The sequence below is a fragment of the Coregonus lavaretus genome (genome assembly GCF_964263955.1).
Source record: "Coregonus lavaretus genome assembly, chromosome: 1".
In the NCBI taxonomy this organism is placed as follows: Eukaryota; Metazoa; Chordata; class Actinopteri; order Salmoniformes; family Salmonidae; genus Coregonus; species Coregonus lavaretus.
In genome coordinates, this window is record NC_139988.1 from 49,044,056 (window position 1) to 49,174,266 (window position 130,211).

The 130,211-nt window shown below is 42.8% G+C and overlaps 2 protein-coding genes across 4 annotated transcripts; both read left to right on the forward strand.

Annotated features, from left to right (window-relative positions):
- The first annotated feature begins 19,134 nt into the window (after positions 1 to 19,134).
- Positions 19,135 to 83,279, forward strand: LOC311132641 (uncharacterized protein). Of its 3 annotated transcripts, none has more exons than XM_084165900.1 (36): positions 19,135 to 19,138; positions 22,764 to 22,790; positions 30,591 to 30,626; positions 34,134 to 34,160; positions 40,810 to 40,860; positions 43,105 to 43,140; positions 43,745 to 43,771; positions 44,063 to 44,089; positions 48,981 to 49,007; positions 49,148 to 49,174; positions 49,291 to 49,317; positions 53,227 to 53,268; positions 55,623 to 55,715; positions 55,873 to 55,914; positions 56,037 to 56,054; positions 57,132 to 57,158; positions 57,674 to 57,709; positions 59,460 to 59,486; positions 67,031 to 67,117; positions 67,218 to 67,244; positions 67,431 to 67,466; positions 67,562 to 67,618; positions 67,719 to 67,742; positions 67,975 to 68,073; positions 68,226 to 68,360; positions 69,071 to 69,142; positions 69,334 to 69,378; positions 69,535 to 69,585; positions 69,697 to 69,723; positions 69,879 to 69,965; positions 72,459 to 72,512; positions 72,643 to 72,696; positions 73,007 to 73,042; positions 75,824 to 75,910; positions 81,648 to 81,686; positions 81,925 to 83,279. In XM_084165900.1, the coding sequence occupies exons 3-36, from the start codon at positions 30,606 to 30,608 to the stop codon at positions 81,925 to 81,927; spliced, it is 1,575 nt and encodes a 524-aa protein (XP_084022026.1). In that variant the 5' UTR covers positions 19,135 to 19,138; positions 22,764 to 22,790; positions 30,591 to 30,605; the 3' UTR covers positions 81,928 to 83,279. The 3 variants fall into 3 exon arrangements, with proteins under 3 accessions (XP_084022026.1, XP_084022027.1, XP_084022025.1); XM_084165901.1 differs by having other exon boundaries at positions 55,626 to 55,715; XM_084165899.1 differs by lacking the exon at positions 53,227 to 53,268 and adding an exon at positions 53,791 to 53,853 and having other exon boundaries at positions 55,626 to 55,715.
- Positions 83,280 to 91,004: 7,725 nt separating this feature from the next.
- Positions 91,005 to 111,929, forward strand: LOC311146109 (cGMP-dependent protein kinase 2-like; the record flags this gene model as incomplete). The annotated part of the gene is made up of 18 exons (XM_084182578.1): positions 91,005 to 91,501; positions 99,152 to 99,318; positions 99,396 to 99,509; positions 99,921 to 100,026; positions 100,589 to 100,652; positions 100,738 to 100,815; positions 100,996 to 101,090; positions 101,470 to 101,538; positions 101,657 to 101,755; positions 101,941 to 102,091; positions 102,238 to 102,374; positions 105,486 to 105,575; positions 106,048 to 106,189; positions 107,799 to 107,962; positions 108,347 to 108,469; positions 110,546 to 110,608; positions 111,645 to 111,711; positions 111,834 to 111,929. 18 exons carry the CDS (start codon positions 91,005 to 91,007, stop codon positions 111,927 to 111,929), a joined length of 2,322 nt encoding a protein of 773 aa, XP_084038704.1.
- Positions 111,930 to 130,211: the final 18,282 nt, after the last annotated feature.

Here is a 130,211-nt window from a genome sequence, read left to right on the forward strand (position 1 = left end):
GGTTTGCAGAGGTTTCTGTCTGAGCATTCAGTGGATGTGTAGGAAATCTCTTGAAGATCACAGCAGGTCTGTCTTCTGTGTAGCAGGGGAAGAGAGAAAAGCAGTGAGAGTGAGTGGTGAATGTTTGTATTGACTGAGCCGGTTCTGGGAACTGACTCTGGTCCGTGTTGTCTGTAGTTACGGCCAGACAGGGACAGATGAGACTGAGACGAGATGTTCAGCTTTCTCAAAATCTCGACAGATTTAGAATGAATGCCGCTTCCCCTTTGACATCCCCATGGCAATGTGATGCAAATATAGGACAAACACAGAGATACTCAAAAAGATTCTGCCGTGCTCAGAAATATGAACAAGCTACCGTCCCATTTCAATTATGAGTTCTCAAACTCTGGAATTTTTTTCACCTCAAATATTTCATCCAATAATAACCTGATAATTTCTTCAGACACCTCCTTTTCCATACCCCCCTTCATGTAGACCAGGTCAGCAGCCATATTACTCACTGAAAATGTTAGTGAGTTTTATTTGGCCACACAGCTCAGAGATCTTTACTGTGGTCTTTTACTCCAGTGTGGTTGTCCAGAGTTTTATTTAGAGATGTAACGGAGAGGGGTGAAGAAAATGTTCTCATGTCCCCGGCAACAGTCCTTAACTAAGCAATAGGGATCGGTGCACATAGCAGTAACAATTTACAAGCAGCATTATGCATGTTTCATGTTTGATTATTTTTGTTTTCGCTCAGTTTTCAGAGACAAATCTCAGAGCTTCTGTTCAGGCTGAAAGGGGAAGTGAGGAGGGAGGAGGGGAAGGGGGAAATGGGGTTCACGGGGGTTGTGGGTTAAAGGTATGTAAGAATGTCTTGTCAGTCATAACTCCACTCTGCTGGACGTACACTTGTGTTTGCGGCCAAGTCTGTTTTTCTCATTTAGGCTTCCACCTTCTCGAGGAAGAAACCTGATACTTTCATGTGATTTGGGTTTTCACTTTGTTTGTCTTTGCAGTGGACATGTCATCCTTCATCAGGCCTGTGTTTATTTTGATATCCTGTTTGGGGGAACAGAAATAGACAATTGATTGGGACACACGCTTTGATATTTCTCAGGGGAGAGGCTATATGGACATGCCTGGTGCCCAAATTGATGATGTACAGTATGTCACGCAGCTGAGAGTCCAGTGGAGGCGAATGGATTCGGTTCAGTCAATTCAGTCAGTTGTCCTGATGAGCCCTTTCCAGCTAGCTAATTTATGCTGGATAGCTGATAACAACAGCAGCCTGGCGCTAGTTAAAACTTGTAAAAGAAAGTGATGCTTATTTCGATGGGCAAGGGAGAAATAACTTGTAGTATTGGTCACCAGCTGGAATCTGGATGTCACCATGACATGTCAATAGCTAACGTAACGACAAGCCAGTGTGAAAGACCAGTGCAACGGTGTTGTATCGAGGTCACTGTTGCTTCCCACTGGGCAGTAGTTGCTTCACCGGGCAGCTGTATCACATGTCGCTGGCGGTAGCTAACGTGACCAATTTGTTCCATCCCACTTTATTATATTTAGAGTAAGATAGCAGCCTACACGATAAATAACTTGTAATATTGGTATTAACCATCTGGATGTCACGTGATAGTCTACTGACTACTCAATGGGGAGAGTTGGCACTGCAAGCTGGAAACACAATAACACTGGGCACAGTGTGTCCTGAGTCCCGCTTGCCGAGCACTGCTGTCCTGCAGTAATTTAGAGGGAAGTAGCTAGATAGTGTAGCTAATGTCTTGCCAGGGTGACAGCTAAAGCATATTTGTTGCTTTTGTAGTCTGATAAAAATGGAATGATTCTGAACATTCCCAAGTCCCAACTTCGGCAGACAAGTTTCACATTTTTCTGAAGTTTCTAGTCAGAAGCAAAAACTACTTAGCTGGGGAGGGCTCATTAGGACAATTGACTGAACTGAATCCGTTTGACCCCACTCAACTCTCGCTGCGCGACATACTGTACGTCATACATTTTGGGCACCAGGCGTGTCTGTATAGACTCTCCCATTTCTTAGAGGAAGTGCAGTGATATCCTGTGGTCTGAAGTCCTCCATCTTGGTCTGAATGTGCTTTGTCAGCATTTGTGAAAATTATATAGCAGCACTAATAAAAAATATATATTAATGGGAAAATACAGCCGAATTGTGTTTCGTAGACAGACATGACATATTTCTTTATTTCTCAGAACCCACACTAGACCACTTTTTTTGCACAGTTCCTATTTCCATTCCCTCACTGATATACACTACCAGTCAAAGGTTGGACACACCTACTCATTCCAGGGTTTTTCTTTATTTTGACTATTTTCTACATTGTAGAATAATAGTGAAGACATCAAAACTATGAAATAACACGGAATCATGTAGTAACCAAAAAAGTGTTAAACAAATCAAAATATATTTTATATTTGAGATTGTTCAAATAGCCACCCTTTGCCTTGATGACAGCTTTGCACACTCTTGGCATTCTCTCAACCAGCTTCACCTGGAATGCTTTTGTCTTGATGGAGTTCCCACATATGCTGAGCACTTGTTGGCTGATTTTCCTTCACTCTGCCGTCCGACTCATCCCAAACCATCTCAACTGGGTTGAAGTCGGGTGATTGTGGAGGCCAGGTCATCTGATGCAGCACTCCATCACTCTCCTTCTTGGTAAAATAGCCCTTACACAGCCTGGAGGTTTGTTGGGGCATTGTCCTGTTGAAAAACAAATGATAGTCCCACTAAGCCCAAACCAGATGGGAAGGCGTTTCACTGCAGAATGCTGTGGTAGCCATGCTGGTTAAGTGTAGCCATGCTGGTTAACACCTCCTCCTCCATGCTTTACGGTGGGAAATACACATGCGGAGATCATCCGTTCACCCACACCGTGTCTCACAAAGCCACGGCGGTTGGAACCAAAAATCTCCAATTTGGACTCCAGACCAAAGGACACATTTCCACCGGTTTAATGTCCATTGCTCGTGTTTCTTGGCCCAAGCAAGTCTCTTCTTATTATTGGTGTCCTTTAGTAGTGGTTTCTTTGCAGCAATTTGACCATGAAGGCCTGATTCACACAGTCTCCTCTGAACAGATGATGTTGAGATGTGTCTGTTACTTGAACTGTGAAGCATTTATTTGGGCTGCAATTTCTGAGGCTGGTAACTCTAATTAACTAATCCTCTGCAGCAGAGGTAACTCTGGGTCTTCCATTCCTGTGGCGGTCCTCATGAGAGCCAGTTTCATCATAGCGCTTGATGGTTTTTGTGACAGCACTTGAAGAAACTTTCAAAGTTCTTGAAATGTTCCGTATTGACTGACCTTCATGTCTTAAAGTAATGGTGGACTGTTGTTTCTGTTTACTTATTTGAGCTGTTCTTGCCATAGTATGGACTTGGTCTTTTACCAAATAGGGCTATCTTCTGTATACTTTTAACTGGTACTGTATGTCTCAAACTCAGCAACACTTCGCATCTCGAAAATTAAGAGTGATTAAATTAAGTGTTGCTGCATTGTTTTGAAACATTAGTAGATTGTTTACAGCCATCACAGCTCAGTTTGTTTGATTAATTTGTTTGGCAACAGGATCCGCTGCTTTGACTAATGATTTTGATGACAGTTTCCAACATTTTCCAACACATGAGCCTCAACTCGTGACATTGAGGTGTCCCTGCTAATGACAAACAGCAGACTTAGTGCAATGGGCCTTTTCTCAGCTCCTGACATTGCAACATAGATGTAGCTGCATACCTATGGCTTTACCATTGGATGCTTTCCTAATTCTAGCTCCTCTCTGACTTTCAGGGGCCTCAGATAGGGTGAGGCAGGGGGACATGAGGTAGGAATGAGGGCAGTAGATGGAAAGGGGCATACCTAGTCAGTTGTACAACTGAATGCATTCAACTGAAATGTGTCTTCCGCATTTAACCCAACCCCTCTGAATCAGAGAGACAGGGCAGTTTGTAGACAGGGTGTTATTTCAGAGTATCTGAAACTCAAGCTTTGCGGCGGTTCTTCTGTGAGGCAAATAGGCCCGGCAGGAGCTTAGATAGAATCACAAGCTCATCTTTCTGTTCTCTAGACTGCAGGAACACTTCAAGGACTCAGTGCACATTGGTGTCCAACTGGTATAGCTCTAGCGTCATGCCCTGGATACATTCTGGTATATGTGAAGTCTACCCCAGGTAATGGCAGTTAGCTTGATCACCACTGACAGTCTTTTCTGCTCAAATATCAAACATATAGAGATACAAATCTTCTAAGACAAGGTAAAATATGATTTGCTCATACACTGTTTTCCCTTTCCAGATTTGTAGGCCTACAATTCTGGGTTATTCCTCTTATAATCAAACCCAGGCTGTGTTCTGGTCCCTTTAAGCCGATAGGTTATGAGTTGTTTATGCCACTGGCTCTGTTTTTCAAATGATCCAACAGGCAATACTCACTTGATAGCCCCTTTTAACACTGGACTTGGTGTGTAGTGTGTAGCTGGCCAAATGCCAATCCTTTAGCACACATGGTTAAAACATTGAGTTCTTCCCTATTTATTTCAGCAATGCAACCAATGTCTGCTCTTGGAGCTTCTGTTTTAATAACTTCTAGCACAGCAAGAACCCCCCTTCTTTCTCCTGGTAACCCAATATGAAGAGGTATTGGTTCCTCAAATCCACATCACACCTAATTTTTACACTTGGCAGCAGAGTGGTTGGTTATGAATTGAAGTGGGGACTGAGCCTCCAACCCGGTGGTCCTAGGGGAGTTCTGATGTCTGTGCTTTTTCACATTACCAGTGTGACATAGCTGGCCAAATGCATTTGTCTAACACAGCCCTGAAAGTCCTTATGTAAGGGAAACCTCAGGGAACCTAACATGTTTTTTTGGTTGGTTTAAGAGCTGGAGGGATTATGAATGTGACTAATTGCCATGTAGAAGTCGAGCTGTTATTTGATTTTGACCAAATTATGATATATGTCAGCAGCACACTGAGATATATGGAGTACTGATGTCATGAACTGTAATATGCTAACTGCAGCAACCCTTTGTGGTCAGAGCCAAGCAAAGGTTATTTGCAGTAAATCCATAATGTAAGCTTGAATGTAGGCATAACACTTATTTGTAGGCATAACAAAATATTCCAAGCCATATATATAGGGGGAATTATATATACACCATATATACAAAAGTATGTGGACACCTGTTCAAATATGTGGATTCAGCTATTTCCATTGCTGACAGGTGTATAAAATCGAGCACACAGCTATACAATCTCCATTGACAAACATTGGTAGTAGAATGGCCTTACTGAAGAGCTCAGTGACTTTCAACGTGGCACCGTCATAGGATGCCACCTTTCCAACAAGTCAGTTCGTCAAATTGCTGCCCTGCTAGAGCTGCCCCAGTCAACTGTAAGTGCTGTTATTGTGATGTGGAAACGTCTAGGAGCAACAACGGCTCAGCCGCAAAGTGGTAGGCCACACAAGCTCACAGAACAGGACCGCCGAGTGCTGAAGCACGTAGCGCATAAAAATTGTCTGTCCTCGGTTGCAACTGCCTCTGGAAGCAACGTTAACACAAGAGCTGTTCGTCGGGAGCTTCATGAAATGGGTTTCCATGGCCGAGCAGCCGCACACAAGCCTATAATCACCATGCGCAATGCCAAGCGTTGGCTGGAGTGGTGTAAAGCTCGCCACCATTGGACTCTGGAGCAGTGGAAATGCGTTCTCTGGAGTGATGATTCACGCTTCACCATTTGGCAGTCCAATGGACAAATCTGGGTTTGGCGGATGACGGGAGAACGCTACCTGCCCGAATGCAATGTTTGGTGGAGGAGGAGGCCCCTTAGTTCCAGTGAAGGGAAATCTTAACGCTACAGCATAGAATATTTTAGACGATTCTGTGCTTCCAACTTTGTGGCAACAGTTTGGGGAAGGCCCTTACCTGTTTCAGCATGACAATGCCCCCGTGCACTAGGCAAGGTCCATACAGAAATGGTTTGTCGAGATTGGTGTGGAAGAACTTGACTGGCCTCCACAGAGCCCTGACCTCAACCCCATCGAACACCTTTGGGATGAATTGGAACGCTGTTTGCGAGCCAGGCCTAATCGCCCGACCTCACTAATGCTCTTGTGGCTGAATGGAAGCAAGTCTATGCAGCAATGTTCCAACATCTAGTGGAAAGCCTTCCCAGAAGAGTGGAGGCTGTTATAGCAGCAAAGGGGGGACCAACTCTATATTAATGCCCATGATTTTGGAATGAGATGTTCGACGAGCAGGTGTCCACATACTTTTGGTCATGTAGTCTATCTTGGCGACCTGTTGATATGATTTACTGACTGTACTTCACCTTGTTTGTTTTTGTAGGTCTGTTTTTACAGGGGTCAACTGTTGGTTCATTCATCAGATTTTGAAAACAATAACACACGCCTAGATCGTGTCTCAGATCAGTCTCTCAGCAAAGTCGTCAGCGGACATGCATATACATTAGCCCTGAAAGGTTGAAGGAAGGAATGCTAGCTTGCACAATGCCTTTACTGTTGTCTTTAGCACAAGCATAAAACAATTCAAAGTGCTCCAATGTTAGTGGTGGACTTTTTGGCCCCTCGTTGTAATGTTGTTTTAACCTTACCCACGTTGCCATTTGTCTTGGGTAAATAATGTGTTTGTAGGTCAAGAAGTGGTGGGGTATCCCCTCGGTGACGCCCCCTGTCTGTGCAGTAGCTAACACAGTAGCTACGTACAGTAGCTAACCGTCGTGTGCTCTATGGCCCACCATGCACAAATGCCAGGGCTATTATTAGAGGCTGTAAGAGAGGAAGTACTGTAAATGAATGTCATTGTTACTAATCCAAATGTAGGTATTGGTATTGAGGTAACCTTTAGGTGGCAAACCATTAAGACAGATTGAGTTAAGCTTTACGAGATGGTATCAAGACCTAAGCCTTTTATTTGGGGAAGAGGGCATGGTAAATAATCCAATCACAATTACTCCATCAGACAACAGGAAATCATGAGAGCCCTAACACATAGTTTCCCTATCATCTATCATAGGCTGTTTGCGCCATTAATTTTCTGCTAAGCATTGTATTTAGCTGTACCTCCGATTAGACCCCAGCAGACAGACCTCTCCACCCACCTCTGACAACATTAAACCCACCCGCTGCTTCGGGCCCCGGTCCAAAATCCACAGGATATGTCCAAATAACTCCTGATGATTTTAAACATAAGCAAATGAAATGTAGCTGCCACGTTACGGCCACGCATTCAAATCACTCCACTGGGTTGTTTCCTTTGGCTGATGACGAACAGCTTAGGAAGTGCGCAGTGCATGACATATTCGTTTTCATGACAGAGGCCCGTGGACTTGTGAAGGTTATTTAACAGCTACAGTAGGGCCCTCTAGGATTACAGTGGGAGCATCCTTGAGAAGGCGTTGAGGAAGCTTTTCCGGAGTTTGCTAGTAAAAACTCCTGAAACCCAGTTGTAGTCTAATTTCTTTAGCGTTTGCCAGATCTGGCAGGTGTTAATACAATCTTCCTCCTTTTAATCAGAGATTTATTTGTATGAGAGCCTGAACTGCAGACTAGTAGATGTGGTGTTTTTAAAAGGTGAGGTTGAATGTTGGAGATCAGCTGCCCTCTACCTCTCCATTGACATTCCTGTCTGTTCAAAGGCCTCAAGGTCCAACAACAGTTCAATCTGTACAAAAGCTAACCATGTCAGCCTGAATGAAACTTGGAATTTGAATGCAAACCCACTATTAAATGGATCGTTCGGGATTTTGACAATGAGGCCCTTTATCTACTTCCCCATAGTCTGATAAACTCGTAGATAAAAATTGTATGTATCTGCAAGCAGTTTAAAGGAAGTTGCTAACTAAAACAATTGCTAACTAAGGTAGCACATTGACTGGAAGTCTACAGGAACAACTAGCTGTTCCTGTATACTTCCAGTCATTGAGCTAACGCTAGTTAGCACTGGCTCGTGAAACGACCTCTAACTTCCTTCATACTGTACACATATACATAAAAATTGGATCCACGAGTTCATCTGACTCTTGGGAAGTATATAAAGGGCCTCATTGCCTTCCGAGTAGTGCAGCAGTCTAAGGCACTGCATCGCAGTGCTTGAGGCGTCTCTACAGCCCCAGGTTCGATCCCAGGCTGTGTCACAGCCGGCCGTGACCGGGAGACCCATGAGACGGCGCATAATTGGCCCAGCGTTGTCCAGGTTAAGGGAGGGTTTGGCTGGCCCGGGATTTCCTTGTCCCATCGCGCTCTAGCGACTCCTTGTGGCGGGCTGTGCACCTGCAAGCTGACTTCGATCACCAGTTGTACAGTGTTTCCTCCGACACATTGGTGCGGCTGGCTTCTGGGTTAAGCGAGCAGTGTGTCAAGAAGCAGTGTGGCTTGGCAGGGTCATGTTTGGGAGGACGCATGGCTCTCGACTTTCGCCTCTCCCGAGTCCGTAGGGGAGTTGCAGCGATGGGACAAGACCGTAACTACCAATTGGATATCACGAAATTGGGGCGAAAAAGGGAGAAAAGTAAAAAAATATATAAACAGTACCAGTCAAAAGTTTGGACACACGTACTCATTCCAGGGTTTTTATTTATTTATTAAGAGTGTCCAAAGCTATCATCAAGGCAAAGGGTGGCTACTTTGAAGAATCTCAAATGTAAAATATATTTTGATTTGTTTAACACTTTTTTGGTTACTACATGATTCCATATGTGTTATATCATAGTTTTGATGTCTTCACTATTATTCTACAATGTAGAAAATAGTAAAAACAAAGAAAAACCCTTGAATGAGTAGGTGTGTCCAAACTTTTGACTGATACTGTATATACAAAAAAAAGGGCCTCATTGCCAAAATCCCAAATTATCTCTTTAAGTTAAGGAAAGAGGAGACAGTGTGTCCCCTAATTAACCCTATCAGTCCCAAGACGTATCTGCATATATTTAGCCTCACAATGAAGTGTTTTACCATTTTCTTTTCAGGACAGCCAGGGCTACAAGTAGAACACAAAACAATTTCACAAACAGTTGCATTCATTAGTTTTATTGACAAATGTAAATTAAACAAAATAAGGTCCGCCAAAGCAAAAACCTGATAAAAATGAATTTATGTCAATGCTGTAAATACAGAAATTGTTGCTCAGTGGGAAAATAATATCCAACTAGTCAGTGACTGTGAGGAGTTTGGAATTTGTGACAGCAACTATGTGAGCTTATTACAGTATTGTAGACACTATGTCATTGGATTTCCTATGATCTTCTATGTTGAAAAACCCCTTACCTTACCTTCAAATCAAATTTGTATTTGTCACATGCGCCGAATACAACAGGTGTAGACCTTACCGTGAAATGCTTACTTACAAGCCCTTAACCAACAATGCAGATTTTTTTTTAAAGTAAGAAAATATTTGCTAAAAACAAACAAATAAACAAGGCTAAATACAGGGGGTACTGGTACCGAGTCAATGTGCGGGGGTACAGGTTAGTCAAGGTAATTAAGGTAATGTACATGTACAGTGAGGGAAAAAAGTATTTGATCCCCTGCTGATTTTGTACGTTTGCCCACTGACAAAGACATGATCAGTCTATAATTTTAATGGTAGGTTTATTTGAACAGTGAGAGACAGAATAACAACAAAAAAATCCAGAAAAACGCATGTCAAAAATGTTATAAATTGATTTGCATTTTAATGAGGGAAATAAGTATTTGACCCCTCTGCAAAACATGACTTAGTACTTGGTGGCAAAACCCTTGTTGGCAATCACAGAGGTCAGATGTTTCTTGTAGTTGACCACCAGGTTTGCACACATCTCAGGAGGGATATTGTCCCACTCCTCTTTGCAGATCTTCTCCAAGTCATTAAGGTTTCGAACCTGACGTTTGGCAACTCGAACCTTCAGGTCCCTACACAGATTTTCTACGGGATTAAGGTCTGGAGACTGGCTAGGCCACTCCAGGACCTTAATGTGCTTCTTCTTGAGCCACTCCTTTGTTGCCTTGGCTGTGTGTTTTGGGTCATTGTCATGCTGGAATACCCATCCACGACCCATTTTCAATGCCCTGGCTGAGGGAAGGAGGTTCTCACCCAAGATTTGACGGTACATGGCCCCGTCCATCGTCCCTTTGATGCGGTGAAGTTGTGCTGTCCCCTTAGCAGAAAAACACCCGCAAAGCATAATGTTTCCATCTCCATGTTTGATGGTGGGGATGGTGTTCTTGGGGTCATAGGCAGCATTCCTCCTCCTCCAAACACGGCGAGTTGAGTTGCTGCCAAAGAGCTTGATTTTGGTCTCATCTGACCACAACAGTTTCACCCAGTTCTCCTCTGAATCATTCAGATGTTCATTGGCGAACTTCAGACGGGCCTGTATATGTGCTTTCTTGAGCAGGGGGACCTTGCGGGCGCTGTAGGATTTCAGTCCTTCATGGCGTAGTGTGTTACCAATTGTTTTCTTGGTGACTATGGTCCCAGCTGCCTTGAGATCATTGACAAGATCCTCCCGTGTAGTTCTGGGCTGATTCCTCACCGTTCTCATGATCATTGCAACTCCATGAGGTGAGACCTTGCATGGAGCCCCAGGCCGAGGGAGATTGACAGTTCTTTTGTGTTTCTTCCATTTGCGAATAATCGCACCAAACTGTTGTCACCTTCTCACCAAGCTGCTTGCCGATGGTCTTGTAGCCCATTCCAGCCTTGTGTAGGTCTACAATATTGTCCCTGACATCCTTGGAGAGCTCTTTGGTCTTGGCCATGGTGGAGATTTTGGAATCTGATTGATTGATTGCTTCTGTGGACAGGTGTCTTTTATACAGGTAACAAACTGAGATTAGGAGCACTCCCTTTAAGAGTGTGCTCCTAATCTCAGCTCGTTACCTGTATAAAAGACACCTGGGAGCCAGAAATCTTTCTTATTGAGAGGGGGTCAAATACTTATTTCCCTCATTAAAATGCCAATCAATTTATAACATTTTTGACATGCGTTTTTCTGGATTTTTTTGTTGTTATTCTGTCTCTCACTGTTCAAATAAACCTACCATTCAAATTATAGACTGATCATTTCTTTGTTAGTGGGCAAACGTACAAAATCAGCAGGGGATCAAATACTTTTTTCCCTCACTGTAGGTAGGGGTAAAGTGACTATGCATAGATAGTAAACAGCGAGTAGCAGCAGCGTAAAAAAGGTGGTCAATGCAAATAGTCCGGGTAGCCGTTTGATTAACCGTTTAGCAGTCTTATGGCTTGGGGGTAGAATCGGTTAAGGAGCCTTTTGGACCTAGACTTGGCGCTCCGTGTACCGCTTGCCGTGCGGTAGCAGAGAGAACAGTCTATGACTAGGGTGGCTGGAGTTTTTGACAATTTTTAGGGCCTTCCTCTGACACCGCCTGGTATAGAGGTCCTGGATGGCAGGAAGCTTGGCCCCAGTGATGTACTGGACCGTACTCACTACCCTCTGTAGCGCCTTGTGGTCGAATGCTGAACAGTTGCCATACCAAGCGGTGATGCAACTAGTCAGGATGCTCTCGATGGTGCAGCTGTAGAACGTTTTGCGGATCTGAGGACCCATGCCAAATCTTTTCAGTCTCCTGAGGGGGAATAGGCGTTGTCGTGCCCTCTTCACGACTGTCTTGGTGTGTTTGGACCATGATAGTTTGTTAGTAATAATGACTCTTGTGTAGCTTGTGAGCGTCACAGAGTAAAATAAATAGTTTGTAACTCAAACTATTCGGACTCTACAGACGTTTTTGTAAAAAAGACCCGGCCCCGAGCCCCTTCGGGCTCCACCCTTGTCTCACAAACAATGCTCTATGTATAAAAGTGGTTAGAAGTCCTAAATCACACCAGCGTTACAATGGGACTCATTGGGTTAAAACCAATGCCCAGTTCCAAAGGCCTGACAGTGCATTTCCAATGATTATGTGAATTAGCAATTCAGGAAAATGTAAGCTAGTATCCTGCTGCACTGCTGTTTAACCAAATTTTCTAATTATATAGTTTGTGCTTTAAACTGTGTTTCAAATGCTCTGGGTAAAGTTTTTGTTACATAGGAACACCAACATTACTGCTGCTACTTATAATGTACAGCAGCCTACATTTACAGTATATTTTATCACTAGATATTATTATCACCATTAATATACTGCATGTACGTGCTTAAAAGCCGACGGGTACAGCTAACCGAGGGTGTTCAAATAGATTCTGCTCCAGAACCTGTAATTGGGACTGGATTCCACTGGAGCCACAATTCAATTGTTGCTGTTTCACATTCATGATTTAAATAGAGGAAAATATGTCAGTTGCAAAAACAAAGGGCAATTTATGCACCTCTCCATTAAACCACTTACTTCAATGGAGTGGAAGAGGAAGCCTTTCTTCTGCCCAGTCTGGAGGGCTGTTCAACTTTTAAATGTATGCCTCTCCCTCCCGAGAGCAATTTGGGAGAATAATGGTAAAGTCAGGTTAATGGTGGCTTTTCTGGCGCAAACACAATGGCGTCTTTGTGGTGATCTGCTGTGAGAGGCACTGCGTAATTATTTAATCTCAGGCTTAGTGACGTTCTCTGGTCCAACAGTTGTTTGGAAAAATATTTCAGTCTCAACCCATTTTCTTTCTTTCAGACATTCCAGGAATGGTACAAAAGAAACTGAATGGGATCAAGTTGTGAAAGACTGAGTAGAGATGTTTTATTTGTATGCAGAAAGTGAAAGGCATGTCCTCTGATTGGTATTATCCAGCATTGATAACCTGCAACATAAAGTAATGCTTATTACATTGATGATTTACTTACACAGCATTTAATGATTTTCTCCTGGTCTGGTATTGCAGTGTGTTTACATATATCTGTTCAATGTGGTCACTTCCCTCTGCACATTGCCTCTGAAGCTAGTAGAGTATGTAAACCATGGAAGCAGACAGTGGAGGGCATTTAAATCATGTACAGCATGTGGTGCCCCCACTCCCCCTTAGTTTATTGACTCTTTACCTAAAGCTTTTTTCCCATGGCCTCCATATCCCATGGTAACTAACTAATGGAGCCAGAGTCCGTCATGCACCGACACCTCTTCACCATGAACAAGCTTATCCAAGCTAAATGACACATAGAAAATGTGTCTGGATGTGTATGTTTGTGTTCCATTGTAATATGTACACAATATTCTGTTTTTGTTTGACGACCAAAGCAATTTCACTCGTGGGGTTAACAGTTGCCTCTCAGCAGTAGTAGAGAGCATCTTTTCATGAAGATATTTTCACTGTGACATTTTCTCATAACATGGCATCAGCAGAGCATGAGCCCAAAAAATCACTGGCGCCTTTAAAACTATGAGTCATGTTTAACAAGGCAACAAACCTACAAGGGCTCCTTGTGAATTGGTCTGTGAACTGTCAACTTTGGGTACACTGAGAGGATCGGGGAACCTCTGCATTTGATCTCTGTGGTTAGCATATGCTCCCTCTGGCTATCTGTTTACCTTTCTAGACAAGGACTCTCTCCCCAGGACCAGTTTAAATGAGCAGAGGAAGGGGTGTGTGATGAACTGCTGATTTGTCTAGACGTGACATTTTTGTGGAGCGCTGAGAACCTGATAGGGCCGTTGTTAGCGTTTATTGGTTCCCTGTGGACGGCAGAGGTGCAGGGAGAGGCCTATCCCATTCTTTCAAAGAAATCAACTAATCTCCCTTGCCTTTTGGACCAGTCATATATCCATATTTTTATTTGGTTATGATTTTTCCAGATTTCAATAAGAAGTGGAGGTTTTTCTCTCAGTAGCTAGGTTTCCATCCAATTGGCGACAGATTTCCATGCGAATATTCTAAAATCAGCATAAAAACATTATGAGCATTTTCCCACCAGAGACGTGTTTCCATGAAATTTAGTTTTTGCGGAAGAAAAGCTGTGCATGATGAAGTAGTGCACATAAAAATAACTTTTGCGGTTAAATTCCCATGTACCAAAACAAAAATTAAATGGGTTTTATCACATTTTCAACTCTACGGAGCCTTATGTCACAAAACATGTTTTGTTATATAATGAATGTGCCCACTCTGGTCTTTGCATGTGCACTCTAGCCAAAAGCTTGCAGATACAATGGAGGTAGTTTATGATGAGATTCCAATTATGGACAAAAGAGCAAGATTATTTGTCAAACGGCAGCCATGTCACCAGAATAAGACCCTCAATATTTATTGGAAAGCAGCATCAATCTCATCACTATGCACTTTCACCACCCTTTGCAATTTCATCTGTAGCCTAACAAACTGCATGCTTTCCAGAGTCATAGTGGGAGGACCACACAAACATATCATCGTGTGACTCCAAGTTTACTTCGATATGATGGTTATTATATCAATTTTTGCGCATAAAGGCGTTTCCACCGCCATTTCTCGCACAATTAATTGTATAGATTCAAACAGATCCCACCTTGTCTAGCGTATTTTGTTCTGTCTAAAGTTAACCGACAAATTTGCTGTTTCCATTAGGCCTGTTGTGAATTTTTTTACCCAACATGTACTTTACTCACATAAAAAGGTTGGATGGAGACCTGGTTAATGACAGAGGTGCAAAAGTTCAATCCCTTTTTATTCTTGAATAGATACACACCCCTGGGTAAATCCTGCCCTATGCTTGCACAACTGCAACTGAAAATCCTTTATGTGCAAAAGGAAATTTGCAGAGAGCAAAATCAATTGACTGTTATTGCAAAGTATTCGCTTCCCCTCAAAATCATGATTTTTTTTAAAACGTTTCGTGGATTGAGTATTATAGGCCTATGCGATATATGATTGCCCTTTAGTGGTAGAGCAAGTTCTGTTGATAATGAAAATGTTATCCTTTTCTGCCTAAAATAGCATCATTAAATTATCACCTGGCTGTGGCACAGACCCTGTTGTACTATTGCTACTGAAAGTAGTGCCCCCTACTGGCTCTCCATCACCACTACCAGCAGCAACCTGTCCCAGGCGGTCTTCAATACAAGTGCCAAACAACCAACCCAACGCTGCTTTTAGATGCTGGCTTTACGAATCTCAAAAACAGGAAGAGAATAAGCGTGTTCTATTTCAGCACTAGCAGCGCTGCATTCCATTCAATAGCATGGCTCCAGACTTACCACATCACAAAGCAGACTTTTTGAACGCAGCGAGGTTGTCAACCTAAAAATGTCCAAAGAGACTGACCCCTGGGTTCTGGCTCTATCTTACATAAGGCTAAAACAGACAGTGTTCTTAATGTGCTGGCACAGCACACTGTAGCCTTTTCCATATAACCTTGTGGTTTCCCCTGTCTGGTCTAGTGTATTGGGAACTCTCTACTACCCTTACTGTACATTTCACATTTGTGCCGTCCACTACTGTGTGTTTACAAGGGGAATTGGAGAAGCAGGGAATCCAGGAGATTGGCTCAGGAAGAGGGGGTTGGGAGGGTATTTTCAGCATTAGAATTCTGTAGGTTATTCCTGGATCTATATCGCAGGACACGGATCGTCTTAAGATGGTAACCCACCTGTCCATAGGCCTCTGATCCAGTGTACTCGACCAACACAAAAGGTCATGTGAATTTAGCATCAAGCCAAGGAAATGACAGCCTTTTTGAAGTTTTGAGTTATTGTGGATGGATGTAAAAAAAAAAAAAAAAAAAAAGCCAGGATAAAGTGCTCAATTTACTGTTCCCACACACAAAAATGTTATGGTTATTGGTGTTGTATGATGAGGTGATGCTGAAACTCTCATTGTGCAGAAAACAAGCTTTGCATCTGTTGTGGAGTTCAAGACAGACATACACTACATGTGGACATCCCTTCAAATTAGTGGCTACACAAGCTCACAGAACAGGACCGCCGAGTGCTGAAGTGAGTAGCGTGTAAAAATCGATTGTCCTCGGTTGCAGTACTCACTACTGAGTTCCAACCTGCCTCTGGAAGCAATATCAGCACAATAACTGTTCGTTGGGAGCTTCATAAAATGGGTTTCCATAGCCGAGCTGCCGAACACAAGCATAAGATCACCATGCGCAATGCCAAGTGTCGGTTGGAGTGGTGTAAAGCTCGCTGCCATTGGACATACTGGATAGAAATGTGTCAAAACAACTTCCTCTTTTATATGTGTCTGTATACGTGTTGCGTGTGTCGCCTTTGTCCCGTAGTATAAAACTTTGGCTTCATCGCCCCTGCATTGTATAACTGGAATCTTGTGGGCGCCATCACATTAGCTATTTTTGCAGCGCCATGCCTCCAACATGCCTTTGGACCAAGGTTGTCTATAGATGTCCCAGAGCGGCCTGCTGGCCTAGCCAACAGGATGTGATGGTGAGCCCAGAATGCTGCTGGAATCTGAGTCCATGCTTGCTTCCCCATGCTTACGTGCAAAGGGTTTAGGCTTTCGCTTCTGGGGCTGCTCACCCCCACAATAATTGTTGGAGCACCCCAAAATGTTTGCTCCGCCCATCAGTGACTCAGCCTGCGCTGGATGGGCGTACTTTGGCGAGCACCTGTCTCTTAGCGCTGTACATGAGCTTGCAACCCAATGCTTAGTTTCTGGCTTTCTTTATTTATTCATTTTTGGCTGCATATTGAAGGCTGGCCAGCACTTCCACGCATAGCTCAGCACAATGTCTCTAGTTTCTAGTTTCATAAGCTGCCAATATCCCTTTCCAGGACATTCAGAGCTGCAAATACACAGTCAGCACAGATCTAGGATGACTGTGCAATATGTGAAGATGTTGGCTTGGTATGAGTAGGCCCAGCCTGGGTAAAGGGATAATGCTGAAGTGGATGTGGAGTGCAACTAACTGCTGGTTGTTTTTCAGCAATATCCTCTTACAGGTTACACTGACAATGACCTTATTTGAGAAAGTAATTGAATAAGTGTGTGAGTGTGTTATTTTTTTTGAAAATATTTGTGGCGATGATATTGGTGACATTTGGAGTTGTTCCATCAGAATGAGTTTAGCGTTTTAATTCTGTATATTGTGATGAAGTGAAAGTAAAACGTGTCAGCAAGGAACGCGTTCACCGCCTATTCTGGTGTAACCAGACATCTCCTGTGGGTTTTACCCACTCAGGTTTGACTTGCACCTAGGTGTACTATAGACTATACTATAGGGTTGAGTCTAAAATAGCACCTTCCCAGTTAGCAGAAGCTTAGAAAAATGCTAGAAAAAGGAAAGAATAATGCAACCCCCAAAGGAAAGGTTTTGTCACCCCTGACCGCATCATCTGTTTTTCCTGGATGTTATTTCTCATGTCAGACTGACGCAGGCCTGTAGGAGTGGCCTGACAGTCTCCGTCTGTCTGTTTGGAGAGTCATTCCTTTTAGGGCTTTTTCTCTAATGTCTATGACAGCTTCTTGCAGTATAATAAGTATGTTTTAAGGGTGACCTTCAGACTCTGTCCTCCTTCATTACAGTGTGGCTCCATGGGGTTCTTGGGGTCCTGAGCCCACAGGTTTTTTCTCCTCCTCACTAAGCAGACTACCTGTCCAGCTACAGACCATTTAACAGAGAAAGCATCATTTGCCTACTTCTATTCCCATTTTTCACGCTGTTTTTAATGCAAACTGTAGCTCAGTTGGTAGAGCATGGCGCTTGCAACGCCAGGGTTGTGGGTTCGATTCCCACGGGGGGCAAGTATGAAAAATGTATGCACTCAGTAACTGTAAGTCGCCCTGGATAAGAGCGTCTGCTAAATGACTAAAATGTCAAATGTAAAATTTGATGTGACGTTAAGGGAAGTGATTTGTCGTCAGTGATTTTCCTCACATTTATGTGACGCCATCTTGTGCGACCCTGTCTTGATTTTGCAGTAATTGATTCTGTCTGGTGACTGAGGTCTTTCTGATTAGCCCTCTGAAAGGTCAGAGGGAGGTCACAATGTAAGACATATACCTGCTCCTTGCTGGAGTACTGCCTCTGTACCTGCCACGTCTTTCTGATGAGAGTTTTAAAGGTTTATGTAACCCATCAGGGTTGTTCTTTATAGAACTTCAACTATCAGTTGTTCTACTTATAGAAAGCATTGATTCCATCAGTATTTCATCACTTCCGGTATTGTGATTTGTCCAATGTAGGAGTGAAATAAAATGTTAATTCAGGGTATCATTTTTAAAGAGCCAGTTACCAGGATTTAGAGTAAGCATGCTGAGAAGAGATACTCCATTGAAAGTGCTTTTTGTTCCTGGAGAAGACTTAATTTGGGTCTGGGAAAAACTGCCCGTAATGTCACATCTGGAAAAAGTAAATGCAATAAGTAGTGCATTCATCTTAACTGGGTGTGGAGGAAGCCCTTGAGGAGCGACACCAGTTTGGCGTTGGGCTCAGTCTCATGCTACAGGTGGTGTAGTGTCATCTGGCATCTCCCTGGCCCTAGATTCTCTCTCTCCATCCCTGTTCTCATCAATCCAGAATTTTTTAGGCAGACTATTTCCAATACTACCAGAGTGGGGAAACGTCTCAAAGCCAGGAATGACCATCTCATGGGAGGGCTGAGGGAGAGTCCGGCTCCCAAAATGAATACTTTTATGCACCAAATTTCTTGATGTGATGCACAGAAAATATGACCTGCCTATATGCTCAGTATCCACAAATTGTCTCTGGAGTGCTGATCTGGGATCAGTTTAGCCTTTTAGATCATAATGAATAAGATTGTATGGACTGATCCTAGATCAGCAATCCTACTCCGAGACGCTTTGTGAAATGATGTGGAAACAATGTTGATTCAACCAGTGTGTGCCCAGTGGGGTGGCTCATGATGGTTTGGAAGAACTCCCCTTATCACTGGACAAAAGAGTATTCTATACCTTCATGGAGCTGGCTGAGACATCCACCTTTGTGATTTGTGCTTTGTAGATGGAAGTGGTGAAAACATCTTCTCCTAACTAAATAGAGATGTTTGAGCCATGATTTTACTGTTCTATAAATCAAAGGCAGGAAGGTTGTTGGGGTGAAGCATTGTACCGGTACAGAACAAATCCAAAGCAGACCACCACTGTAAACTGAACTGAAGAACACTTCAAAAACTTTCCAACTCACATTGTCCTAACTCAATTTCTGTCATGACCTGATCAATATTTTTCTATACTTTATGACTAATTCCATCTTTCTCTCTATCTTTTGCAGGACCTCCTGTAAGTAGACCTGATGCCTTGTGTGACCATGCAGAGAGTGGTAAAGTGACTGAGTTTTTGTGTTTGGGAGTGTTTTTGTGCAATGGGAATATGTAAGTCCTTAAACGTACAGTGAAATCTCTGTTTGACAGCACCCAATCTTGCCTGAATGCACCCTTTTGATGTTGCTGTGTGGTGTGTTTGCAGAGACCTTGTAAAGAGTGGTGACATGACGGTTTTGAAGGCATATCATTGAGCATATCAAGGCAATTAGTTAAACATGGTCATTATAGTTGCTCTTGCATTGTTTGTGGGGTGGAAAAACTGTGGATTTTCGTCAGTTATCCTTATTCAAATATACATTTTAAGTGACTCTCCATTTAGTGCTACAGCACATTAATTTCAGCTGCTATCTGCTGCTAAGCATTTTAGTGGTTCAGCTCGGTGAAATATCAAGTGGTCTTGACATTATGAATAGCACATTTACAAAGGGGTGTGAATGTTATTATGCCTTCAACTAAAAGTCACTCCTTGGAAAACATGAACCATAGGACCACTGAGGAGTGTTTAAAGGTACTTGCTAAGTCAGGAGACCAGGCGTGTTTTCCACTCCCAAACTCCTCCATCATGTCTCTATTTGACAACTAAGAAGCTTTCGGATGTCTGAGAGTACATGTCCTCCCTGTCTCCCCTGTATCCTGCCAATACTCAGGGACCCTTAGCCATGTCAGCGTTAGCCTAGCATCTCTCGGCTTACCTGCTGGTCTTAGCCCAGGTCCTGTGGGAGGGCAGGATGTATGGAACATCTTGGCCATGGGGCTAAAATTGGGCGTAGCTGCGACAGCTGCGTCCTGGTGCTGAGAGGTGGGGGGAAGGTCGAGGCCCAGCTTTGGGCCATTGCAGTGATTGATTGGTCAGCAGCAGCCAAGCAGGGATGGACAGCCAGACCAGGGCCAGGGATAGCCACAGACAGCAAGGCAGGCCAGGGAGGAGTGGGCTCTGTGGGTTCCGGAAGAAGACACTCACACCTGGGTGGCTGCTTTGCACACTTGATGAAAAGTTAATGGCTGATTTCCAGTCAAATCAAAAATAATGACATAATGATGAAATTGTTAGCTATTACATAAGGATGAAGTTGATAGCTATTTCTTATGATGAAAATAAATGGACATTTCACAGGGTAGGTATTCCTGTCACTTATGCTTTCATTACGTCAACAAAGGAAGGAACCTTTCAAAATTATTTAGTGGAGGTTTGAGTTGTGGTTGGAATCATTTTGGAAGTGAAGTGGCATTATGAACTGTTGTGTAAAACCTCTCCACTTGAAATGCATTCATACTAGAAGCACTCAGCTAGAGTAGAGACACAATAGCGCTATCACACAGGACTCCTTGAACCTGCATGTGAACTTTCACATAAGGAATAGCACTGGAAGTAATTGATCAAGTTAAGTTTTAAATCACTGCTAATATATGAAAAGGATATTTTAAGACATAAAGAAATCACAAACACATTTTCTTCATCCAGGTCAAGGAGTCATTGAGAATCTCTCTTACTGTGACTAAATGCTAGTGTTTGTTTCCAGTAGTAAGAGGGAGCAATATGGCACTTCCCCCTGTGTTTGATGAATCGGCTCAGCTTTTCTTAACACACTGGTCCAGACGATTTATATAAATACTCTCAGCCTCTATTTACATTGGGATATTAAGCTAACACAATTACCCATGTGATTGCAACTGGAAAACGACATGAAATTGGTGCTTTCTTGTTCCCCAAAACCGAGGACTTTGGTCCTTTTAAAAACATAATACTCCATCATTCATCATAGGTCACATCACAGGGGCTTGGCCTTCTGCCCACCCTGTGGCCACGTTTAACACACTCTAAAACAATCAGCGTTGATGGGAAACACCTTTAGACTCAAATGAAACTGAACAGCATAAGAGCTCTCTATCGCTCCACCGTTCTTAAGCTCAGATTCAGGTTCAGCATTGCCCAACGCACACAGTTGACCATTATAAGTGTACATTTGTCTGAGAAGGACATATTGTCGAAAATGAATTGCTAACAGACCTGTTTTCCAGAAACTAATTTGGGCTCCCCTTTTGTGGCCTTTTTTGTCAGCCTTTTGGTTAGATTACAATCAGCTCAGATCTACAGTAAATCCTGCCAGTGTCTGAGTGAAGTCCAAACCTCTCTCCCACACCTCCACCCTTACTACTAAGGGTACAGGCTGGCCCCAGGGGCCACGGAAACCCCAAGGGGAGGACCTCTCATTCGTCCACCAGCACTCCGCCCAAATGGGAGCCACATGTGCCTGCCGTAATTCCAATGAGGGGTTTCTTCCGGAGGTAGGGCCCCTGACCCCTGCAGACGGCCCCCAGAGGCCCTGTAGCAGGCAAGCAGTCAGGCACCCATGTGCAGTATGTTCTCACTCAGCACCTGGCCTTGCACCTCACCTCAGTGCTGCCCCAGACCTCCAGGGCAATGCAAGGTGCTCCACAGAAGCACTGATCATTAGGCTTCCTAACAGCAGCCACTTGATTCACTCCCCCGAGCTTGAACATCTATCAAATGTAGCTTAACTTAAGTAGATCAAATAGAATTCTGATATGAGATGGGGAGTGTGTTAACATCTCTTTCCTTTAGGATTGTTGATGGATTGTTGATGCAAGATTAATGACTTCCCGTCTGGAACAGTTGGCCAATAGTCGCCCACGCAGTCAGTATAGGAAGCGGACACAACCATTACTCTTGTTGGCTTTTCAGGGGAAATTACAGTCAAAATGTCAGTCTGTAAGCCCTATAACTCCTCCATAGAGATAACATACTCCTCTGTGGACAAACAATGGCTACTGGCCTTGGGAAATGTCAAGGGTTCCTGTTCCGTTTAACAAGTCATTAGCGCTGTGTCCTTTACTGATACAGCACGGATAAAAGAGCCATTGATTTCTGTTCCCTCACCGAAAACAAAACACTCAATATTGGAGGAAATGTTCCTTTCCCCTTGAACATGGAAATATTGAACACTGTATCGGACATCCTTATGGCTTTGTTGGTTGTAAAATTTGTTTTTTCATTCAACTTAGTTAGCCACCAGCTGCATAAAGAGCTTACATAGATGAATCCATGGCATGCCTTCTCACAAGACCTATCTTTGCATGTATTTACATATTGATTGAAACAAATGGATGTCATTGTATGTTCTTTAATGTTGATGAGAATCTACCGTATACTACAGATAATTAATAACTTCAACTGCTGTGGTATATGATTCATCCTCAACTTAAAGAAGCATGTTATTGGCTCTTTCATATCAATGAGGTCTATCGAACCAAATGAAATGATGTAATGTTTGATTTGTTTCTTCTTTTGTTGTGGAATGCTGTCTTTGTTTTCTTTTGTGTCTGCCTGTTATAACTGAACCTGACAAAATACAATGAGCACAGAAAAACGACTTTTTAAGATACAGTATTCGATACAATCCAAATACCATGCAATGAGAAAGTTAAATAATGACATAATACTGTAGAAAACTCTCCAAAAACCATTTTATTCTGGCCTGGCTCAGTGTGATGTGAACTCTTTCTGTAATAATGTCAAGTTCCCTCTTTATGTTGTACCCATTTCTCTCACCCCTTTTCAGGGTCCACCCGGACGATCAGGCTTTCCGGTAACTGTCTTTTAACTTCTGCCTGTCTGTCTGTCGGTCTGTGTGTTTTGAGATCTCTCTGATCTCTCTACTGAGTAGTTGTTTTTGTCCCACGAAAATGTCCCTATTCAACAAATGATCATTGGAAAAAAAAATGCATAGTGGACAATCAACCAATGAGTGATTATGTGATTATGACAGCTTCTCAGCTAAGATACCTCAGAGATATCTCCTTAACAGAGGGACTGAGTGCATTATATTCATACTTTATACACTCCTCTTGTGTGATTTTAATGCCTTAAAAGACATACGGTGCAGCCATTCAATAAGATTTACAGCAGTCTTTACTATTACATTTAGATTGGACATATCATTTGTATTGAAAAGGTTATGCCCCTTTTCATGAACAGTCCATTAGAAACCCAATTTTATAAAAATGAGAGACCTCCACCTAGCATCCCAGACACAAGTGCAGTAGTTTTGGTATCACCTCAGACCCTCTTTTGCCTAGCTCTTTGCTTACTGTGTCCCTGTCAGCTTCCTGGTTACCCAGCTCTAACATGACTAACTCCCAACCAGTCAAATCCACATGGTCTCCATCACAGCATGGCAACAGGAGGCCACCTTAGATCTGACCTTTGACCCCAACTGCCAGTTCCGACCTGTGAACCCCCCTCAGTCCTGTCAGGCTCACTGGTGAAACAGGCCCATAAAACAGTTTGAAGCGGAAGAGGAGGCTCACAGAGTGAGCTTTTCAAGGGAGATTAGATGACAGGTTTTGTCAAAGTTCGGACGTGATACCTTCCAGGATTTTTGATTGATGACACTGTCAAAGAACTGGAAATTTTATCACAAGTGCTCTCTTCTCTTCTTGGAAAGGATGTGGTTTTGGAGGGGGAACTTGTCTGCATATAAATCAGTAATCGCTCCCCTTTTTCCATAGAGTGTGGTATATCAAATGTGAGTTTTGAACGAAAGAGCAAAACCACCTCGCGTGATGTTTGAACTCTAAGCGCTTTATAAAGGATGTGAGCTCTATACAGTCCTGTCACACTAACACTTCACTGTTTTCTACTTCAAGCCTGCTGTTTATTCATATCTATTCGCGCATTTCACAATATCTCCATGCAGCTTCCACTAACTCATTCCCATTGATTCAACCGTCACATAATTATCACATTACGCCACAAACTCTTAAGATGAGTGTTTACTATCATACTACTTTTAAGCCCTATACATCCTCCTTCAGTCCTGCCTCATCTAAAGTAATCTGCTGGTCTGAGTGTGTGTATATTGAAGCAGCAGCCGTGCTAGCGGTGGTGAGTGGAGCCGTTATGACTGCGGCCAGTCCGTGGAGTGAGAGTGTGCTGGGCCCGAGCCTATAGTCCAGATGAGTCTCATTACTCCTGTTATTACACTTGAGAGGCCTCCGCACTGCACCACTGAGGCCCTGCGTAAAATCCTCCTGTCCTGACTGCACTGTGTGGGTGGGTGTAGGTGTGTGTGTGTGTGTGTGTGTGTGTGTGTGTGTGTGTGTGTGTGTGTGTGTGTGTGTGTGTGTGTGTGTGTGTCCGTTCGTAGGTGCGTGCCTGCATGTGTGTTCAGTGAGGGGTCAGCAGTGTGGTCAGGGACCAGTGAATTTGAGACTGCCGCAGCCCCAGCAACTCTAAATCCCAGGCTGAGAGTGACAGGCGGGAGGGAGAGAGGGGACAGGGGGTGGTGTGTGGGGGGGAGTGGTCGCCTAAACTCGTATCTTTTTTAGGGCAACAGACTTCAACAATAGAAGCATTTAAAGAAGACACAGTGAGGAATAGAGTGGGGAGAAATCAGATTTCTGTCTGAGATCTCTCGGAATGCTGCCTAGCACAATAACAGACTTGGGCCTGTGCGGGATAGAGGTTAGAGAGCTGGCTGTTCATGTGATGCCCGGAAATCAACAGTTTGAGTGAAAGCTGCATTAATTGACCATAGGAAATGGTTCATCTCACTTTTGCTTATGCCTTATAAAGGCATAATACTGAATATGGGGGAATGTTGAGCAGGTATGATATTGCAAGGCCTTGTCTTGAATCAGAACCTTGGAGAGGGCATATAGAGCCCTTCCTTAAGCCAGCATATCTCTAGAGACCTGATAGTGATGTTCCAGCATGGGGGTCATTGTTTTTAATCACAGCGAGATTTGAAATAGCTACCATTCTACAAAGCTGTAGGGGTTTGTTTTATTAACATAATCTTTTTGTTGTTGTTATTGGGCAACTATTTTTCATTATTTTCTTTAAAATAGCCATCACCTGTGGGACTCACTAAAATATAGTCAGCTATTGATGACCACCCATGATAGGTTATTACTTAGGTCCATACAATATTGATGGGGGTGTAGAGTGTGATGAGGTGTGAATGACGCAGTCAGGCGCAGGAGGTAAAACACCGAAATCAAGAGTTTATTCAGTGTACAATAATGTAGCGCATATAGCGACAGAACGAAACTAGCACAAGGGAAAATCAACCTTGGCTGCATACAAGTAAAGAGTAGCTCAACCGAGCTACTCACTCTCACAACGAACAATCACTCACAAAGGACAAGAGGACAGAGGGAACACTTATACACAGACTAATGAGGGAATGAGTACCAGGTGTGTGTGATTGACAAGACAAGACAAGACAAATGGAGTGATGATAAATGGAGCGATAGTGGCTAGTAAGCCGGTGACGACGAACGCCGAAACCTGCCCGAGCAAGGAGGAGGGGCAGCCTCGGCTGAATTCGTGACAGTACCCCCACCCCCCCTTGACGTGCAGCTCCAGCAGCGCGCCGACACCGGCCTTGGGGATGGCCAGGAGGACGCGGAGCAGGGCGAGTCGGATGGCGACAATGGAAGTCCCTCACTGGGACCCAGCACCGTTCCTCCGGACCGTACCCTTCCCACTCCACGAGGTACTGAAGGCCCCCCACCTGGCGCCTCGAATCCAGGATGGACCGGACAGAGTACGCCGGCGCCCCCTCGATGTCCAAAGGAGGTGGAGGGACCTCCCGCACCTCAGACACCTGGAGCGGACCAGCCACCACCGGCCTGAGGAGAGACGTATGAAACGAGGGGTTAATACGGTAATCAGGGGGGAGTAATAACCTATATGTGACCTCGTTGATTCTCCTCAGGACTTTGAACGGCCCTACAAACCGCGGGCTCAGCTTCCGGCAGGGCAGGCGGAGGGGCAGATTCCGGGTCGAGAGCCAAAGATCTCTAAAGACACGGGCCTCACTGCGGTGACGGTCAGCGTTGTGAATCTACCCACATCCTGATTAACCTGTTCCACCTGCCCATTACTCTCAGGGTGGAACCCAGAGGTCAGGCTGACCGAGACTCCCAGACGTTCCATGAACGCCTTCCAGACTTTTGACGTGAACTGGGGACCTCGGTCAGACACTATATCCTCTGGTACCCCGTAGAGCCGGAAGACGTGTGTAAACAGGGACTCCGCAGTTTGCAGAGCCGTGGGAAGACCGGGCAGAGGAAGGAGGCGGCAGGCCTTCGAAAAGCAGTCCACAATGACCAGGATGGTGGTGTTCCCTTGCGAGAGAGGCAGATCAGTTAAAAAATCAACACTCAAATGAGACCATGGTCGTTGTGGAACTGGTAAAGGTTTTAACTTACCTGCTGGGAGGTGCCTGGGTGCCTTACTCTGGGCGCACACTGAGCAGGAGGAAACATACACCCTCACGTCCTTAGCCAAGGTAGGCCACCAGTACTTTTCGGTCAGGCAGCGCACTGTACGACCGATACCTGGGTGACCAGAGGAGGGTGACGTGTGTGCCCAGTAGATCAGACGATCACGGATAAGCGCAGGCACGTATTGCAGCCCAGCTGGACACTGCAGTGGAGATGGATCTGTGCGTAATGCCTGCGCTATATCCGCGTCCATCGCCCATACTACCGGTGCCACAATGCAGGAGTCTGGCAGTATGGGGGTATTGTCTCTGGGCCTCTCCTCTGTATCATACAGCCGGAACAGTGCGTCTGCCTTCACGTTCTTCGTACCCGGAATGTATGACAGTGTGAAATCAAACCGGGTGAAGAATAGGGCCCACCTGGCCTGGCGAGGGTTCAGCCTCCTCGCTGCCCGGATGTACTCCAGGTTACGGGGGTCCGTCCAGACGAGGAATGGGTGTTTCGCCCCCTCGAGCCAATGTCTCCACACTGTCAGAGCTCGGACAACAGCCAACAGCCAACAGCTCCTGATCACCAACGCTGTAGTTCTGCTCCGCCGGGCTGAGCTTCTTTGAGAAGAACGCACAGGGGCGTATTTTGGATGGCGTGCCCGAGCGTTGAGACAGGACAATGCCTATCCCTACCTCGGACGCATCCACCTCCACTACGAACGGTAGTGATGGATCGGGGTGGGCCAGTACCGGGGCTGAGGTGAACAGTTCCCTCAGGTTACTGAAGGCCCTGTCAGCCTCAACAGACCAGCGGAGCCGGGACGGCCCACCCTTCAACAGAGATGTAATGAGAGCTGCGACCTTGCCAAAGCCCCGGATAAACCTTCGATAATAGTTGGCGAAGCCAAGGAAGCGCTGCACCTCCTTTACCGTGGTTGGAGTCGACCAATTACGCACGGCTGCAATGCGGTCGCCCTCCATCTCCACACCTGTGGTAGAAATGCGGTATCCGAGGAAGGAGACGGACTGCTGGAAAAACGTACACTTTTCTGCCTTAGCATAAATGTCATTTTCCAACAGTCGGGCCAGTACTTTGCGAACCAGAGACACATGCTCTGCGCACGTAGCGGAATACACCAAGATGTCGTTGATGTAGACCACTACACCGCGACCAAGCATGTCCCGAAACACCTCATTCACAAAGGACTGGAAAACTGAGGGAGCATTCATCAAACCATAGGGCATCACCAGGTATTCATAATGCCCCGTCGTTGTACTGAATGCTGTCTTCCACTCATCTCCCTCTCGGATATGCACCAGGTTGTACACACTCCTGAGATCTAATTTAGTGATGAAGCGTGCTCCATGCAATGACTCAACCACTGTTGGAATGAGGGGGAGAGGATAACTAAATCTAATCGTCTCCTTGTTCAGTGGTCGATAGTCAATGCACGGGCCCAAACCACCGTCTTTCTTCTTCACAAAAAATAAACTTGAGGAGGCGGGTGAAGTGGAGGGACGTATGTACCCCTGACGCAGGGACTCGGTGACTTATGTCTCCATAGCCTCCATCTCCGCCTGCGACAGGGGATACACATGACTCCTGGGAGGTACAGCGTCTACCCGAAGGTTTATTGTGCAATCCTCCGCCTGATGAGGTGGTAATTTAGTCGCTTTATTTTTAGAGAAGGTTTGGACTTTCCACCATGGTTGCACCAATGGAAACACCCATACACCTACCCTGACACTCTCGCGACCACCCCGGGAGATCCCTCTGCGGCCATAAGAAAGTGGGGTTGTAGAGTGCTAGCCATGGAATACCTAACATCACAGGGAAAGCAGGAGACTCAATGATGGAAAAAGTGACCTGCTCACAATGTGTCTCCTGTGTGATCATGGTGACTGGTACCGTGAATTCCTTTATCAACCCGGACCCTAATGGTCGACTATCAAGTGCTTTGATGGGGTGTGGAATTGATAGGGGAACTGATGAAATGCCCTGGCGGCGTGCAAAGGTTTTGTCCATAAAGTTCCCAGCTGCGCCTAAATCGACTAGCACCTTACACTGGGGAACTCTCATGTGATCAGGGAAGTATATGGGTATAGTACAGTGCTTAGCAGAGGGCTCTGAACAAGAGTGGGTGCTCAAGATGCGAGATTGCCCTGCCGGCCGCCTCCTGACCCAAAAGAGCGCTGATGACAACGTGTGGTGGAATGTCCTTTCGTGCCATCCGAGTGGCACTGGCGCTGTCGTCCTCCGCTCTCTTGGTACGCGGTACCACCCAGCTCTATGAGCTCTGGATCCGCGTCGGTCGGGGCGGGAACGGGCAGACCTCCTCCAGGACGTCCTCTGGTTTCCAGCAGGTTATCCAGACGAATGGCCATGTCCACCAGTTCGGGAAAAGACAAACTGGTGTCACGGCAGACTAGCTCCCATCGGACGTCCTCCCGTAGATGGCACCGGAACTGGTTGATCAGGGCCCGCTCGTTCCACCCGGACCCTGCTGCCAGGATCCGGAACTCCAGTGCGAACTCCTGTACTGTCCTCGTCCCCTGCCTCAAGTGGACCAGCTGCTCACCCGCCTCTCGACCCTCGGGCGGGTGATAGAAAACCGCCCGAAATAGGCGGGCGAACTCCCTGTAGTCCTCCAACGCGGCTCCTCCTTCTCTCCAAACCGCGTTGGCCCACTCCAGGGCTTTCCCCGAGAGGCAGGAAATGAGGACGGATACCTGCTCTCGATCTGATGGCGCCGGCCTGACACTCGAGCAGTACAGCACAACCGAGCTACTCACTCTCACAACGAACAATCACTCACAAAGGACAAGGGGGCAGAGGGAACACTTATACACAGACTAATGAGGGAATGAGTACCAGGTGTGTGTGATTGACAAGACAAGACAAGACAAATGGAGTGATGATAAATGGAGCGGTAGTGGCTAGTAAGCCGGTGACGACGAACGCCGAAACCTGCCCGAGCAAGGAGGAGGGGCAGCCTCGGCTGAATTTGTGACATAGAGAGAGTGGAAGTCCAACCCAGGCCTCTCCACCCAACATCCCTCACAGATTCAGGTATCCAGCACATGTTGTGTTGCTGTGTGTTGTAATGGCTTATGGGGCTGGCCCCAACCTGCAACCACAACTACCCCCCCGCACCTTACCTCCCTTGTTTCCATGATGCGTCATCGGAGTGAGTCGTCAAAAAGCTGTCATCGCCAGCCCACTCCAGTATGCACTGCCCCTGCCTGTTATGGGAGTAAGGGGTGAGTTGCTCCTGTTAAGAGGCTTTTGTAATGAACACCTTTGCATAATAAGTAATTTCAGCGCTTTCAGTTTATGGTCATTTAGAATAGTGTGAACGAATGTTATGCAGGGCGGATGGACAAGGGCAGGACCGGGGAGGAAGGTTGTTATGGACTGTCACGTCCACTGGTGATGTTTACAGTGTTGCAAACAAGAAAATGGCTTTTAAACCCAAATTGGAAATTATAGTTAGGACTTCCACCCAGATGTCTTGTAACCATCTATGGGAAAAATAAGAAATAATTTTTTTTAAAGGATCAAATGTTCCAGCAATGTATTTACTTATACAGTAGGAACTAGAGAGTTCTTTAGTTGTCACATAAGGAATGTCACTGTTAGGTGTGGTCAGCTGGCAAACCTCATCTCTGACAAGTATCTGATGTTTAAGTGATTAAGTGAAAGTTATATAGTATATTAGTTAGTTCTGACATAATGTTTACCTTTATGAACCATTTGTTTCAAATAGTCTCTGATGAGGCTTGTTCTCTGACCACCGTTGGTTCTCTGTTGCACTGACTTCTTTCAATGTCTGGCATACTGTAGCTAACCATGGGCCTTGAGGGAACCTACAGTTTTGAGCATGACTGCATCAAAATAGCTCAACCTACCAGAATGTTTGGGAATAGTTCCAAAGCTATACTTTACCAAAGTTGACCTATAGAGCTTGACTGTCTGCCATCAATTTAAACACAAATACATCATCTGTGTTTGCTGAGAAGAGCATAATATTACATTTTGATGGCATGACAAAATGAAAGCTAGCTAAAGATTGGCAAAGTTAACCTGTTGGCTATGATTGTAGTAGTTCTAGAAGATATCATCATTGTTTACCCCTTTCCTCTTGACTTTGCGTTGCTTATTAGGGTGACAAAGGAACAATGGGAATTCCTGGAAGAATGGTGAGTGACATGAAAATGTGCAACCGAGTAATGTGTAGAAACAGTCAAAGGGACATTGACCAAATAGAGGACATTTGAGTAATGTCTTTAAACTTTTTAAGAAAAGACTGAAGAGAAAGGGCACCAAAGGTCACGCTATAACCAGATAAAGGTTTTTCTGAAATTTTTCTCAGACATTCTTTATTAATTAATATGTTGTTTTATATATGCATATGTAATTATTATAACGTTTAGAATTGCCCATTGCAGATTGCAACCTTTGGTGGCCGTTCATCAATTATAAAAACTGACATATCACAAAGTATCAAGATATATGTCACGTTCGTTGAATGACGGGACAGACCAAGGCGCAGCGTGATATATGTACATGTTTATTAAACCAAATAAACACAACGACAAAACAACAAACTAAACGAAACGTGAAGTCCAAGGTAGCACACACAACATACCTAACACGGAACAAGATCCCACAACTAGACTGTGCCAATAGGCTGCTTAAGTATGGTCCCCAATCAGAGACAACGAGCGACAGCTGCCTCTGATTGGGAACCACACCGGCCAACATAGATCCACACATGCTAGAACACAAACATAGAAAACGCACAACAAGGAATATACAAACCCTGACTCAACATATAAGCGTCCCCTGAGTCAGGGCGTGACAGTACCCCCCCCCCCCAAAGGTGCGGACTCCGACCGCACAACATAAACATAACAGGGTAGGGGCCGGCTCGGGTCGTGACGACCTCTCACTCTCCGCCTCCCTGTTGCGCCCCTGGTCTGGTCTGGACCTCGGCGTGCTGCTTCCCCTCTCCTTCCTCCCACGATACGCCAGGCCCTGTCTGGACCCTGGAGAGGGGCTGACGTCATGGTCTGGACTGGAGCCGCTGACCGGAGCTGGATCAGGCACCGGTGGAGCGGACTGCTCTGGCTCCGGAGTAGAGCCGCTGACCGGAGCTGGACTGGACCCCGGTGGAGCAGATTGCTCTGGCTCCGGAGTGGCGCAGCTGACCGGAGCTGGATCAGGCACTGGTGGAGCGGACTGCTCTGGCTCCAGAGTGGAGCAGCTGACCGGAGCTGGATCAGGCACCGGTGGAGCGGACTGCTCTGGCTCCGGAGTGGAACAGCTGACCGGAACTGGATCAGGCATCGGTGGAGCGGACTGCTCTGGTTCCGGAGTGGAGCAGCTGACCGGTGCCGGACCAGCCACTGGTGGAACGGGCACGGGACGTGCCGGACTGGACAAACGCACCATTGGTCTGGTGCGAGGAGCAGGCACGGGCCGGACCGGACTAGGAACACGCACCACTGGCTTGGTGCGAGGGGAAGGAACGGGCCGGGCCGGACTGGCGACGCGCACCACTGGCTTGGTGCGAGGAGCAGGAACAGGCCGGGCCGGACTGGCGACACGCACCACTGACTTGGTGCGAGGAGCAGGAACAGGCCGGGCCGGACTGGCGACGCGCACCACTGACTTGGTGCGAGGAGCAGGAACAGGCCGGGCCGGACTGGCGACGCGCACCACTGGCTTGGTGCGGGGAGCAGGAACGGGCCGGACCGGACTGGCGACACGCACCACTTTCTTTGTGCGAGGAGCAGGACTGGGTTCCTTTATTAACCCCCGCTCCTTCTGCTGCCTAACCAGCTCCTCTCGCCGTGCCTCTACACTCTCCTTCTCCCTTTTAGCCTCCTGTAGCGCCTCCCTCTGACCTAATTACTCCTGCTCCCTCTGAACCAATAGCCCCTGTAACATGGTGGCCTCCTCTCCTAACCTGCAGACCCGCCCTTTAACGGCCTCCTGCTCCCTCTGAACCAATAGCCCCCATAACATGGTGGCCTCCTCTCCTAACCTGCAGACCCGCCCTTTAACGGCCTCCTGCTGCCTCGTCGTCCACACCGTGTGCCCCCCCCAAAGAAATGTATTGGGGTTGCCTCTCGGGTCTCCGTCGTCGGCACTGTTGGCGCCGTTTCTCCTCTCTATACCGGGCCTCCACTGTCTCCTCCCAAGGACGGCGGTCCATCCCAGCCTGAATCTCCTCCCAAGTCCAGGATCCCTTACCGTCCAGGATCTCCTCCCAGGTCCAGGCTGTCTGCTCCTGGACACGCTGCTTGGTCCTCGTTTGGTGGGATCTTCTGTCACGTTTCGTTTCTTGTTTTGTCGTGGTGTTTATTCAGTGAAAATAAACATGTATGCATATCACGCTGCGCCTTGGTCCGACCCGTCATTCAACGAACGTGACAATATACGAGGGTTGGGTTGGGGATATTTTGACATAGCTAAAGATGTGTAGTTGTACTGTAACTTGACATGTTTGTGTAATGCTGAAAATGTAACTTTACAAACAAGGCTCTTTTATGCGGTCATGGCATTCATAACCGCTCATATCACCTAATATTATATTGGACATGGCCTGCATTTAAAGCGTCATGTCATGCTTATGACTGCTTAGAAAGTCATTTAACAGACATTGTATCATGTTAATGGAGCTGATCTTGTTAGCTGCATGCAAAATTACTGAAGTGTCTTACTCAAATATCTCAAAAGTCACAGATCAGAAAATGCTGTATTGTTCTATAAAGCATCATCCAATATTCCATTACTCCCCCTCCCCTCCCACCCTCTCTCAAACTTGTAGCTTTCAATTTGTTCATTCATTTATTAGAACAGAATGATGTTGCTTTAAAAGCCAATCGTGCCAATAGGTTTTGTATATATATATTTTGTATTAGAAACACAGCTTCCCCATATTTCAAATCTGTTAAGTTTTTAGGCTTGATACATATTCACGTTTTTATTATTCCATGTGTAAACTATATTTTGAGGTTTTTGTCATTTTTGGAATTTGGAATTTTTATTTTAAAGATGAGGAAAACAGATTGCACTGACAAGTGAAGGCTCTCCCCCATTTTGCGTGCAGACATTTTGTTTTCTAATTTATTTAGATTAGTTTATTTTAGTTTATTTCAAGGCAATTTTAAACCGCAACATATGGATAACAGCACCTCAGCTCTATCTGTTTTGCTGAGTCGTCGTACAGGAGGTGAATTTTCACAAATACGGGCTGAAAATTCTGGCTTTAAAAACACTCCCTCCCCAACATGGGGCTTTCTGCAGCATCGCTCCAACTGTGAAGCCCATGCAGAGCACTCAATATTTTACACAGTGTAGAGGAGTTAAGCTACTATGTGGTCCTCAAGCACCTCCTCAAAGGAAGTGCTTTTATTCTGGCTTATCCCTCGCTCCCAGCTCACTGCCTCTCCCTTTCCTTCAGTCACTACTAAAAGTACGTCTCGACACTAGACAGCTCCCCGTGGCCCTAGACTTCAGCTCAGCCCAGCCAAGCCCAGCCTCCTCTCCCTACCCCTCCCTTCCCCTCCCCTTGACCACTTCTGAGGCTGATGCATGCCCCGTGTCTCTCTGTGCCTGTCTAACCCCGGTTCCTCTCTCTCTCTGTCTCTCTCCTCCTTCACACTTTGCATGCGACTGTGTCTGCTGTGACTGACCAGGGGTTAAAAGGATACGCAGGGGAGAAGGTAAGTGTATAGGGACGTCAGTAGGAACAGACACCCTCCAAAGCCTGCAGGAGAGAAGGCAGGGAGAGAGGCTTCAGCAGGCTTTGTGGGTGGTGGTGATGGTGGTGGTTAGAAGCACACACTTGTTCACTGTACAGTAGAGTGTATGGAGGTAATAGTTGATTTATTTCAAGGGCCCTGGGTCGGTATTTTTAAAGTGCGTTAGGGTTACATTCTGAAAACCATTTCCCACCCTGGTTGGATTACCTGTGTTTTCTCTCTCAATGAAACAAAATAGCAAAGAATTGTCACATAAGAGAAAAGCAACTTCTCATTTTGAAAATGGCTTATTTGGCATCGATATGAGTCAGAAACATTTATTCTAGTGTCAAAATTGACTACAATGTGTAAATAGCATAATTTTGGTCATAAAGTAATTATCGTCCAAAACAGAGATTTGCGAGGTGATAGGGAAAAATGAAGGGTTTGGGTTTATTTCCTTGGGTTGGGTTTATTTGAATCCTGCCCAGATGCGCCCAGCTGGCAGAGCGCAGCTGCACTATTATAATGCCCATGGTCAATTTGGTTTGACATTCTATAACCCTATGTGGCTAGTTAGGGACCATTAGTAAATTACACAATGTACATGGGAACATATTTTTTTATGTCAATAGCTCCAAATTTCAATGACTTAAAAACCATATACAAATATTGAAAGCATTTAATGAGCAATGGCGATTTTAGCATGTAAATCTTGGTGGGGCAAACTCCCCCCGAAATGTTGGGATGCATACCAGCAAAGCCACTACAAAACACAACACAACACTAAACAGTACATTCATTGCACTATAACGGTGACAAACGGTGCCCACAAACGGTGCCCACAAACCTGGCTATCAGCGGACTGTTGTCTGGTAGCGAAACAGTTAATTCAGCCTCATTTACTGCCTTTTAAAAAAACATAGCTGATATGGCTGACTTGCTCCCAAGGATGAACCAGACTTGTGGAGGTCTACAAAAAAAATTCTGAGGTCTTGGCTGATTTATTTTCATTTTCCAATGATGTCAAGCAAAGAGGCACTGAGTTTGAAGGTAGGCCTTGAAATACATCCACAGGTACACCTCCAATTGACTCAAATTATGTAAATTAGGCTATCAGAAGCTTCTAAAGCCATTACATTATTTTCTGGAATTTTCCAAGCTATTTAAAGGCACAGTCAACCTAGTGTATGTAAACTTCTGACTCACTGGAATTGTGATACAGTGAATTATAAGTGAAATAATCTATCTCTAAACAATTGTTGGAAAAATCACTTGTGTCATGCACAAAGTAGATGTCCTAACCGACTTGCCAAAACTATAGTTTGTTAACAAGAAATTTGTGGAGTGGTTGAAAAACGAGTTTTAATGACTCCAACCTAAGTGTATGTAAACTTCCGATTTCAACTGTAAATATACAGTACCAGTCAAAAGTTTGGATACACCTACTCATTCAAGGGTTTTTCTTTATTTTAAATATTTCTTACATTTTAGAATGATAGTGAAGACATCAAAACTATGAAATAACACATTAGGAATCATGTAGCAACCAAAAAAGTGTTAAACAAATCCAAATATATTTGAGATTTGAGATTCTTCAAATAGCGACCCTTTGCCTTGATGACAATATAGTCCCGTGTAGCTCAGTTGGTAGAGCATGGCGTTTGCAACGCCAGGGTTGTGGGTACGTTTCCCACGGGGGACCAGTATGAAGAAGAAAAAAATGTATGCACTCACTAACTGTAAGTCGCTCTGGATAAGAGCGTCTGCTAAATGACTAAAATGTAAAATGTATGACAGCTTTGCACATTCTCTCAACCAGCTTCACCTGGAATGCTTTTTATATATTTTATATTTGAGATTGTTCAAATAGCCACCCTTTGCCTTGATGACAGCTTTGCACACTCTTGGCATTCTCTAAACCTGGAATGCTTTTCCAACAGTCTTGAAGGATTTCCCACATATGCTGAACACTTGTTGGCTGCTTTTCCTTCACTCTGCGGTCTGACTCATCCTAAACCATCTCAATTGGGTTGAGGTCGGGGGATTGTGGAGGCCAGGTCATCTGATGCAGCACTTCATCATGCTCCTTCTTGGTAAAATTGCCCTTACACAGCCTGGAGGTGTGTTGGGTCATTGTCCTGTTGAAAAACAAATGATAGTCCTACTAAGCCCAAACCAGATGGGATGGCGTATCGATGCAGAATGCTGTGGTAGCCATGCTGGTTAAGTGTGCCTTGAATTCTAAATAAATCACAGACAGTGTCACCAGCAAAACACACCCACACCATAACACCTCCTCCACGCTTTACGGTGGGAAATACACATGCAGAGATCATCCGTTCACCCACACCGTGTCTCACAAAGACACGGCGGTTTGAACAAAACATCTCCAATTTGGACTCCAGACCAAAGGACAAAATTCCACTAATGTCCATTGCTCGTGTTTCTTGGCCCAAGCAAGTCTCTTCTTATTGGTGTCCTTTATTAGTGGTTTCTTTGCAGCAATTCGACCATGAAGGCCTGATTCACACAGTCTCCTCTGAACAGTTGATGTTGAGATGTGTCTGTTACTTGAACTCTGTGAAGCATTTATTTGGGCTGCAATTTCTGAGGCTGTTAACTCTAATGAACTTATCCTCTGCAGCAGAGGTAACTTTGGGTCTTCCATTCCTGTGGCGGTCCTCATGAGAGCCAGTTTCATCATAGTGCTTGATGGTTTTTGTGACTGCACTTGAAGAAACTTTCAAAGTTCTTGACATTTTCCATATTGACTGACCTTCATGTCTTAAAGTAATGATGGACTGTCGTTTGTCTTTGCTTATTTGAGCTGTTCTTGCCATAATATGGACTTGGTCTTTTACCAAATAGGGCTATCTTCTGTATACCCCCCTACCTTGTCACAACACAACTGATTGGCTCAAACGCATTAAGAAGGAAAGAAATTCCACAAATTAACTTTTATGAAGGAACACCTGTTAATTGAAATGCATTCCAGGTGACTGCCTCGTGAAGCTGGTTGAGAGAATGCCAAGAGTGTGCAAAGCTGTCATCAAGGCAAAGGGTGGCTATTTGAAGAATCTCAAATATAAAACATATTTTGATTTGTTTAACACTTTTTTGGTTACTACATGATTCCATGTGTTATTTCATAGTTGCCATGTCTTCACTATTATTATACAATGTAAAAAATAGTACAAATAAAGATAAACCCTTGAATGAGTAGGTGTGTCCAAACTTTTGACTGGTAGTGTATATATTTTTTTGTTAAACGTGCCCTGAATGACGTGTCGCCACTGTTAATGAGACAACTAAAAGATGTGCAACATGAAAATATTGTCCCATTTACATTGTACAATTTATTGACGGTCCCTAACTAGCCCCAGAGATAGGCTATCCAATGTCAAACCAATTTGGCCATGGTCGCACACTAGTCCGGCTGAAGCTAATTGGCGAAAGAAGTTGGCTAGCACTAGTTAGCCTAGGCAACTTCAAGACACAATACCTGGTTAGACTGTTTCAAGTTATCTACAAGGGTGAGTGACTATAACAGTGTAATTCTTTGGCAGAGTGAATGTACAAACGCTTGCCACGTGCGAACACACACACAAGACACCCACATTAAACCCCCGCTATTTGCTGTTTGCAAAAATTCTGATAAATAAAATAAATACAATTTTATTTGTGACATGTATAGACCTTACAGTGAAATGCTTACTTAAAAGCCATTAACCAACGATGCAGTTCAAGAAATAGAGTTAAGAAAATATTTACGAAATAAACTAAAGTAGAAAATAAAACAAAAGTAACACAATAAAATAACAATAACGAGGCTATATACAGGGGTTACCGGTACCGAGTCAATGTGTGGGGTTACAGGTTAGTCGAGGTAATTTGTACATGTAGGTAGGGGTAAAGTGACTATGCATAGATAATAAACAGCGAGTAGCAGCAGTGTAAAACAAAGGTGGGGAGGTGTGTGTGTGTGTGTGTGTGTGGGGGGGGGGTTGCAATGTAAATAGTCCAGGTGGCCATTTGATTAATTGTTCAGCAGTCTTATGGCTTGGGGGTAGAAGCTGTTAAGGAGCCTTTGGGACCTAGACTTGGCGATCCAGTACCGCTTGCCGTGGGGTAGCAGAGAGAACAGTCTATGACTTGGGTGACTGGAGTCTTTTACATTTTTTGTGCCTTCCTCTGACACCGCCTGGTATATAGGTCCTGGATGGCAGAAAGCTTGGCCCCAGTGATGTAATGGGCTGTACGCACTACCCTCTGTAGCGCCTTACGTAGCGCTACAGAGGGTAGTGCGTACATAGTTCGCCTAATTTCAGTTTATGTGACAAAACAAACAAGTATAGTGTAGAGAATCATTGTACCATCTAAACCGCTGTGAAATATATTTTCCATGAACATAAATATTGAATTTTCAGCTGTTTAAAGCTGGTGTACAAAACCGAAGGTAAAAGACGCAAGAACTAAACTTAAGAATGGGAAGCATAGAAATATCGCACATAGAACGGATATACCACTTCTTAGACTTGCTTTCAATGAGAATGACAGATCTATAGCAATCATTTCTATGTGAATTTGGTCGGGTCGCCCAAAAAGTTACATATTACAACTTTAAGGCTCCCTCTAGAAAGTTGAGAGACATTTATGGAGATCATGGTATACTCCAGATACACTAAGCAGATTCCACTGGGATGTAGGTTTCAGAACCCTACAACTTGAAATTATTTATACTGATGACCAATCTGCGTTTATGGTGGTGCATTGCATCACCATGACATCTTATTTCCACCTCGAAGATCTCAATATGTGTTCACTCCCTCAGATGGCCTATAGTAATCTGACCATGCAGACGTTTCCAGTCCACTAAATGGCAACAGTTGCAAAAGCGATCAGATCTGCCCTCTCTTTTGTTCCAACCAAAGCCAGAAGCAACAGCTTTTTGGATTCACTTTCATCAAAGCTGAGGTGATTTGTGATGTGCAGAGCTGAATGTGCAGCTAGAGGAGAAACATGCATTGCATTCTTCACTGTCATACTGTAGAGAGTAGCAAGCTAGCCAAACAACTTCAAAATGGCTCAGCTAGTCTGCCTGCCGGCGGAGAACCTCAGGAGTTATGGGTGGACTTGTGAGGAAACATAAATAGTAACCAAGACCGTAAACATAGAACCAGACAACGGCACTTGCTTTGGGAGCTCTCAACAGATCTGGGTCCAAAACAATCCAATGGCTTAACTCATATTTCTCTGCACCAATTGTTTTAGGAGTGTAATATTGTGTGGTTAGCTCTAGTTGCCAGGAGAGAGGATGAAGAAACACAGGGGTTAGACAACTTGGCTGCAAATCTTCATTAAATATGAAAACATATGTTGGCTCTCCGTCTTTGGTCTGGAGAGGGTGTTTTCATATTTAATGAAGATTTGCAGCCAAGCCTCCCTGTCTAACCACTGTGTTTCTTCATCCTCTCTCCTGGAACCTTAAAACAAATGAGTTTTGCGGGTTTGTGGGTGGGCCGTAATGTATGGGGCAAGTGACTGGCAGAAGACCAGAGAAAATGAAAACAATGATGAATTGGTTAAGCAGAGAAAGAAGCACTCACCCAAAGCACACTTGCAGCTGACTTTATGGGTATGGGAAGATTTCATATCGGAGGAAATTAAATCTCAAAGGCGGTCTCTATCCTTGGTGTTTCATAGCCCTGGGTTGTAAATGTGTGTATTTGTTTTGGGTTGTTTCTGATCTTAGTCATGATTTTCGGGCTCTTGGGATTGACCCTTTCCAGCACCAGTAATCTGACCACTCTAGAAGGGCATCTGTAGATCTTCACTTGTCCAGACTGCTGAATCTCTGTACCATGGGAGTAACTGTAAACCTCTGCACTGTAGCAGATTTGGAGACCATTGTTCTGAGTGGTTTGCCTTTTGGCCACTGTGAGGCACAGGCACCATCAATCCATTTTCTCCAATAGCGCTGTGAGGCGACAGCAGAATGTGAAAACAAATACTCCCCTCCTAAAGTAGGCATTTGTTGAGAAACATTAAAATCACCTGTGTTTGTGATGGACGGTTGGGCCATCAAAGATGTCCCATTGATAGGGTTTCTGGGGCGAAAGATAATTAGGGAAAGTGCTGGAAACCCGAGCCGGCCTTGTCTGGCCCCAGTAGTTTCTGGGATTGTGCTGCGAGGGTCCGTAGGTCTTTATGGACGAGGCTGACACTGTGCAAATCACCCACTTTGTGCCAGAGGAGCCCAGAGAGTTTTCTTGTGTTTGTACAGCAGTGCTGCTGACCTTCTGAGCGAGCACTGCTGTCGAAAGTTTAAAGTATGGCTCTGAAATTAGAACTTTTGACTTAACTGAAAATGTATAGAAATACGAACACGTATGCTCTTCGCCTAAAAGACGAAGTGTGCGCGTGTATGAATTAGACTTACTGTATGTGTTACAGATGTTAGTGGCTATTTCTGAAATAATTTCCCTCATTTTCCATTTTATTCATGTAGAGTACAGTACATATTATACAGAATTACTAAGAAGAACATCTGGTTAGCTGGCTAGGTCTAGGATAATTATTTTGTTTCACTGTTGGTGCGTCTTCTCACAGTCTGTTTATCTGTCCATAGGGAGCGCCAGGGGAGCCAGGCCTGTCTATCATTGGGCCACGAGGACCTCCTGTAAGTGTCTTCACTTCGTCTTACACCTAATAAACCTGTGCATTACCTGTACTGTTAACTGCCGCTTTCAATGCTCCTTTGTACTAAGTCGTAAGTCTTCAGTTCAATGACTCATGACCTGCCACTCTGAATAAGCCTGGCATGATTGTAATGTCATGAATTTGTCAACAGAAGTTATAAAAGAAGATATCTTGTGAACCCCAGACTCATGACCACATAGCAGAAATGCCAGAGATTCTGCATGTTTGCCTGTCAGGACTTTCCAGACCAAGTTGCTGAGCTAGTCCACCACAGAGCTAATGGAGACTGAAGACTGAACATTACAGGTTGTGTGGGAGTACTTTGGCATTGTCTGAGGAGGCCAGAGCTTTGATTTGGCTGTAATCTGGATCATTCCGTGTTTCATCAGGATGAGAAGTGAAGACATTCCTCTACCTCTTATACTGTATTCCAGAACCCAATGGGCCCTATTGTATTAAATAATTTATGTTCGTGAGATGAAATAAGATTTTATCCTGCTTCAACGGCTTTCTTCCCCCTGTTTCTCTTCTTTTTTATTAGTAGACAGACGAAAGGATTACTGTGTTGAACCTCAGTTGTGCAATTTCCTTCCTGATTATGCTGTGAAGAATTGGTTTTCTTGTTCCGCCCTGGTATTTGGACAGCAAGGTTAGAGTACCTTGTTGTGGAGCCAATAGACTGGCTACTCATGAGGAGTAGACATCTGTTTTCCCAATTGACAATTAGTTACATACAGTACCTGTGTGCCCACTCCCCTGGCTGGTAATAAGGCATTTCTAATGAACATCAGGCTACAGCGGAAGAAAGCCCAGCAGGAGAGTGAAGGAGTACACAGAGAACCAGAAAAGCAGGGGCACTTAAAAGGTGATTTCCCACAGCAGGTTAGGTCGACATAAGAGGCTCTCTTTTGACCTTAGGAAAGGGTGAAGAAGTTGATTTGGTGGAGAGGTGTAGAGAAAATATCAGAAATTACAGCAAGATAATAGTAATTTGGGGGGGTCTTTATATTCGTCCCGTTACACACAATGGTGTAATGGAAATGTGTTTCTTGCATATCCCAACTCCCTCAGAGACACCTGCAGGGAGTGGAATCATGGCTAGGATCACCATTGTCCAGTACCCCTGGAGCAAGTGCCTTGCTCAAGGGCACATTTTGGGCTCTAGGATTTGAACCAGTAATCTTTTGGTTACTGGCCCAATGCTCTAATCGCCAGGCTACCTACCTGCAGCCCTAAGGTGGCCCTTCTTATCTGCCCTTGTTCTCCACACTGTCATTTCACAGATGAGTATAGACTTGTTCTACTACAACCTGAGCATAGGAAACAAAGGGGAAAGGACCCCTACAGTTATATCAGATTAGTTCTCTATGTTAATGGTTAATACACAATGGTCATATTGAATCGTACTGTTTGCATATTTTAAGATATGTTGTCCACATGCAGAATTAGCCCTACTAGTATGAATGAATAAAACTAGATGTGATAGGTTACTCTTGATAAACCAACGACTGAGTCAGTTGACCATACATACAGCTCAATACTTTTTGCAAGTTCAAGCACAGAAGCACAGCAAGATTGAGAGAAAATGGTCCCATATTGTGAATTGTATTTGATCACACTGCATTCTCAGTGTTCCAGATCCTCTGTAAGGTTCATGTGCAAAGCATGTATAAGCCATATATATTTACTGTCTTTCCAAAACAAACAATCCCTTTGGGAGGGAAAATATGCATAGCCCCCAATACCTACTCTGGTCCCAGACAGTTCATTAGGAACGTTCACCTCTTCCTCATTTTGTCTTTACTGTCCCCCTCTCTTTTTCCATGAGATATTAAATGGCCTCCTTTAGTCCCACAGGCCGGGTAGCATATCCACATAACCAGTGCAGAATGTTTTCATCCTTTTCACTAATCATTATTGACATTTACTCATTCAGCTTGTTTCTTTCATTCCTCTAAAACTCTTTTCAGTGTTGCGTTTCACCCTCTTATTTCCTCCTGTTTTGAGAGTCAGTTGGTTTTCCCTCTGCAACCCATACATAAGGCTCTCCCCGTAGTCTGCGGTATCACTCCCTCTGTCAAGGTCAATTATAGCTCTGCCCAAATGTATTACTGTGGAAGAGAAAAACGGTACCCTCTCAAACTGACCCTCTTTCACCAGATTTTCATGTCAATCTTTCAGCAGAAAAAACTTTAACTCGACATCTATTTCTGACTCTCTATAGGGACAGCCAGGAACAAGAGGCTTCCCAGGCTTCCCGGTAAGACTTTGCAGCTTCCCCAGTTAAAGTCTTTATAAACTGTGTTATAATGTTAGGGTACTATTTTACAAATTGAGCTTTATTACATAGTTGGAGCTCCCAAATGTCAGAAGGTTAGAAATAAGATATTTCCTGGCTGGCAATCTCCCATGGGCAGATTCTGCATAATCACGTAGCTGACCAAATTACGCCAGAGTTTACTTCTGGGTAACCGAGATTACATGGCTGGTTAAGTGCATAAGTGCCTTGATCATTGGTCTTGTTTTATTCAAATCTATAGCCAGTCTACTGTCTCCTTTATGCCTCCTAATCAGAAATAGACCCTTGTCCAATAGCAAAGCTGTCTCTTTATGTTTTAACATGCTAGTTTTGATTTCCCTTAAAGTCCCTTCAGAAATGTTTATGGTTCTTCGTGACCAGCTAGACTCACCATGCCACTTACACCCGCAGAACAAAAAACATGCACTATATCCTCAATTTCCTTGACCTGGAAATACCTTTCTTCCCCTTCATAAGGAGTTTCATATCAGTGCAGTGGTCTGTACAGCTATATTAACTGCTATTAACCTTTGTTTAAATGTCTTCCCCTCTTTTTTTATCCTAGGGTCCGATTGGGTTGGACGGCAAGCCCGTGAGTTTCACCCCATTCCTGACAAATGTTGAATAATTGAGTAATTTAAGCACTTTAAAAGCCCAGAATCCACCACCTTATGATGATGATGATGAGGATAATTAAGTTAATAATGATTAGGGTCATTATTGTAATAAAATCTCTATTAGTATCATTATTGTTATTATAGGATGGAGGTAATAGTGTTATTGATATTTCTTAAATATTTTGCCAAGAAACTCAAGGAGAGGGAGCTGTAGAGATAACTTTGAATATTTTACCACATGCATTCACTCTTTTATGTTCACACAGGGACAGAACGGCTTGAAAGGAGACTTGGTAAGTGTTGTTGTCATTTTACACACAGTTTTTCAGTTCATGTAAACAGTGTAGGCCTATTGCTGTCTGCGCTCCTGTACTTCCAAAGGACGTAAACTCACACTCTTTATGTGTTTTGAATGCCTTACAAATGTGATCACCAAAAACGTGCAGGTCGGTAAATTCTGCTTAAGCACCATTATTTATCCAGGTGTCGTAACGTGACTTTCGTTAATCTGATGACTGTTATTTATCGAATCAACTAACAATGTTTAATTGTCACTCGATTAAATTAATCATGTAACAATTAACTCATTCGGATTTTGGGGCACCACGGAAGAAGTTGTTTAACGAGTTACCATCTCCCGAATTAAACTCTTAGAAGATACAGTTGAAGTCGGAAGTTTACATACACTTAGGTTGGAGTCATTAAAACTTGTTTTTCAACCTCTCCACAAATTTCTTGTTAACAAACTATAGTTCTGGCAAGTCGGTTAGGACATCTACTTTGTGCATGACACAAGTAATTTTTCCAACAATTGTTTACAGACAGATTATTTCACTTATAATTCACCGTATCACAAATCCAGGTGGTCAGCAGTTTACATACACTAAGTTGACTGTGCCTTTAAACAGCTTGGAAAATTCCAGAAAGTGATGTAATGGCTTTAGAAGCTTCTGATAGGCTAATTGACATCATTTGAGTCAATTGGAGGTGTACCTGTGGATGTATTTCAAGGCCTACCTTCAAACTCAGTGCCTCTTTGCTTGACATCATGGGAAAATCAAAAGAAATCAGCCAAGACCTCAGAAAACAAATTGTAGACCTCCACAAGTCTGGTTCATCCTTGGGAGCAATTTCCAAATGCCTGAAGGTACCGCGTTCATCTGTAAAAACAATAGTACGCAAGTATAAACACCATGGGACCATGCAGCCGTCATACCGCTCAGGAAGGAGACGCGTTCTGTCTCCTAGAGATAAACGTATTTTGGTGCGAAAAGTGCAAATCAATCCCAGAACAACAGCAAAGGACCTTGTGAAGATGCTGGAGGAAACAGGTACAAAAGTATCTATATCCACAGTAAAACAAGTCCTATATCAACATAACCTGAAAGGCCGCTCAGCAAGGAAGAAGCCACTGCTCCAAAACCGCCATTAAAAAGCCAGACTACGGTTTGCAACTGCACATGGGGACAAAGATCGTACTTTTTGGAGAGATGTCCTCTGGTCTGATGAAACAAAAATAGAACTGTTTGGCCATAATGACCATCGTTATGTTTGTAGGAGAAAAGGGGAGACTTGCAAGCCGAAGAACACCATCCCAACCGTGAAGCACGGGGGTGGCAGCATCATGCTGTGGAGGTGCTTTGCTGCAGTAGGGACTGGTGCACTTCACAAAATAGATGGCATCATGAGGAAGGAAAATTATGTGGATATATCGAAGCAACATCTCAAGACATCAGTCAGGAAGTTAAAGCTTGGTCGCAAATGGGTCTTCCAAATAGACAATGACCCCAAGCATACTTCCAAAGTTGTGGCAAAATGGCTTAAGGACAACAAAGTTAAGGTATTGGAGTGGCCATCACAAAGCCCTGACCTCCATCCTATAGAACATTTGTGGGCAGAACTGAAAAAGCGTGTGCGAACAAGGACCCCTACAAACCTGACTCAGTTACACCAGCTCTGTCAGGAGGAATGGGCCAAAATTCACCCAACTTATTGTGGGAAGCTTGTGGAAGGCTACCCGAAACGTTTGACCCAAGTTAAACAATTTAAAGGCAATGCTACCAAATACTAATTGAGTGTATGTAAATTTCTGACCCATTGGGAATGTGATGAAATAAATAAAAGCTGAAATAAATCATTCTCTCTACTATTATTCTGACATTTCACATACTAACTGACCTAAGGCAGGGAATTTTTACTAGGATGAAATGTCAGGAATTGTGAAAAACTGAGTTTAAATGTATTTGGCTAAGGTGTATGTAAACTTCCGACATCAACTGTATATATGTTATTTATCGATGACAGTCACTTATTAATCATTACCTCATATCAGTCTCATTCTGAACGTTGCATAATTCTTGAATCCGCAAGAACCACAGCTTTACTTATGGTTCAGCACTACACAAATTGGCTTAATCATTTATTTACTAGCTAACTAAATAATAACACAAAATACATACATACTTAATACATGAGAAAAGTCCCTAGCAGACTAACAACAGCATGACTGCTTGGTTATCAAAATGGGAGGGGTCAATAGAAGGAGGGAGAGAGGGACAAAGAGAGTCAAACTTATCGTACATACATTTGGAAACTACGCTCACGGTAATCAGAATACTTAGCAACCTAACTACCGCCCATTCGGAGTAAGAAACCAATTAATGTATTTACGTGTTTGCCGCTCGTCTATCACTGTTGACCCAAGCACTCTTGGAAAGGCTGTGTCTTCGCTCAGCTCACTTGTAAGGCTCTGATTGTCCACCAGAGGTCACAATGTCCTTCTTCTTTGTAGAGCTTCTTTGGTAGTGAAGTGTTTGTTAGGACAGATACTTCAGATACACCAATGGTTGTCTGAGATGGGATACTCCTTTCTTCCCACATCGTGTCTTTAGTAAAAATTCTAGACTACTTTTCATGTACAGCTGCAGACTGCGAATGCTTTTTGGTCTAGTGAGTTTATCTTTTTCACCTCGTGTAGAGATTCAAAGTTCTAACCATTTTCAGCCGTGTAGCCACAGCTACACGCTTTCTGGTCTTTCTGGTCTAACCATTTTGTAACGTTTAGCTGACGCTTCACGTCTGCTGGTCCAAAGTTCTAACCATTCTAAACGTGCAGTCGCCACTCTCACGTTTTCTGGTCTGAGGTAAATTTTGTTACCAAGGCTTTTTAACCTCAGGTAAAAAGGAGGCGTTCCATCACGCAGACACAATGTCTGTGGTCCCTTGGGGGCGTGGTTACTGACTGGGCAAAAGTTTATATGAAAAACAATGGATGTAAACTTGACAGATAGAATGCGTACCCTTTCCGAGTTACAGTTATTTCGTTATACCATCCTTAATGACATCACAAAATAATAAACAATATGACATGATTATTCTTTAGATCCCCACTGACCATTCTTAACATTCGGTGATAGAAATAAATGTTCCAATTTTGGCGGCAAAAGTCTCTCTCAACACAAAGGCATTCTTTTCTCAATACTAGAGAGCCAGTGAGAGAGTTCTCTCCTGCTTAAATTTACGACCCAGTGTTAAGGTGTCAAGACCGCCACAGACCCCCCTCCCCTCTTCTGTGGGTGAGATGGTCTGTTTGTTGTCAGCCATTTGCCTAGCTGATCTGAGTCCTTTGATCCACTGTCAGGAGAGTCATGACACAGGTGACCTTCTTAGCAGGTTGTTTACCTTGTGCCCTGAGTGAAGCCACTAAATTAATTGGGAAAACACAGTTGTGGCCTGATTTATGTGGAGAGTAATGGGATAGCAGTGGGCTACCTGTTTTAGTGACAGGCAGAATGTCTGTCCATTTTTAAATAGATAGAGGTCTTCAGATGGGAGCTGCAATCCACTCTCAGGTTCTCAATCAGACTGGAGGTAAAACTGACTGGGATAAAACACAAAGGAGCAAAGGCAAACAATAGTTTGACTTGTCCGTTTCATGCATATGGTGATTCAAATTCTTTGAGAGTCAAATTCAGTGGAGTTTTCCAAGAATACACTGAAACACACCTCTAAATAAACAGTATAAAAGAACAACGAATAAAACAGACAGACCACAGAAAGCATGAATGGATAAATGGCAAACCATAAAAGGCAAACCATAAAAACCTCCTCTCCAAAAGAATCACCCAAAAATGACTTATTTTGACACCTTTATAGGCCCTAATGAATCCTGTGACGCTCCCTGTGAGGCTTCTGATATGACACAATGACTGTTGAACGTCCTGTATCCCTTCACCTCCAGCCCTGTGACCGCTGGACAGATCTCATCTAGGGCCTTGAATCATTATTTTATTGATAACTTTCCTCTCCTTTCTGAAGCCTCACCTCCATTTTTCATTGGCAATAAAGACACATTCACTAAAGACTATATTCTTCTTGGACGATGGTTGTGGTACCCCTTGAAGCTGTTTCTACGTCTAGTACTCCAGGCCAGCGGTCTGGCTTTTATCAGGCCAGCTGCCGATTTTAGAGGTCTTTGTGTCTCTGTAAGAAAGCCATTACTCTTTGTTGGATTTGGGGAGTTATCATGAGGGGCTTTGTTTTATTAGGGGGTATTCACATCGGTAGTCTCTCACTCGGAGCGTGTTTGTAGCGCTGCCTTCCTACAGAAGCTCACACGCAGAGAGCCAGCCTGGGCCAATACAAATGACATGTCTGTCTGGGGCCAAGTGGGGTGGATAATGTTTGATGTTGATTAATGTTCATTTAATGAGACCCTTTTCCTCTCCCCCCACTCCCCTACCCCCAACAACTGTCAAGTAGAATTTTAAAGGGTACTGAAGGCCAGTCTGTTAAATGCACAGATGAAATCTTTCCAGTCTCCACAATGCCTTTATGGAACTCCTATGCACCAGGGTCACAGTCATGGAGTGTGCTTGATGTGTCCAACTGTGCACCACTGACAGATGTTAGACAGCTCTCCCCGGGCCTTGATGTGTAGTCAAACAGAGCAGAGCAGGCTATGACAAGTGATTGGACAGTCCTTTGGTTGTTGTGCCTATTGCTTGGATTTAGTGGAATTCTCCTCAAGTCTGTTTTTATCATTTCCATTTATCTTAAAATGTATTTTAATGCATGTGCAGTAAAATTATAAAAGCAAATGATAGTTTGATAACATTATGTTTTTACATGGTTTTAATCTCTTGATGTTAGATTGATATACCGGTACTGTTTATTGCTTTTTAGGGTCAACGTGGTCCTAAAGGAGTTGCAGTAAGTCATTTTGTCTTTTCAAGTTTTGATAGCTTTTCTGTTATTTGACATTAGTTGATTAATGTGTCTGTCTCTCTTCACAATGATATGTTCTCTTCACTCATTCCTCTCTCCTTCTTTGCCGTTTTTTTACTTACTAGGGTGAACCTGGTCCGAAAGGGGAAAAGGTGAGTTTTTCAGTGACATCATTTTGGTGGTATAATCCACTATAACGCACCATAAAAGTGTTAGTTACAAAATCACTGGTGAGACTCTAACCCACGATCCATCGCTCTCTCTCTAGGGCGTATGTGGAGACTACACTCACAGGGTAAGTGAATCATTAAATGTATCTCTGTAATACTACAGCAACATTAGGATCATGTTGATTCTTGTATACCTTGAAATTTTAAAGGCCCAGTGCAGTCAAAAACGTGTATTCAGACCCCTTGACTTCTTCCACATTTTGTTACATTACAGCCTTATTCTAAAATGGATTACATTGGGGGTTTTTCTCTCATCACTCTACATACAATACCCCATAATGAGAAAGCAAAAAAAAATGTTTTTAGAAATGTTTGCAAATGTATTAAAAATAAGAAACTGAAAAATCACATTTACATAAGTATTCAGACCCTTTACTCAGTACTTTGTTGAAGCACCTTTGGCAGCGATTACAGCCTCGAGTATTCTTGGTTTGACGCTACAAGCTTGGCACACCTGTATTTGGGGAGTTTCTCCCATTCTTCTCTGCAGATCCTCTCAAGCTCTGTCAGATTGGATGGGTAGCATCACTGCACAGCTATTTTCAGGTCTCTCCAGAGATGTTCGATCGGGTTTAAGTCCAGGCTCTGGCTGGGCCACTCAAGGACATTCAGAGACTTGTCACGAACCACTCCTGCGTTGTCTTGGCTGTGTGCTTAGGGTCGTTGTCCTGTTGGAAGGTGAACCTTCACCCCAGTCTGAGGTCCTGAGAGCTCTGGAGCAGGTTTTCTTCAAGGATCTCTCTGAACTTTGCTGCCACCAACATGCAGGTTTCCTCCAGATGTAACGCTTGGCATTCAGGCCAAAGAGTTCAATCTTGGTTTCATCAGACCAGAGAATCTTGTTTCTCATGGTCTGAGAGTCCTTTAGGTGCCTTTTGGCAAACTCCAAGTGGGCTGTCATGTCCCTTTTACTGAGGAGTGGCCTCCATTTGGCCACTCTACCGTAAAGGCCTGATTGGTGGAGTGTTGCAGAGATTGTTGTCCTTCTGGAAGGTTCTCCCACCTCCACAGAGGAACTCTAGAGCTCTGTCAGAGTGACCATTGGGTTCTTGGTCACCTCCCTGACCAAGGCCCTACTCCCCTGATTGCTCAGTTTGGCCGGGCGGCCAGCTCTAGGAAGAGTCTTGGTGGTTCCAAACTTCTTCCATTTAAGAATGATGGAGGCCACTGTGTTCTTGGGGTCCTTCAATGCTGCAGACATTTTCTGGTACCCTTCCCCAGATCTGAGCCTCGACACAATCCTGTCTTGGAGCTCTATGGACAATTCCTTCGACCTCATGGCTTGGTTTTTGCTCTGACATGCACTGTCGTCTGTGGGACAGGTGTGTGCCTTTCCAAATGATGTCCAATCAATTGAATTTACAACAGGTGGACTCCAATCAAGTTATAGAAACATCTCAAGGATGACCAATGGAAACAGGATGCACCTGAGCTCATTTTCGAGTCTCATAGCAAAGGGTCTGAATACTTTTGTAAATAAGGTATTTCTGTTTTTAAGTTTTTATAAAATTGCAAAAAAATCTAAAACCCTTTTTTCGCTTTGTCATTATGTGGTATTGTGTGTAGATTGATGAGGAACATTTTATTTATTTAATCCGTTTTAGAATAAGGCTGTAACGTAACAAAATGTGAAAAAAGTCAAGGGGTCTGAAAACTTTCCGAACGCACTGTACGTATTTCCAATTTGAGGTTGGAATAATACTGTGAAATTGTGAAAATGATGATAATCCCCTTTTAGTGTAAGAGGTGTTTGAATCGACCACCTGAAATCTCTGCCTATTTTGGTGGGATGTAGTTTTAGCCTGCCTGGTGACATCAATAGACCAACAAGAAAGAGAGTTCCAAACCTCTCTGCCAATAACAGCTAGTTTTCAGTTTTCCCCTCCCCACTCAGACCACTCCCAGACAGTCCTAGCAAAATACTTTGCTAAGAAGCTATTTTTGTTTCTTTTTGACCATTTTAATTGAAAACAATCACAGTAAGATACTTAGTTGTTACCCAGAAATTATTTGAACTTGAGATAAAAACGGCTGCATTGGACCTTTAATAAAGTGACTCTATAGTCTAGAATGACCATACTTAACTGTAATAATTTTGTTGCTGCAAAAATTGCCCCTCAGTGATCTCTTACAGTAGCACCGCAGTGGATGGTGCTAAAATGTGCTTGAATGCTGACTTGCAGTCTCTTTGATGTGTTTTCTGTAGCAAATAACATTGTATTATTCACAGGTACAGACATAAACAAAGTTAATTGTGGGTCTGCACTGTAATCACAGAGTATGTTCAAATTACAAAAAAAGAGATCTGACAAATGAGTCTATGATGGGTAGCACATGCAACACATGGAGGCAGGCAGCCCCATGAAGCAAATCAGGCCGTCGCTCAGGGGCTTGGCTGTTTGAGTTTAAACAAGGCAATTACTGACAGCATGCTGGAGCATACAACCCTGGTTCTTGAGTACCCCCAACAGTACACATTTTTATTGTAGCCCTGGACAAGCACACTGCACTACAAGATAAGGGTCTATGTGTGGGGATGCCAAGAAAAACACTATTCTGTGTGTTTAGAGATTGTTCAGATAGCTCATTCCATGTCCAATGAAATTCAACCTCCCACTATTCAATGGGTGCTATAAAGACTTGGGAGTTGTTATAAACTCTTGTTGCCCCAGGAACGAATATGTATCAAAGACCTCATAACAAAAACTCAAAGCATGTTGAAAATAATAGTTATTTCATATACTCTGCCAAATGCTTTGGCTAAATAGACAAGTATAGCAGAGAATGTGTAGTTGAGAGGGAGAAGTTCAGAGCATTTGGGGTTGTTTAAAACCTTCAACCTGTGCTGGACCCCCCGCCATGCTGTGCGTGGAGGTCCAGCACAGGTTGGACACACACTGCATGGGAAGTCCCTGCCAGCGGGTGGTTCCACTCAGGTCCTCCTTGTCCTACAGTGGGAACCAGGAGGGGGGTGTAGGCTCAGGCTGGATGCTTTTCGACAGAGTGGTTTCAGGAGTGAGACGGGGATATCAACGGTTATTCTGTGTGGGTGTGTGGCCCGTGTGTGTAGGGCCTCTTTGTACAGGATCTTGTAGTGAAAACCCTGGCTGCTATACGCTCCAGTCAGGCTCTGACGTTTAAGGTTTGTGGGTAACCCCAAAACTGTGTCCCAGTTGTGCCGCGAAGATAGCCAATGCGCCACACCCAGGCGCCCCTACCCATCCGTTCTCCACTGGTGGAGTCAACAGGTTACAGTAGAGGAGTGCTGTTCTCCAAACCAGGCCTATTTCTCACTGTGTCCACTGATTATCTAGCTTCAGATTGGACATATTATGACAGACATCAGGTCTGAACTTTCAACTATTTTTTTCTCAATTCATTATATAGTATTTCTAAATGCCAGAAAATGCACCACATACTGTATTTTACTCTATTGCCACTGTATGTGGTAAAAATGGTTTTGTGTCAAATATGAGACACTCTAAAGCCATTTTCCATCTTCAGTCTACTTTTGGGGTAAATTTAAGTTGGTGCATCTTATGGCATGTGGGTGTGTATGGTGGATAGCTCTGATAGCAGTGGGGGGATAACAACACTCTTGCCTACTATTCATGTATTTCCTCCTCCTCCCTGTGTCTACTTATCAATAATTACATACTGTATATATTTCCTCTTTGATACCTCAGCATACAATTTTACTTGATACATTTTATGTTAACTTTAGTTTCAAACGTCATTGCCACTGAAACATTGCTTTGGCAACTTCAGATAATATATTTATTTGATATTAAAAAGGTCTGAGGAGGTAACCTTTTTTTTACCAAAACATCCCTTTCATCAAATTGGAAATGTATACCGTATGTAAAAAGTAGGCAAGTTGTACAGAGCAGGTTCTACGGGGAAAGCAATGGGACTGTATAGTATTCTTCACCTCTTTTAAAACTGTGCCTGATAATGCTGGTGAATCTCAACAGAAGCGGCGTATTGTACAGCCTTGTGTTGGAGGATTGGCCACAGTAAGTCTGTTGTGTACTGTACTCTCTCTCTGGCAAGACTGAATCCTACCTGATCTCCACTCAGCTGCAACAGGACAGGGTCCAGGAGTACAGTTGATCTGGGAGATTGATGTCTAAACAACTAAACTACTGCCTCTATGGGCTTTCAAGCACCCAAAAGGGCTGCCTGTTGTTAAGTAAACTGACAGCATCCAATCTGGTCAAAAACCAATACCTATCAATTACCAGTAACCAATCTGACCATGGAGGGCATATCAACACTCCCCTTTGACACCAACTCCTGGCCTCTAATTTACACTGTTGTTACTCTGTCTCTCCCACCATCTCTCTCTCCTCTCCCTGCCTTGCCAATTTCTTGCTTTTCACTCTCATGTTTTGTTTCTATTTCGTTCTTTCTTCTTCTGTTCCCAAACCCCCCTCCCCTTCTCGTTCTGTCCTGTTTCCTTTCCCTGGTACCCGGTGAACTTGTTGCCCCGTGACTTTCTTACACCGCTGGCCACCTGTGCTTTGTGACCTCAGCAGATGTTGCCCATCACCGTGCGCAACATGCCCCAAATAAGCCCTCTAATCCTAAAGCGCCTCAAGGTACATTTCTCTCTGCCCCTTCCTGCCCGTTTCTGCCTTTCCCTGGATGCTAACCGCCGTCGACCTCCCCCAACACCCCCATAACCCACCGTTAACCCTCTATGGCACCTGTGTGTCTCAAACCTGAATTCTGTGATAAGAGGACAAGGACAGAGTCTGAGACACAGTTGGAACAGTTGATAGATGCAGTTGGAATCCAAAAGATAAACAAATCAATAGTATTTACTTTGAACATATTCGTGACCATAGAGGATTAAGAAAAAAAACAGATACATGTAGTAGATTATATAAATAGCCTGGGCTTCAAGGCCCATTTAAATTCCATTAACGTAAATGAAATGTTGAAAATGCCCAATTTGGCTTGGTGATTGGTCCTCTTTCAACAAACCCTGCTTTGCTGTGGGAAATAACATTTTCTCCCGGTCGCGGCCAGCTAGCTTCTATGATTTTCATAACCTTAGCAAAGATATGAAAAGAACAGGAAAGAAAAGTTACCTTTTCTGTCAGGAAATGAGTCTTCTCCAATCCTCTTTGTGAACTTTCACCCTGGCTCTCTGAAAGGACCTTTGTCCCTCCCTGTGCCCAAAACCCTGCCAGCCCTGTTAGAAAGAGGGCCCCTGGCACAGGTGGACCCCTGTTGGCATCCCTCCTCCATCTTATTTTGGCCAGGTGTGCAGTCTCGCTGTGCCAGGATAGAGTACCTTGTTTGGAGAAATACCACCCAGACCCAGGCCGAATTGGCTCTTCTTTTTAAATTGAGCCCCTGGAATCAGTCCTGTGCAGCATAATGGAATGTGTTAATTTAATGGAAGCACATCCGGATCATAAATAATGGCCAGACACATACTGTCCAGCATGGGATGGATAAAATATGGATCTAATGTGGATGGATGTGTTCTGGATTATCAGAGCCTCGATGTCTGGCCTGGCAACAGAGGCTCAGTTTGAGCTAAAGATAGGCTCCTTGCAAGCATTAGTGTAGCCTACTCCACAGTGATTGGGGAGTGTTTGAATTCAAGGCCAAGATTTTGTATTATGAAGTTTTCAAAGTTAGACCATATGTACAGTAATAAATCATCTGTTTGGGTATTTGTTATGTCATATCTAGTCATTCCTTTGTATAAAAACGAAATGACCTTGGAGATATCCAGAAGTATGGTTTTAAAGCCAATAAATACATTACTAAGACAGTTCACCATTGAATATTTTTGAGTTTGGTCAAATAAAGAAATAGATGGTTTGACACAATCAATGGCATGATGGTATAACCATGAGCCCTGCTAGACACTGGAATATTAAGACAAGTTGAGGTGTAGGCCTCTTTCCTCTGCTTATCCGTTCCTCGTTGTAAATACAATATTTTACTTTTTGGATTTTGTTTAGTCTTCTATTTTGTTTAGGATATTCCCCCTGGTTCACAGTTGAGTTGCCTCAGAAGTAACATGTCACTCAAATATCCTAAGATGCTACAGAAAATATTACTTATGCCCTTGTTATGTCAATGAGTTGGTATTGTTCAAAACAAACTGGTTTTGACAGAATAAACCATTGAAGCACACAAAAACACAAATATATCCTAATTTGAATTAAAAGTGGTATCCTCTCGAAACGTGGTGCTCAATGAAAATAAACACCCTTATAACCGCCCTATAGGTCTTGATTCCTGTTAATATTGCCCACCATAAAACTCCCAGCATGTGTAGTGCTGTGATGTGTTGTGTTGGCATGGCCTGGCATCGAGTGGCAGATGGTAACTGAAGGTCTCTCAGCAGGGCGAGCCTGGAGCTCAGGGCCCACCAGGACCTCCCGGCCCCCCAGGGCCCTCAGGGACCTCTGGACTGAATGGTGCTAGTGGACCACCGGTGAGTCCCCTCAGCCAGCTGACCACCACCATCAGCACTGGACAAGTGACTGTATTGAGGAAGAGGCTATGGCCATTGAAGTGGAAATGTTATGAGTGTTTGCCCAGAAAATGATTGTACTGTATCTGTGATGTATATTTTTGTTAATCTGATGTAGGGTAAACCTGGTGAACCAGGAAAACCTGGAAAAGATCCAAGGGTGAGTTTGTTTAGCCTCTTGCATTTGCCTGGACTTATGTATTTTCCAAATACAAAAAGTAGATGGAAATCTGGTGTTGACATGCTTGTGACTTCTTCATATTCCTTCCCCATCTTCTCCAGCTCCTACCAGGGATGAAGGTAAACATGATTTTTATTTTCCATAATTAACACCACTATACATATACTACACACAAATGGACACGTATTCCCAATACTTATAGCTGCACATATGAAACGCAAATGCTCCATGATTGGCACATATCTCTCAATTCTCAAGTGTAGCTTCCAGTCTTTCTGTATCTGCAGACCAATTCATGTTGGGAAGCCTACGTTTGTGTTCTCTGTGTTGCTATTGGACTAGAGGACTATATTTCCCCTGATACATTAATTGCCATGGATTATTAAGAATGGGGATTTTAGGGCCTCCCGAGTGGCGCAGTGGTCTAAGGCACTGCATCGCAGTGCTAGCTGTGCCACTAGAGATCCTGGTTAGAGTCCAGGCTCTGTCGCAGCCGGCCGCGACCGGGAGACCCATGGGGCGGCGCACAATTGGCCCAGCGTCGTCCAGGGTAGGGGAGGGTTTGGCCGGCAGGAGACACTTGAAACCCTACCTCTTTAAGGAATACCTGGAATAGTATAACAGTAATCCTTCTACCTCCCCCACCCCCCCCCCCCATAAAAAAAAAAAAAAGGGGTTGTCCCACTGGCTATCCTAAATTGAATGCACTAATTTGTAAGTTGCTCAGGATAAGAGTGTCTGCTAAATGACTTAAATGTAAATGTTCTTGTCCCATCGCGCACTAGCAACTCCTGTGGCGGGCCTGGCGCAGTGCACGCTGACTCGGTCACTAGGTGTACGGTTTTTCCTCCGACACGTTGGTGCGGCTGGCTTCCGGGTTAAACGGGCACTGTGTCAATAAGCAGTGTGGTTCGGTTGGGTTGTGTTTCGGAGGACACACGACTCTCGACCTTCGCCTCTCTCGTGTCCGTACGGGAGTTGTAGCGATGGGACAAGACTGTAACTACCAATTGAATACCACGAAAAAGGGCCAAAATATAGCCATCTAGTTGGAAACAAGTCTTTGAACTCCCCAAATTGAATTAAAGTAGTGCGCACTCTTTTGTTGACCCATCCATGTAATTCATGGAAGAGGAGGCGTAACTACAGTACATGTGCTGTCCGTTACTGTAATATGAACCTTTCTGTCATTTCAGGGTGAGCCAGGCATGGCAGGAATAAAGGTACGTTTTGGATCTCAATTAAAGCTTAAATCCATAGTTCAATAAACATTTGTGGTCTCTTGATATTCACAAATCGTGCATTGCATGATTTATAGGTTTTTCACAATAGAGGAAAAGTAATGACGTCTATTTTTCCTTTAGTAGTGGACTATATAATTTTTATGAATCCATCTGCTTTCAAGCACTTGAAGCAGAAGGAAGATATATTTAATGTAATCATCCCACGACTTGATTGAAAAGCATGCTGTTTGCTGCTTGTCAGAACTGCTACATTCAGATAATGAATTTGCTGATCGCCAATGGGCTGTGTCCTCTAGCAGAAGTTCCAGACTACAGATAGGAACTTGGCAAATCCAGTTGAAAACCAAGGAAGAGTTAGGTGGATTATACAAATCATTGTGATCTGTCTTGCTGTTGTCTGCAGTTGTACACCCTGTTCCCTTTTCACTCTTCTATTTTCACCATCTTTCTCATTCTGTCTCTCTCCATTTCACCTTTGTGACTTTCTTCCATAGGGTGATGTTGGCCCCGCTGGTCCTGAAGGCCCCAAGGTACTGTTGATCAGTCTCATTTGACCTGTTCCACTCACCACACTATCAGCAGGACCAGGAATCAGCATGTAACCATTCCTGTACCTCAGTGTACTTCCTGTGGCAATGATATAGCACAGGTTTTGTATTTAGAGCTTAAACTGCTCACAGTAAATTCTAAATTCTATTTATTAACCTCAGGCCCAACTGCAACCTCTCTCGCCCCTAGCCATGGGCCCTCTCTCCCTCTGCTTCTATCATTTTCTTTAGTATTATACTATACTGTATAGGAAATCTAGGGATGGTCCCATACCATTATTGATCAAGGGAGCATTCCTCTCCTACATATGCACGCACACACACACACAGAGGCACATACACACTCTCTCTCACACAAACACACACACACACCCACGCTCCCATTGGGTGGCTGTTGGAGCTAACCTTGGCTTTGAAGTGCTGCAGGGGCATGAGAGCCGTGACACTTAAACTCTCCACGTGTCTGTCCTTCTCCGCTTTTCCATGGCTTAATGGACTTCCTCTGGAGGGCTCACTCTCACAGCCGCTGCCCTTCACTGAACTGGGCTCAGCCAGCACACAGCGTGACTGCACAGAGAGAGAGGGGGGATATGAATACAGGAAGAGAGGGAAAGAGAGGAGAGGAGGATGGGGTAGAAAAAAGGAGGAGACATACAAAAAGAGGGAGTAAGAGAGGAGAGGAGAGGGGGAGGAGAGGGGGAGAGAGAGACAACAACAGCCTGCATGGCTCCCACATCCCCCAACAAAACAGGGTCACAACCACACAAGCCTCTGGAGCAGGTTAAACGTCTTAGCCATCTGGGCATTGTCAAACTGTTTGGCTGCTGCTGTCAGCAAACCACAACCTCTCTATGACATGATCCACTCTCAAAGTCATTAGTACACTTCCTCAAGTGAGATATACAGAGTTTGATTCAAACTGTGAGTTTGTAAAATATGTATTTCTGTATGACAATTGCCATTTAATTAACGTTTTGTTATGTTTGACCTATTTTGGGGAACTTTGGAAGAACCTACAACTCCCAGCTCCTGGTTATATTATTGCCTTGTAAACTCCAGCTATCCTCCATCTCACTGTTTTCCCATGACAGAGCCCCAGAAAGTTCAGTCTGGTTTATGAGGAGGTTGGTCAACCCTACAGTAGGTTGCTCAGAGGATGACCAAGACTAAGGCTAAACTAAAGCCATGGCCATGTTTTAATAAGAATATGTTCACCGCTTTTAAATGTAGTATTGTACTAGATGTTCAGAGGTGTTTGAGTTACTGAGTTACTGAAATGTGAAGGCATTGAAATACAGACTCTCCCATGTTCCCACTGCACCCTGTTACTTATTGAGGATCCTATTTGTTATTTGTTATTTGATTTATTTTTTAGGTATCTATTTTTTTACTTAACACTTATTTTTCTTAAAACTGCATTGTTGGTTAAGGGCTTGTAAGTAAGCATTTCACTGTAAGGTCTACACTTGTTCTATTCCGCTCATGTGACAAATATAATTTGATTTGATTTGATACCTTTTTGTAGCTGCATCAAAAGTTTGTCCATAGGTCCACTACTATCAGAGTGTATTGCACCATCTGGTGGCATTCTACAGGACTGTAACTCCATTTACAGAGGCAGGAAGAAAGGGTCTTCCTCTCAACTTTGACTGGCTGTATTTTTATATATTGAAAAATAAATCATAGGAATTGACTAACTGTTTTGTTCTTGTCTTTCTCTCTCCTTCTATAGGGACTGAAGGGAGACCTTGGACTGAAGGTAAGAGCCTTATTATATCTCACCTTCTCTCTGTGTGTTGTTGGTTAGATAGACGCAATGGTGTCTCACAGGTTCAATGTGAATTTCTCTGACTGTCAAAAACACAATGTGGGAGTTCTGCCACCTTATTGTTTAGCCGACACCTGCTGAAGCACAAATTCACCCCACAGACCCCACACCACTGACTTTGGTCCATTAATATATTTTTATGAATGGGCTGAATTATCTCACTAAAAGCCTCACAGGAGAGGAGCCTCCCAGTGAAACATGTGGTAGTGGGTGTGCAGCCACCAGACGGTAGCAGGTTGTTAATAATATTATCTAAAGTAAACAGGGAGTATTTATCTGTAGATATAGACAAACCCTGGGCTGGTTCCTGAATCTTGCCCAGATATCATCCCAGTTCAAAAAGCCCAAGTGGTGCAGCCTTGTCCTGTGTAATTCCTTCCTGTTTAGGAGGGCTTGATGGAATATTAATTTTCCCCACTAGACCCCCCACCCCCCTTCAGTCAAGGGACCACCATGCGAGGCTCAGAGCCCAGAGGCCTAGACATTGACATGGCCAGGAGCCGTTTTTAGGAGATTTATGTAGCCCACTTTCAGGTCTATGTCATGAATGGAAGACTTATTTCCCTTGGCAGCATTGGTTGTCTTTTGAGTCCCTCTTTTTGAAATAGCATGATTGCTTTGCCCAAGTCTTTTCTCTGATGATGTCTCCATCCACACTGTAGGGAGATGAGGGGAAGACAGGTCTCGTAGGGGAGAGGGGAGAAAAGGTATACTGGAAGCTATATGTGGAATGTGGCATCTTAAGAAGTTATTTTTTATCAATATCAGCTTGCATGGCAAGATATCGAATACAAGTGCTTTAAAGATAAATTGAGCACTGTGGATGTCTGACTTGATTTTGTTATTGCTTGTTTGAGATAATTACCCTAATAGAGTTTGTGCTGTTGAAATTGCTAATTTTAACATTGATGCTTTCTTAAAGTAACTGTCTAGTGAAAATCTAACTTTTACGATGTCTTATTCTGTTAACTCATACCCACGTCCTATACTTGGATTTGTGGCCAAAGCATAAATTGGAGAGAAAAAAAACGTCAAAAACCCCACCTCAAATTTGTATCCCAAACAGACCGTTTAAAAAATGCTTGCAATTTCCTCATAGAATATGATGTCATGAGCTGGCCAATCAATGGTCTAGAGGAGGATGAGCTGGCCACTCAGCGGTCTAATCGCATGAATGACCGGTATACGCCCACACCATTCTTTTGTTGGGGTACGCCCATACCATTCCAACACAGAAGAGCTGCTTTTTAACATACCTAATTACAATTTATTGGAAGGATAACTATTTCACTCATATTATAAGTATTTATAGGTCATATTTCATAGAACGTTCTTGTGACCACTGCGCTCAGAACAGGTGCATCCACCAAAATGTAATAGAATTCCAAAATCGTGTAGCTGGTCCACTCTCAAAAAGGAAATTCAAGGTTTCTTTTTAGTATTTATTTAATTCAGGGGTGGGTAGATAGACAAACATTTTGCCCTTCTTCAGTGTCATCAGCGTCTCCTCTGAAGGTGTGCTTCTTTTTTCGTGAGCTCTTTAAGGGTAACGACCGACAGGTGCGTTTGTGTGCGTGCTCCTGAAACAGGTACACATGTCAATAATGCATCTCAAATATACAATCAACCCAACCCTGAATGAAATAAATACTAAAAAGAAACCTTGAATCTCATTTTTGAGTGCCGACCAGGTCATATTTCATAGAAGTCTGGAAACACTGGACAGTTACTTTAAATCAGAAGGCACACATTTATTTCAGTCATCACAATATGTGGGCAAATGTGGGCCGAATGATTGATCTTATACATCATGTCTTGCAATCAAAGAAACAGACCAAACAATCCTAGAATGAAAAACGTCATGTCAGAGAAGGCGCCATACGGGGGTGGGAGGAGCCTTCCAGAAGAAGTGGGGATGTTTTGTCCATTGCTGACCTGAAAGGTTCAACAACAACAACATGGTTGCTCTCATCCTCTCATCAATCCCTCTAGGATTTGAACACATGTGCCCCCCAGGCCTCTTCAGTCCTTTGACTCAGTCTCTCATAGACAGTGAGCAGCGTCCTCTGTGGGACATTCTCCAGTGACGTGACAGGATGATGTAGCATAGCCACTTGTTTTCTTATCTGTCAGCTCCTTTGTACCGACTTTGCCATCCTTGAGTGTCGGACTCACGGCCGACCAGTTTCCATGGTGAAGATTCCCGCTTCCTCGGCCTGAGCCACCCGACACAGCAGTAGCAGCTGCCGTGTGTTTTCCCCATTAGACTCCACATATGGAGGGATTGGGAAAGAGAGGGAAAAAGAGGGGAAAACACTTCAAGGAAGGGCTCTTTTAGCAGAGACACGGTATCCACAGCAACAGTGGGGCTGTGAGAGGAATGGCTCGAATTGTTTTATAATAAAGAGAAAGTGCTTTTGCAGGAAAATGTTACAAAGCAACAGTATATTCACCTAAGGATTTGGGGTTTGCCTCTGCCCAGGGGAACTTTGTTCTATATTTATACTCACAATGTTGGATCAGGCTCACAGTATTGTACAACCAGATTGTAATAAAAATAACAGGTAAAGGTTTGTGGCATGGGCCATAATCGTTAATGTCCACATGGTGCCGACCACAAGTCTGACCGAGCTACTTCTACATCTCCAGACTGAACAATCTCAAGGCCCTCACTCAGCAGGCTACAGTCGCCAGGTTACTGTCGCCAGGCTACAGTCAACCAGGCTAGACATAGAGGAAGTAGACAGGACAGCCATAGACCTCCTCCTCTGCTCTGCTCTGCTTTCATAATGATTAAATAGCTCACCGTTACCGTACAGTGGTTCACCATTAGCACTGTAGTGGCGGATGTCTCTCCCCCGGTCTGGAGGACTGGTTGATTTAATGAGCCTGTTAGGCTGTTAGAAAAGCCTGCTTTTGAAATTTCTCCCTTGGGTCAGAGCTGTGTGGGCACTCCCAGACACTCCAGTCAGGAAAGCAGAAGACAGAGACCCAGAGATAGTGAATAAGGTGACAGTGGTGCTCAGAACACAGGGAGAAGAGGTGTGTGGGGAAGTAGACTTTGCCAAGCCTAGCGCTTCAGACACCAACTGTCTGTCTGACTGAATGGGGCTCTGCCCTTCCTCTACCCTCACTCTCCCTCGAAATCAGAGAGCCCTAGACCAGCACAGCTGGAGAGCACATTAGAACTGAGGGGAAGACAGAAAGTAGGCCTCTCTATTCACCTACCTAGGGCTATTATTCCTTTCACTTGCCTCAGATCCACTCTGGTGGTGGTAGTAGCTGCAGTGGCCATTTTAAGGCCATCTTACAGTATCTCACACTGTTTTCGCCCTCTTTACTGGTGTATCAGAGGGATTATTACCGTTTGTTTTGAACAGATGATGAATCTATTCCCCTGTGACCATCAGGGCATTTCCTCTGAACTGGAAAGGCCATGACCGCATCGTTTCAATGAAGAGATTAGCCTATTGATAAATCAAGCACCAGGCTTATCAGTTGACAGATTACGCGTGGGCCTACACCCATGGAGTATCATACACACACACCGGTGTGAAAATAGAACCAGGGGGTGGGGAGTGACGATGACGGGAAGGGATAGCTAAGTAGATGGGAGGAATGGTGAGAGCTGATTAGAGAAGCAGGAGATCAAAGGGAGCTGTGCTTCCTGTTTCTTTGCTGTGTTTGCTGGAGGCCCCTCCATGCGATTAGTGCCGTCACCGCTCACCTGCCCTGATCCCTCCCCGGCCAGGGGTCTGGACAGGGGGCCCGCCCGGTGCTTTCATCTTCCCAGAAACGGATGGACACTCTATCCCCACGTGACAACCCCCTGATGGGTTGGTGTGAAAGCCATGGGGCAGTTGGGCATGCTGTGGCTGCGGGGCTGGGTTCTCACTTGGTGCCCCCCATTGGCCCAGTACATTCTGCAGTCTACTGGCACCCCATCCCCCCCCACCCACCCTCCCACTCTCCTCCCCCCTCCATGGTTAGCCCGAACCACAGCACCTGTCAGAGGCTCCAGCAGAAATGCACTTGCTGAGTGTCTGTCGGTAGGGAGGGGGAGAGGAGGGAGGGTTGCCAAGTTGGGCGATGCCACCTGCCCCTTTGTCAGACCCAGAGGAGTCATAGGCTGCCTTTGCTCTCTCTGCCAGGGACGTTCCACCACTCCTCCCCATGTCTCTGTTCTTATTTGTTTATGTAATACACTTTTCTCTTGAGGATCTTGGTCACGGACATTGATAATTTGTTTTCATTACTTCTAAACATGACAACAACAAGTTTGTTTTGGTTGTTTGAAGTGTGCCTCCAATTGATGTGTTTTCATTTGAGCTTCAGTGTGTTTCGTCAATACAAACTGCAATGCTGTATGTGTGTTGTCCTGCTTGTTTGGGAACACTCTTACTGTAGTTATTGATAATCAGTGTGATCTTTTAGGGGGACTTTGGTATGCCGGGAATGACAGGTAGACAAGGTAGTCCACCCATGTGCAACTATCCCCTGACCTTTTACCCTTGTCCTAAACCATCCTGTGCATACAGTGTATCTGACAGTGTGCATACAGTGTATCTGACAGTGTGCATACTGTGTATCTGACAGTGTGCATACAGTGTATCTGACAGTGTGCATACAGTGTATCTGACAGTGTGCATACTGTGTATCTGACAGTGTGCATACAGTGTATCTGACAGTGTGCATACAGTGTATCTGACAGTGTGCATACTGTGTATCTGACAGTGTGCATACAGTGTATCTGACAGTGTGCATACAGTGTATCTGACAGTGTGCATACAGTGTATCTGACAGTGTGCATACAGTGTATCTGACAGTGTGCATACAGTGTATCTGAGATGAAATGATGGGAGCACTCCAGTGTCTTTCTCCCTCCAGATTGTTCCTCTCAAACCTTTGTTTGTCCAACATTTTTTGGAGAATGCCTTGTATCGGTTACATGGCACAATGCTGTATGCCAGGGGTATTCAAACCTGATAATTAATTGCACCCATTAAATCAGTCCCTGATCAGAGGGGAACAATGAAAAAAGGCAGTGGAACTGGCTTCGAGGACCAGAGTTGAGTTTGAGGGCTGTATTCCCAGTATTCTGTCTCATGGACATCATTGTTGCCTGATAAAGCATTTCCTAATCCAAATCTTCCCCAAAATACATTTCAAATCAATGATGAATAGTGCATGGCCTTTTTGAATAATATTCCCAGTTGTTGGTTGTTCTGCATCTTGATTTAAGAACCATATCTTGACATTGATGATTAGTCATTTGAAATGGGGTATAAATATTACGAGAGAAGTCACCCTTGTAACTTTCGGCATAAGACATGGCATTTGAGTCTCAGCAAGTCCAGTAGATACTGTATAGGCAAGCGAGAGAGACAGGATGCGTCCCAAATGGCACCCTATTTCATATAAAGTGCACTACTTTTGACCAGGAATAGGGTGCCATTTGGGACGCGACCACAACCTTCCATAACCGCCTGCTATAAACCCGTGTGGGTCCTGTGGTCACAGCTGTGACCGTACATCATCTGCTGTGTGTCTCCTTGTTAATCTATCCAATTGAAGAGGGGAGCAAACACAGAGATGAATTAAATAACTCTCATGTGCTCTTTACTATTTATAACAACCAATTCCGAGGGTTAATCGGCTTGCGGTGGGCTAGAAGCTCTTGACGGATGACAATCAGCGACAGTTCCATGTCCAAACCCAGACCAGCTATATGCATGCATAGAATGCACCAACCCCAACATGCCTTTCCAAATATTGATCCCAGTGCATGTTGTTTACTTGCACTGAGGGAATTATATTCTTCCAAGAAAACTGACAAACCCATGTGTCACGATCGTTACATGATGAAGCGGACCAAGGCGCAGCGTGATATGCGTACATACTTTTAATAGTACTTAATACACGATACAAAAACAACAAAACAAACGATACGTGAAGTCCTAGGTTAAATAACACCAACACAAACCTTCCGGAACAAGATCCCACAATTAACTAGTGCCAACAGGCTGCCTAAGTATGGGTCCCAATCAGAGACAACGAGAATCAGCTGCCTCTGATTGGGAACCACCCTGGCCAACATAGAAAACACGAACTAGAACAAAAACATAGAAACTACAACATAGACACTACACACCCTGGCTCAACTTTTAAGAGTCCCCAGAGCCAGGGCGTGACACCATGGATGTAAACAGGCCCCATGCTGTTTCAGACTGTTAGGAAATGAATAGAAAATGCTTGTTAGGGACATGTGGCATGGCTACTGATTAAAAAAGGCACGTTTACTGAGTACCAATTAGCTTTCCTCCCTCTGTGTTCATTTGCAAATGTGTGCTTTTTCACGTATTAGTTGATCAATATTTGAAAAAGCAGAGTAGCACTTTCATTCTTTCTGTCTTCTCTCTTTTCCCCCACCTTTGACCTTTGTACCATCTTCGCCACCGTAGGGAGAGCCAGGTTTTCCAGGCACTCCTGGAAGAAAGGTAATTTCTTTGGCATGGTGTGGCTAACACAGATTGTAAAAACATTTTACATTTAAGTAATTTAGCAGACACTCTTATCCAGAGCGACTTACAGTTAGTGAGTGCATACATTTTTCATACTGGCCCCCCGTGGGAATCGAACCCACAACCCTGGCGTTGCAAGCGCCATGCTCTACCAACTGAGCTACAGGAGGCCTATATATATCTGGGTACTAAAATTCTTCTTTCTACTGTAAAGGGTCAAGCTGGTACCCCTGGTACACCTGGTATTCCTGGAAAGAGGGGCTACAGGGTAGGCCTGGAATGGACATTGTGTTTGTGCTCAGTGTCTGTCAATCATCAGTGTTCCCATAACAACTAGAGCTCCATCAAGTCAATGGTCTCATTGTTTGTCTTTGTGACTGACTAGAGCTGCGATTTAGAGTCTTGAGTTGCTTCTTTAGCTTTCTCATCTGTTAGTCTGCTCAATTGGCTTGTGTAGAAGTGCTTTGATCTTTGCATTAGTTATGGACTGAAAAATCAGCGCCCTTAATTACTTTCTTATTATAGCTGCTTGTACTGCAGTGATGCGGCATAACATGTCTCATGTGACAGCAGACCATTTCAGAGAAATCATTCACTCACATAACCCATACATTCCTGTTTCCATCAAATCACAGAGATTTTCCAAATGTGTGAAAACATCCTATTTTTAGAGAATGCTGTGATATTTGCAGATTTGAGTTTGTGCCTGTGTTGAGAGATTAAGATCTAAAACTGTGGACAAGGAGCTGTGATGTTGGATGTTTTCATGTGATTCACTTTGTGATTTAGATCTATATAGATCCGTTGTGTCTTTTGTGAGATAGACCAACCTTCAGGGCAGTGTTATTTATCTCCCATTAATGGCACATTCAATGGGATGGTGTCTCAGTGTTGTACAGTAGAGTGTAATGTCCTGTACAGTCATTGATGACACTGTCCATGTCCATGTGGCAGGGTGACAAGGGTGAACCCAGCGCAGCAGGAACTGGCATCAAAGGAGAACCGGGGACACCAGGACTCCCAGGCCTATCAGGATTCAAGGTACTAAAGCTACCCAACAAGAGGCTGTAAACTAGTCAGAAAAGGCTACCTTGGTTTAATAATATCGTGGATGCCACTTAAAATGTGTTCTCTTTTCCAGGGTGACAAAGGCGACCAAGGTCTCAAGGTGAGATGGGAACTTTTTGTAGCCTCAATTGACATTTTTGCCCAACATGAAATGTATGATCACTTAACATTATCCTGTCATTTGCTCAAGTAACGTTCCCTCCCATCCTGTTAGTGTTGAATACTGTATTGAGGTTGATAATTGAAAAGGGAGAGGCTAACTGTCTAACCTTTGATCATCCTCCAGGGGGAAGCAGGATCTGATGGCCCAGCTGGACCAAGAGTAAGTACAGGCTCTGTCATGCATGAATGCTAATGGCAGATTTGCACAAATGATTTATTATGATTAATACACTATTTTTCTCCCCAACTTTATAGGGTCCTCCAGGTGCAGCAGGGGAGCCAGGAAAATCAGAAATCATCAACAATGAAAATGTACGTCACCAACTATTTACTGATTTATGTGATGAGCCTGTGTTTGATTCAAGTACTGTAATTGTACCAGGACTTCTAACATTGTGTTTTTTCTCCTTAGGATATTCGGAATGTACCTTTGATGGTGAGTGGTGGTCTCTAAAGTCTGTTAATGATGCATTAGAAATGTATAGGCCTTCTTTGTTCAGGTCTGTGTAACAAACAGACATCCATGTGATCAGACAGACAATTTAAAGGCCTACTGTAATTCCAATACAATGTTTGCTATTATAAATACAGTACTAGACATACAGTATATGTTTTCAATGAGTCATTCTGAGTCAGTTTTCAATGAGTCAGTCTCTTTATCTATCCAGGGCCCACCTGGACTACCTGGCCCTCCAGGGGTCCCTGGGACACCAGGAACAAAGGGTGAAGTTGGCCTTCCAGGCCCTTCAGGTCTTGACGGAGAGAAGGTTAGAGCGCCCCCTATTGTGTATTGTCCAGTATACATGTCCATTGTACAGCTGTTATGAATGATAAAACACAACATCAACAACAACATGGTGATGGCAATTATGATTAAAGTAAAGACAACAGCTGCAATTATGTCTATTTTGTGTGCCAGGGTCCTCGGGGGAAGCCTGGAGAGCCAGGTCCTGTTGGCCCAGCAGGCCCTGAAGGTCCCAGAGGGGAGGGAGGCCTGATGGGTTTCTCAGGACCCAAAGGAGACAAGGGGGACATGGGTCCCTCTGGATCACCTGTGAGTGACTGGGGAACCACAGACCCACACCACACCACTACACACACTCCCACACCAAAGCCGGAGCACTATCATTAACTAGAGGGAAGGGAGGCCCCTAGCTCTTTGTACCACCCTCGTATTATCTAATTAGAGACCTTCTATAGGCTATAGTAATATATCTACTCCAGTTCAGACGGTGGAGTGGGCTATATTCATCAGACCATGTAGCCAAAACATACTGCAAGACTACGCCATACTGTGGGAATGGCTTTACCAATGTGTTATGGTTATTATGAGGCGACCATGCAGTGTTAATCATATATGTACTGTATTTTTATTAACCATGAATTGATTGTTTGAAAAGAGTTGTCTCAGTGCTTTGATTCGAGCAGTCTGGGTGGGTAGACTCTGAGAAAGGATGGGCAACATTGCGTCCCTCATTGTGGGCAGTTTCATGTCCTCACAGCCACGAGTTGGAGATAGCTACCAAGCCCAATATCAAGAATTGGTTGTAATTCATTGTAATATTTTGACGCCTTCAAGATCGATTTTGGCCTCATAACATCTGAGAAATGAGAGAAAAGTTTCTATTAACAAAATTATTTTTAAATGTTTATATTGATTGACACTTTAATATGGAAATTATCACACAAAAAAACAATCCCCGATTTGGACGCATTGCCAATATTTTAATGTCTATCACTATCTCCCCTTTCCTTGTTCTATAGGGTTTAGACGGCCCTACTGGTGAAAAGGGGGTTTCTGGGCCCCCTGGCCCCATTGGATTACCAGGCACAATGGTACGCAATGGTGCCCCTCAGACTGCATCTGACCGTACAGTATGAAGTGTCTGACCTGGCTTAGGGGAGCAGTGAAATACTGTTGAGAATGCTATTCATCTGTACAGTGCTGCTTGGGTGTACATTAGTGTTTTATTCAATCTAACTATGATGAGAGTTGTCTAAGTTAACCTTGTATCTTGATGCTTCAGGGTCAGAAGGGCGAGTCCGGAAATAAGGGAGGAAGGTCAGACATGGTAAGTGCTCCCCACTGCTGTGTATCTCATTGTTTTTAATGACCCATGCGTGTTTGAGTGGACTTGAGAGGGTCAGATTCAGAGGATTTGTTGTTAGAGTGAACCCACTAATGAAGGAGTGTATCATTGATGACTTTACCTGGTGTTTGTCTGTAGGTCTATGGTCCCCCAGGGCCTCCAGGGCCCCAAGGACCAGTTGGCCCCGCAGTGAGTACACTACAGTCGGCACGTTACAGTCGGCACGCTATCCTGATAATATGTCACATTTACATGAAGTGATTGACATATCCTGACTGGAATTGTGTCTTTACCCCTCAGGGACCCGAAGGACTGGGAGGGCCAAAGGTAAGAGTTGGTTGTGGTAGCCTCTGTTATGTCTTACTGTACCTCCAGAATAATTTGATACTGTAGTTAACAGTAGCTATATGTATTGGTTTTAGTAAGTGAGTTTAATGCCTATGTAGTAAACATCAGTAATAACTTTTCTGTGCCTCTTTTAGGGGGAGCCAGGCATAGGCATACAGGGAGAGAAGGGAGCATCTGGTTCGAAGGGCGATAAAGGGGACAGGGGCCATCTTGGACTTCCTGTAAGTACACCAATCAAGAGCGACACCATTCAATCCCTATGTAGATTGTATCTGTGCTGTTGTTGGTGTTTTCTAATTCCCTTTGACCATTTTGCCATTAGAAATTGTATTTCCACTCCTGGAAACCACAGTAGAGTGGGCATACTGTTTGTTCACTTTTGTTTCTTAGAACCAGGCAGCATGACTGTTCTGTTGTCATATGTCGCTTTGAAACTAGGCCTAACTCACCAAGGATGGTTTCATGGCTCAGCAGTTGCATTAATGTTGTCAAAGTGCATGGATGGATGGTTGCTGCAATCCAATACACATGGGCAATACAATCACTAATATGAAAACTAAAAAATGAAATCTACATTACACATTACCATTGTCATATGTAATATGTTCAGATAACCCAATAATGATAATTATGTGTTAGAAATAGTTAATGATAATTTTCTTTATTTTGCCAACTTTTTTCTGATAATCTCTGAAATGTTGTTAATGTAGTCTCTTATAGTTCTATTTTTAGTTGCATGTCAAGGAATAAGTTTGATATGTATCACTGGGGTCTCTTTTCCTTACTTCTGGTTTACTTCTTGGGTGTCAAAGGTCATTGCTGACAGTCAGTACATGTACTAGTCACATCATCAATGGCACAGTAACTCCTTTTATATGGAAATTATGAGGAATATTATGTATATGTATGCTAATCAATGTTAATACAAGACATGCTATTTGCAAATCATCATAGAGACTCATATCTTCACACTTCTCTACATACGTGATTCAAACTGCTTTCAATATGGGCATCAACCGTAGAAAGAAGTTGAACCATGCATATGTATCTGAAAGACACTGAAAACAATTTTATCAAATGTCAGGACTTAATTATTTGATAGTGATAATCAACTGCACCTATAAAAGGAGTTACTGACAGTTACTGTTTCTCACGTCATCACAACACCATCACCCTTCATCAACAACTGGATGTGGTTTTTTGAGTCACACGAATCACTGCTTCACTCACCCACCCCCCCCCCAACCCTCTCCACACCCCTTCCCCCTCTCCCACCACCTCCCTCCCATCTCTCCATCTCTGCTCTCTAACTGTTTACACACTGTCCAGGGGGCTCATGGTTTAGACGGCAGGCCTGGTCGAGTGGTGAGTGGCGCAACACACACTCCTCCCCTACCCCGCCTCTCCTCCCCTATTCTGCTCCCCCACCACTTGTCTGTCTTGCCTGTCTGCTTGCTTTCCTCCATGCTTGTCCGGTTTTGTTATCTGTCTGGTTGTCTGCAGAGAGAGCAGTTCTGTTTTTAGGCACTCTTCGAGGATTGCTCTGGCATAGGGATGATGTTCACATGACTGTGTCCCATGTCTGTATGGCAATGGAACGGGTCAGGGTACTAAAATGGGCCCTTTGATAGGTCTGCTGTCAATACTTAGAAGCAGTAGAGAGCAAGAAATAGTCCCCTTGTTCATTACATGCCGAATCCTATCTTGAGATTTGCATGTGTAACCCAGACTTCTGCCTAAATCAAGTTGTCAATGGAAGATTTATAAGGACATTTGAGTTACGCAATCAGATCTCAAGATTCAGCCTACTTGCATAAAGTCATGGCAAACTGTTTGAGCGTCAGAGTCCATGCCATTGCAAATCTTCAAAACAGGTGTCTAAACAGTGTCTCTCCTGCAGTGTAAAGCTTTGAACTGGCGTTGTGATGTCATACCAGGAGAGCATGCTGGGATGCTCATGCTGCATGTTGATATGTATACAGGACGGTATGGCAATATGGCTCCGTCATGCTATATGCTGTACATGCTGTATTATCTGCCTGAGATGCAAGGTCCTCCTGTCGAATCCTGACGTCCACACAGAGAGAGAGCTGCAGCTGAACTCTTTTGCTCATCATCAATGTTTTTCTCCTTTTTTGTTACTGTTCATTCTTTAGCTCAACAAGCTTGGTGTAACATGCACAGTGGGATAACCTAGAGAAGACCACTACCTAATCAATCAATAGGTTATTATTTGATAATGATTAACCGAGACAGAATTGGATAACTACAATTTTTTGCACTTAAAGACATGCTCCGGTACTTTGGCGACTAAGAAAGTATTGTTTAAACCTCCTGCTTCGGCCTGGATGTGCCAATGTGTAGTTCATACATGCATAATCTATGAGCAGAATTATGGTCTTACCTCAATTAGCCACGAAATCCCTAGTTTGTAAGCATTTGTTTTCTTGAAGCTGTGCCGTGCCATTTTCTCTACATTTCCCCCCTTGTGGGCCAGCCCCCTAGCCATTTTCAGGGACCACTTTTGGCTCGTCAGTGCTACTTTTAGAACTACTGGCTAAAAAGTATACAAAGGTACTGGAGAATCTCTTTAAGTGCTCCAGAAAGCTTATTGAGCTATTGAGGATGGAAATGCAATAATCTATTTTCCTTTTGATGTCCTCCCATTGTAATGTCTGCATCCACTGATGGTCTGTCTTGTCCTTACCTTACAGGGTCTGATAGGACCAGTTGGTGTGGCAGGGCCAGCAGGACCAAAGGGAGATAGAGTGAGTTACTCACATTACTGATCATCACACACACACCCACACATAAAAGTAGCACACACCACATAAGAGCTTTCAGTCAAAACAGCTTATTTATCTATTTGAGATTAATGGTTTATTTGTTCTTTTTCAGGGTTTCAAGGGAGATTCAGGTGTCCCAGGACCAATTGGGCCTCAAGGCATCCCTGTAAGTAGTTTGTACAATTACCTAAGTATCAAGAACATAAATACAGTATTGCATTTCCAGCATTTCATTTATCAAGTGAACAATATCTTGAATATCTGAAAGACAATCAATGGCTACATGTTGAATGAGCAATTTGGGGAACATTGTATAATTATTACTTTAATGTGACAGAGAAAACATGAATCTTCTCTTAATCAAGTCTGAAGGAATGAATGGATCAAATTGATTGACAGCACAAAGCTATTACTCACGGTAACATCTCTAATTGCTTGCACAGGAAATCATAATGTGTTTAATTTCCTCTTCTCAGGGTTTAGTAGGACCACAAGGATTCAAAGGGAACCGGGTAAGACAACAGTTTATAATGATGTGTCTTCTGGAGCAAAATGTTATTGTTCAAACCACAGGATGATAACATCTTCTGTGCTAATTATGTACATTTAGTACTTCTGATAAACTATGGGATTTAAAATGGCTGCTGATCCTCCATGCTCCTACTCAACACTAGATATTATTCTCCCACGTATTCTTCATTGAAAAGCACTAGTCATTTTTCATTCGTCTTTTTGGTTATTCAAGATCCATAATAGTTGTTCAATTGCAAGCCCATTGGGATGTCATGTTTTGGTAAGCTTAAAAGCATGGTGGGCCTGTATTAGGTGATATGAGCAGGAACATGGTGGGCCTGTATTAGGTGATATGAGCAGGAACATGGTGGGCCTGTATTAGGTGATATGAGCAGGAATATCAATAGCGTCTTCTTCTGAATATCCCATTACTCCAGAGGAAAAAAGAGATGTGCTCTTTGATAGCATGTGTGAATGTATGTGATTCATATAGTGAAAGTGACCTTCAATGGTCTTTTAAATGATGTTTGAAGAAATTATGTTCATATGTCCTTTGCCTTTGAGGCGAATGTATTTGTTTTGCAGTGGCCTTTTTACCTCAGAGTTCAATGATTCTTGTTCAAATATGCAAATATGACTGAGATCAGAGTCAGAGATCAAAAGAGATTGAAGATGTTCAACCTTAATAATTAGATGACTGGAACACATCAAAGACCTTACAAAATGACATGCTATTTACTCTGAAGACCAGTCAAAACGTTGTCTTACATGGCGTCCTCTTTTAAATTGTCCTTGGTTTACCTTGTACCGTCGTATCTGAATATTTTGTTCTTACTTAAAGTAATAACAGAATGCTACACTCTCATTTTGTAAAATAGCCACTGTAAAATAAAATAGGAATCTGCACTTTAATTACACCAATGTATTAAATCATATTTTACCCATGTCCCCCCCCCCCCCCCCCCCTTCCCCTTAGAGAATGTTTGTTTCCTTCCTATTAACATCTGATTTAATATTCTGACTCCCTCCTTAAAAGTCACGACATGTCATTGACCCTCTCAGCACTTCCAACTGGGCTCATGTCAGCAAGAAATATATGACATTGACAGTTATGGCTACTTCCTATCTGTGGAACAAATGTATTCACTGCATTGGGGTGTAAAGAAGGGAAAAAGAGATAGATATTATGAGGTATTTTGCTACACCGGTTGGAGGTGCTGTGGCCGGCTGTGGGATCGTGGTGCTGTTTTTACTCTTGTCCTGTCTTCCTTTGTTTCCGCAGGTCTTCCTATCCCCTTTTCCTCCCCTCCACCCTGCTCTGTTTCCCGTGGCTCTTTTTGCCGGGTCGTGTTGCCCTCTCTCTCCCTCTCACACATCCTGGCAACCTGCTCCTCCTGCATTCTAATGTCGTAGTCCCGGGTTAATCTTCCTCCTTCTCCTCTTCCTCATCTTCCTCATCCTCCTCCTTCTCTTACCACTTACTTTCCCTGCAAGCCTGTAATCTCCTCTCCCTTGGTTGACAAGTAATGTTCCCACAATGTTGCCACAATGTTGGCCAGTGTTGATGGTTTTCAGGCAACATTGAGGCGAAGTTGTGAGAGCGCTACATGTTTGCCAGGGTTTATTATTCCTCCAATTCCAATTCCTTCTTGGTAAACTCGTCCAACTCCTAATCCAACCCATTCAAATGCCTTGATCTTGGTGAGCGGATTTTTGAATGACAATGTGGTCAGGTTTTTATCCATTTTGATCACTATATAGAATAGTTTGCAAGGTTTGCTTTGGTTGGAAATATTTGATCTGCTCCCAGTAGAGAACTAGGTTAATGAATTTAGAATTTATTGTAAATCATACATTGTCATGGAGGCACGATGCACCTGGAAATAGAACTGTAACTTCAGCAGTAAAGGAATGGCGTTTCTTGAAAGAAAGATATTAGCTTTTGAAAACTGTAAGTGGCTTGTTTACTTGTAGCCAGCTAGTAGCCAGTCCAGCCACCTTCAGTGTACTCAAACAACAGTGTCTTTCTGTTTCATCATTTGGTTTTCATTTTCGGAGAATGGAAACTGTATTTTTTGGATTGGGATGATAAGGGAAAACAGTAGAACTATACTATTTCTGGTATTTCTATGCCATATTTTGCACAATGCCGGCTTGATAGAATGCAATTGTTATTGTGAAACCTATAGTTGGGCAACTGGACATAATCAATGTTGTCTTTACTCAAAGGAGGGCTTGTGGGTATGTTCTTTGCCAGGTCTAGAGTACAGTATGTGCTATGAAACATGATGGTCAGTCACTCGCAGTAGATGACAATGCACCACAGAGAGTTCAGCAAATTTGGTAAAGCCTGCTTTATAAATATATGAAAATTAACATATTGTTATGGTACTATGTGGGTCATCAAGTTTATGTTGTGTTAGGGCTAGTGATACCCTCGTAATAATATATAGTAGTTGATGAACCAATGAAGTGCAACAAGTATGTGAAGGTTACATTAGGCACTTAAGGAACCCGCTCACCAATAGCATTGGCCTGAATCCCTACTCCCTAACTCCCTCCACTTACTTTCCCACCACCAAATTCTTAAACTTCAGTAGTCTTCTTCGTAAACCCAAAAAAGCCCATCAATCTTTAAATACCTGTAAAATGTCTAAATTAGGTAAGAAGTCAAGCTTCATGATTGTGCTTTTGAAAAACACACATATTTGCTTACTGTGTGGATGAGCCAGACAGGAGGAACTAAAAGCCTGTATCTTGTAATGCACTGTTGTTTGCAGGGAGAGAGGGGCAAGAAAGGCAACAGGGGAACCAAAGGGGATAAGGGGGACCAAGGAGCACCCGGATTAGATGCCCCCTGTCCGTTGGTATGTCCTGCGTTCAATGTGCAGCCAGGAGGCAAAAGGAAGGATCGACCCTCAGAATACCACATAACCTGCACTGACAATCAGGAGTCTCTGGATTCTGATCCTGACTTCCTTTTGCCTCTTAACCGACTCTAATAGACCCTGAAGTGGTTTTGGTCCAAGCGTCCTCTACAGTATTAGTCCAGAGATACAAACTGCAACACCGATGATCATTTGATATTCATTGAATGACTAGATTATTATTAGTTAAGATGGAGAATGAATAATCACCCCAGGACCAGGGACCATAAACCATCAGAGGGGGTTTTCTTTTCAGGGGTAAGACTAACAGGAACATGGCCCACTCTCTCCATTGAATCCGTTCCTGTCAGTCCCAGGCCGCTTGCATGTTTAAGTGTGTCTGTAGTTACAGGCTTCGGTCTGCTCATGGAGCGGCAGCAGGTCCTCTCATTGGCCAGCAGGGGGTACTGCTGCTAAAGGAGGGGCAATGTGCAGATGTTTACAAAGTTGATTTCACAAACAGGGTTTCAGAGGCTTTAAAGGAGAAAAGGGTGAACCGGGCCTACCTGGCCTGGACGGGCTGGATGCCCCTTGTCCTGTGGTATGCTTCCTCTCTTCCTTCCCTATCCAGCACTTTGGCTTCCATAACCACCCATAACAATTCCTTTCACTCTCTTAATCACTTTACTGTAGGTATGAGTAAAAGCTTATATAACAGGGCTGCATGAAAATTACATTGAACTAACACAATAGTATCGTTAGTTATGTAATGGGTTATTACCCAAAAAAGCAATGCCTTTATTAACTGAGTAGGCATGCACACACTTGAAGTTCTTGATCAAGATGGAGCTATTTACTACAAATACTGCTATAACACTTGTTTGGATAAACTGTGCTTTTTGCTAACATTAATAATTGATTTGCTGAGAATGTAATACTTTTTTTCTTGCAAGGGCAGCAGAACACCTACACTAATTAGTGGTGTGCGACATAATCTATTTTCTTGATCATAACCCATGATCCATTCAGTGACTTCTATTTGAAAATGTCAAATACTCTTGATAGTTAATAGCCTTGCTTTTCATTATTTGTGTCCCTGTCTCCTTCACTACCACTCGCATGGCACCCTTTCCCCAACTTATCCCTTACCTTTTTGGGCAACAGAACTGTATTGGGAAAGATTATCTTGGAAAAACCAGGGCTGCCTCATTGATTTTCATTTAACCCTGTTTTGAGTTTGTGTATTGAAAAGGAGAAGGGGAATGGAAGGTTTGATTAATTCATAGAAGTTGCCAGATTAAATAAAATAACAGCCCAGTGGCTGGGCTTAAACCCTATTTCTAAATAAATGTTTGAATAAATTTAGACTATAGAGTCATATTTTCACACATACACATCTACTACTGTACCTGAGCAATGGAGCAAATGGAGCAGCTGCATCGTAAGTTTTTACCAGAAAATGATCATGATCCATTTGTTATTTTCCATGATTAGTAATGTTTTGAGCTAATATGTATTAAAATAGATATGTCAATTTTATATATTATATAATAATGAACCGATTGCATTTTGCACTCTGTCCCCTCGTCGTCTCAAGATTAATTGTTTTGATCACTCGAAAGTTTTTCTTCGCTCCCGCGCGCCACTGTTTTAGTTCGCGCGCCACTGTTTTAGTTCAGTGCAGTTAGAAAGCACTATTTGCACGACTGGTGTATAAAATGAAAAGGCACCTCCAAAAGAAAATAGTTTATCTATTTTGTTGTGCTGTTGTTACATTTGTATCGTTGTTTCATGTCCGATGGTGTTGGTCCAATGGTGTTGTTACATATCATTTGAGCGGCATGCACCGTATATCATTTCATTTTGCCTGAGCACCGCCCGGGCATGTCTTGGCTGTATCGCAGCCCCTGATTCTGAGTAGCCTCCATCAGCCTACCAAAGGTTGCAACCTTTGCAGAAAACTGCATGTCCAGTAGCTTGCGGGCTGTCAATAAGTAGCTTGCATTTGAGAATGATTACATGATTACATCTGGGAAATAATTTCACTCCCCAAGCTGTTTACAGGCATTTAACACCATTCTGCATTTTGCGATATATTTTCTCAACATCAATCGGTTAAATCACATTGTTAAAATGTTTTCATTCAGTTACAAAAGTAACAGTCCTGGGTGGGCCCGATATGCAAGCGCATCGTGGTCGCTTTGCAGTTACAACGTAGTCAAGCTGTGTAGGCTAAATATTCAGACCCCTTGACTTTTTCCACATTTTGTTATGTTACAGCCTTATTCTAAAATGGATAAAAAATGAAGAAAAAAAAACTCAGTAATCTACACACAATACCCCATAATGACAAAGCGATTACAGGTTCTTAGAAATGTTTGCAAATCTATTAAAAATTAAAAACGGAAATACCTTATTTACATAAGTATTCAGACCCTTTGCTATGAGACTCGAAATTGAGCCCAGGTGCATCCTGTTTCCATTGATCATCCTTGAGATGTTTCTACAACTTGATTGGAATCCACCTGTGGTAAATTCAATTTATTGGACATGATTTGGAAAGGCACACACCTGTCTATATAAGGTCCCACAATTGACAGTGCATGTCAGAACAAAAACCAAGCCATGAGGTCGAAGGAATTGCCCGTAGAGCTCGGAGGCAGGACTGTGTCGAGGCACAGATCTGAGGAAGGGTACCAAAACATTTCTGCAGCATTGAAGGTCCCCAAGAACACAGTGGCCTCCATCATTCTTAAATGGAAGAAGTTTGGAACCACCAAGACTCTTCCTAGAGCTGGCCGCCGGGCCAAACTGAGCAATTGGGGGAGAAGTGCCTTGGTCAGGGAGGTGACCAAGAACCCAATGGTCACTCTGACAGAGCTCCAGAGTTCCTCTGTGGAGATGGGAGAACCTTCCAGAAGGACAACCATCTCTGCAGCACTCCACCAATCAGGCCTTTATGGTAGAGTGGCCAGATGGAAGCAACTCCTCAGTAAAAGGCACATGACAGCCCGCTTGGAGTTTGCCAAAAGGCACCTAAAGACTCTCAGACCATGAGAAAGAAGATTCTCTGGTCTGATGAAACCAAGATTGAACTCTTTGGCCTGAATGCCAAGCGTCATGTCTGGAGGAAACCTGGCACCATCAGTGAAGCATGGTGGTGGCAGCATCATGCTGTGGGGATGTTTTTCCGCGGCAGGGACTGGGAGACTAGTCAGGATCGAGGCAAAGATGAACGGAGCAAAGTACAGAGAGATCCTTGATGAAAACCTGCTCCAGTGCTCTCAGGACCTCAGACTGGGGCGAAGTTTCACCTTCCAACAGGACAACGACCCTAAGCACACAGCCAAGACAACGCAGGAGTGGCTTTGAGACAAGTCTCTGAATGTCCTTGAGTGGCCCAGCCAGAGCCCGGACTAGAACCCGATCTAACATATCTGGAGAGACCTGAAAATAGCTGTGCAGCAACGCTCCCCATCCAACCTGACAGAGCTTGAGAGGATCTGCAGAGAAGAATGGGAGAAACTCCCCAAATAGAGGTGTGCCAAGCTTGTAGCGTCATACCCAAGAAGACTCGAGGCTGTAATCGCTGCTAAAGGTGCTTCAACAAAGTACTGAGTAAAGGGTCTGAATTGTTATGTAAATGTCATATTTCAGATTTTTGTTTTGTTTTTTGCAAAAAATCTAAAAACCAGTTTTTGCTTTGTCATTATGGGGTATTGTGTGTAGATTTATGAAGGGGAAAAAAACAATTTAATCAATTTTAGAATAAGGCTGTAAGCTAACAAAATGTGTAAAAGGTCAAGGGGTCTGAATACTTTCCGAAGGCACTGTATGTGCCCATGTAGCTCAGTTGGTAGAGCATGGCGCTTGCAACGCCAGGGTTGTGGGTTCGATTCCCACGGGGGGCCAGTATGAAAATGTATGCACTCACTAACTGTAAGTCGCTCTGGATAAGAGCGTCTGCTAAGTGACTTAAATGTAAAATGTAAAGGTATATGCCATATGAAAAAGCACAGAATAATTTGTATCTCGATAAAACAAACAGTACTTCAAAAAAGGGGCCAAAATAATCCCATGTTGGAGGAAAAGCGGAATGGTCCATTAATATGCTTGCTGAGAATACACTTTTGTTATTCCTCATACTGTTCATGATTATTCTGTTTCTTCGCTATTTGAGTCAAATAGGTAGCCTGCTCACTGTGGTTGTTGTTCAAAATGACAATTTTCAAATAATTGCAAAATAATTGATAATACCCTAGTCCTGTTACTGCAGGCTACATATTTGTTCAAATGTAAAAAAAAAAAAAAAAAAAAAAAAATCCTTTATCATTTAATAAGGAAAGATTCTCAAGGTAGGCTACAGTATAATGATTTTTGTGGTTTTAAGAAACAAAACACAATTATATTATGTATGCAGTGCTGTTCTTTGTTTCTATTTATCAAATTAGGCCTACACAATAAGAAAATATACAGGCTGTATATGAGTAGCTCGCAACTTTTCTTTTTTGTATGAAGTAGCCTTTATGAAAGAGATGGTTGGAAACCCCTGCTCTAGCCCAAACTGTTCAAATATGACCCATATTACCGGAGCTACATTTTATTATATTTCTGTTGCAGATTCTGTGCCACAATTTATGGATATATATAGATGCCAAAAAAATGCTAATTTCATCATGAAAATGATAAATTAATAATACGTTGGCTATATTATTTTTATGTGAACATTAAATAAATCCAGTTGGAATTTTCATGTTGACAGTTCTTGTTCAATGCCCTTCCAGATATCACTGCCATATTGAGAGAAAAAATAGTTTAAAGATAAACCAAAGTTCATATTTGTAATTGTACTACATTATTGTGATCGCATTATTTGTGATAAAAAAGAAGATGAAAACTCAATGTGCAATTAAACAGTGCTTTTTATTAATCTACCAAGTGCAAAGTTGAAATTCAAATCCTTATTGGGTAAAACAATATTATTCCTGCAAATTTGTATTTCATTTCCTCATTGTCATGTGTTATCCTGGCCACATTCTTAACAGTGTGGCCTGTCAGTTGATCACTGTAAGTGGGATTGTCAGGGGAGGAGCAGGATATTTGTGAGAGTCACAGAGTTGGTTGGGTTTCAGATCTGTCAATCAATCACTATGGGTGGGATTTTCAGGGAAGGGGGTGGGATGTTTTTGAGTCACAGGGTTGGTCAAGTTTCAGAGCTGTCAATTAATTATATGGGGTGGGATTTTCAGGGAAGGAAGTAGATTAGTATTAAATTACTAATTAAAACACTTTTTCAATATAATCTATTGTGACAAAACCTAAGAAAAATTGTTGTGTTCTGTTCATAAATATGAATTCCCCTTGTTAAGAAACAGCGTAGAATTGCAGGAAAATGGTTTTAATATTATAAATGCTCAAACATTTTTGCACCCCCACTTTCAGACAAAGTCAGGTGCCCATGTGTACCACTAGTTGTTTGGCTGGTTGTTGCTGCTTTTTAACATAATATGCATAGTACATTGCATAAATATTATACACATATACACACAATAGTATTATCCTGACCATTTTTATTCAACAGTAAATTGCATTGTGTTATACTGTACAGTAAGTCACATTCTACAGTCTTAGCAGTGTGGGTAAAACTTTACATTAAGTTAAATCTGTGTTAGAACAACTTAATGTAAAGTGTTACCTCAGAGTGTATCTGTATTACTCAATCCCTCTCTTTCCTTAGGGGGATGACGGCCTACCAGTATCAGGGTGTTGGAATAAAGTAAGTGAAAGAGCGTTGATTTCCTGCTGTGAACATACATTATCTGCATCTTGAGGTGATAAAGTGCTTGGCAGTACTGCTTTTTAAATGATCTCCATGCTAGTATAATCAACAACAGTCTGTCATTGCTTAATTTATACTGTAGAAAAGTGCATAATTGTATTCATGTTCATTGGGTCCTCAATGAACATTGCATGAACTAATGTGTGGTTTGTTGCCTCTTGTTTTCTCCTTGCAGTGATGATAACTTCGGAGTGGCATGTGTGATTGTACATAGAATATTTATTTTTGTACTTTGTATGTGCTTTCTTATACTGATGGAAAAAAAGAAAATCATAAAAATATGCCAGGAGTTTTGTACAGATTGTTTATTTTTATTACTTGTAATAATGTTTATGTATTGGATTTTATAGCTATGCATTATGTCAACATGTTTGAATAAGGAAGAATTACAATGTGGCTACATATGCATGATATTTGTGCATAATGTGAATGGATATTGCCTATTAACTTATTGTATCATGTGGTTTTGTTTTGTTGTGACCATGCTGCACTGAATTGTGGGGCTGGAAAAATTAAGTGTTGGCTTCTTGAAATATCTTAGTTGAACCCTCTTTGTAGAGATCAAAATTATGAAAATGAACAGCATTGCAAATAATTCCTGTCTAAACATGTACACAACTCAAGTCATGGTGACAGACAGCACTGTATTTAGTCTGCACTGTACAGTACAGCCAGTTTAATCACTAGCGCACAGATACCCATGGATCCATCCTATTCTAACCATTTAGGGTTCTGATATCATAAACCCATAAAGTGTTCTGAATATCCAGCATGCCACACAAGCAAATTGTGTTGCTGTCTCTGAAAGGGGATCTCATGAAGGTGGTTTCAACTAAGATTGCCTGACCATTTCAAGCTTTAATTGTTCCCACCAAGGCAAAACAGCCATTTTTAAATAGAGAACAAAGACTTAGCATTTGTTGCTTTTTCACTGGCTGAGTAGTTATACAGCCAGAGTGACCAACCATTCTAAGCTACAGCTTCACATATAACCTGACCTCAATTTGTCCAAGTTATCTGTAAATATATTTTCTTAACCAAATCTAAGGGGCCACCTCCTGCTTTTTGACTATCAGGCTCTCTTTAACCGTAGTAGTTTGCCTTTTTGTTAGAACGTTATCAAATTGATACAAACCCATGTTACAAGCTTTCTCTTGGATGACTGAAATATTGCTGCTCACCCTTAAGGCATGCTGCTGCAACAGCCACATAGCCTCTACGACCAGTGAACCTCATCCATTTATTTATATGAAGAAAGCCATTAATGGACAATTAAGATATTTTTTGTTAAGAAATACCAGACTTTTTAATTGTAGCTGTTTTATAGGAGGTAGTAGCCTACGTCGCCCTCGCTAACTGTGTTTATGAATCAGTATTGAAGAAATGGATGAAGGGGACTGGAGTAGAGTTGCTCCATTACTGCTGCTCATTGCAAAAAAGCTCTGTGTTCTGCTCTGCCTGGAAATGTATAGCTAGATTAAGAGATTGTTAGATTACCACCTTCAATAAAGTCTTCATCAGGTTCTTATACTTCAGACTAACGTGTGCCTTGTTCCTCTGCCTTGCTCTCCCAGTGTTAGAGTTCAACCCAAAGTTCATGGGAAATCATTGAGAATCTGTGTTCAAATGGACATTTATGTTTGTTGAACTAAGATTTTCAAAATGACAATCAGAAATAAACATACCATTTGTATAGTACATACAGTTGTGTGCTTTAAAAATAACACACAGTCAGGTCCATAATTATTGGCACCCTTGATAAAGATTAGAAAAAAAGACTGTATAAAATATATAATACAAATACTTAGCTATATTGTGTGCTCAAAAAATTGGGAAATTATATTATTTTATACTAATACAATTGCTCAGAGAAAGAGATCATAAAAGTAAAAAAAATGTAAACATCTAAAACAGATAGGGGTCAAAATTATTGGCACCCTCTTTTCAATACTCCAGCACACTCCCCTTGCACGGATCACAACACTGAGCCTTTTTCAAAAATGTTTTATGTGATTAGAACACATTGGGAGGGATCTGAGACCATTCCTCCATACATAATCTTTCCAGATCCTTGGTATCCTTTGTCTGCTCTTATGGACTGCACTCTTAAATAATATATTGTTTCATTTTGCAGTCACTTTTATTGTAAATAAGAATATAATATGTTTCTGAACACTTCTACATTACTGTTGATGCATGCTACCATTATTACGGGTAATCATGAATGAATCGTGAACAATGATGAGTGAGAAAGTTACAGAGGCATAAATATCATACCCCTCCAAAAATGATAACCTCCCCTGTTATTGTAATGATGAGAGGTTAGCATGTCTTAGGGGCATGATCTTTGTGCATCTGTGTCTCTATTTACAATAAAAATGTCCCCAAAATGACACAATACATTATTTACCATTCATTTCTATTGTGCAAAACTTAATCCAAAACATAACCAAAACAAACTGCAAATGCAAAAGTTTGTGTAGTCATTGCGTGCTAGGAATATGGGACCAAATACTTAATTTTTGACTAAATGTTATACGCTATAAGTGAATTTGTCTAAATACTTATGACACATTCAAATGGGGGGACTAGATACATAAAGTGCATTCATTTCTAAACGGTAAAACATATGTATGAAAATACCCTCAAATAAAAGGTGACATTCTGTACTGTCACTACATAAAACATTTGATCGCAAATCCAAAATGCTGGAATATAGAGCCAAATTAAAAGTATTAGCTTCACTGTCCCAATAGGGGAGCGAGTGTACCATGCAGAGTTGGGGATCTGGGGATGCCTTTGATATGCTAATGTTCCATTTAACATTAATTGTGTGAAGTGTGCATTTAAGTCTGTTATTTTTGTTGCTCTGCTATGGTTTGTAGTGACCTGAATGTGTGTGTGTGTGCCAAAATGCATGGATTGTGCTGTTTGAGGTGAGGTCTTTGAACTGACATATACAGTACACTACACATGAATGGGGGGGGGGGGAAAGGCATATAGATTGGTAGTATTGAAATAGTTATCCCTTGACATTAACTTATTTTTCCTTGAAAGGGTCAAAATCCTTTCCAACTGGCCAAGTAGTAGAGGTTCAAGAGATCTGCTCAGCGATGTTTCGCTCCAAGCTACAGAATGGAAACATGAAGACATTTGGCGATATCTTTGAGTTTTGACCTGACCTGTGGTTGCCATTTTACTCAAAGATTTTCCAGCCGGCTGAAGACAGAGCCAGTCATGTTGGGGGGCTCCAGTGGCAGCAATGAGCAGACTGACTTCAATAAGACTCAGAAACAAAAGGATTTCAGTTTCCTTTGCAGTTTTTTGTTGAAGGCTTATCAGGGTGGAAAAGCCATCAAAGCCACAGATGCATTTCTTTGAGATTAATATGCTTGATTTTCATCTATCTTTATTCACTATGTGAAAGCAAGACATGAACCTTTTATAGTGTACCATTTCCTGTGTTTTATTTGACACCAACAACTGTGATTCAAGAATTCAGAGCAGCTCACAGAACAGACAGATGTAATCTCTCCCTGTTCATGTGTTTCCAAGACAAACCAAAAAAACAAAGGGAAACGCTTTTGATGATTCCTGATATCAAACTCACTGCCTTCTCTAATATCCTGGGTGCTGCAGACACATAACATACTGTTTATGTAGTTATGTTGCCTGACCTGTGCCCAAGGAAGAACTTTAGTACCAGCATTATACTGTTGGTATACATTTATACATGTCTAATAGACATAGTATATTACATGTATTCACATTCTTGTACTGAGATGTAATACTCACCATATATCAATGCTGAAAGAGTAATAAGTATTGTACAGTAGGAGAGGGTTCACACACTTTATACAGTGTTCACTCCATGTTGTTATATATATATATATTACATTGATGTGACATGGGAGCCTCTCAAAAAAACAGGCATCAGAACAGATCAAGCATATGAATTACTCATCAAAATATCGATTTTTACCCCAAAATCTATGCAACATATATGCTCTACCATTTTAGACTGTCTTAGATAATACATGTCTGCAGTCATACTGACAACTTTTAATGAGTATTCTAGAATAACTTGATTCATATTAGTTTGTAAGAGCCAGATGATTCCTGAGAAATGCCATACTAAATGCAAGGCATCATGCATCATTTTGAGCAGCTAATTTCAACTAGAATAATTTTAACACGTTTATCCTATCTGTATGAATCAGTGGGCTTTAGGGTAACTGTTTGTCGCCCTTAAATATTGATACGAACCATAAGAAAGCTTATTTCTATTTTAGGCAAATCTTTATGTAAAATTCTAACATTGAACAGCTCCTCTAAACAATTTTAGTGTAATGGAAATTTATGCTTGAATACTGATGAAAGAAAGCTCCCCTGATTTCTTTTGGTGAGGTATCATGGTTGGAGGCACAAGACCAGTTTTGGAGTTATTGGACAGCTGATAACAGACGCTGAGATTATTTTTAATCTAATTAATTGCTTATTTATGTCACCTATGATATTTTGACATCTTGATCCACATTTTTATTGGAGCTGATCTACAATTTCATTGCATTCTTGTGTGAAAACAACGTCTGAAGTCTGAACTGCCAATATGTCCATCTTGTCAACGACTATGATATCTTGTGCCTTTTACTATGTTTAACACAAACTTTCCTGTTTTATTAAAAATCTAATGCACAGAAGCATTCCTTATGTCATGTTGACAACTGTCTAACCCTTCTCACAACTCAATCCAAATGCACATAAGATCATTATTTGAATATTCAAAGAGGTGAATACCAAACAATGCTTTGCTAGAGTCTATAATCATATCCAAATTGTGTATTGCCAACCAGGGGCAGTTATTGTGGTTGTTCTTTAGATTTAATAAAAGCCACATAAAGTCTGATAACTATTTTTCTCTGCCCTTGTTGTTCACACTTTACATGAAGTTGATTCTGAATGTATTTAAATTAACATGTAATTACACATGAACTGCTCCTATAAAACCTATGTGGAACATGGTCCTTATAAGAGTGGATCAAGTCAAGTGTTGTTACTGTATTAAAGTAACTACTGTAAATGTAACTTAATGTAAAGTGTTGTCCAATTGTTTTGTTTAACAATTGATGAATGTTTCCATTTATTTTGAATGCTCTAAACAAGAAGTCATCTTCCCAAAGATTACAATTATTATGTTTACATGTTTATTTAGTGGAGCACTTTTGTGCAATGATACATAATACATGTGTAATTGGGCCAGTTGATGCTTTTCATTTGATTAATAGATTATTTAGTTCACCTTTAATATTTTAAACAAGAGAGTCCATCGTCCCCAATACAGCCCACAGTCCTTTATTAACCAGAATAATCCTATGAAAACAGAATATAAATATACTAAGAATCATTCATTATTTGGTAGGAATTCATTCAAAACAGCAGTCACCTTAGTGCATTTACTGTAGGGTCATCTTTGAAAGTTTGTGTGCATTTCATTTCTGCTTTTCTCACTTATATTTTGCACAATGATGGCAGTACTCTTTAGTTTTACCAGATATTTTCTGGACATTATTATTACATGTATTATTTGTATTATACTGTATTTCTTTGGTATACATTTCCCAATTGACACACTTTACTGTGTCTTGATCTTATATTGTGTTGATATATTAAGTGTACTCTTCATGTAATATGCATACTTCAAATATAACTATTTAACACATTATATATAATAACAAGTAATTCATGAAAAACACCTATTAACTGATGATAGGTCATGCATAATTATTTCAGGACCTGAGCACAAAATTGGTCCTTAGTAAATATTTTTGTTGTCTACTGCAAAACACTTCACAAAAAAATAAAATAATTAAGTCCTCAATGCATTATTAATTTTTAGTGAAAGCCAATTTGCAATTAATTCACTCACTTTTTATATGAAGAGTACACAGATTTATTTTAGGATTGGTGTTGTATCAACTGTAAAGTTATTTGGTTCATCACTGGTTGACTTTACCGATATGTTTATGCCAGTCTATGCTCAATGCATTCTGTTTTGTATAAAGTGGATGTAACTCTTCTTGATGCCATCACCATTCTGTGCATTTAATGAGTTTAGGAGAGAGATGCAGGTTTAGAAACCGTTTTAGAAGACCATTGTATAGTACTGTATAATAGTTAATCTGCTGTTGACTTACATTTTGTTTTCTCTTAGCTATCTATACTGTATGTATGCTAGGTAGAAATGAAGATGTATAATATTATAAAACCAGTTTGTGTGATAATCTATTAGTTTCAGTAGCTAACTGAGAACTGATATGAGGGCATTTATTTCAATGCATTTGATGTAAAAACCATCTGCATGCTGATATTATTGTTTATAATTACTATTTTACCATTTGACAGCAACAGCTAAATAACTATACACCATATATGGGCATATATTTGATATGCCAATTCTGCACAATATGAGGAATTCTGTCAGTTAAGTGACCTTTTATAATTTCCTCTGCTGTTACAGACTCTTGAAAATGAATGCAATTTGAACATTAAATTGAGGTGTAAAAATGTTGTTTCTTGAGATTCAATGTGAGTCATCCGTAAACCTTTGAATTAAATCAATCTAATCCAGAGTTAAGTATGTTTTAATAACTTCATTGAGTGTGCTGTCAAAGGTGCTTTAACAGTTGTTGTTTTTTCAGAAAATGTTTTTACTTTTTATAAATCTTAAATGGCAGCGTTCGTCACTGATTGCCAATTATTATTTCACTGTTCAATACATGTCAAATTTGGAGAACATTGTCAATAATTCAAAAAATAAAGAAGTGAGTGATCATTTTTAACTTGTTGTTGCTGGAGGCATCCTCAACTAAACCTTGTGGAAATAACCTGCAGTAGCCTATGGACTACTTTATATGGCATAGAGCATCTATTCTGATCAAACTGAGTCAGTAATGCTAATCAACTGAGCTTTGAGAGAGGTAATCAAGACATACGCCTGGCCATCATGTAAACGTATAATATCAATGCAAGCTGCGAAAATTGTCAGTATTCAACTCAGTTTCTACATTGATAAACACCATGCGACCACCAGAGGTAGCCACCAGGGGTAGCCACCAGGGGTAGCCACCAGGGGTAGCCACCAGGGGTAGCCACCAGGGGTAGCCACCAGAGGTAGCCACCAGAGGTAGCCTTGATTATTCTTGCCGTCATTGGCCTGAGTAGGAGGACCATTATTACCACATAAGTACTCAACATAACGACAACAAGCTTTTAAGGAGGATGCCACAGATCCATTCAAGGGAGATGACTGTCTTTGTTTTCGCAGGTGTTTGAACATCTGGAGAGGCTCGTTCATAACATTTATGAAATACTGCATTACATTTTGAGAAACCAGGAACATACTCGACGATATTGTAAGTAATAAAGCTACGACTTAGGCTATTGTTGTGACATATTGTAGGCTAGTGCAATTTAATTTAGGCTATGATAGGACAAATTCTGATGTGTGACTGTGTGAACTTATGATTACAACATGTATACCATATATATGTGGCATTTTTATTCATAATTTTTGTTGTGTTGCTACAGCATTTTTGCAGAATTTAAGCAAATTTCCTGGAAATCTACACATTTTGCCTTGGAGCAGAGAGAACATTTAGCAGTTTTAAAACGATTTTCTTGCAATTATACACATTTTGCCATGGGGCAAAATATTAATACAATTACATTTTTAAACAAATCTGAATATTGCTAGCAACAACAGATTAAATGAATTTTTGAAAACATTTAGAGGGTGCAATACAACACAATGTAATTATATATATATATATATATATATATATATATATATATATATCTGGTCGCAGACTCCTTGCAGTACCTCGTCCGCAGACACCACTTTGGGAACCACTGCTCTAGAATAACATTCTCAAGATATAGTGATACATTGTATCTCAGTTATGGCAACGTTTCCGTTTGTAGGATAATGTATCAGTTCTGTGCAATGAATGCAGGAATATAGGCTTCCTTATTTTCACAGTCATTGACATGTACAGTATTTTTTCACCAAGTTTCATTCATTGGAGGTTAAACCAAATCCCATTGATGCTGGGAACTTTAGAGATAGTTTGTCAATGAAATATAATCACAGGGATGTATCTCCTGTGGATTCCAAATCTATTCAAGATTATATGTTGCTCATCATCTATTTTAACATAAAGCAGGGCCGGCTCCAGGTATAAGCAGTCGCTTCGGGCTCCAGGCCCCTAGGGGGCCCCCAACCCCACCCCCCAAAAATAAATAACAAATAATTTGGAACTCAGTCGGAGTTAGAAAAGTTCAACATTTTGTCATTTTTTTGTACATCAGCAATTTTATCTTGTTATGTCAGTCACTGACAGTCAGTCTATTAGCTATGTCAGCTAACAATTTTTAGATTGGTAAAATAGTCTAGCCAGCTATCTAAACTTGTAGTAATCATGGCCGAATACCAACCAGGCATGCAGGGCACGTTCCCAGGGGCCCTGACCTCCAGGGGGCCCTCATTGAGTTTGTTAGTCACTCTCACTCAGATATCATTAACATGGCATGTCATGGCAAAATGTGTAGAATTGCAGGAAATTAGCTTTAAAAAATAAATTAAAACGTCTCTCCACCTCATGGAAAAATTTGTAGAATTCCAGGAAATTAGCTGTAAAACAGAAATGTTTTCCCTCTGCCCCATGGCAAAATGAGTAGAATTGCATGAAATTTGTTATAAAATTGCAAAATGTTCACTCTGCAAAATGTGTAGAACTGCAGAAAACTTGCTTTAAAACTGCAATATTTATTTAAAAAATTTGGGGACCTCAGTCGGGGTCTCAACTTACTGTTAATAGTTAGAATAGTAGAATACTCAAGGTGCAAGTTCAAAATTTGGTTGTGCATCAGCAATTTCTATCTTATTATGACAGTCACTGACAGTCACTCAATTAGCCATGTAAGCTAACAATGTTTAGATTGGTAAGTTAGTCTAGCTATCTGTCTAAACTTGTAGTAATCATGGCCAAAGACTGACCAGGCACACAGGGCACGTGCCCAGGGGCCCTAACCTCCAGGGGTTTTGTTAGCAACCAAATCTCGCTTAGGGCCCCCAAAAGGACAGAGCCGGCCCTGACAAAAAGCATAACATCCTTCTCAAGGAGAAAAGGAGACTTTTCACCGGCCACCAGACGGAGACCTATCAGTGACTAGACGAGGGTGACCAAGAGCTTTCCTATGGTGGCCAGCCAACAGCTGGCCATGGGCAACGGTTCAATCAAAGCCCCACGGCCAGAGGACAGATGCCTGGCCTCCAGCCTCAAGGTGGAGCCTCAGGACAGTCCTGCGTGGGACACGGAGCCCCTGAGGCTCAGGATAGCCCACCTGGAAGAGGAGCTGGCCCAGAGGGACCAGGAGTTTAAAGCCCAGGAGCTGCAGCTGCAAAGCCTGCAGAGAGAGCTGGAGGCTAAAGTCTCCCAGTTAGAAAAGCTCCAGGATGCCATCGGCTATAACAGCCTGGGCCGCTCCGCTCCGGCTCCCAACCACCACAGCCACCGCCTGCTCAGTGTCATCAACCAGGGTCCCACCCGCTTCCACAGGGTGGCCGTGGAGGTCCACCGCAGGCTCAAGGCTAAGGAGGGCGTGTCGGCCGAACCCACCTCAGGGCACTTCTGCGGGGGTTTCAGAGCCCACCATGAGTCCATAGAGAGGGCCCGTGTCCGCAAGGACTCCAGGTGGGTGTCAGACATCAACAGGAGGGTTAATAACTCTAGAAACAATTCCATGTAGTGGTGGACAGCCCAGACTGATTATCCTCTATTGTACTTGTTCCTATTGTCTCATTCTCCCACAGGGCCTATTCTTTACACATATACAGTGCATTCAGAAAGTATTCAGACCCCTTGACTTTTTCCACATTTTGTTACGTTACAGCCTTATTTTAAAATTGATTAAATTATTTTTTCTCCTCATCAATCTACACACAATACCCCATAGTGACCCATAGTCCCCTGTAGCTCAGTTGGTAGAGCATGGCGCTTGCAACGCCAGGGTTGTGGGTTCGTTTCCCACGGGGGGGCCAGTATGAAAATGTATGCACTCACTAACTATAAGTCGTTCTGGATAAGAGCGTCTGCTAAATTGCTAAAATGTAAATGTAATGACAACGCGAAAACAGGTTTAGAAATGTTTGCAAATTTACCTTATTTACATAAGTATTCAGACCCATTGCTATGAGACTCGAAATTGAGCTCAAGGGCATCCTGTTTCCATTGATCATCCTTGAAATGTTTCTACAACTTCATTGGAGTCCACTTGTGGTAAATTCAATAAATTGGACATGATTTGGAAAGGCACACACCTGTTTATATAAGGTCCCACAGTTGACAGTGCATGTCAGAGCATCAACCAAGCCATGAGGTCGAAGAAATTGTCCGCAGAGCTCTGAGACAGTATTGTGTCGAGGCACCGATCTGGGGACGGGTAGCAAAAAACATTCTGCAGCATTGAAGGTCCCAAAGAACACAGTGGCCTCCATCATTCTTAAATGGAAGAAGTTTGGAACCACCAAGACTCTTCATAGAGCAGGCCGCCCGGCCAAACTGAGCAATCGGGGGAGAAGGGCCTTGGTCAGGGAGGTGACCAAGAAACCGATGGTCACTGACAGAGCTCCAGAGTTCCTCTGTGGAGATGGGATAACTTTCCAGAAGGACAACAATCTCTGCAGCACTCCACCAATCAGGCCTTTATGGTAGAGTGGCCAGATGGAAGCCACTCCTCAGTAAAAGGCACATGACAGCCCGCTTGGAGTTTGCCAAAAGGCACCTAAAGACTCTCAGACCATGAGAAACAAGATTCTCTGGTCTGATGAAACCAAGATTGAACTCTTTGGCATGAATGCCAAGTGTCACATCTGGAGGAAACCTGGCACCATCCCTACGGTGAAGCATGGTGGTGGCAGCATCATGCTGTGGGGATGTTTTTCAGTGGCAGGAACTGGGAGACTAGCCATGATTAAGGCAAAGTACAGAGAGATCCTTGATGAAAATATGTTCCAGAGCGCTCAGGACCTCAGACTGGAGCGAAGGTTCACCTTCCAACAGGACAACGACCCTGAGAACACAGCCAAGACAACGCAGGAGTGGCTTCGGGTCAAGTCTTTGAGTGGACCAGCCAGTGCCCGGACTTGAACCCGATCGAAAATCTTTGGAGAGACCTGACAGAACCAAAGGCGCTTCAACAAAGTACTGAGTAAAGGGTCTGAATACTTATGTAAATGTGAAATTTCAGTTTTTTTATTTTTTATACATTTGCAAAAATGTCTAAACCTGTTTTTGCTTTGTCATTATGGGGTATTGTGTGTAGATTGATGACGGCTGTAACGTAACAAAATGTGGAAAAAGTAAAGGGGTCTGAATACTTTCCGAATGCACTGTATACCCAGTTGTACTGTATGTGATAATGGGCCACATGTCATTACATGCAAGCAGAAATGTTTCCCAATAGGTTAGAAGCAATCAGCTGGGTCTGTGATGATAAAGCCTGCCTTGAATCATTATTTGTTCTCACTGAAAGTTGGGGTCTGGTATAGGCTACATGCACATAAAAAAAACAATGCCAGGATTCAATCTGATCTTGCTTTGTCCGCAATGCACGTTTTAAAGGCAATGTTCCCGTGTTCGCGGAGACCACATTCACAGGAAACGGTGCATATGTCGGTTTAATTGTCAATGACCTTATAAATGGCGCATTGTCCAAATCCGTGTTCTGATTGATTCTCGGCCCAAGTCTTCTCAGGAAAACAGGCTGACTCTCTTGAAAGAACAACTGCTCTGGCCAAGCCTTTGTAGTGTCTGCCACTCCAAGGAGATTTGAAAGCCTGTATTAGCATTGGGGATAATAGGAAGGCGGGGAAACAAAGGCCTGAGCATCAATATGCAATATGCATGGACTGAATAATTATGGCTTCAACTAATCAGACCTCGGTTGCCTGCCCCCTACTCTCCTGCTTTAGTCCATTCACCAGGTCCATTTTAGGTTAATGGACTGGCCCTCGGCTGTCTGATGTGATAACTAGAGGCCTTGTAGTTAAGAGGGATACAGGGGGAAACTGACAGCCCTAATGATACTACATCAACAGTTTGTCTTTTCAAATCAAAATAAAATGAATAAAAAATTGTATCATGCGCCAAATACAACAGTTGTAGACCTTACCGTGAAATGCTTACTTACAAGCCCTTATCCAACAATGCAGTAAAAAAAATAGAGTTAAGAAAATATTTACTAAATAAACTAAATAAATAAAACATTTAAAGAAGAAAAAGTAACACAATAAAATAATAATAATGAGGCTACAGTGGGGAAAAAAAGTATTTAGTCAGCCACCAATTGTGCAAGTTCTCCCACTTAAAAAGATGAGAGAGGCCTGTAATTTTCTTCATAGGTACACGTCAACTATGACAGACAAATTGAGGAAAAAAAATCCAGAAAATCCCATTGTAGGATTTTTTATGAATTTATTTGCAAATTATGGTGGAAAATAAGTATTTGGTCACCTACAAACAAGCAAGATTTCTGGCTCTCACAGACCTGTAACTTCTTCTTTAAGAGGCTCCTCTGTCCTCCACTCGATACCTGTATTAATGGCACCTGTTTGAACTTGTTATCAGTATAAAAGACCCCTGTCCACAACCTCAAACAGTCACACTCCAAACTCCACTATGGCCAAGACCAAAGAGCTGTCAAAGGACACCAGAAACAAAATTGTAGACCTGCACCAGGCTGGGAAGACTGAATCTGCAATAGGTAAGCAGCTTGGTTTGAAGAAATCAACTGTGGGAGCAATTATTAGGAAATGGAAGACATACAAGACCACTGATAATCTCCTTCGATCTGGGGCTCCACGCAAGATCTCACCCCGTGGGGTCAAAATGATCAAAGAACGGTGAGCAAAAATCCCAGAACCACACGGGGAGACCTAGTGAATGACCTGCAGAGAGCTGGGACCAAAGTAACAAAGCCTACCATCAGTAACACACTACGCCGCCAGGGACTCAAATCCTGCAGTGCCAGACGTGTCCCCCTGCTTAAGCCAGTACATGTCCAGGCCCGTCTGAAGTTTGCTAGAGTGCATTTGGATGATCCAGAAGAGGATTGGGAGAATGTCAAATGGTCAGATGAAACCAAAATATAACTTTTTGGTAAAAACTCAACTCGTCGTGTTTGGAGGACAAAGAATGCTGAGTTGCATCCAAAGAACACCATACCTACAGTGAAGCATGGGGGTGGAAACATCATGCTTTGGAGCTGTTTTTCTGCAAAGGGACCAGGACGACTGATCCGTGTAAAGGAAAGAATGAATGGGGCCATGTATTGTGAGATTTTGAGTGAAAACCTCCTTCCATCAGCAAGGGCATTGAAGATGAAACGTGGCTGGTTCTTTCAGCATGACAATGATCCCAAACACACCGCCCGGGCAACGAATGAGTGGCTTCGTAAGAAGCATTTCAAGGTCCTGGAGTGGCCTAGCCAGTCTCCAGATCTCAACCCCATAGAAAATCTTTGGAGGGAGTTGAAAGTCCGTGTTGCCCAGCAACAGCCCCAAAACATCACTGCTCTAGAGGAGATCTGCATGGAGGAATGGGCCAAAATAGCAGCAACAGTGTGTGAAAACCTTGTGAAGACTTACAGAAAACGTTTGACCTGTGTCATTGCCAACAAAGGGTATATAACAAAGTATTGAGAAACTTTTGTTATTGACCAAATACTTATTTTCCACCATAATTTGCAAATAAATTCATTAAACATCCTACAATGTGATTTTCTGGATTTTTTTTCCTCATTTTGTCTGTCATAGTTGACGTGTACCTATGATGAAAATTACAGGCCTCTCTCGTCTTTTTAAGTGGGAGAACTTGCACAATTGGTGGCTGACTAAATACTTTTTTCCCCTACTGTATATACAGGGGGGGGGGGGGGGTCAATGCAAATAGTCTGGGTGGCCATTTGATTAATTGTTTAGCAGTCTTATGGCTTGGGGGTAGAAGCTGTTAAGGAGCCTTTTGGACCTAGACTTGGCTCTCCGGTACCGTTGCCATGTGGTAGCAGAGAGAACAGTCTATGACTTGGGTGACTGTAGTCTTTGACAATTTTTTGGGCCTTCCTCTGACACCACCTAGTATATAGGTCCTGGATGGCAGGAAGCTTGGCCCCAGTGATGTACTGGGCTGTACGCACTACCCTCTGTAGCGCCTTACGGTCAGATGCCGAGCAGTTGCCATACCAGGCGGTGATGTAACCGGTCAGGATGCTCTCGATGGTGCAGCTGCAGAACTTTTTGAGGATCTGGGGACCCATGCCAAATCTTTTCAGTCTTCTGAGGGGGAAAAGGCGTTGTCGTGCCCTCTTCACAGCTTTCTTGGAGTGTTTGGACCATGATAGTTTGTTGGTGATGTGGACACCAAGGAACTTGAAACTCTCGACCCGCTCCACTACAGCCCCATCGATGTGAATGGGGGCCTGTTCGGCCCTCCTTTACCTGTAGTTCACGATCAGCTCCTTTGTCTTGCTCACATTGAAAGAGAGGTTGTTGTTCTGGCACCACACTGACAGGTCTCTGACCTCCTCCCTAAAGGCTGTCTCATCGTTGTCGGTAATCAGGCCTACCGCCGTTGTGTCGTCAGCAAACTTAATGATGGTGTTGGAGTTGTGCTTTTACGTGGCTGTTTTAGAGACTAGTAAAAATATAGTTCTTTGTCCATCTGTGAAAACATGAATGCTGTAGTAAAAACACAGTAGTAATGGCGTCATTGAAAGTCTCTCATGACAAAGCATTTACTCATGGTCGTGCAAACTCAACCACCAGTTAGCAGCCCATACTGTATGTAGGGCTTAGGGGGCTGTTTAAGGGGAAATCATTGTAATGTTGCTCGTAAGGGTGCTATCCCAGTACATTTACATTTACATTTTAGTCATTTAGCAGACGCTCTTATCCAGAGCGACTTACAGGAGCAATTAGGGTTAAGTGCCTTGCTCAAGGGCACATTTACGTCATTTAGCAGACGCTCTTATCCAGAGCGACTTACAAATTGGTGCATTCACCCTATAGCCAGTGGGATAACCACTTTACACTTTTTTTTTTTTTTTTTTTTTGGGGGGGGGGGGTGGAAGGATTACTTTATCCTATCCCAGGTATTCTTTAAAGAGGTGGGGTTTCAAATGTCTCCGGAAGGTGGTGAGTGACTCCGCTGTCCTGGCGTCGTGAGGGAGCTTGTTCCACCATTGGGGTGCCAGAGCAGCGAACAGTTTTGACTGGGCTGAGCGGGAACTATGCTTCCGCAGAGGAAGGGGAGCCAGCAGGCCTGAGGTGGATGAACGCAATGCCCTCGTTTGGGTGTAGGGACTGATCAGAGCCCGAAGGTACGGAGGTGCCGTTCCCCTCACTGCTCCATAGGCAAGCACCATGGTCTTGTAACGGATGCGAGCTTCAACTGGAAGCCAGTGGAGTGTGCGGAGGAGGGGGGTGACGTGAGAGAACTTGGGAAGGTTGAACACCAGACGGGCTGCGGCATTCTGGATGAGTTGTAGGGGTTTAATGGCACAGGCAGGGAGGCCAGCCAACAGCGAGTTGCAGTAGTCCAGACGGGAGATGACAAGTGCCTGGATTAGGACCTGTGCCGCTTCCTGTGTAAGGCAGGGTCGTACTCTCCGAATGTTGTAGAGCATGAACCTGCAGGATCGGGTCACCGCCTTGATGTTAGCGGAGAACGACAGGGTGTTGTCCAGGGTCACGCCAAGGCTCTTCGCACTCTGGGAGGAGGACACAACGGAGTTGTCAACCGTGATGGCGAGATCATGGAACGGGCAGTCCTTCCCCGGGAGGAAGAGCAGCTCCGTCTTGCCAGGGTTCAGCTTGAGGTGGTGATCCGTCATCCATACTGATATGTCTGCCAGACATGCAGAGATGCGATTCGCCACCTGGTTATCAGAAGGGGGAAAGGAGAAGATTAGTTTTGTATCGTCAGCGTAGCAATGATAGGAGAGGCCATGTGAGGATATGACAGAGCCAAGTGACTTGGTGTATAGGGAGAATAGGAGAGGGCCTAGAACTGAGCCCTGGGGGACACCAGTGGTGAGAGCACGTGGTGCGGAGACAGCTTCTCGCCACGCCACTTGGTAGGAGCGACCGGTCAGGTAGGACGCAATCCAGGAGTGAGCCGCGCCGGAGATGCCCAGCTCGGAGAGGGTGGAGAGGAGGATCTGATGGTTCACAGTATCAAAGGCAGCAGACAGGTCTAGAAGGACAAGAGCAGAGGAGAGAGAGTTAGCTTTAGCAGTGCGGAGAGCCTCCGTGACACAGAGAAGAGCAGTCTCAGTTGAATGACCAGTCCTGAAACCTGACTGGTTTGGATCAAGAAGGTCATTCTGAGAGAGATAGCAAGAGAGTTGGCTAAAGACGGCACGCTCAATAGTTTTGGAAAGAAAAGAAAGAAGGGATACTGGTCTGTAGTTGTTGACATCAGTGGGATCGAGTGTTGGTTTTTTGAGAAGGGGTGCAACTCTCGCTCTCTTGAAGACGGAAGGGACATGGCCAGCGGTCAAGGATGAGTTGATCAGCGAGGTGAGGTAGGGGAGAAGGTCACCGGAGATGGTCTGGAGAAGAGAGGAGGGGATGGGGTCAAGCGGGCAGGTTGTTGGGCGGCCTGCAGTCACAAGTCGCAGGATTTTATCTGGAGAGAGAGGGGAGAAAGAAGTCAGAGCATAGGGTAGGGCAGTGTGAGCAGGACCAGCAGTGTCATTAGACTTAACAAACGAGGATCGGATGTCGTCAACCTTCTTTTCAAAGTGGTTGACGAAGTCATCCACAGAGAGAGAGGAGGGGGGGGGGGGGGGGATTCAGCAGGGAGGAAAATGTGGCAAAGAGCTTCCTAGGGTTAGAGGCAGATGCTTGGAATTTAGAGTGGTAGAAAGTGGCCTTAGCAGCAGAAACAGATGAAGAAAATGTAGAGAGGAGGGAGTGAAAAGATGCCAGGTCGGCAGGGAGTTTAGTTTTCTTCCATTTCCGCTCCGCTGCCCGGAGCTCTGTTCTGTGAGCTCGCAATGAGTCATCAAGCATGCATTGAGTCATCAAGCATGCAATGAGTCATCAAGCATGCATTGTTACTGTAATATATTGAATCATTTTGTTCAGAAAAGTTAGCCAGAGGCAATAAAACCACATTATTCTAAATAATCTACCATTTGTGCTCCAAGTACCAACTTACTTGACTTGCTGATATTTGACATCAAACTAAAACGTTGGATGAATATTGATATGGAGGTGAAACAAACCTTTGACCTAAAAGTAGAGTGTCTGTACCTCTTATCTGTGCTCCTTCTGCTCCTAGCACCAAGAAGCTAATCAATGATGCTATCATGAACAATGACTTCCTGAAGAAGCTGGATCCCCAGCACATGAGGGAGATGGTAGACTGCATGTATGAGAGGATCTACACTGATGGCCAACTGGTCATCCAGGAGGGAGAACCAGGGAACTACCTATATGTGCTGGCAGGTCATATCAACTTTATTAACTTACACAGTATATCTTTCGCTGTTTGTCTATACTCATGCTAGGTTTTGTCTCTTCAGATGGCCTGCTAGAGGTCATACAGAATGGCAAATTGCTCGGAGAGATGCGTCCCAGGACTGCCTTTGGAGAGTTGGCTATATTGTACAACTGTAAGAGAACTGCTACAGTGAAAGGTGAGTTTAACTAGTAGAGTCTGTAGAATGAGAGGATTTCCCCTTTGAGATACAGTACTTCTCCACACACATCATAAACAAAGTGTTCATTCTCAAGTGCAACAAACCACGCATGTGACATACATAATTACCCAAGTATGACAGAGCAGCATGGTGGAACATGATTTTATGAGAAGTCACCAAGGGACTATTAAATTGTCATTAGAATGTGCAAAACCATATTTCACACAGGTGCTTTCTCTAATATTGCATAGAATAGTACTGTAGAAACCCCACACCTTTTTCACATATTGAAAGTATGTTCATGCAAATGTTCATGGCCAACTCATATAACATTATAAGAATACCTGGCCCTGTGAACGTCTGATGTTGTATGGTGTGTTGATTGGACTTGTGATTTCCAATGGCCAGCTGTATCCCAGGCTCATATCTGGGCTCTGGACCGCCAGACCTTCCAGAGTATTATGATGAAGTCTACACAGGCCACACAAGAAGAGTACTTCAGCTTCCTACGCAGGTACAGCTAGAGGCTTGGTCCTCAACCCTGAAGCAGGCATTGATGTCTAAGGGAGTTTCGCATGAAAGTTTGAGATGCGAATGCATAGACACTGACTTTACCAAACATTAGGAACACCTTCCTTATATTGTGTTGCAAATGGAATGGCATCAAACCATGTGTTTGGTGTATTTGATACCATTTCGCTCCAGCCATTACCACGAGCCCGTCCTCCCCAATTAAGATGCCAGCAACCTCCTGTGCTACTACCATACCCCAATCAAAGACACTTAAATATTTTGTCTTGCCCATTCACCCTCTGAATGGCACACACACACAATCCATCTCTCAATTGTCTCAAGGCTTAAACATCCTTATTCAAGCTCCCCCCCCCCCCCCCCCCCCCCCTTCATCGACACTGATGGTCTGTCTATGTCATGGAAAGAGCAGGTGTTCTTAATGTTTTGTATACTCAGTGTATACTATTAAGTTAGGATTTGGCCCAATAAGGTTATCTTTGAAGGTTATCATTTTTTGCCACATTTTTTCCCAATAACTATCTCTGTGTACTTATCTTGTGCAGTGTATCACTGCTGAGAGACCTGCCAGAAGAGAAGCTTTCTAAAATCGTTGACTGTCTGGAAATTGTGAGCCTTTACTTTGTTTCTAATCAGACTTTTGATTTGGGAAGATTTGTTGATATAAAGAGTTCATATTTTGTCTCATTCCTAGGACTATTTTGATAAAGGAGAGTATATCATTCGTGAGGGCGAGGAAGGGAACACTTTCTTCATTATAGCTAAAGGAGAGGTAAGACACAAATGACACATGGTTCATCTTTGTAGCTGAAAAGAGTCATGTTCATTACAGAGAAGTTAAAGTCCTTATCCGACCATGATAGATCATGCAATCTTATTGCAGAAAACGTAGTCAGCCATTTTGGATCGAGGGCAAAAGAGATAGCCCTTAACATGTGTGGTTTCTGGCCAGGTGTGTGTCACCCAGACCACAGAGGGCTGCACTGAGCCTCAGGAGATAAAGACTCTGGGTGTGGGCGACTACTTTGGAGAAAAAGCCCTCATAAGGTAAGAGCTGTTACTGATCTCTTTGACCGACTCAAAATGTTAATTGGTCAAAAGCACTCTGGCCTGGTTTGTCTTGCACCAAGGCAAGTTCAAACACACTTGTAACATACTGTCGGTTCCCTCGTTCTCCCATGTTAATATGTGTTCGTCCACTTTCAATCAATTGTCATTGCTTTCCCCCTGACTGACAATCCACACATTTTACCAACATGTTTTCAATCAAATCCTTTCACAATATTGTAGAGTAGTGGGCCGTGGAATGTCTTTCTGATGACAAAGACATGCATTATCCAACAGCTATTGCATGATTCTTTTGTGAATTTCCATTGGATTCAGTTGTGTGTAGTTCTGCTGAATACGACTGTCTGTTTCTTTCCAGTGAGGATGTGCGTTCAGCAAACATAATCTCTACTGAGAATAACACACAGTGCTTGGTGGTGGACAGAGAGTGAGTGCCTTCACTGCACACACACATGCATGCACGCACGCGCGCGCACACACACACACACACACACACACACACACTGAAATGAAACAGCAGTCATGTTTTTATGCCACCTTTCCAGCAACTTCAACCAGATGGTGGGCACTTATGAGGAACTGCAGGCGTACCTGAAGGAATACGTCGAAGAGCTCTCCCGATGTGATGAGAGGAGAAATGCACTGTAAGTAGTTCCACAAAATTACTGTTTCCACATAATTCAAATATCAAATGGCAGTTACATTGACAAATACCCACCCACCCCAGACATTTTAGGGCCTCACTGTGGTCAGAAACAGAGATTTAGGAGGGCACCATTGAACCCAAATAGTTCCCTCTTCCTCCCTCCCTCCTTCTCTCCTTCCACAGGCCCCTTTCCCCCCTTATCGACTCGTCGCCAGAGGCCCAAGAGGTGCGTCGCCTCAGGGAGAGGATTGCCGTCCTCCCCACCCATGACCCCTTCCAGGACCTGGAGGTCATAGCCACACTGGGCATGGGTGGGTTCGGCCGAGTAGAGCTGGTGAGTGGCCTGACGTCTGGGTCACACCACACCATAGAGCACCACACCATAAAGCAATGGCAAAAACAACAGCATAGGGCATAGGCCTACAGTTCCTATAAAAACAATGTGACATAATGTCAACAATAGTTATGTTTATATTGCAGGTGAAACTGAGAGATGAAGACACCACATTTGCTCTGAAGTGTATTAAAAAGAAGCACATTGTGGACACGAGACAACAGGAGCACATCTACTCTGAGAGGAACATCCTTCAGCTGACCAACTCACACTTCATAGTCAGGTCTGCGTCATGTGCTCATGATGCGCTCTGGTTGTCCTCACACAACACTGCCTATTGCAGAGTCCCCAAAGCATTGTAAACATCCATAGCCTTTTATTCAGGCTTTTGTTCAAGCTTTGACAGCTGCATGCTTTTCTTAGAGTACTTCACATGATACATGTTTTTATCAGTGTGAAGGAGTTCCAATATGAATGGAACATGACTGCTGTCACCTGAACCATATGACAATCAGGTTCACCCTTAAGAGCAAGAGGGAGACAACACATTTTTACACTTTAGTCATTTAGCAGACGCTCTTATCCAGAGCGACTTACAGTTAGACACATATTGATATATGCAAGGCCTCCCATGTGGAAAATCATATACAGTGGGGCCCGAAATTATTGACACACTTGATAAAGATGAGCAATAATGACTGTATAAAATAAATAATTAAAATACTGAACTATATTGAGCTGTATTGTATGCTCAAATGCTAACCTCCCCTGTTATTGGTAATGGTGTGAGGTTAGCATGTCTTGGGGGTATGATCTTAGACCCTCTGTAACTTCCTCACTCATCATTATTCATGATTCGTTCAGGATTATCCATAATGATGGTGGCATCCATATTAATGTAGTGTGTTTATACATTTGTATTATCTTATTTACAATGAAAGTGACTCCAAAATGACACAATACATTATTTGGGCACAAAATAATCTGAAACACAACCAAAACAAACTGCAAAGGCATCCATCAAGTTTGTAGAGTTACAAGCTTGGTGTAGTCATTGCGTGCTAGGAATATGGGACCAAATACTAAACTTTTGACTACTTTATTTATAAGAATCTTTAGGGGTGTCAATCATATTGACCCTAACCTTTTTGAGAGAAGTTAAAATTATTTGTTTTATACATTTACGTCATTTAGCAGACGCTCTTATCCAGAGCGACTTACAGTTAGTGAGTGCATACATTATATTTTTCATACTGGCCCCCCGTGGGAATCGAACCCACAACCCTGGCGTTGCAAACGCCATGCTCTACCAACTGAGCTACATCCCTGCCGGCCATTCCCTCCCATACCCTGGACGACGCTGGGCCAATTGTGTGCCGCCCCATGGGCTCCCGGTCATGGCCGGCTACGACAGAGCCTGGATTCGAACCAGGATCTCTAGTGGCACAGCTAGCACTGCGATGCAGTGCCTTAGACCACTGCGCCACTCGGGAGACACGTCATCTTAATCAAGGGTGTCAATAATTTCGGGCCCCACTATAGGTTTTGTACTCTATTTCCCATCATCAACTGCTTTTTGAGGATCTTGTACTGTTTCATAAAAAACAATGTATGGTTATACAATATCATACAATCGCAGTAGGTTGATTTATGCAAAGTGGGACCTCGTGTATCCGCTGAATGCATAAACAAACAGTTAAGTGAAGGACAAATTCATTGTTCAGATCTATGAAACAGAGAAGAGAGTGTTTGTATTCACAATGGAAATTAATACAGCATGTATTATATCCATCTAGTCAATGAGTAATGCATGTTTAGAGTGGTTTCAAACAAAAGTCAAACTTGAAATATAAATGAGGCAGTAGCTGCTTAGCCCAGTCTTACTTTCAGATACTTTTGATGTTTTTGAAGTTCAGGAAACAAATATTGTGATCTTCTGGTATAACTAGGTTTCCATCCAATTGGCGACAGATTTTCATGCGAATATTCTAAAATCTGCATAAAACAATATGCTCATTTTCACAACAGAGATGTGCTTCCATTAAACTTACTTATTGCGGATAAAAGGCTGTGCGTGATGACGTAGTGCACATAAAAATACCTTTTGCGATTTAATTCCAATGTATTGAATAAAAAGTTAAATGGGTTTCCATTGCATTTTTCAGCTCTACTGATGGTTTGTCACAAAAACCGTTGCGTTATATAGCAAATGTGCCCACTCTGGTCTTGGCACGTGCTCTCTAGCCAACAGCTCCCAGATACAGTGCAGGTAGGCTAACTATACATTATGAGATTATTATGGATGAGAGCGAGATAATTGTTATTTGTCAAACGGCAGCCAAGCATCGATCATCATGTCACCAGAATAAGACCCTCGATATTTATTGGAAAGGAGCATCAAGCTCCTCACTTTCACCACCCTGTGAAGTTCACATTCATTTATTTAATCTGTAGCCTAATAAACTGCATACTTTCACGAGTAGTAGTGAGACGTCCACACAACATATCGTTGCGTGACTCAAAATTTACTTCGATATTATGGTTATTATATCAATATTTGCACATAAAGGCGTTTCCACCGCCATTTCTCGCATAATACATTTTACTGACACAAAAAAATCCCACCATGTTGAACAAACAAATTGTCTCTAAGCATTTATAACATTTCCAGTTTCCATCAGTCTAGTTGTGACCTTTTTCATGCATCAGGTAATTCATCCGCATGAAATGGTTGGATGGAAACTTGGCTAGTTTTAGACAAAGGGATGCTTATTCTTTCCCAAGTGATATGGTTCCATTGCCATTGACTTGAGAGTGAAAGGTCTCATTTCACTGAATATCCTACAGACAAGTCAGTCCTAAGATTGACAGGGGAAAAGGGACTGTGGAAATGAAGGGTGTTGACCATGAAACAAGAAGTGGTTCATGAGAGGAAAGTTAGAACTTTTTCTCTTAAGAGTGAGAGGCCCGTGTTCTATGGTCTAGTAGGAGTTGCTAAGGAGTCCCTTTGGAGAATGTCGTTGTCCTTGGTCTCACCACTGAGTGTAGACTGAGGTATGATTTATCTGCCCTGTGACATTCAAGGACAAAAGGTCTGGGCAAACACTGATTCCTGCTGCCACTCAAAGAGGAAAGTTCAGTTTGAATGCCATATCCATCTTCACACATCTCTATTTTCTCTCTTTCTCAAAATGTTCCTTTCTCTCACTTTGCTTTCCTAGTAACTGTTCTTTGGGCCTCAATTGACAAACAGATCCAAGGCAAACAAAAAGCAGCTTAACTACTTAACAGAAGATCTCTATCAAGCAGTCATGTCTTTAAGAACCCCGGAACAGTAACATTGTTCAGATGGTCCTTGTGCACTAAGTCCTCTAAATGTTACTTTGTGTTCCAGGTTGTTTCGGACATTCCGAGATGACAAGTATGTGTACATGCTACTGGAGGTCTGCCTGGGTGGGGAGCTGTGGAGTGTACTACGGGACATGTGAGTGTAGGTTGTCTTACATCTGCTAAAACACCTCAAAAGCCTGTAATCAATAGAGCTTGCAAGCTTGTAGTCCTAAAACTACAATTTTTTGGATTTACCTCTGGTTCGTTCAGCCACTCCTATGGGCAAAATGAATGGGGAAAGAAGCCTTTATGTGCCTTGTGTTTTTTTAAATGACAGAAATGCTTCAAAATTCTTAAAAAGTTACGTTAGCTGATTAAGATTATCTCATAGAACAAAACGAATAAGATGTCTAAAGCCTGTGTTTACCACGGACCTTATTTTCTAAGTTTATCCCAAAAACCTACAAAAACTCCATTAATTTTCCCATAGGCTTTGTCCAACGGACCATGGCGGAGTTAGTGCCTAAAAAAAGACACCATTATTATTGCTCTCTATAATGCCAGTCAAAACTAATCAGTACTAAGTCCTAGTATGTGTCTTAATGTTGGCCTTGACTGTGAAACAGGAGTTCCTTTGAGGAGCAGACAGCCCGCTTCTGCATTGCCTGTGTCCTGGAAGCCTTTGACTACCTCCACGCCAGAGGAATCATCTACAGAGACCTGAAACCTGAGAACCTACTACTGGATGCAGAAGGCTATGTCAAAATAGTAGTAGACCTTCATTTGATCACTGCTCATTTTCAGTTGCTTGTACATAGTCATACACTACATGACCAAATGTATGTGGACACCACTAACATTGGAGCACTTTGAAGTGTTTTATGCGTGTGCTAAAGACAACAGTAAATGCACTGTGCAAGCTAGCATTCCTTCCTTCAACCTTTCAGGGCTAATGTATATGCATGTCCGCTGACGACTTTGCTGAGAGACTGATCTGAGACACGATCTAGGCGTGTGTTATTGTTTTCAAAATCTGATGAATGAACCAACAGTTGACCCCTGTAAAAACAGACCTACAAAAACAAATAAGGGGAAGTACAGTCAGTAAATCATATCAACAGGTCGCCAAGATAGACTACATGACCAAAAGTATGTGGACACCTGCTCGTCGAACATCTCATTCCAAAATCATGGGCATTAATATGGAGTTGGTCCCCCCTTTGCTGCTATAACAGCCTCCACTCTTCTGGGAAGGCTTTCCACTAGATGTTGGAACATTGCTGTGGGGACTTGGTTCCATTCAGCCACAAGAGCATTAGTGAGGTCAGGCACTGATGTTGGGCGATTAAGACTGGCTCGCAGTCGGTGTTCCAATTCCTCCCAAAGGTGTTCGAGGGGGTTGAGTTCAGGGCTCTGTGTCAAGTTCTTCTACACCGATCTCGACAAACTATTTCTGTATGGACCTTGCTTAGTGCACGGGGGCATTGTCATGCTGAAACAGGAAAGGGCCTTCCCCAAACTGTTGCCACAAAGTTGGAAGCACAGAATCGTCTACAATGTCATTGTACTGTATGCATTACGTTTTCCCTTCACTGGAACTAAGGGACTTAGCCCAACCATGAAAAACAGACCCAGACCATTATTCCTCCTCCACCAAACTTTACAGTTGGCACTATGCATTCGGGCAGGTAGCATTCTCCTGGCATCCGCCAAACCCAGATTCGTCCATCGGACTGCCAGTTGGTGAAGCGTGATTCATCAATCCAGAGAACTCCAGAGTCCAATGGTGGCAAGCTTTACACCACTCCAGCCGACACTTGGCATTGCGAATGGTGGTCTTAGGCTTGTGTGCGGATGCTCGGCCATGGAAACTCATTTCAAGAAGCTCCCGACGAACAGTTCTTGTGTTGACATTGCTTCCAGAGGAAGTTTGGAACTCGGTAGTGAGTGTTGCAACTGAGGCCAGACGATTTTTACGCGCTACGGGCTTCAGCACTCGGCGGTCCCGTTCTGTGAGCTTGTGTGGCTTACCACTTCGCGGCTGAGCCGTTGTTGCTCCTAGACGTTTCCACTTCACAATAACAGCACTTACATTTGACCGGGGCAGCTCTAGCAGGGCCGAAATTTGACGAACTGACTTGTTGGAAAGGTGCCATCCTATGACGGTGCCAAATTGAAAGTCACTGAGCTCTTCAGTAAGGCCATTCTACTGCCAATGTTTGTCTATGGAGATTGCATGGCGGTGTACTCAATTTTATACACCTGTCAGCAACGGGTGTGGCTGACATAGCCGAATCCACTCATTTGAAGGGGTATCCACATACTTTTGTATATATAGTGTATATATCCATGTTACGGTATCTGTCTGTTTCCTCAGGCTGACTTTGGTTTTGCTAAGAGGATAGGCCTGGGGAAGAAGACATGGACATTCTGTGGGACCCCAGAGTATGTGGCCCCAGAGGTCATCATGAACAAGGGCCATGACTTTGGAGCTGACTGCTGGTCTCTGGGGATCCTCATCTTTGAGCTGCTGACTGGCAGGTGAGTCAGTGGGACAGTATGACATGTGGTCTGCCTTTGACAATAACACTGCCCCAAAATGGTGGTGTGTTGTGGACACAGGATGTGCTTGAATCTTGAATAAGGCTCTTCAGGTGCTTCACTCTGAGAGGAACCATTAGACATTAGGCCTCATTCCGCAACCACGGTAACACGTTTGACATTAGGATGTTGAGTGTATGAGGGTCTATCAGCCTATTTGAGATAGCTTGTTGGGCTGCATTAGACAATACAGTGTGTGTAAGTGTACCAAGCATATCCATGAGACCAGTTAGCTAGCGCCTGTCATGTTCATCATGAACAAGATCCCTCAAGATCCCTATATGTTTTCTACCCATTTTCTACCCTCCAACCCACCTCTTCCAGCCCACCATTTTTTGGAACTGACCCTATAAAGATCTACACCATGGTCCTCCATGGGATTGAAAAGGTTGACTTCCCCAAGAGGATCAGCAAGCGCCCCGATGACCTCATCAGGAGACTCTGCAAGTATGTGGCTGTAGCATCACTGACTGCTGCTGTAGTAATCCCATTAAGCGACAAATATAAGGCTGTAGTTGAATTAAATGAACAGTGTGTCTGTCTGTCTACTTTGTTTGAGGTAAAGCCGACACAAATAATGAAACTGTAGTGCATGAAATGTTTGTGGTCATACGCACATCCTTAAATACATAGGTGCTGAGCTAATAAAGTTTAACCTACATGAAAAGAACAGAAAGACCTACTGAAAGAGAGCGTATTTTAGGTAGTGGTTTGTGACTGACACCGTCCCCGGTTAGATGGGAATAAAGCAGCCCAAGAGTTAACACACAGGAACTTTATTTAAACACACTGAAGAAGATAAGTATGGGGAAGCACACGGGAATGAAAAGTGGGAAAGGCAGTGGAATAGTAGGTGAACGGTAGTGGAGTGGTAGTGGAACACAGGAGGTTGGTGGCAACTTAATTGGGGAGGACAGGCTCGTGGTAATGGCTGGAGCGGAATTAGTGGAATGGTATGAAATATTTCAACCACATGGTTTCCATGTGTTTGATGCCATTCCATAAGTCCCGTTCCAGCCTTTATTATGAGCCGTCCTCCCCTCAGCAGCCTCCACTGTGAATTATAGTGGTTCTGAAACAGGATAAACACAGGTAATGAATCCACTGTACACAATACTATAACTGATAGCACAAGTAAAGCAACAAGGCTATTAACAAGGGAAGGACTGTATGAAAATGTATAGTGAGTCCAGTTGTTGATGGGCAGAAACAGAGATGTTGCTCTCTGCCACTGCTTGAGGGACACTGCAAGTATTGTATGACCTGTATAGTGGTCCTCTGTAGCTCAGCTGGTAGAGCATGGTGCTTGTAACGCCAAGGTAGTGGGTTCGATCCCCGGGACCACCCATACACAAAAAAAATGTATGCACGCATGACTGTAAGTCGCTTTGGATAAAAGCGTCTGCTAAATGGCATATTAATATTAATTAATTATTAATTAATTAATTATTAAAGGATGGACAGATGTCCGGCCCCCTAGTAACATCCCTAGCAACCTATCAGGGCACAGGTCACACAGGTCAGAGAGAGTTTGAGAGGCAGGTTTATGGTACCCCCTAGACACTCAGCCTCCAGTCATGGGGGATGGGGAGTGGAGTGTGCAGCTCAGGGTTGTGAGGTGCTAATAAAGGATTACCACCATAACACCACTAAACTTGACGAAGATCCTCTGGATCGAAACGTTGTCGTGGTGGTAATTTGCAGCATATAAAGGATGTGTTCATAAATTCACTCTGGCAATCTGTTCCGATAGCAGAGCACTCTGTATTGAGAGTGCCAGAGCGTGGAATAATTAAGGGATTGACCATCGCCTGACAGGTGTCAGTAAAAATTTGCAAAAAAATTTAAATGTTGCCAGCAGCACAGTTACAGTCACTAACCCTCTAAATAACATGAAAACAGTCCATCTAGGTCTGCTAGGGCAGTAGAGTGTGTTCACTCATTTGTGTCTGGAAGTAGCTAGCAAGCTAGCCAACTTTAGCCAGTTATCTTGGGTGCTTGACTGCCGTTGTGAGTTCAGAACGCTCAGATCAACCCTAGTCTTCGGCCAGAGTGTCCAGTGTGCGCTCTGAACGCTACGAGAGTGAAACACTCTGAATTTACGAATGGACAATCTGACAAAGCTCTGAATTTACGAACGACCCAGAGCGCACTTTGACACACTTTCAGCTGACAAAACAATATGTTGATTGTTGACAAAACAAAATGTTGGCCATGAATAGGCTATTGGATAAGGCTAGTGAGCACCATGTTTCAAATCCTTTGGCCAGCTCAGTGAGTCACACAGCAATTGGGCCTGTAGTAATTGACCAGACAAAAACCATTGAATGTAATTGTTCCATGAGTGGCCTGCATTGATAAAAATCACATGTCAAACCAGACCAGGTCTGAATCAAATAGATATCTACTGTATCAACCTGCTTTCATGTGTATAGGGTATTAGCTGCAATCATGTTGTCAGCATTCTGTTTGTCCAGATGGTTGTCAACAATAAAAGGCCCATGTATCATTTCCTGCCTTTAGGCTCAACCCTGTGGATAGGCTTGGTAATAAGAAGAACGGCATCATTGACATTAAGAAACACAAGTAGGTCCACTTCTTATTAATAAAGCATCATCAACATCACTCCACACCTATCATCATCAACACCAACTACACACCTAGACAAATCCTAGATCCTAGCCACTAATAAGCTATTGTGATCCTAATGATGCAACATACAAGGATACAAGCACTATTTAAATACATTATTTGTAACTGCTGTTCTTTAACATACTCATCCATTGACGGATTTCTGATCAAATGCGATATAAATCCAGCTCAGTTTAAACAACTTGCTCAGTGGTGCCTTCATAACCAGTAGGCTATGGATCATTCTCTCTCCATTCAGTCACTCAGAGACATTGGGATAATTATTTCAGAACCCTAATAAAACTCCCATTGGTGTCATACCACTCTGCATTGTGCAGACAAATGTGTGATGAGCACCTTACCCCTCCCTTCTCTTCGGTATGTCACAATAGGCAGTATTGCATAACAAACAGCACTTCCACCTGGGAGCCATTAGCTGTGAGAATGGGGGGTGCAGCTGTCTCCATACTCAGTAGAGCAGAGCCTGAATAGATCATAGGACTGGCAGAGCTGGCTTCCTCTCAACAGTCATCCGAGCACTAATGCTTGAAGCTGGAGGAATCTGGTTTTGTTTTCAACTCACTGAGCAAATCATAAAATCGTGACAGCCATTTTGACATATGTTTGGTCATTAGAGAGATATTCCTGTTCTGTGTACGCGAGTGATGTTTCGTAGAAATGGTATGTAAACATTAGTGGCCCTATCAGCAGTTCAATATGACCTACAGTATTCTGTTTTTAGTGTTGCTATGATTGCATACTCCTGTCTGTGTGGCTTCTTGTAAAATAATTCTCTTTTTTTTCACTGCTTGAAACAGGGTCCTATAGGCTGGGATCTGTCTTTGTGGAGTGACGTGTGTGCATGTATGCAATATCTACACCAACTGTTCTGTATTGTATTGGGTCTGGTGTAGTGTGTGGGCACTGGGGGATGAGGGAATCTGTTGTTCTGACAGACAATGAATAACTGACTTTTTGTGACATCCTGCAGGTGGTTCCAGGGCTTCAACTGGGAGGGGCTGAGACGCCAGAAGCTCATATCCCCACTGAAGAGAGAGGTGAAGTGTTCTGATGCGTAGTATTCTATTCACAAAATAATAGATTACAGGTACATGACCATCAAAGGAGTTCTTGGATGTGACTGTATCTGACTGGTGTTCTTTGATGTTCCTCTACCCAGCTGAAGGGGCCGATGGACCACAGCCACTTTGACATCTTCCCCCCAGAGCTGGAGAAGCCTCCAGATGAGCTGTCAGGCTGGGACAAGGACTTCTGAGGTACCCCTTTGAGCCTCTACTCCCCGCAGCCATGTCTCCAGACAGGTGGTGTCACTCTACTACCTGACGCTAGTGTTCCACTACAGCAGTGAGCTTTGCTATCTGACGTAAGACAATAGACGCCACAGAAGCAGCCATGACTGAATACTGTAATCCCATCTCTTCCCTGCGGTTGCCATACTTGCCATATATTTGACATCATGACTGCCTGCCTGTTGCTGCCTTGCAGATGGAGAAGATTGGCTTTTTTTAGGCTCTTGGCCGGAGGAACAGTGTGTGAAGTGCCACTTGAAACTCTCATGAGACAGCAAGGACGTTCATCAAGTGATTGATTAACTTTGAGTGCCAAAAACCCAAATCTCAGTCAAATTCTTTCCCTCAGACAGAAACTCTTGGGACAATGTAAGTAAATAAAAAAGCTTCTTTATTGTTACAAGTAAAAACCAACGCGTTTCGGCTTTTGGCCTTCTTCAGGGTTTTTACAGAAGCAAAGAAATAATGAGGCTTTTATACAGTACATTTCAAAATGGCCTGCTATGGACAAATCACTATAAGAAAACATACTGAAACAAAATATGTGATTAGTTGTCACGGCTTCCTCCGAAGCTGCCTCCCCTCCTTGTTCGGGCAGGCTTCGGCGTTTGTCGTCACCAGCCTTCTAGCCACTGCCGCTCCTCATCTCATCATTCCATTTGTTTTGTCTTGTTTATTACACACACCTGGTTCATATCCCCTCATCAGTACCTGTATAAGTGTTCCCTCTGTCCCGTTGTCTTTGTGTGTGATTGTTTATTGTGGAGATTATTATAGCTCGGTAGAGCTCTTTTGTATTTTGTATCGCCGGGATATTCACCTGTGTGCCTTGTTGTTTTCCAGTGCGCCGTAATTCCGCACTGGAGTGTTTTACGCATTGCTGCGTACCGCTGTGTTACGGAATAAACCATTTATTCTGTGATTTACACTCCTGCGCCTGACTCCTTCTAAATCACTCACCACATTTGTAAAAAATCTGACCAATTGTCCTTGACATATTACACACAATAAATATTACGGTCACACTTTATTTGGATAGTCTGGACCTGGATAGTCCATCTGTAGATGCTCTACAGATGGTCATATTATCAACAAACTATCTATTGATAAGCAACTGCTTGCTAAGGTTACCGTTAGGGTTAGGTTTAGAATAAGGGTTAAGGTAAGGGTTAAGATTAGGGCTAGGATAAGGGTTAAGTTTAGGGCTAGGGTTAGGGTTAGCAGATACCAGTGGCGGTAGGTGCCGTTTAAGATGAGAGAGGACAATTATTTGTTTAATGAGCATGGCCTTATTTCTATTACAGTATATTGGATGACTGTCATTCATATTCCATTCACCCAGCTCAACGTAACATTGATAGGTTTAGGCTACTACATAATACTCAAATTTTCCCTATACCCATGAGGTTGCTACAACCTAGCCTATGAATGAAAGTTTACAACGTACGCTAGGTGCACAGGTCGAGAGGAATTTGAGTAATCAAGGTGACACATTGACACATTCAATACCGCCTTGCCCACTCTTGCCTGCATCTAGCTGATGTAGGGTGTAATCATTAGTCCAACAGTTGCAAAAGAGAGTTTCTATAGGACAAATTCAGGTATATTTATCCCCGTTTCATTCCATTTGCTTCTGTTTAAGAAACGTTTTTCAACAGAATCGGCAGAATGAATACACCCTTGATCACACGCAAACACAGTTCACTTTCATAGCAACCACATACAGTTGAAGTCGGAAGTTTACATACACCTTAGCCAAATACATTTCAACTCAGTTTTCACAATTCCTGACATTTAATCCTATTAAAAATTCCCTGTCTTAGGTCAGTTAGGATCACCACTTTATTTTAAGAATGTGAAATGTCAGAATAATAGTAGAGAGAATTATTTATTTCAGCTTTTATTTTTTTCATCACATTCCCAGTGGGTCATTATGGCCAAACAGTTCTATTTTTGTTTCATCCAACCAGAGGACATTTCTCCAAAAAGTACGATCTTTGTCCCCATGTGCAGTTGCAAACCGTAGTCTGGCTTTTTTATGGTGGTTTTGAAGCAGTGGCTTCTTCCTTGCTGAGCGGCCTTTCAGATTATGTCGATATAGGACTCGTTTTACTGTGGATATAGATACTTTTGTACCTGTTTCCTCCAGCATCTTCACAAGGTCCTTTGCTGATGTTCTGGGATTGATTTGCACTTTTCGCACCAAAGTACGTTAATCTCTAGGAGACAGAATGCGTCTACTTCCTGAGCGGTATGACGGCTGCGTGGTCCCATGGTGTTTATACTTGCGTACTATTGTTTGTACAGATGAGTGTGGTACCTTCAGGAATTTGGAAATTGCTCCCAATGATCAACCAGACTTGTGGAGGTCTACAATTCTTTTTCTGAGGTCTTGGTTGATTTCTTTTGATTTTCCCATGATGTCAAGCAAAGAGACACTAAGTTTGAAGGTAGGCCTTGAAATACATCCACAGGTACACCTCCAATTGACTCAAATGATGTTAATTATCAGAAGCTTCTAAAGCCATGACATAATTTTCAGGAATTTTCCAAGCTGTTAAAAGGCACAGTCAACTTAGTGTATGTAAACTTCTGAACCACTGGAATTGTGATACAGTGAATTATAATTGAAATAATCTGTCTGTAAACAATTGTTGGAAAAATGCACAAAGTAGATGTCCTAACCGACTTGCCAAAACTATAGTTTGTTAACAAGAAATGTGTGGAGTGGTTGTAGACATTACAGTGAACTGCTTACTTACAAGCCCTTAACCAACAATGCAGTTTTTAAAGAAAAAAGTAAAATAAAAAAAAGTGTTAAGTAAAAAACTAAAGAGCTATAAAATAACAGTAGGGAGGCTATATATAGAGGGGTACCGGTACAGAGTCAATGTGCGAGGGTACCAGCTAGTCGAGGTAATTGAGGTAATTTGTACATGTGGGTAGAGTTAAAGTGATTATGCATAAATAATAAACAGAGTAGCAGCAGCGTAAAAGAGGGGGATGGGGTGGGGTGGAGGGGCAGTGCAAATAGTCCGGGTAGCAATGATTAGCTGTTCAGGAGTCTTATGGCTTGGGGGTAGAAGCTGTTGAGAAGCCTTTTGGACCTAGACTTGGCGCTCCGGTACCGCTTGCCGTGCGGTAGCAGAGAGAAAAGTCTATGACTAGGGTGGCTGGAGTCTTTGACCATTTTTAGGGCCTTCCTCTGACACCGCCTGGTATAGAGGTCCTGGATGGCAGGACGCTTGGCCCCAGTGATGTACTGGGCCGTACGCACTACCCTCTGTAGTGCCTTGCGTTCGGAGGCCGAGCAGTTGCCATACCAGGCGGTGATGCAACCAGTCAGGATGCTCTCGATGGTGCAGCTGTAGAACTTTTTGAGGATCTGAGGACCCATGCCAAATCTTTTCAGTCTCCTGAGGGGGAATAGGCTTTGTCATGCCCTCTTCACGACTGTCTTGTTGTGTTTGGACCATGATAGTTTGTTGGTGATGTGGACACCAAGGAACTTGAAGCTTTCAACCTGTTCCACTACAGCCCCGTCAATGAGAATGGGGGCGTGCTCAGTCCTCTTTTTTCCCCCTGTAGTCCACAATCATCTCCTTTGTCTTGATCACATTGAGGGAGAGGTTGTTATCCTGGCACACACAACCAGGTCTCTGACCTCCTCCCTATAGGCTGTCTCATCGTTGTCGGTGATCAGGCCTACCACTGTTGTGTCGTCTGCAAACTTAATAATGGTGTTGGAGTCGTGCCTGGCCATGCAGTCATGGGTGAACAGGGAGTACAGGAGGGGACTGAGCACGCACCCCTGAGGGGCCCCCGTGTTGAGGATCAGCGTGGCAGATGTGTTGTTACCTACCCTTACCACCTGGGGGCGCCCCGTCAGGAAGTCCAGGATCCAGTTGCAGAGGGAGGTGTTTAGTCCCAGGATCCTTAGCTTCTCTGGCGCCAGTTAGGATACTGGTGCTGGCTCTGAAATAAACAATTGAAACAAAGTTGGGATTCACAGTTGCCTATCTGTCTCATGCAACAAAGACTACTGTGAATGCAGAGACTTCACACTACATGTATACAGGGTGTGCTGGAAACCCTGTACTTATTAATGGAAGTTGGATGCTGTGACGTGGTTTCCCCTATTTCATCTTTATGATATGAAATTATTCCTATAGGAATCAAAGCTTTGAAGTCTCTCAGGATGTTGTACTGTTTTTTTTACTATAACACAAGATTGAGAGACTACACCAATCAAATTATATTGATTGTTCAATCACAGGCTTTTAGACTGCATGTGATAGGCTACTTGACAGGGAGACAGTGTATTTGGAAACTTGTAGATGGTGTAAACTAGCTGCTGCTGTGTGCCTCTTGCATTCCTGAGTGTTTTGCCCAGGCTTAGCTAACCATGTTGTGAAAATCTGTGGCGAAGATGTCCTGAAGAGCAAAACTGTTTTTGTTTGAGTTTTGTGTGCCCATGTTTTTACGATCACTGATGTTGCTCTATCAAGGAGGCTCTTGAAAAGTAAAAAAAAAACATAGATGATCTGTTATCCAAGGGAAATGAAAGTACATAAGGAATCAAGTAATTTTACATGGGTTCTGCATTATTTACTGCGGTTCATGGTCTATTGACACAATGGGCACCCCATTCAACCACAAATTGACCTTTGGTAAGATATCAGAAAATACACAATCACCCACATCACACCCTGGGCTATATTCATTTCACAGGAGTGAGTCATGCCAGTGTGTGATGAGGATAAAAAAGAAACTGAAACAATACTGTAACCCCAGGATGACTTGCCAGTTTTAGACTACAAAACCAACACTAAGGAGCAGCCGTTGGGCTGGTAAATATGCTCTTTGTTGAGTCAGCATGTGCAGGCTTTGGGCCCACATGCTGGGGGTGGAGAGAAATATGCCCGGGTTATCTGTGAGGTTATCAACGAGACTGCTCGCTGTAAACATATGGAAACCCATTTCCTTCATTGCATCGCCCCATCAGTTACTTTAGCAAAAGGCTCCTCGACTCTGTTTTCTTTTTGTCCCATAGTGTAGGAAGCTTTGTAATTTATTTAAAAAAGGCCTGTACATGTTCCTATACCCCTTGAGACTTTATAGGGCTACTGTTTCTCTGCTTTACTGTTCTAAATATAACCAAATGTCGTTAACACCAAGTTCCCCACAACCCTCCATTTGCAATGACTTTCATCAAAGCCTGATTGTTCATTCCTTTTTACATTGTTATTCTTACTGTACCCTCAACCAAGAGAGCAACATGCAAGAAACGACTTGTCTGGGTTTTTGTTGTGGCCACAAAGGCCGTCCCCCCTCATCATAAATCTAGAGGCTAAAGGCAAGCCTCCTCCATCGAGGTAACAACTGTAAGTATAGACTTACACACTGTCTGAGAGTCAAGCAGGCTTGAATTACTAGGGAGAGTGTTCATGTGGTGATGTGGTAGTCAAGGTGTGAGCTGTAAATACACTGTAACCTATACATGACAGTACTGGATAGGACTCCCTGCCAGTGTCTTACAGTGTGATTCAGGAGGGTTGACCTTGGCGAATAAGACTCATTACATTTACTTCTTCAGTTACTGTTTGTGTTTCTCTGATACGATATCTCCTGAAATATGTCATGTTGAAGCATTTCTCAAGCTTGTTCACCCACAGGTCATATTGTTACTGTTATCTCACACAAGCAGAACAAAAAAAATTATTAATCATAAAGTGTAACAATGCTTAGCTTTTAAAGCGTTAAGATGTATAGCCTGGTCAAATACTTTACGTTGACACACTTTTATGGAGCTGAGGTTTTCAGGGGTGTCAAAACATCAATTATTTTTCATCAGTTTTTTTTTAGGGGGTAGATCAGCTTTAATATTGCAGATAGATTATAACTTCCATCAATGTAATTGTCTGCATCACTTCCAATCCCCCATATGTTTTTTTTTCTTTCTTGCATATATATATATATATATATATATATATATATAGATATATATATATATATATATATATATATATATATATATATATATATATATATATATATATATACACATACATACATACACATACATATATATATACATACATATCCTTTAAAAATATATATATTTCCCTTTATTACTTTCCAACCCCACCATCCCTTCCCTAATTGGAGTAAACTAGTGAACAACAATGCTTAGGCCTCTACTTCATGCTTATACATACTATATAAATTTTATGGACACAGTCAATAATTCTATTTTGTTTGTTTTTACTCCTGAACTTCCTCCGATCATTTTCATGATGTCCATCTGGTATGCTTCTATTTGCCATATCTTTCTAACTGTGCTCTTTCACAAAAGCTCACAATATACAGTATATACTTATTATGGACACAGCATGTCTTACACTAGTTATCTTGTTGTTATTAGTCCCATCATTCAGCTCCATTCAACACCTCCCATCTATCTCTTAACACCATCCATATTGGATTTCTATTTGCCATATCTTTTTCAACTGTACTGTGATGTTTTACAAAAGTTCTGAACCTTTCTATTCTCATTGTTTCTACAGTTTGTGAATTGAAAATAAACATTTTTGCTAAAAGTATTATTATATTATTGATCGATTGACTATGACTTTTCAGATCACCCAGTAGTGCTATCTGCAGGGTCAGCTTTTTCTTTAACCAATTATGTTCTTTAATGTAAGGCCGACAGACAAGTTCCTTACTTTTGCCTCCTTCCACTTTCCTCTTCCATTTTTGCGGTAATGCTGCAATTATTTGGTTGTAATTTTGGGTAGAGAAGACATTTCCATATGTTTTTGTTCGCTGCATAACTCCACCATTCCTACCGATAATATAATTTACGAAGATTATACCTTTTTAAAACATTTTTTCAAAAAATTACGTTTTTTTAATCAATTAGTATATTTGAGTTTAACCACAATATTTCTTGCAATATTTGTTCTGTCATTTCTGGAGGATTAAATTGAAATTGCAACCAACTTTCTATGGCTTGTTTTAGAAATAGTGATATTTGGGAGATGATTTCCTTTTAAAATACCTGAAAGTGAGTGGTTGTAATCTGAATAAAGGGAAAAGATCCCTTCTTGAACATTGGGTGAGACAATCTTACTATTTTTCAGTGTTAACATGATAATGATACATTGCAACTGTCCACATACTGCATGTGGAAAACACTGTATTCTAAGTACTGTGAAAGACACAGCACAAGTCCCACACGCCTTAACAATTAATAAAATCATTCTGACATTTGTTCTGATTTATAATCAATATCATGTGCGCATAAACTAATCTCATAAATCTCATAAATGTAGTTCAAAATGCCTTTTAAAATTCTGAAGTCAATGTAACCAGAGGGGGACGGAAACTATCTGTCCTCCGGCTACACCATGGTGCTACCCTGCAGAGAGTTGTTGAGGCTACTGTAGACCTTCATTGCAAAACAGTGTTTTAATCAATTATTTGGTGACGTGAATATATTTAGTATAGTTTTATCGAAATTATAACTTTTTTAATGTTTTACTATTAAAAATGTTCTGAAATTCACTGAGGAGGATGGTCCTCCCCTTCCTCCCCTGAGGAGCCTCCACTGTTAGATACAGTGCCTTCAGAAACTATTCATACCCCTTGACTTATTCCACATTTTATTTTGTTACAGCCTGAATTCAAAATTGATTAAATTGATATTTTTCTTACCCATCTACACACAATACCCAATAATGACACAGTGCACACATGTTTTTAGAAAATTTTGCAAATGTATTGAAAATGAAAGTATTCATACCCTTGAGTCAATACATGTTAGAATCTCCTTTGGCAGCAATTACAGCTGTGAGTCTTTCTGTGTAAGTCTCTAAGAGTTTTGCACACCTGGATTGTACAATATTTGCACATTATTTTTTAGAAATTCTTCAACTTCTGTCAAGTTGGTTGTTGATCATTGCTAGACAGCCATTTTCAAGTCTCAGGAACGTTCAATGTCATTTTGGTAAGCAACTCCAGTGTATATTTGGCCTTGTGTTTTAGGTTATTGTCCCGCTAAAAGGTGAATTCATCTCCCAGTGTCTGTTGGAAAGCAGACTGAACCAGGTTTTCCTCTAGGATTTTGCCTGTGCTTAACTCTATTGTTTCGTTTTATCCTTAAAAAAAACGCCCTAGTCCTTGCCGATGAAAAGCATACCCATAACATGATGCAGCCACCACCATGCTTGAAAATCTGAAGAGTGGTACTCAGTGATGTGTTGTGTTGAATTTGCCCCAAAAATAACACTTTTTATTCATTTATTTATTCAGGAAATAATGTTAATTTCTTTGCCACATTTTAGCAGTTTTACTTTTGTGCCTTATTGCAAACAGGATGCATGTTTTGGAAAAAATGTATTCTCTACAGGCTTTGTTCTTTTCATTCTGTCATTTTGGTTAGTATTGTGGAGTAACTACAAGGTTGTTGATCCACCCTCAGTTTTCTATCACAGACATTAAACTCTGTAACTGTTTTAAAGTCACCATTGGCCTCATGGTGTATTTCCCTGAGCGGTTTCCTTCCTCTCCGGCAACTGAGTTAGGAAGGACGCCTGTATCTGTTTATTGACTAGGTGTATTGATACACCATCCAAAGTGTAATTAATAACTTCACCATGCTCAAAGGGATATTCAATGTCTGCTTTTTAAAAATCCATCTGGATTTGATCTCGATGTCGCCTTGGGCCTAACACCCATGCCAATATATCTTCCAAACACCGGCTTCTCGGGCATTATCAGTTAAATATAATCAGTTTAATCCAGCTTGTTTGGGGAAAACAAGCATTAATAATTAATCCACATTATTCCCAAAGGGGGTAGTATTTAAGCAATAAGACATGAGAACCCGGGGATTACCGTGCAATAACTCCCTCCTAAGGGCTGTTCTTAGGCCCGAGGTAACAGCCCTTAGGAGGGAGTTATCACACGATAATTCCCGGGTTCGAGGGTCTTATTGCTTTTATAAAACGGTTGCCAACATATTTTTTTAAAAGATTAACAACATGCTTTCATTAAAACGTTATTTTAATCAGTAAATTAGTTTCATTTCATCCTTCCACCAGACGATGTAGCCCGGGCAAAAGCCAGTTTTTAGTTCTGAAGTTGCTAACCAAACAAGCTGGTCGTTAATACTCATGTTTTGAATCATTGGCATGGAGCTAGCTAGTAGAGGTTTAATGATTACAAGAGAGACAAGAACTTCAATAAATCATTATTTAATAAATAATTTATAAATAGGCAACCACCAGCTGATCATTGAGTAAATAAGATAGTTATGGAGGATAGCTGGCTATTGTTACTTCTCTTTTGCTAGCTAGCCAACTACAGGTAATACACAATCACATCAAACAGCTGAAATGACAAACTATGTGCATTTTTGTTTGTTTTACTCTTGTTTCTATCGCCAATTCTTTGGATATATCCGTTATAATGATCCTGATAAATGAATTTGCCTGGATCAGAGTTCATATGCATGGCACAGTGGAGATCCCCCCCATAAAACTGCTTGGATGGGTACACAGTGAGGCTTATATGACTGTGTTTTGAGGCTGCCCAATTCTGATATTTTTCCCCACTAATTGGTCTTTTGACCAATCACATCAGATCTTTTCACATCAGCTCTTTATCAGAGCTGATCTGATTGGTCAAAAGACCAATTAGTGAAAAAAATATCAGAATTGGGCTGCCTGTCTAAACGCAGCCTATTAACCCCCGATACCAAACCAAATGTTAGGCTAGTAGCATGGGGAAATATTGTCTAGACACTTTTTTCCCAGGGGAGTTGAGGTTAAAAAATTGACTGGCTGGGCCGTGGGACAGTGGATGCGCATTGATAAATCTAATGGAACTGTTAACAGGCATTACTCGTGGAATTCATGGATTGTGGTACTATAACTCTCTGCTATCAATCAATCAGCATACAGGATCAAAACAACATGTTTGATAAAGTTATTTAGCTGAGTTAAATTAAAATAAAGTATAGCATTTGTACGATTTTATCACTAACTGATGGAAGTCATTATGGTTGTAAATAATCTGTAAATGAAAATGCATTGTAAATACAAAACTATTGGTTGGGCCTCTATTTACCCTGGACAATAATTTTTGCCATGTTGCTTTGAATGTGCTGAAACACATTTGTGAGGACCGATAATTTTGGATGGATATATTTCCATTACATGAATCTTGGTACTTACAGTAAGTGCAAATACATAATAATGCAAAATTAATGTATTTTACATAACTCCAAAAAAGTATGTCCCCTCTTAATTTATTGAGAAAACCTCTATTGCAGCATATGGGTTTGTAGATGTTACCAAAGTAAACCCAATACTTTTTCTCTTTATAATTGAACATATTTTCAATACCTGATACAACTTTACATTTTTCAAGGTTGTTGCCTTTGGAAGTAGTCACACCATTGCAATGACATCACAATGAATTGAAAAAATAAGAAACATTTTAGAAGCATTACAGACTGACAACATTTTACAGCAATAATTATTGCATGTCATTTTGGTCATTTAATTGGCATTCTGTGAAAATGTGGCTTTGTAGAAATGTGTGTCATGTTGTAAACCACTAAAATGTTGCATTACAATGATTTTAGGGATGCAGTGGCACCCTCATCTGACCAGCGCCAAGAGAACAATGCCTCGAAACAGGTAGTCAAAAACAAAGATTTCAACCTTCCTTTAGCAGATAAGATATCTGTGTCAAATTGTGATATCTAAAATATGAGAAATAGAAAACGGTGAACCGTGATTGATGTTGTTATGTGTTGCTTTGGAGGTCCTCAGAGACAGGCCTGTGGTGCAGGCTCTATGGCACGTAACCCTGGGGAGACCTGAGGCTCTCTGCTAGGCTCTGATTGGCTCAGAAAGAGAAGGTACTGTATACAAGTCAAATACTAATACATTTAGGATGGTACAATATGTGGTCCTGTGTGGCTCAGCTGGTAGAGCATAGTGCTTGCAATGCCAGGGTTGTGGGTTTGATTCCACAGGGGGAAAATGTATGCCATCACTATTGAAAGTCGCTCTGGATAAGAGCACCTGCTAAATGACAAAAATGTAAATTAATGTTTTCCCAATAAATACTGTACAAGTTCACATGAGGGGACGCTCCAGCAAGACTCAATCTCAGAGGAGATGTACACTACAGGACCAAAAGTATGTGGACACCTGCTCGTCAAACATCTCATTCCTAAGTCATGGGCATTAATATGGAGTTGGTCCCCCTTTGCTGCTATAACAGCCTCCACTCTTCTGGGAAGGCTTTCCACTAGATGCTGTAACATTGCTGTGGGGACTTGCTTCCATTCAGCCACAAGAACGTTAGTGAGGTCGAGCATTGATGTTGGGCGATTAGGCCTGGCTCGCAGTTGGCTTTCCAATTCATCCCAAAGGTGTTCGATGGGGTTGATTTCAGGGCTCTGTGCAGGCCAGTCAAGTTCTTCCCCACCGATTTCGACAAACCAGTTCTGTATGGACCTCGCTTTGTGCACGGGGGCATTGTCATGCTGAAACAGGAAATGACCTTCCCCAAATTGTTGCCACAAAGTTGGAAGCACAGAATCGTCTAGAATGTAATTCTATGCTATAGCGTTAAGATTTCCCTTCACTGGAACTAAGGGGCCTAGCCCGAACAATGAAAAACAGCCCCAGACCATTACTCCTCCTCCACCAAACTTTACAGTTGGCACTATGCATTGGGGCAGATAGTGTTCTCCTGGCATCCACCAAACCCAGATTCGTCTGTTGGTCTGCCAGATGGTGAAGCGTGATTCATCACTTCAGAGAATGCGTTTCCACTGCTCCAGAGTCCAATGGCGACGCGCTTTACACCACTCCAGCCAACGCTTGGCATTGTGCATGGTGATCTTAGACTTGTGTGCGGCTGCTCAGCCATGGAAACCCAATTCACGAAGCTCCCGACGAACAGTTGTTGTGCTGACGTTGTTTCCAGAGGCAGTTTGGAACTCAGTAGTGAGTGTTGCAACCGAGGACAGAAGTCCTGTTCTGTGACCTTGAGTGGCCTACCACTTCGCGGCTGAGCCGTTGTTGCTCCTGGATGTTTCCACTTCACAATAACAGCACTTACAGTTGACCGGGGCAGCTCTAGCAGGGCAGAAATTTGACGAACTGACTTGTTAGAAAGGTGGCATTCTATGACGGTGCCACGTTGAAAGTCATTGAACTCTTCATTAAGGCCATTCTACTGCCAATGTTTGTCTATGGAGATTTCATGGCTGTGTGCTCGATTTTATACACCTGTCAGCAACGGGTGTGGCTGAAATAGCCAAATCCACTAATTTGAAGGGGTGTCCACATACTTTTGTATATATAGTGTATTTCCCTTGCTGTGAGGTAATAGAAGTCAGAGTTGGTCTATAGACACTTGATACTGGATTTATTCAGATCTTCTGTTGTGACCTTGTTCAACGACTGTACCTCCAGAGCAGTGTAAGCTTGGAGAGGAGATTCTCTGTGGGCTACACAGAGAATATCCCAAAACTGGAGGTGAGCGCTCTGCCAAGAATTGAATAGAGCTCAATATGTGCAAAGATGACATACCTTGTCTCTATGGCAACCAAGCTGACCAGTCAAGGAACATTAACACTTGGTGAAACGTCCCCCTGTACTCTTATCACAGCCCTTACCTGCCAGAAAGTGAGGATGATGTCTTCATCAATATCAAGTTCAGTGCGATCCATCAAGCATTTGAGGTAAGCAATCCCCTTAATGGTCATTTGTCAGGCAGCTGAACAGAGTGCCGCTCATCCATGTCTGTTTTCTGTACCACAGCACATCCTCAGAGGCCAAACACTTCCTGAAGGAGACAGGAAAGAGCCTGATAAGAGGGCTGCTAGCTTTAGCAGGAAAGTTATGTAGCTAGTAGTATACCCACCTCACCCTCTGTGTGGAGAATAAATGCTTTGGTAGGTATTCAATACTTGCATCCGTTATATTAGCTGGTGTCAAGAATATAATTTATGACATCTACTGTAAGATCTTGGCATTTATCAAGACCTGAAGGTTTTGAAGTTGTAACTCTCCCTGCTTTGTGAAGTGGTGGGTTTAATAGCCCTGTCTGTCCCTCAGTGGGTTCGTACATAATTCTCTATGTATCGCACATTTGTTCCTGAATTCCTCTGGAGGTGGGCAATGGGAAACAGCCTCTTTTTCTCAGAAACTCCACACAGTAAATATCAGATATGTCCCAAGTTAGAATTATGCCATTAGACGCCTCTGAGTGTTTGTTTGGGTGTTGTGTGTTGATCTCTGTAGAGCTCGGAGGGTTTTGGTCAGTATGGGAAAAGCTCATGGCATTCACAGAAAATCCAACAAACTGGCATCGTTGACGAGTGCCAAGAGGCAGGGGTGAGCTGCTGTCATAGAGATTCATTATATCAGTACCATCCGAGCTCTCAATTTTATACAGTACGACCATATGCTATTGTCAAGGTGTTATAACATGAATAGTCACTTTATATTCTTCTTTTTATTTTAATATTAGTATTAAGTGTGCCCCCCACCCTCAGAGAAATACATTTGGCCCTATACAGTATATCTATAGAACATTGTTCATCAAAGCACCATGTGAACCTACATAATATACTAAAGCTACTAGAGCTACCTGTATTGTTAATAGGGTCTGGGGAAACCTGATTTAGACGTAAAGGGAACAGTAACATTTTCCCTGCAGTAAATCATCCATACCAGAAAGAATTCCCTCCATATTTCCCTGAACAATGGCTCTGCTCCCTGCCTGCTATCTCTAGAAGCACATGGTGGGCTTTTATTACATATTTTACGAGTCCATTGTCCAGGAGCACATTCCAGCTATCTTAAAGCCAACTCTACACACCCCATGGATCTCAGAGGGCACCAAGAAAACAGTACCTTTTTTTATTCTCATAATCAATAACACATACATTTTGTAAATCATATGTGTACTCAGCATGGATTATAATGAGATTACTACAGATGATTAGACATACTATCACAATGGTAAAACATTGTATCTTATGGTAAACATGTGAAGGTAAAACCTATATGTTCTGGTCACGTTCAGCATGTAATAAGGTGAACCCACCCCCACAGTCACTGTCTGTTTTAAAATGTCTTCACAAATTAAGAAGAAGGGAGTGTTTAATGGTAGGATGAAAAAAAGGAGGGTGTGGGCATAGTAAATTCAATAGTATCAATATTTCTCCTTTATCATACATGCATTACCACATCTTTCCAGAAGATGTCAGGATGGTTCTGAGGTAATGTATCCATGTGTCTGTAGAGGCCTGATGGACTGTACCACCCCCAACTGTATGAGGTGTTCAACTACACAGACCCAAAGATCATGTGGGCAGCCTATAGACCACAGAGCAAAACCAAATAATTATACATCCTTCTTAGGGTATGTGACTTTTTGTTGCCCTTCTCTCAACTGTGAGTGAGTTAGCTTGCTTTCTCCTCAGTTGTTCTGTATGCTGAAGTAATTTACTATTGTATAGTATCCTGTCAATGCCCACAGATCCAGTTACAGTATTTGTCTTTGATACAGACCTACTTAACCATGACGTGGCGATCAAATACTTTTCCTTTGCCTTCCTTATGCTGAGAGATACCATTCTTTAAATCTGTATTTTTATCCGACAAAATTTCAGCCTGGACAGAAAGAGGTATGAATCTCTGGAGTCACTGGCTGCGAAGGACCTCTCTGATTGGAAAAGGCTTTTCTGCTTACTGCAGTCCTACCTGGATGAGAATCAGCATTCATTACTTATTAGTGTTATGATAAACTGAGTTTATAGACAAAATGGCCACACATTGATTAATTCACCTGCATGCTGCTAACTAGGGGGAACTGCACAGGTGCGAGTAGGACAGGACTCTATATTGAGGAATGGGTAGGAAACCCCATTCTCTGGTGTTGGGAGCAATTGCTTTGTGGACACGGCGTGAAGAACTCTTTCATTGTGGTAAAGCTACAGCAAGAGTTGTTACCAGCAATGTAGTGCAGAGCCCGAAGAACAGTGTGTGTATAGATGCACAGACTGAGTGTTGGGCATTAGGCCGAAGAGTATCGCTCTAGCTAACATAGCTAAGCCTGGTTTATGCCGAAGACAGGAGTGTGCGAGCTAGGACAGCGTTTGGCATTCATTTTAGTCATTTAGCAGACGCTCTTTTCCAGAGCGACTTACAGTAGTGAGTGCATACATTTTCATACTGGTCCCCCATGGGAATTGAACCCTCAACCCTGGCGTTACAAAACTATACTCTAACCAACTGAGCCAGATGGGTATTTGTCTGAAGATTAAGAGCTGCGTAACCATTTCTGGCCTCGGCTGAAGAGCGATAAGTACTAGGTTGGCATCGGCCGAAGAGGAGGGGTGCTCGCGTGAACTTTGTCAGGACTTTGGTCTGAAGAAGAACACGGTTTGCACTGTTCAATAAGAGACCGAACCTGGCTGTAGCCGAAAAATCATTGCCTAATGGATACAAACATTGCCATTGGCATTCCGGCTAGGGCTGTTGCGGTGACTGTATTACCGCCACACCGGCAGTCACGAGTCATGAAGGCAGTCAAATTCCACATAACCATTTAGTCACAGGAATTAGGCTTCTCCAAGCTCTGATGCTGCTGATGGTCATTAGTAGCCTACCAAACTTGCTAACTGCCTGGTACTCCGCACTCTATTGTCCCTCTAATCACTCTGACATCAATGCAAATGTAATCGAAAATCTAATCAACCACTTCATGAGTCAATCAACCACTTCACAACATTTCTACAGGCTATGCAATTGCACGAGAAAACAGAGTGATGACCTCTATTAAAAAGAAGAGGATCCCATCAGCTTTCTATAGGCTAAGCCTACTATATTTATTTCTCAACATTCCTAATGTTAAGCACATTGCTTCTCTTTAGCCTACCAGGCTGGCATGAAAATGAACCGCTGGAAAAGTGTCCTCCATTCGCTATTTAAGTGCATAGATGACATGTATTTTTTCCCCCTGTTTCGAGACAGGTGCATGATAATGGTCCATTCTAAATCAAAACAAATTTCAAACATATTATTTAGTATATATAAAGACAAGATTATATCAAGAATAGTCTGATGGGTGACAATATTAGCCTATCACTTGTGAATTATATATTATCACTTGTGGTCCTCTGTAGCTCAGCTGGTAGAGCACGGCGCTTGTAACGCCAGGGTAGTGGGTTCGATCCCCGGGACCACCCATATGTAAAAATGTATGCACACATGACTGTAAGTCGCTTTGGATAAAAGCGTCTGCTAAATGGCATATTGTTATTATTACTTGTGAATGATGCCCAGCTTAAAGCAAGAATCACACCTCATGTAGCCTAGCCCGTAGGCCTATATATTTTGATAAGGTTTGTATCACAACTAAAGTGGCCAAATAACTTCTTACAATTAAGCACATTAATCCGCTTTACAAGTGGTGTAGAGCCTAACTGGCATACATAAGCAGCGCGTGAGTTTCAAGTTTGGGGAAGATAATTTTCACCATAAAAATGCACCTTTATAATAAAAGCATTACATGCATAATCACATTTGCGGTCACTTTTGATAATGGTGTTTTCCCGCTAATGGAACATTTGCGCTTATAGCCTTCTGCCGTTTGCGCATTGCTGCGCTTATAATGTGAAGAAATAGCCTAATAGTTTATCAACATTTGAAGCTAAACGTTCTGATCTGTTGCGTCAGCCACATTGTGTAAAGAATGTTTTTGGGATGCTTGTGGTTGTATTCATTTGGGATCTATCGCATCCCACAACTGTCCCAGACTATGTTTGGAATATTTATTTCTCACACAAAATAAAATAGGTCAACTTTTGTATTATGGGGGATAGTAGATTGACATAGGCTAGTGCTTTTGATATTCGTTAGGCCTACTCATCTTGTTGGCTGACGAAAAGTAAATGTAGACAGTTCTTCCAATATCTTCAATATGCACCTCGGAATTGGATAAGGACGCACGCAGTTGTGTTCCCAATGTGTCTGTCTTCACTTGTAGCCTGTGAGAAAGACCCGATCACGTGATGGAGAGCCATGTGAGTGAGAGGTGCTTCGGAGCATGCAGCACTCAGGGAGAAGGGCACAACGCACCACTCCGGGCGAAGGGCACAACGGCCACTGGCCGCAAAAGGCATGGATTTGTTTAGGGTGCATTATGGCCACACAAATGGGATGCCGCCGGGAAATGCGAGGCATTAGCAAGTGCTTGTGAAATTGGTAATGAGAGACCGATGAAGTGTACAGCCTGCGCAAAAAACAAAGCAGAGCTCGTGCCTTTCAAGCTACTTTTTTCAAATCATCCTTAAAGTCGCATCATGCAGCCTTACAATGTATAAAACATCTATACATATAGCCCAACGTTTGTAGAACAACTAAAGTTACATTAATAACTCTAAATTAAGCATATAGGAGTACCTATTTCTTTGTTAACCGCTCAACTCAGAATAGCCGCATGTGCACACTTCCTCAAATCGTTTAGAGAAAATATCCTTTCTATTTAATTCAGCTTTGTTCAATTGTATTCTTCATACTATAAAATAATATAAAATAATGCCACGGAATTGTAAGCAAATCTTGTCTACTAAATGAACTTGTGTAGCCCACAGCCATTTGGCATAGCCAGATCAGGGCCTAACATAAGGACAACTCAGAGTATGCGATTCTGTTCTTCTGAAATAGACAACATTTTCTTCATATCATGTTTCTTTATACCTGTCTAAAATAAATAATGGATTTCTAGTGAAGGTGTAGGCTATATTACATGGATTTATTAGACTTTTTACAATGTAGATGTTCCGAAGGTCTGCATCAGTGGCCTGTAGGCTATGTGTGGAAGCCAGGAGATGCTAAATGTGTTTATGTTAATTAACGGTCAATTACAGTGAGAACGACAGTTATTTGCTTGACAATCACCGGCTGACGAAATTTCGTGACCGCCACAGCCCTACTTCCGCCAACAAGGATTACAGGAACAAGCGCAGCGTGACAAACTGAGTTGGGCCTACGGGTTGAAAATTACGTGTTCACAGTCAGAGTTGAGGTGTAGATGTGCCTGAGGGACCCCCACTTCCTGACTGGTTCCTACGGCCATGGGGCTTGTCCCCTGGGCGAATTTATCCCACTCTCTTCTGCTCCATCTAAATTAAGTGCTCCCCACACCAC

Excerpts from the sequence above, each read along its gene's own strand:
- LOC311132641 (XM_084165899.1), top strand. The coding sequence starts at position 30,606 with ATGGGAATTCCTGGAAGAATG. Across the intron at positions 34,161-40,809 it reads AAGGATACGCAGGGGAGAAG|GGAGCGCCAGGGGAGCCAGG; the intron begins GTAAGTGTATAG and ends ATCTGTCCATAG. Across the intron at positions 43,141-43,744 it reads GAGGCTTCCCAGGCTTCCCG|GGTCCGATTGGGTTGGACGG; the intron begins GTAAGACTTTGC and ends TTTTTATCCTAG.